The following is a 131,076-nucleotide window of genomic DNA, read 5'->3' on the forward strand; positions in this document are numbered from 1 at the left end:
CGGACTTTGCTTGAGTTTTCTTCTTCTTTTGCAGGTATTCTTTCATGGAAAAAGAGCAAGAATTACAGGGGAATGGTCTTTGCAAACCATATCGGTGTATAAAAGAATTCATCTAAGGAATCAAACATCCATTTTTTCATGCTTATATCCAGGTCAAGGAGCACCCGAGTCAGGTCCAAGGATACATAACAAAAAGCAGAGCTTAGATATATAAACATATAATGTTAACGACCTTCTATCTAAGTAATTATTTCATTGCTTTCCTTCTTCCTTTGGTGGGTTGCCTTGATTTGGGTTGAACTTTTCTGTCTTTTTATCCAATTTTGTGCCATTTGTAATCTAGGGTTTCTCTTCAATTTCACGACCCCGTTCGGGATTTTCATTCTTTGGGTGGTGAATTGCGGGTGGAAAGAGGGTAAAGTTATCAGCTTTAGCATTTTCTTGAGCATTCTCTTGTTATGTGAATGCCAATTTTGCCCGACAAGTATGCTTTCTTGGCATTCTGTGTGCGAATTTTGATGAGGGTGTCTCTCATTTAGGGTAGAGTGATCCCCAGAGATGACCGGATCTTATCTCTGCTTGGATGAGCTACTGAAACCAAGCCCATATGTGAGATGATCCAATACCTTGGAAAGATTATCTTATGCGTCAAACAAGAATCACAGAGCTGCAAAATCTTTTCTCAAGATCTCTACAGAGAATTTTCGTTTCTTTATTGTCGACCACTTGGGTGATCTTTGCTCATATATTTGACTCGTTCTTTTGAACTATAGTCATGTTTGCTCTTGACACTGCTTCAGCAACTGCTCCGGTGGGATCACAATTGAATCAGTCTTAAGTTTATCCAAGGATATCTCTATCGCAAACTCCATTTTGTAGATTTATTTGGTTCGTCTGATAATGGTCGATCGGTGATATCAAATGCGAGCAGATGCATAAGGATGCCCTGGTTTGGACTTCACATTTTCATATTCGAAGGGAGAACTCCACAACCCATCAAGGTGTGATTTTGTGCTTCACTGAAGGTCGCTGCACAGATTATCATTGGGGAAAATCATTCAGCACATTGCCTGTAATTGTGAATTTACATGTAAAAAAGAGTAAAGATGGGGAGAAGGTAACAATTATGGTTCTTCAATTTCATATGCAATTGATGCAAATAAATTTTTTTCTTGTATTTTTTGGACACATATTATCTAATATTTATTACTATTTTCTTGTATTTTATAATTAAGCATGTGGTCCGACCCGTCGAATCCCGGTTGGACCCATAAACCCATGAACTCATAGCTCGGCCGGTTCGATGTCCGGTCCAATTCTGATAACACTGGAATTTGTTATTAAATTGAAAAAAAATAATAATTATGTTGTTGAATTGAGGGAAAGTAAAGTGAAGTCAAATAAGATATAATTTACTTCATAAACAAACAAAAGGTATTCTCATATTATTGAATAGGACTAATCTCATCCAAACATATTCTTTTATTTCTTTTAACTTCCATTTTCCGCGTAATCCTGGTGGCACACGCGCACACAAGCTAGAGCTCCATGTCCTTTTTTTTTTCTAATGAAAATTTTCTTCTATATCTTATTTACCACATTCAGACCCCGTATTGAAGTGGGCAGTCTTTGGACTTCTAGTGACACTAGATACTAACCCGTGTTACACGTGATACATATTAAACTCATGTAATTTATTACAGAAGAATTAAACTAAAAGAGTACTTTATTTTCATCTTTCTGTGTAAGTGTGGTATTCGATAATATCAATAATAATGTGAAATAAAATTATATTTGAGGAAAACAAAAGGGGATGTTGGAGTCAATGTACAATAGAGGAGAAAGAATGAAAGAAAATGAGACAAAAAAAGGAACGGAGAAAGTTGTAAGTGCTTTCTCTTTGATTTTACCAATATAATCTCATTTTAGTGGATAAAATAAATTAGAATATATCACGCATGGGTAATTATAAAAATTGAATGTTATGCTTGAAGGATCTTTCTTCTTTTATAATAGTACAGATAATACCATTATTCGTCGTGGCTCCACCCGATGTTACTGAATGTAAGAGACCGTTCAGGCTATGAATTATGAAGGTACTCTAGGCGTCTATTATATGACATTGTAATATAATCGCCCCATAAATATATTTTATATTGGTAATGGTGAGATATTAGAGATTTTTATTAGTCCATTGCACTTCATGGCATGTGCAATGGAGTGAATGATTTTCAAAAATTAAAACAAGAAGCCTATTTAGAAATTTTATTTCGGTAGTAAGACCCAAAGCAGGGGAACATAGTGCGGCACTAGCAAATCTTATCTGATTATGACATAGCAGACTTTATTGTTATATGAATACTCAAAATTTTCGGCTCCTAAGCTTCCCGTGTGAAATCGCGTTGATGAATGTTTTATGCGTGCTTCTCCATGACCATCCTGAACAACTCTTCCGGCGCTGACGACAGAAGAGCAAGTATCAGAAGAAAAACCGGCCAGCCAATAAACCAAGTAGAAGCTACTGCTTAACCAATTGATGACGGAGAAGAAAGTTAGTTGTTGAATCGGGAGTTTCATTCGTCAGTCTGTATGTTACCTGGCAATCCCATGAAATTTTTGTACTGCTCAAAGCCTTGTCGGATCAGCATCTCGGTTCCATACACGATGAAGGCTCCGGACTCTCTGGTTTCTCTGAGGAGCCTGGTGTCTTTTGGTGTGTAGACGGCATCAAAAACTAGGCAGTAATTTTTCAAAGCTTGCTGCAGCATTAGAGAAATGAAAATCTGATTAGCCCATACATGTTTCGGTCGACATGTAAAGGAACTTAGGAGACAAGATCATACTTTTAAAGTCATTTCTCGGTATCTGCACCCATAGTAAAGATCGTATCTAGAGAATGTGAGCATGCTTTCTATCGATCTAAGTATGGTGAAACTAATGACAGAAATTCGTGGCAGTCTCATTCTGGCAATCAAAGAGGAAGCATACCTTGGGTATAGGGGTCTGATCAATCTTTGGTGTCATGCCAACAGAGGTAGCATTGGCAAGAACCATCTCGTCTTCAGGGTGGAAACTGGCGACTTCGTCAAGAGTCATAGCTTGCCCGCCGACATTACCAGCAAGTTCTTTGGCTCGTTCTGCAATAACACACAATTTTCATTGTCATCCAAACATATATATATAAATATCCATTATGACCAAACTGTCTTCAATTAAACAGCAGCATATATCCTTTGCAGAAGAAGCTGTTAACAACAAGAAGCTTGGACATACCAAGTGTACGATTGGCAACAACAATCCGAGCACCCTTTTGGGCAGCTCCATAGGCAAGTGCCTTGCCTGCTCCTCCAGCTCCGAGGACGACAAACAATTTACCTGCCAAGGGCGAGCCCACTGCGGGAGTTGCACCATTTAGCTCTGTAACATGTCAGATATTGAATTAAGTGATGATTACGGCAGAGCAGCAGTATAAATTAGAAAATACCTTGATAGACAAGAAAACAACCTCGCAGTCCATCCTCGATGGCAGAGATAGCACCGATATAGTCTGTGTTGAAAGCAGTCAGCGTCCCATCAGGTCTCCTCATGATGTTATTAATAGCACCGATTTTCTGTTGTGAATTGGCGAGGAGAAATTAGAATTTAATGCAATTAGAAAGAACGAAATTTGTGGCCAAGGAAACACAGAAATGAAAGGTAAGTCCACAGATTACCGACTAAGTCATCAAAAGATTGAAAATTACCTTGGCAATGGGATCAATCTCGTCCATGCATTTAAGTGCAACTTCCTTGTGAGGGATCCCACAACTGTACGAAAGGACACAGAGGCAGCAGCTTAAGATTAGAAAATCACTAGTTAACCGATAAAACTAAAAGTTAATACCCCAATTGATGTAAAGGAATGAAACTTTTGGAAAAAACCTATTGACATATGAATGAAACAGGGTCTTTTTCTATAGCAATTTCATACACGTGAATGTAAGGATCTGTACCTGCATCCGGCAACAAAGTCTACAGCCGAATATGTCTCGAAAAACTTCTTGACATCATCCACCAAAAGGTGCAGATAGACTGCATTGAGACCGGCCGATTTGAAAGCAGCATTAAACAGAAGAGGGCTCTTGCTGTGGCCAACGGGCTTGCTGATGACGCCATACACTTTGGTGTCTGGCCTTATGAGTCGGAAGTTATAGAGATCCCACAAATCCTTTGCCAGAGGTTGACCCGGAGCTGATATAGCACTGGCTTCGAGGGCACCGTAAGTGAGATATGCGCCAAACTTTGGGCTAAGTATCCGGGAAATAAGACCCCTCTCTCCCATAGCAATTCCTATTGTTGGAATCTGCTTAAACATGGCACAAATGAGTCACTGTGATGAATAGTCATATGTTGTAAAGGATCCCACGCAACATGGATCATTCACAAATAACCCTGCCTAATAAGGGATGGTATCTGAGGACTGAAACCGGTGGATTACTCCCTAATTTTTCTTATTTTTGGACGGATTCTGTACATGTGTATGCAGACACCAACACAACCATATCGTATATGCAGCAGCTATGCTAAAAGCATCAGCATTGGAGAACAAATGTGGATGTGCAACCATGGTCTGATGGGTCGCCGAGGCTTTCCCAGAAGAACATAATCACCATGTTGAGAGTAAAAAATTTCACACGGAAAAACTAAGAAGAATCTAATGGGTTTATAAGTTAAATATCACAATCTATCAGCTCGAGCTTTTGAGTTGTAGATGGGCTTAAGTCCGTGTAGGCCCAAGTAGGAATTTTACAATGAGGCTACGCTTAGGCTGGACTAAAATGGGGCGGGTTTCTCTCCGCACTCAGATTTCAAAGAGACCACGAGTTCCACACTGGGGCCAAACATGAGCGCACTTCGGCTGTTCATCGACAAAGAGACATTTCAAATGGCGTGATATGAACCCACACATATGAGCGCGGAAACATTAACCTGACTTTGATACCATGTAAAATTTCTACTTAGGTCTACACGGACTTAAGCTCATCTGCAACCTAAAAGCTCGAGCTGATAGATTGTGGTACCCAATTTCTTATAAACCCATTAGATTCTTCTTCTTTTTTCCGTGTGAGATTTTTTACTCTCAACACACCGATCCAAAATATAAATGCAATGGGTTCAGGAAAAAAGCGACCTTTTCAGAGCAAGAAAAGACCATTTTTTTTTCGGTTACAAATAAGATCTAAGGTCAAGTACAATAAAAGAAAAATCATAATTAACTAATAAATGGGTAAGAGAAATCATAAATGACTAATAAAGGGATATATGTGGTCCTGCTAGATATTGAACCTGCGACATTTAGATAAATAGGCGAGGGCATGCGCCGCTGACCAATTTGATGGGTTTATTTGTAGATTTGTTTTCCAAAGAATCCGTCTAATATGTTCTTGGTCGGAACCATCCAACTGAGTGGTCCATCGCATTTGTTACCAACAGAACCGGCAAGCGAACATCATTCATGGGTTTCCCGATATATGTTAATATGCACTAATTTTATGGATAAAAAGCAACCTGAGATTGGACCGTCATTTGGAAAACCCGTGCACAGTCCGTAATGTCCAAAGCGGTCGTTGCTACTTTGACGATATCAGCCCCAGAAGCTTGTATCATAACTACAAGCTTCCCAATGGCTTCAGAGGAAGGAGTTCCGTGGAAATTGTGGGAGGAGACTATGACTTTGAAGTTCTCTGGCTTCTTTACGCGAATGGAATTAATGAACTCATAAGCAACCTGCAAAGTTCGATTATATTCAATCATTTGCATACAGCTAGGTGGATTCAAACCAGCAAGGGAAGCACTCATAGGGAAACCGATAAAAAGGTAAAATATAAAGCACGGGACTATTCTTTGGAAATCCAGGAAAAAGTTAATTAAAAACTCGAAAAATGTTCTTCAATACCATCCTTTTCTGACTCATGGGAAAACACGTTCGAAAGACTCTAATCCACAGTCAGACCATTGAAGAGTCAGTCACCTCAAGCTCGATATCAACGTAGCTGGCGCCAAGGTGCATTGCCAAACGTAGAGCATCTTGTCTCCTGTTCTCGTCTCCGTCATACTGACCACCTTCCCGGAGTGGTCTGAAAATACATACAAAAACAACGTACCCGCGATTGAAGTCAAGCTATTGAAATTAAGTAAGGGACGGAGTAGTAGGAAGGGGTGAATTGCTGCCTGATGGAAGTACAAGATTTCAGCAAACTGAGCAAACTGCTTCAGTCACAAGTGTATTTCTCGACCTTGTTTGTTACGACATATAGCTAAATCTATGCAGTCCAGTGCCAACCTCGTACGATGCTAACTTGGAAGAGAAACTGCAGCGAAGACTTCAAGGATTTTTACCTGTAAGTGATAAGGGTGGGCAGAGGAGACCGTTTGATGAGGATCTCGAGGTCCTGGTGAGGATTGAACTTCCTCAAGCAGTCCAACCGTATCTCCAAGACGTCCGCCCCTATCTCCTTGGCCTTCCTCATCTCAGCCAGCATCTGATCCACGGTGGTCCCCATCAGGGGAGTGCACAGTAAAGTCGGGCTGCTCGTGCTCATTTGAATGTCAGGTACTGCAAGCTGAAAAATTCTGCAGGGTCAGGTTCTTCTCCGGGGTATTGGAGACTCTTCCCTTCGTTGGAAGGGTTGCCTTTGTAACTCTGCTCCCTCTCCCTCTTCCTCTTGCTCTTCGATGGCGATCCGAACTTGCTCTGAGACCGGATATCGTACGCCCTGAACTTAATGCCCCCAACAACGTCTTACCGTAGGCATGTCTTTAACACCCCCACCCTCTACTCTGTCCTTTATTTCCATGGCATTTACTCTGGTTTTGTTCGGAAACGGAATTGAGTTAAACTCCACTCCATTTCAACCAAATATATATATATATAGTTAGTTGGATTATAATAATAAGATGGAGGAAAAATGTTAAAAAGTAATGATTGCGTTGAATTATGAAAAAAAAGTAAGAAAATGTAATAAATAATTAACATAAAGTAATGATTGTATTGTTGAATTATAAAAAAAATAATAAATAATTGAGAGAATTTAATATTAAAATTAAATTGAATAATATTTAAAATAAAAAAAATAATTATAATATTGAATTGAAGATAATTAAAGTTTAGTAAATACTCCAAAATCAAACACACTTATTGCGGATTCAAAACCTTCCCCCACCAACACCTTAAGCTATTTCACTCGCTTTTCCCATCCTCTGCTCTGTACCTGTCACTACCAACTGTCTGAAACCGTACATGGATCCAGCTGACATGGCCAGTACGCCAGTACGAAAAGAGCAGTCTCAATTATAAGAGAGATGCAAAATATCTGTTGAAGAAGAACGAACTTGTGGGGAGGCAAGTAACTCGGCTGCGGTTAAAGCTTGTCTTGAAACAGTTTCCCTAAAAAGTGAAATTTGCCCTTCTCACCTCGAGTTTGCTGATGGGTTTCGATAGCAAATCACTGCAGGATATAATAACCACCGAGATTCAATTGTGAAGAATCTCACTCGAACTCCCTACGAAACTGTGTATGGGTTTGTAACTGCTTTGGCCTCAACAGGTATACCTCTGCGCCAAAGGAGATGTCTGTAACGTTAAAACATAAACTCAATTAATGGGCTATAATCCAGTGTGTGCAATCCCCAGTAATACACTATTGATTTATGGCTATAATCCAACAATGTATGCAAGTCCATGATAACACACCAACACAAATACTTAAATACTAGATTATTGCACTCGTGCATTGCATGGATTTTATAAAGAAAATTTTATTATGAGAATTTAAATTTGAAGACACTAATTGCTATCATTTTATACTTTTATATTAGTGTATCGAAAAATTACTTTTTACACTATATAAACTTCAATATGGTAAATTTCAACCCCATGCTAAATAATATTAATTGAGGAGCTTAAAAGAAAATAATTCGTATAAAATACTTGATATACATAATCATAATTATCAATCTAAATTTATAGAGAAATAATTTTAAAATCCCAAACATTTAAAATTCTTAGCTTTAATTAACGAAAGAACCATAAAATCTTTAAATTTTTAAAGTTAGTATTGGGCTGATTTTTATTCTCCATCACATTTCATGATATTAAGTTTTGCGAGTTTGAATAATTTTCGATAAAATGGGTTCGATGTGAGATTTCTTGATCGAACTTTTATAAAGCAAATAATGGTTTTTAAAATTTAATTTAAAATTTTACACAATTCCTAATTTCCTTAAAAAGTATGAATAATTATCTACTAATGAAATCCTTAAAATTATGAATATTTATTTCTTTATTTATAATAACAATTATTATTTAATTTATATATTGTATATTAATTTATTAAGACATTTACTATTGGATATATTTATTAATTTATTTGCAATAGTAATTATTATTTAATTTCTATATTGCATATTAATTTTATTAAGGCATTTACTACTAGATATATTTATTTCTTTATAATAATAAATAATAATAATATTCTTATTATTATTATTATTATTTAAGATCTATATATATCTCATATTAATTTGTTAACACATTTACTATATTATTATTATTATTATTTAAGATCTATATAGCATATTAATTTTTAAGACATTTACTATTATACCCATTTATTAGGGTGGATTCAACTTTATATTTATATATTTCTTTATTTACAATAATAATTATTTAATTTCCATATTTTATATTAATTTATTCAGACATTTACTATTGGATATATTTATTTCTTTATTTGTGATAATAATTATTATTTAATTTTTGTATTACATATTAATTTTATTAAGACGTTTGCTATTGAATGCATTTACTTATTTATAATAATAATTATTGTTATTGCGATTTAAAATCTATATTGCATATTAATTTCTTAATACAATTACTATTCTACCCCTATTTATTAGGGTAAATATAACTTTTAATATTGGATATATTTATTTCTTTATTTGCGATATTAATTATTATTTAATTTCTGCATTGCATATTAATTTTGTTAAAACATTTACTATTGGATTTATTTATTTATAATAATAATAATTATTATTATTATTGTGATTTAAAATTTATATTGCATATTAATTTATTAAAATAGTTACTAAATAGAGTGGATACAACTTTATATATATATATATTGATTACAAGCTATACTTACGCTATACTTAAAAGATGCACCTCTTGGCCAAAAGAGATGTCTGTAATGTTAAAACATAAACTCAATTAACGGGCTATAATCTAGTGTGTGCAAGTCCACCTTAACACCCTATTAATTTATGGGCTATTATCCAATAATGTTTGCGAGTCCATGGTAACACACCAACACAAAATATTACAAGCTATACAATAAAGATAAAATAAATTCGACAACATCTATCATTCTGTGACGCTACCGCATGTGCGGACCTTTTAGCCAAGAAGGGTGCTCGTCTGCCCCAGCATTTAGATATCTATCATTCTGTTCCTCCTGGTTTAAGTGTGTTCCTTTTTAAGGATGTTTTGGAGGTATTGGAACCCCGTACTGTATCTCGCACTGATGTTATTAATGGTTTAATGAAGTTTGATCTTTTGTTACCCAGTAAAAAGATATGCAAATGATGTACTTGTTGTTGCTTGTTTAAGGACGAAGATCGAGAGAGGCGGTGCGTGGTCAGTTCAGTGAGCCCACATGATGCTATCTAGAAGGGACCATTGTCTTGCACTCTAAAAGGTCAAGTTCTCCACCATCTCCTTCTGTATTCAGCTCAAAGGGATTCTACCGGAGATGGAATGGCTGGAAGGACAAGGCAGGCCTCCCCAAATAGTACGTTAGTCCGCGTGTTCCCCGTTGCTAAACCCCTCTGCCTGGGATACATCATCGAGGGAATACAAGAAGGAAGCCTTGTGGATCTACTTCAAATATGAAAAACTTGTCACCTTTTGCTATGACTGTGGGATCATTGGCCACAAGCAAGGGAACTGCACCTCAGTTGAGCCTATGACTCCCATCCAATACGGCCCTTGGCTCAGCTTTGATGCTAAACCAGACCTATTCCCCCTCCGAAAATTGTCGCTATCTGACGACACATTTCTGAACAGCCCTTCCACCTCTCCGACCTCCTCAAGCTCCCCCGTCACCCCTCAGACCCCCCGTCCAACCCACCGGAAAGGTTCGGATCCCGAAAACAAAAAGTACGAGGTGGTGCATAAACCCCAGATAATATGGCTGCTTCACTATCTAACGATGGTGACAAGCCCTTTGATCACTTTGCTTCATATGGAACTAGTCGTAGAGCCAACGTGATCCTTTTATTTTTAATTTTATAATGTAAGATATGCGTTATTATAGATCATAGAAAATAGTAATTTAAAGACAATAATGGTATACTATTAGATATAATATATATATATATATATATATATATAAAACTAATGGAAATTTATTTTCACGAATAAGATAAGGAAAAAGTTAACACATTAGTACATAGTAATAAAAGAGACAAAAGATTGTGATGAACACGGTGATCAAGGTCATGTAGCCCAAATGGAGAAGTCCAGCCGGTTAAGAATTCTGATGGTAGTTGAGCAAAAGTCAAGAATTACAATAAATAAGAAGTTGTTGCATGGAAAATGTTTAGGGATTTAATTCTCTTTGAAAGCTATTAGATTTTAATTAATTAAAGTTGACATGTTAGTTTCAATACGTTCTAGGGGACTTAGGCCATTAAATTCAATCCACAAGTATTTATAGAGCCTTCTGAAGTAATTGAAAAACAGACTCTGTGGTTTGGCCGAATTTTGTCTCTTCCCTCTTGTTTATTTATCTTTTGGTGCTCCACAAAAGTGGTGAAACTCTAGATCTTTATCTCTTGTCTCTTGAATCCTATTCTGAGTGGTAATTAGTCTTTATCTCGGGTCGGCTTCTTGAGTTGTGATATGTTATCCCATTTTCTATTTGTCCAACGAGTTGTGTTTCTCCATTCCGATATGAGTTTCAATTGCACCTTTGAGAATCCATTTGGAAGTGCATCAGATTGAAAAACTCATGTTTAAGAAATTGAAAAACTCATGTTTAAGAAATTGAAGAACTCACGTCCACATTGGTAAAGAAAGAAACTCATGTCCTCCAATTAGAAAAAGATTGTATGCATAAAAAATTTAAAAGAAAAATTTTAAACATGGTGGGATGAATTTATATCTATATCTAGATGTCTATAAAATTTAAAAAGTTGTTTTAAAAAAAGCTCATAGAATTGAGAAAATAACCATCGATCCCGCAAATTTATATGTGAAATATTATTAAATGCTACATATATTAACATTGTCAATTTACCGACTTTGAAAAGTTAATACAAAAGAATGATATATTATTGTGTTGAGAGAATACACTCTTAAAAGGAGATTGAGATGATACACGTTAAGGATATGAGAGAGGGAAAAAAGAGAATTATGTGAAGAGTTAGAGAGTGAATAGTTATAAAAAAAACTTGAAATTACATAATCGCCCTTTAATTTTCACCCATTTAGTGGCTGTCAATTAACTTAATATTTCTTTATGGGTAGTTTTGGAAAAGGAAAATTATACAAACTTCCTTCTACAATTTGTAGTAATAGACAGTAGAATTTGCAAAAGTTTTTAAATTCCCAAATGTCCTTTTACATTTTTAAGGAGTGATTAATCATTTAAGAATATATATTATTTAAAAAAGAATATACTAAACTTAAAGTGGCTCAAGAGTGCTATTTTATGCTACACTACATGCAAATTTGTGCTACACACGGAATTTAATTAAAAAAAAGTAACGTACTACCCGTAAGATTTTTAACGTAAATTCGATATGAAAATCCTACCATTGGTATTTTTAGAGGTTAAAAAATATTTTTATTAATTTAATTAAATAATAAAATTAATAAAAGAAAATGTTGAAGGGGAGAAAAGGTGGAGGAAACGTTATCTATCAAAAGTAAAAAAAGACCGGAGGGAACGTTTAAGAGAGAGAAGAGAGAGGGAGAGGGAATAGAGAAACAGTTGGGGAATTAGGAAATTGGATTTTTTTTGTTTTTTGGGCATTGAGAAATGGAATTGTTGCTCTCACGGTCAAAGAAGAGAGAAAGAGGAGATAAAGAGATAAATGACAAAAAGTGAAAAGAGAGAAAAAAAAGTGAGGCAGTTAATTATTGTTGAGTGGTCAATTTACTATATCATTTTTTAATCTAATTATTATAATTTTTTTTACTGAATTCTGAAAAGGACATTTATAAAAAATGAAAATTGAACAAAAACTTGACCTTTCCTTTTTATAGTAGTAAAGATATATCACGTTCAAACACTGCATTGAAGTGAGCGGTCTTTGGACTTTTAAGTGACATGATATGCCATAACCAATGGCAACTGAATGTTACAGAATGTAAGAGTATGTTCGTGCTATCTATGGCGAAGGCATCTATTTTATATCATGGTAATAATAATCGGCTAGATATTGGTGATGGTGGAATGTTAGACATTTTTCGATTAATCCGTCGCACCCCGTAACATATGCAATGGAGCAGTCTAGGATTACAATTAACTATACGAAGAATCTTATAAACAAAAATAAAAATGGTTAGTAATCCAAAAAAGTACGACATTTGCACTTTTTTATGATTCTAGCACGACCTCTCGAAAATTACTCAGAAAAGCACGCCTTTCATTTTAGTCTCAAATTTAGTACGACATTAAATTTCCCGTTAATTTTAATGGTAATTCCACGTGTTGTCATGCTATTAAATGAGTGAATTTTACTTATTTTTATTTTATTAAAAAGTTTCTAAAAAGTTATTAAAAAAAAAGGTCGACTGATAGGCTGAGGCCCTTAGGAGGAAGGGGCCGGCGGTGGTGACCTCGATTGCGGCCACCACCTCCCCAATTGGGGTCGGCGACGACCACTGCCCGAATCTCTCTGTTTTTTTTTTTTTAATTAGGGCCGGCGGGTCACGAGCAGCCGGTCAACGCTGCCCGGCCTTGCCCGGCCCTGCCCGAGATTTTTTTCTTTTCTTTTCTTCTTTCTTTTTTTTTTCTTTCTTCTTTCTTATTTATTTATTTATTATTATTATTATTAATTAATTAATTTTTTTTTTAGAAAAGGTAATAAATTGAAAAAAAAATGACAATTTTGCCCCTGGAGCCAATGGACCGAAATTGGGTGCTAACAGCTTGCCCCTCTTTGGTTGCGTGCTCGGATAGAGGATGCAGCCAAAGACTATGAGAAGCACCTCGTTTGGTCCTGGCGATCGTCTGGCCTGTTGCAAAACCATAAGTTAGTAATTGTGGACGCATACTTTAAAAGACATTAAATGTGGACAAGAAGTCCAGAAAGCGATATGGACACGAAGTCCGAACAGCAGTAAAAGTAGACACGAAATCCAAAATGCAGTAAATGCGAGCATGAAATTTGAAACGTAGTAAATGAGGATATGAAGCCCGAAACGAAGTAGGTGCGGACACGAAGTCTTGAAAGCAGTAAATGAAGACACGAAGTCCGAAATGCAGTAGGTGTGGACACGAAGTCCGGAAAGCAATAAACGAGGACACGAAGTCCGAAATGCAGTAGGTGTGGACACGAAGTCCGGAAAGCAATAAATGAGGACACGAAGTCCGAAATGTAGTAGACACGGACACGAAGTCCAAAATGTAATAGATGCGGACGTGAAGTCCAAAATGTAATAGATGCGAACGCGAAGTCCAAAATGCAGTAAAGATGGACACGAAGTCCGAAAAGCGGTAAAGATGGACACGAAGTCCTGGACCGAAAAGCGGTAAAGATCACGAAAAGGACGGTAAAAGCGGTAAAGATGGACACGAAGTCCTGGACCCGAAGTCCGAAAAGCGGTAAAGATGGACACGAAGTCCAGAAAGCAGTAAAGGCGGGCATGATGCGAAAATGCAGGGAATGTAGAAGCAGCGACTAGTATTAGGGAATGGCGCGGGGCACCGAAGAGGGGCGCTTGGCATTGGGTCGTGGCTTTGTTGGGATGGTGTAGTGGTAGGCGTGGCTTGCATTGCCGCCGGTTGTGCTTTGCTGGAGGCCCGCTTTGCCCCTCGGGCGGTCGTGCGTCTGATCTGCCAGAAGCCGACCCTGCTGTTGGATCGATTGTTTGTTACTCTTGCTGGCAGCTGGTCTCGCCGCTGAAGCGATTGCTTGCTGGGGATGCCCTGGCCTCGCCAATGGGATTTTTGCTTGCGAGGCGGTTGCTCGTTACTAGTTGGGCGGTTGTTCATTTGCTAGGGACCGGCGTCTAGCGATGCGGGACTCGAGCTCTGAGAACGCCTACGTACCCTCTTGGACCGGGGATCAGAGTCTGCCGTAGTTCTTGCGTTTGTTGTACCTGTGATTCTGACATCATTAGTAAGTTATGGGATTACTAGCAATTTATAAGCACAGGTAAAAGAATGTGTTCGCGACGCATGTTCTTCAGTTTCGGGTCGCTTGGGCGACCCGTTGAGAGTTTTTGCTTTGGGGATACGAATGAGATCCCATTTTCGAATGCCTCAATGCGAGGCCTCCAAGGCTCATGTTGGCCATGTACGAGCATATCGAGACATTTTAATGTTGCACTAGCGGCTCTGTCGATTATTCGACGCGCCCGTCAGCTTAGGACCCTTCTCGTCAAGATACCATTGGGCGGCTGCCCTTGTGACCCGCGTGGGGATTTTTGTGCAAATTTGGTTAGACCTCAGTCTATTCATTTCCAAAGTGTTATGACTTGACTCCCAGAGATGAGTGTCTAGGATTTTGGCTTTGTGGTAGCCGATTGTAGGGTGGCTATGACCCACTTAGAGTCATTTATGAGCCGAGAGAAAAGAGAAAGCATGAGGAGCACGTTGCCCCAAGCTAAAAGAATACACGGATCACGCCATCAGTGAAATGTACCCCCCTTTCTCTTCCCTCCTCTGGTTGGTGTTGGTTGTCTTGAACTGATTGGATTGCGTGCTTGGTCGCCTGCTGTGCTTGAGGAAGAATCATCCTTGGACAGTTGAGTCGTGCAGGAGAACCGATTGGGAATCGTGTTGGAATAGATAACCTGGCCATTTCCCTTGGATATCCTTGGTCTGCGCAGTGTGCGAGAGCCTAGGGTGACTGTTTTGTTTATCTCTCATTTTACTCTCCTTTTGCTACGGTTACCCACCTCGGGGCCGTACCTCTCAACTTAAAGGGGATTAGCTCTCCTTTTACCACGACTGCCAGCCTCGGGATTTTCAATCGCGCCTCTCCTTGCCCTAGCTTTTGCCTAGGTCGCCCCGTGGGGTTTTCGACCTAGCGGGCTCGATTATTTTGTCTCTCGAGTTTGCAAGGGCGAAAGGTTCGAAGGATTCGACCTCCGAGTGCGTTGTGTTCCGTCTCCGTCGAGGAGTTGCGTCTGCTGCTCCCCTTTTTATCGGAGTTTGTTGATTTCTTCTTCGAATTGGCAGTGCCGAAGTTTTATATCTCGGCGGTGCTTTGTTTTGTTCATTAGCGGGTTTTTTCCCGCGTCTTTTCTCTCTCTCTTCATTAGAGGGTTTTTCCCCGCTTCTTTTCGCTCTTTTTTTTTTCCTTGCAGTTGGAGTTTGTTTTGTGCCCCGTGTATTTGTTGGAAACTCCTCGACTTTGCATTGCGTGGTCGCTTTGGTTTGCCTTGCCCTATTTCGTGAGGGCCGGCCTTTCATGGAGATTTGGCTCCTATATTCGAAAGCCGAACTTCATGCTGCTCGTCCTTGCAAACTTTACAAGTGATTTCCCCTATCGTCTAAAAGGAAAACAAGATTTGCCCTGGGGTGTAGGTGGCCAAGGTTGCTTCGGCATGAGTGTTGACCGCGGATGCCCCGGTCTTCGTGGTCTGCATCGGACGCCGTTCCTGACCGTGTCTTTTCGCTCCCGTGGAGGGTGCCTCTAGGAGGATAGGTGCTCTTGAAGTCGGCGGACATGCTTTGCTTCAGGGGTCATGCTTGCCATCGACTGAGATGGTTGGGTTGACAGCATGTGGCTCACTCAGTCGCGTTTGTCTTCGGCTTCGTTAAAAGAGGGGTACTTCCGCATCAAGCCTCTTTCTTGTCAAAGTATAGGGAGAGAGACCTGATAAGAGTTCTCGTAGAGGTGTGAACCCCGTGTATCGCTCTTCGCCTGTAGCCGGCGTGCCCCTGTGAAGGATAACAAAGAAGATTATGTATTAGGTGATTATACGGTGAAATATGTGATAAGAAATGTAAGGTGGACCCATGGGAAGTTCCCTCATCCAACGCGCGACCCATGGGGTGCCGCACGTGGGGGACACTCAATTTCGGGAGTCCGGTCATCGCTACGCTGGAGCGGTTAGACTGTTACTGGGGATCGCATAGTTGTACTTTCCCCGTTGCGGGTTGGCATGCGCAGCTGTCCTAGGGAAGACTCGAAGAGCTAGGTCCCATGAGGATAGGCTAGTCGAACAGGTACAACAGAACTAATAGGGCGTCACAAAGACTGTCCTAATGCTCTATTGAATGATTTGTTCATGTCGAGAGCCCATTTGTGGGAACACATTTAAATTAAAGCAAAAGAGAGTTTAAAGAAGATTGCGTTCGTTGCCCCCGTATTCAATCGGCGACCACAACAGAGGTGGATGATATCCATTCTTTGATCAGAGGCATGATCGCACTGGTATCTCCTGCGATCGAGAGTTGGGTCATGCTCTGCTTGTGGAGCTGTCACTTCCAGTCTTTGCAACGAAAGGATTAGAATTGCTTCTCGGAATATCGCTTGGATGAATTTGAATCCAAGTTGATTTTGGATTTTAGATGAGCCTGAAAGCAGTAAATGCGAGGTGTCAAAACCTGAATGTAGTAAATGCTGGGCTGGAGCCCAAAAGCAGTAAATGCTGGGCCGGGGTCCGAAAGCAGTAAATGCAGGACCAAGACCCGATACGGGGCCGAAGCTCAAAGGTGGGGCTGAAGCCCAAAAGTGGGGCCAAAGCCCGATGCGAGCCAAAACCCAAAAGCGGGCCCGAAGCCCGATGCAGTAAATGCGGGGTCGGAGCTCGATGCAAGGCCATAGTCCGATGTGGGGTCGGAGCTCAATGCAGTAAATGCATGCTCGATAAGAAAGTGCAAGAGATGCAAAAGCAAAGGTCAATGCTGAGGAAAAGTGCAGGGCACTGCAAAGCGGTGACTCTGATTTTTCTTGCGGTCTTGCTTTGTGGAGCAAGGATGGGGACTTAGTGTTGAAATCCCAAGGAGCTGGATGAGAGACGTTTGTTGTCTCAATTGTGGTCGCTCAATATTCAAGCTGTCTTCTTGTTGGGAATTTCCTGCAATGGGAAAAGAAAACAATGAAAGAACATAAACTGTTCAGGATTTCAATGTAAGAGTGTAGGGAAGCGAACTGGCCTGGTGGGTGTCGTGCGAGCGCATCGAGGGACGTATGCTGAAGATTCGGCACAGGCAGGGAGAGATGTGCTCGCACGACGCCTAGTGACGCGCTCTGTTGCATTGAGGGAAGTGCACAAGACAGGCCAAGAAACGTGTTGGAACACGTGGAGGTGTAGAGGAATGGTGAAGATTGTAAGTTGTCTACCGGCGAAATTTGGCACGACTCACCTGTCATGTGGAAATGCGTGGTAGCTGCAAAATAATAAATAAACAGAATACGTGCGATGCATGAGTTTTGAAAATACTAATGCGGTCATTCATATTGACTAAGACGGTTCAAAGTACAATGCAAGTTTTGAAATTGAAGTCCTAAGTCGATTTTCCATTGCGCTCGGGGAGCAAACAACCATCGCCATAGAAAGTCCTAGTTCGAAGGTCTGGCAGGGGTGTCTATCCTAGGGTGTATATGGACCCCTGCGGGCCCTTTTCCTGGACCTCTCCAAAGCGGCGTTTGCTCGTGCCAATTCCTGATCGCGCCTCTGTAGCTCGACACAGGTCTGGGCGAGCTCTCTCTGTAGTTGGCGCTGATCAACAAGCTGTTCGTCCCTCTCTACGACTTCTCGACGAAGACGATCTCTTTCGGCTCTGAGATGAGTGAGCTCGGCTTGGATGGCCATATTCGGAGTGGGAGTTGCGCCGGGTGACCCACCATCTTCGACTCGTGGAGAATTGACGAGATCCTCGTGTGCTGCTGGACCCCATCGGTAAAAGCGAATGATGTATTCCTCTGTAACTTGGAAATCTCGCTCATCAAGGGTCGGATGCTCGGGGAAGTATGGACGCTCGGTAATCACAGTTCGCCACACATCTAGGATCTGTTCGACTTTACTTTGGCGATTTGCGGGTGTCTGATCCTCCCGCCAAGTATGTTCAAATTTAGTTCGCGCTGTATCCTCGGGGACCATCTGTAAGCCACCGAGCTGCCTCACTACTCGCGCCGGAAAATAAGTGGTGGACCCCGCATGACTCATGAGTGGGACTTCATAAAAATCAGGACACCTAAGGGCCATGGGTCCAGGTGGCATCCACGCGGCACGCCACTTAAAGCACCTAGGTGCTATTTCACTAAAAATTTTGATCCACTCAGAGACCTTGCGTTCTTCCACACGCAGGAGGGGTAGCAATCGAGAAATAATTGACTCCGGACCATTAAAATACATAATCGAGCGCAACAGACGCAGAGGATTTGCGTGACTTTGAAGCCAAATTTGTAAAAGCATAGGGGATCCTCTTATACTTCGGTCGCATGTTCTCAAGACGCGGTCAAGGGACCGGATGGTCTCAGCCACGAGGGCTACCTCATAACCACGCCCTCCGACCACTTGGAGGACAACACTTGCCAAGGCAGCATCGATGAGACTATGCGAGCGAGGGAATAAGAGGGTCCCAAAGATTAGCAATAGAACAACATGACATAAATCCTTTCGAAGAAAATCCCCTGGACCCTATGCGCTCGTGACTCAATAAAAAATAGGAGTTTCTCGATTGCAATCTCCGTGCTGCCGGAGTATGCGAGTTCAGCATTCAAACGAGTCGTGGGAACCCCGAGTAAGCGTGAGACTAGGGTTGATCGGGCGGTGTGAAAGTTGGGTTCTACAATGCCGTGGACAACTACGGTTCGACCGATGAGTGTCCGGTACTCCTCAATGGTTGGCATGAGCTCGGTACCCTGTATGTCGAAGACAACACGACTTGGGTTCCAGAATGCGATGGCGGCTTCGAGGAAATTCCAATCAACTTGCCGAGTAGCCAATAAAGGGATATCCCCTATGAACGCAGAGATGTAACGGCGGTCGACTGGGCGTAATACTCCCCATATACGGGTAATCTCTTCGAGCGGTGGTGTGACCCTGTCGAAGCACGGGCAGAAGACCGGGTGTGACATCCCTTACCAAGATGAAAGGAAAATTGACTTAAGACTAGTCAATACAAATGACACCCTAATTTTGAAATTGGATGATGCATGCATGTAGAAAATAAAAAATGCCCACGGCTTAATAAATAGTATACATTGCACATCTCTCTCAAGAATAGAAAAGATTCAAATTGGCGCGCAGGCCGACTCAAGGACTGTTGTTGGAGTCGGGTTGGAGGATGGCGTGGAGCTCCTGCAGAATGCATAGTTTTAGTACTACAGGGACCGTTCTACGTAAGGATGGGGGCTCCCGACTCAAGGGTGTCAATTCCTTGAAATCGAGCGGGGATCTTTGGGGGCCTAATCGACGGTCCAACCGTGTGACGTACCCTTACTCGGAACCCCTATCTAATCTGTGTTTCCTAAAATCGGTCGTGGGACGCGACCCGTAGGTACCTGAAGCTAGTATGATATGCAATGTGCGTGCGAGAAATAAAAGTGCGTAAAGTAGATAAGCGAAAAACTGCGAAAAGCGGTAAATAAACAAGCAAACAAAGCAATCGAAAACGAGCCCAAACCCTCTAAGTGTCCCCAGCGGAGTCGCCAAGCTGTGTGCACCCGAATTTCGTCTCGTCGGGGCACGCATGCGCGCGCCTAAATGCAACGCGGCTTGGGAGTGTCCACCTTCCTGGGGACGCGCGACGGACACGTGAGAAGGAGTCGCCACTTGCCATTTTACAACCCGAAGGTCGAGGGCCGACAAGTTATCCGGGTCTAGGGGTACGGGGTACACCTAAGATGCTAAGGCAATGGTCTGTACGGAACCAAAAAATTCCGAATTCGGGAGTTCTATTACGTGTGGGCCTATATCCCACACGCCCTTTCGGTACTCTAGCTTGTCTAGGCTTGCCATTTTAATTTAATTACCGCTTAATTAAGTTCCGCTCATCTTATGCGTTTTGACACCGTAAATTCGAAGAAACACTTTGACCGTCCACACTCCGACCGGGATTTTACATGAATATATGTATAATATAAAACCTTACATTGTTCTCTCCAATAAATAAATAAAAATAAAAAGCTACAATGACTAGATCCCGGTCGGTTCGCATTCGGCCATGATTTCACTCATACTCACCGTATAGTTTTGGAAAATTAACCGAAAATTAAATTAAATGCGCACTCGATGTATGGGGGTATTGGACCCCGTGATCGACGGTTGTGGGCGTTGGACCCGGTGTGAATCGAGTCCTAAAGGATCGGACTCGATCCGCATAACAATCAAATGCAAGAGATGTAACAAGCAAGCTCAAATAAACAATCAATGGGGTTTTGTTATCGCCGAATTTACGTGAATTAACTGATTATTAACCGAGGTATCTTAGCATACAAATCCTACCTTAAAACAAGCAAAAAGGGGTGATGGATAGAGCATGTAGAATCCAACATTATTTTAACGGACCCGACTGACATGATGTCCATGGTCAAGTCTCGAATGTGTGGGTTATTTGTAAATTATTCTGTATCGTGACAATATGGCTTTTACAGATTAAGAGTATTTTCACCTAAAAACCCAAAAGATATAATCCTCTATTTGACTATTGCTCATGTTTGATTTAAGCCGAGTTTGAAATTAATCCGTTTTCCCATGTTTTAACCCGTTCTAAACACAAACCTACACTAGAGTGACGGCAGGGCAGGAACCGGTAATCATGCCCTTGAATCGGTAATATGTGTGTGCATAAAAATCAAGAATACGTTGCACGTATCTCGGTGCTTTTGAAATTGTGAATTTTGAAAAGGGCATGATTAACAGTTCTTGAACTGTCGACGCGATTACAAATTATTAATCGATTCGTGCAGTTTATTTAAAAGAGTCAAGTGATTTAATTTAGCCAGATTTAACGCCCCGATTATCCCATATGTAAAATTTTAGATTAATTAGAAATTTGCCGAATGCTTTAGTCTACGGATTTCGAGCCATCGAGATAGCCATTAATTGACCGCCCGATAAACTCTAATTTCCAACATGGTCACATTGCACAAAAATAAAATATTTAAATGGGGCACATACATTGTCGGTGGGTGATCCAAGTAGGAAAGGGTCAGATATTTTTAGAAAATGTCCAGGGGACTGAATTGAACGATTTTAAAAGAGCAGGGACTGATTTGAAAATTCTGAAAAAATTGCGGATTGATTTGAAAATCCTAAAAAAATTGAGGACTGATTTGAAAATTCTAAGAAATGGGGACTGTGTAAAAAAAATTACTGAAAATGTCCTAGGACTTATTTGAAATGAATTTGAAAATCGGGACTGATCTGAAAATAAAAAATGGCCCCAGGACTAAACTAAAACAACTTGGAAAGTTCCTTGGGATGCTTAAAAATTCTGGGAATTCCAGGACTGATTGGAAAATAGTAAAATGAATGGGATTTGATTGAAAAGAACTTTTGAAATTCAGGGCAGATCTTAAAAAAATAAAATACGTCCTCTGGACTGAAATGTGACAAAACAGAAAGTTCGTAAAATCGAGTTCGGGACAAATCCGATCACCCACGCGACCCAAGAACACTCATTTCACATTATATCCATCAAGCAAGCAATAATATTCATGAAAGGAACCCTAATCATGCCACTAAGTCGAGAATTTACCTAGTTCGGAAAGTTAAGGGGCTTCTCTGTAAAAATAAAAAAAATCGCCGGATGAATCGGGTCGGATCGGATCGGACCGGACCGGACCGGACCGCCCGAAGGAGAAAACCGCCCGAAAAGCGCTGGGCCGGACTGGGGAAGTTGGGCCTGGCTGGGCTTGGGCTGGGCCTGCAAAAAAAAGAACTGGGCCGAGGCCCGTTAGCCAAGGGCGGCCGGGATCGGGGGGAGAGGCGGCGACGGCTTCTGGGAGTCGGTTCTCTCCCCTGGACGCCGCGACGACGGCCGGAATGGGCGCGGGAGATAGCTCTGGGCGCCGCCGATGCTTCGCCTTGGTCGATCGGGACCTCACCGGCGTTTAATCAGTCGGAATCGGGGGGAAAAGTTGCGGTTTTCCGGCGAAAATTCCGAGTTCTCCCAATCGCTAAATTCCTCAAAACGAGAGCCAATTGTCCGATTTAGTTTGCTGGGTCGTGTTCCTCCCCACCCGAATTGTATTTCTATCCATTTAATTGCAATTCCATCCCCTTTTCCGTTAAGATTTCGGCCGTTTTGGACGAAAATCGCGATAATCGCGATATTGAGGTTCTGGGCCGGCCGGGGATCGCGGGCAGCCGGCGAGCGCTGCCCGGCCCCTGCCCGGCCTGCTCGAATCTCTCTGTTTTTTTTTTTAAATTAGGGCCGGCGGGTCACCGCAATCGGTCAACGCTTCCCGGCCTTGCCCGGCCCTGCCCGAGATTTTTTTCTTTTCTTTTCTTCTTTCTTTTTTTTTTTTTTCTTCTTTCTTATTTATTTATTTATTATTATTATTATTTATTAATTAATTAATTTTTTTTTAGAAAAGGTAATAAATTGAAAAAAAAAATGACAATTTTGCCCCCCTGGAGCCAATAGACCGAAATTGGGTGCTGACAACTTTGCTTCATATGGAACTAGTCGTAGAGCCAACGTGATCCTTTTATTTTTAATTTTATAATGTAAGATATGCGTTATTATAGATCACAGAAAATAGTAATTTAAAGACAATAATGGTATACTATTAGATATAATATATATATATATAAGACTAATGGAAATTATTTTCACCAATAAGATAAGGAAAAAGTTAACACATTAGTACATAGTATAATAATGTAGAATTGTGGCTGAAACCTCAACTTGACGTTAGAGGTATGTTGTATTGAATTATATAGTGCCTATACATGATATGTTTAAGGAAAACAATAAATACAATTAATTACATGATTATAATACGGTATCTATATAAGGAATTCTAGGATCTCAATCGGTATTTCCTCTATTACTCCCCCGCAAGCTTGACGGGGACTCCTCCACGTGAAGCTTGGACCGAATAATTGAAAAGCGTGCAGAAGATAACCCTTTGGTAAGACCGTCAGCAAGCTGATCATCGGAACCGATAAACTGAATATGAAGCTGGCCGCGCATAAAACGTTCTCGAACAAAGTGATAATCTATCTCTATATGCTTTGTTCGGGCATGGAAGACAGGATTCGCCGTTAGCTAAATGGCGGAGATATTATCACACCAAAGGATCGGAGTTCGGTGATGGGAAAAACCCAACTCCTGAAGCAGCGACTGGAGCCAAATTATCTCTGCAGTGGCATTAGCAAGGCTTTTATATTCAGACTCTGTGCTGGAGCGAGCCACCGTCCGTTGTTTCTTCGAGCTCCAAGAAATCGAATTAGATCCAAGGAAAATAATGAAGCCACTAACAAACCGCCGATCATCGGGATTCCCGGCCCAGTCAGCATCAGAGTAACCATGAAGCGCTGTAATAGATCCCGGTCGAAGATGAAGCCCATAAGTGATAGTACCTTTGAGGTACCGAAGAATCCTCTTTACTGCAAGCCAGTGAGTCACAGAGGGATTATGCATGAATTGACAGACCTGGTTAACATAATAAGCAATGTCTGGTCTAGTGAGAGACAAATATTGTAGACTGCCAACGACACTGCGGTAGAGGGAGGGATCTTCAAATGGGTGACCATCATGAAGAGACAGTCGAGAGCCAGCAGCAACCGGTGAACTGATGGGCTTGCAATCAAGCATGGATGTCCGGACAAGGATGTCATGAATATACTTGGACTGTGTAAGATAGAGTCCTGTGGAGTCGGACCTGGCTTCCATGCCTAAGAAGAAGTGAAGTGGACCGAGATCTTTCATAGCAAATTCTTTATGCAACGCTGCCAAGATAGACTGAAATGGAACTCCCGGAGTCCCGGTTAAGATGATGTCATCAACATAAACTAGGAGGAATATAACATAAGTGGAATGCCGGAGGATGAAGAGAGAAGAATCAACCTTCGAATCACGAAATCCGAGCTTAAAAAGGAAGTTGCTCAGACATTGGAACCATGCTCGCGGAGCTTGCTTAAGGCCATAAAGAGAGCGTTTGAGACGACATACATGATGTGGCCGAGAGGGGTCAATGAACCCCGGAGGTTGCGACATATAGACTTCTTCGGAAAGATGCCCGTGAAGAAAGGCGTTCTTCACATCAAGTTGTCGAACAGGCCATTGCAAGGAGATGGCAATGGAAAGAATAGTGCAAATAGTGACAGGTTTGATTACCGGACTGAAAGTCTCCTCGTAATCAACACCTTCTCTCTGATTAAAGCCCTTAGCCACCAAGCGTGCTTTATAGCGATCAATCGTTCCATCTGCCTTCTGTTTGATCCGATACACCCACTTGCAGCCAACGACATTCTGAGTAGAGGACGGTGGAACTAAATCCCAAGTGTTATTCAGAAGCAAGGCTTGATACTCCTCCTGCATGGCAGCTTGCCATTGAGAATACTTGCGTGCCTGAGCAAATGAACGCGGTTCCTGCAAAGTAGAAGAGACAGAGAAGGCTGTAGGATGGCGTGAGATAACAAAGCGTGGAGGAGGCATAGATCCATCATTAGCCCTTGTCACCATGCCGTGAGTGTTCTGAGTTATAGGCAGAACAAGAGGAGCCCGCTCAGTCTCATTTGAATCAGTAGCAGCCAAAGCATCCTCAATAGAGTCAACAAGACCTGTGGACTGAGCAATGACCTCAGGTGCAACATCTGTTAGGGTGGTGGATGTAGATGGAAGGCTATGCAAGACAGTAGGTGGAACAGGAATCTGTGTAGTCTCAAAAGGTACTGAAAAGGTATTACTGATATTGGAGGATAATGTACCAGTAGCAGTAGCAGAGTCCGAGGATGGTCGTCCAAGTTCCACTGAGATAGGCGCACCAGTTCGGAACGGGAAGGATTGCTCATCAAAGACAACCTGAGGAGATATGAAGATACGACCAGTGACAGGATTGAGACATCGATATCCTTGGTAATGTGAGGGATAACCAAGGAAGACACAGGGTTGAGAGCGAGGTTCCAACTTGTGACGATTATAAGGACGCAAATAGGGAAAACAAAGACATCCAAATACTCGTAGATGGCCAAAATTAGGCGGGTGACCAAACAAAATTTCATAGGGAGATTTGAACTGCAAGGATTTGGTCGACAACCGATTGATCAGATAGACAGCTGTTTCAAAGGCATAGTCCCAGTATTTGGAAGGAAGAGAAGAATGAAAGAGAAGAGAAAGGCCCATATCTACTATGTGACGATGTTTACGTTCTGCTGAGCCATTTTGCTGAGGTATATGAGGACACGAAATACGATGAAAAATTCCATTGCTTTGCAATTCTGCTTGAAAAGCAGTAGATAAGAATTCTTTGGCACCGTCTGACTGGAAATATTTGATTTTATGTCCATAAAGATTTTCTACTTGAAGATGAAAGGCACGAAAAATTTGTAAGACGTCAGACCGAGCTTTCATGATATAAAACCAGGAAAATTTACTATAATCGTCAAGAAAATGTATATAGTAAACATTCCCCGTATGAGAAAAGATTGGTGCTGGTCCCCAGATGTCTGTGTGAACAAGTTCAAACAAGGAATTGCTCTTATGCATAGTAGGAGGAAAAGAACAATTTATTAATTTGCCTTGTTGACACGCAGAACAAATCAATCCAACATGATCATTATTTAATTGTAAGGAAGAACCTAGAGCTTGACGGACAATTGGAAAAGACGGGTGACCAAGACGTTGATGCCATAAACTACTTGAGGTAGAAGCAGAGAGAAGGGCCTGAGGATGACTGGTGGGCCTGTCTCTTGAGTGGAAGCAATAGAGTCCATCCTTAACCGGACCTCGCAAAAGCTCCTGGCGGGTTCGTTGATCCTTAACAATGAAACAGTCAGGGTGAAGTTCAAAGAAGCATGTATTATCTCGAGCAAACTAAGAGATAGATATGAGGTTTTTGGATATATTAGGGGCATATAAAATATGGTTTAAGTGTAGAGGACGAGAGGAGAGTTTGATAGTGGAAGAACCAGAGGTAAGTACGGGAAGAGATTTACCATCCCCAACATAAATGTGATCGGAATTCGGTGTCTCATCATGAATGTTTAGGTTGGCAAGGTTAGAGGTGACATGATGTGTAGCACCCGAGTCCATGTACCAGTCGAGGTCATGAATTCCCTGAGAAGAAGCTTCAGCAAGATTAGCTTGAACATCAGAAAAGTAACTGAACTGACAAAACGGGGCAATATGGCCCGGTCTATTGCAATTCTGGCATGGAACCGATGAAGAAACTGGGTCGTGAGGAGATGTCAGATTGGATTGGGCTCGAAATGGGCCGGACCGAGAAGGCCCAAAAGCTGTGAAGGCTCCTGGTTGAGAGAAGGTGCCGGGCCGATGGTTTCGCGATCTCGGGTTGATTCGTATCGGGTCGGGTTGAAATTTCGACCCGTACCGCTGCCATATCTTCCCTGTCTTGCGGGAAAATTAGGGTTATGCATTCCCTTTCCAGAGCTCTGAAAGCCAGACGCCCCCCGAGAGCCTCCTCGCCCATTCCAGTAGCCACCGGAGAAGGACCCGCCGCCACCCCTGCTGCCGGAGAATCCCGAGCTATAGCCACCGTAGCTGCTGCCATCATTCCAGGTTCCTCTGCCGTAGCTGCTGCCATCATTCCAGGTTCCTCTGCCGCTGCCTTTTCCTTTGTTCTTTCCTTTTTCTCGATCTCCATTCCTCCCTCGACCGTCTGTGTAATTTGCTTCGGTGGGAGGCGGTCCAAGGATGCCAGAAAGAGGAGCTGAGATCGACTGCTCATGTATGGCCGCATAGGAACGGCGTTCTTCATGCCCCATGAGAAGTGAGGTGAGCTCGTCGATACCCATGGATATCATCGTGTCAGATTTGGCTAGGATAAGGGGCTCCCATTCTGGCCCTAGACCAGTGTATATACGTCGGTTAATTTCTGCTGGAGTCTTAGGTTTTCCGATTTGGGCGAAATTAAGGGCTTTTTGCTTGACTTTATTGATGAATTGCAGCATCGATTGAGAGCCCTTGCGAAGATCACGCCACTGTTGCTCCAGGAGGTCCTCTTGAGCTGCTGTCTGGTTGAGGAAGGCAGTTTCTAGGGAACGCCAAGCTTCGTGGGATGTCTTGGCAAAGAGTATGGTGATGCCGATGTCTTCAGTTACTGCAAGCATGATGCAGGTCAGTGCAAACCTGTCTCTGGACACCCAGTGTTGATGCTTTGGATTTTGCGAGATACTGCTGTCTTGTCCTTGGACAGTTTTGCTGGGTTCTGGTACTTGACCCTCAGCGTAGGAAAGGAGACCATAGGTCTCTAGTAAGGGACTCATAATACCCTTCCAGAACATGTAGTTCTGACCATTCAGTTTAACTTGAACAGTAGGAATAGAGGAGGAAGGTTTAGAATTGAGGTAGAGTCAGCCATAATTGGTTTAAAGATCAGAAGAAAGTTGGGAAGAGGGAGAAAGGAGATAGATTGATCAAGAAGTAGGTTGACGGGATCGAGATCGAGTGTATAGATTACTCGATCGTTGGCTCTGATACCATATAATAATGTAGAATTGTGGCTGAAACCTCAACTTGACGTTAAAGGTATGTTGTATTGAATTATATAGTGCCTATACATGATATGTTTAAGGAAAACAATAAATACAATTAATTACATGATTATAATACGGTATCTATATAAGGAATTCTAGGATCTCAATCGGTATTTCCTCTATTACATAGTAATAAAAGAGACAAAAGATTGTGATGAACACGGTGATCAAGGTCATATAGCCCAAATGGAGAAGTCCAGCCGGTTGAGAATTCTGATGGTAGTTGAGCAAAAGTCAAGAATTACAATAAATAAGAAGTTGTTGCATGGAAAATGTTTAGGGATTTAATTCTCTTTGAAAGCTATTAGATTTTAATTAATTAAAGTTGACATGTTAGTTTCAATACGTTCTAGGGGACTTAGGCCATTAAATTCAATCCACAAGTATTTATAGAGCCTTCTGAAGTAATTGAAAAACAGACTCTGTGGTTTGGCCGAATTTTGTCTCTTCCCTCTTGTTTATTTATCTTTTGGTGCTCCACAAAAGTGGTGAAACTCTAGATCTTTATCTCTTGTCTCTTGAATCCTATTCTGAGTGGTAATTAGTCTTTATCTCGGGTCGGCTTCTTGAGTTGTGATATGTTATCCCATTTTCTATTTGTCCAACGAGTTGTGTTTCTCCATTCCGATATAAGTTTCAATTGCACCTTTGAGAATCCATTTGGAAGTGCATCAGATTGAAAAACTCATGTTTAAGAAATTGAAAAACTCATGTTTAAGAAATTGAAGAACTCACGTCCACATTGGTAAAGAAAGAAACTCATGTCCTCCAATTAGAAAAAGATTTTATGCATAAAAAATTTAAAAGAAAAATTTTAAACATGGTGGGATGAATTTATATCTATATCTAGATGTCTATAAAATTTAAAAAGTTGTTTTAAAAAAAGCTCATAGAATTGAGAAAATAACCATCGATCCCGCAAATTTATATGTGAAATATTATTAAATGCTACATATATTAACATTGTCAATTTACCGACTTTGAAAAGTTAATACAAAAGAATGATATATTATTGTGTTGAGAGAATACACTCTTAAAAGGAGATTGAGATGATACACGTTAAGGATATGAGAGAGGGAAAAAAGAGAATTATGTGAAGAGTTAGAGAGTGAATAGTTATAAAAAAAACTTGAAATTACATAATCGCCCTTTAATTTTCACCCATTTAGTGGCTGTCAATTAACTTAATATTTCTTTATGGGTAGTTTTGGAAAAGGAAAATTATACAAACTTCCTTCTACAATTTGTAGTAATAGACAGTAGAATTTGCAAAAGTTTTTAAATTCCCAAATGTCCTTTTACATTTTTAAGGAGTGATTAATCATTTAAGAATATATATTTAAAAAAGACTATACTAAACTTAAAGTGGCTCAAGAGTGCTATTTTATGCTACACTACATGCAAACTTGTGCTACACACGGAATTTAATTAAAAAAAAGTAACGTACTACCCGTAAGATTTTTAACGTAAATTCGATATGGAAATCCTACCATTGGTATTTTTAGAGGTTAAAAAATATTTTTATTAATTTAATTAAATAATAAAATTAATAAAAGAAAATGTTGAAGGGAAGAAAAGGTGGAGGAAACGTTATCTATCAAAAGTAAAAAAAGACCGGAGGGAACGTTTAAGAGAGAGAAGAAAGAGGGAGAGGGAATAGAGAAACTGCTGGGGAATTAGGAAATTAGATTTTTTTTTATTTTGGCATGGAGAAATGGGATTGTTTCTCTCACGGTCAAAGTAGAGAGAAAGAGAGAAATCTAAAGGATTTGGTTTAGTGATTAATGTGCACTTAAATTTACACTAAAACCCAGGTTCGAATTATCTTGGGGCCACCGGAGCGCATTTGGCGTAATTACCCGCTCTATGCGCCGTGGGGTTCACGGAGCCCCGAGAATTAATTGGGCGAAACCCGGACATATCGGGTTAGAAAAAAAAAGGAGAGAGAGAGAGATAAATGAGGAAAACTGGAAAGAGAGAAAAAAGTGGGGCAGTTAATTATTGTTGTGTGGTTAATGTACTATATCGTTCTTTAATCTAATTATTATAATTTTTTAACAAAATTCTGGAAAGGACATTTATAAAAAATGAAAATTGAACAAAAACTTGACTTTTCCTTTTTACAGTAATACAAATATATCACGTTCAAACACTACATTGAAGTGAGCGGTCTTTGGACTTTTAAGTGACATGATATACCATAACCAATGGCAACTGAATGTTACAGAATGTAAGAGTACGTGCTATCTATCGCGAAGGCATCTATTTTATATCATGGTAATAATAATCGGCTAGATATTGGTGATGGTGGAATGTTAGACATTTTCCGATTAATCCGTCGCATCTCGTGACATATGCAATGGAGCAATCTAGGATTACAATTAATTATACAGAGAATCTTATAAACAAAAATAAAAAGGGTTAATAGTCTAAAAAAAACGACATTTGCACTTTTTATGATTCTAGTATGACCTTTCAAAAATTACTCAGAAAAGCAAACCTTTCATTTTAGTCTTAAATTTAGCACGACGTTAAATTTCCGTTAATTTTAACGGTAGTGTCACGTGTCATCATGTTATTGAATGAGTGAATTTCACTTATTTTTATTTTTTAAATGGTTTCTAAAAAGTTATTAAAAAGAAAAAAAGGTCGACTGATGGGTTGAGGCTCTTAGGAGGAAGGGGCCGGCAGTGATGGCCTCGATTGCGGCCACCACCTCCCCAATCGGGGTCGGCGACGACCACTGCTATCGTCGCTGACCTCATCTGGGGCGATGGTGGCTGCAATCGGGGTCGGCAACGATGAAGGGGTTGCCACCTACCTCGATTGGGGCGGTGGTGGCCGCAATCGAGGTCACCACCGCTGGCCCCCTCCTCCTAAGGGCCTAAGCCCGTCAACCGACTCCTTTGTTTCAATTTCTGAAATTTTTTTAATAAAATAAAAATAAGTGGAATCCACTCATTAAATAGCTTGACAACACGTAATACTATCGTTAAAATTGACGAAAATTTAACTCGTGCTAGATTTGAGACAAAACTGAAATGTCGTACTTTTCTGGGCTATTAATTCAAATAAAAATTAATTCACGCTAAGAATAAAACATGTATGCATTTATTTCACTAGTAAGACCCGCAGCAGGGGCATACAAGTCCTTTCCTCAATACACGACTTGGCAAAATTGAGTTCAAATAATTTTGTTTCCTAGTTAATGAAATTTTATATTTGGAATTTTGGAGGGAAAAATATTCAGATCCCTTTCACCTGATTATAACACAGCAGAACTTAAAGAAATATCGAAATTTTTCCGTCCCTAAGCTTCGGTATGAGATCACGTTGATGAACGTTCTACGCGTGCTTCTCCATGAGCGTCCTGAACAACTCTTCCGGGGCTGTCAACAGAGAAGAGCACAGACAGTAGACCAGAAGAAAAGCCGGTTAGCCCGATAAACTAGTAGAAGCTACTGCTTAACCGACAACTGAGAAGAAAGTTGGTTGTTGAATTGGGAGCTCCAGTCAGTTTGTATGTTACCTTGCAAACCCGTGAAATTTTTGTACTGCTCGAAGCCCTGTCGGATCAGCATCTCAGTTCCGTACACAATGATAGCTCCAGACTCTCTGGCTTCTCGGAGGAGCCTGGTGTCTTTTGGCGTGTAAATGGCATCAAAAACTAGGCAGTAATGTCTTAAAGCTAGCTGCAGAATTAGAGGAATGAAAATCCGGTTAGCCCATACATGGACGATGAACTTGTGAAGGAACTCAAGACATGATTAGACTTTCAAATTCATTTCTTGGTATCTGCACTGATATAGTTTTCGAAATTGTTCAGCGATGCCAGCATGCTTTCTATCTTAATGTCTGTCAATTTGGGCAATGAAAGAGAAGGCAAACCTTGGGTATTGGGGTCCCATCGGCATTTGGTTTCATGCCAACAGAGGTAGTATTGGCAAGAACCATCCTGTCTTCCGGGTGGAAACTAGCGACTTCATCAAGAGTCATAGCTTGCCCTCCTACCTTATCAGCCAGTTCTTTGGCTCGTTCTGCAATAATAACACAATTTCTATTGTTATCCAAATATATATATATATATATATGTATGTATGTATGTATGTCTCGAGACAATGACCGAACCGTCTTCAATCAAACATCAGCTCACTTCCTTGTCAAAAGCAGCGGTTAACTACAAGGAACTTGGGCATACCCAGTGTTCGATTGGCAACAACAACCCGAGCACCCTTTTGGGCAGCTCCATAGGCAAGTGACTTCCCAGCTCCGCCAGCTCCAAGTACAACAAATAATTTACCCGCCAAAGGCGAGCCCACTCCGGGAGTTGCACCATTTAGCTCTGTAACATGTCAGATATTGAATCAAACGTAATGATCATGGTCTGGAGCAGTAGAAAATAAGAAAATAGCTTGAAAGACAAGAAAAGAACCTCGTAGTCCATCCTCGATCGCAGAGATAGCACCAATATAGTCCGTGTTGAAAGCAGTCAGCGTCCCATCAGGTCTCCTCACGATGTTATTAGTGGCACCGATTTTCTGTAGTGAATCGGTGTGAAGAAATTAGAATTTAATGAGATTAGAAAGAATTTGTAGCCAAGGAAACAAAGAAATGAAAGGTAAGTCCACAGATTACCGACTAAGTCGTCAAAAGACTGAAAATTACCTTGGCAATGGGGTCGATCTCGTCCATGCATTTAACTGCAACTTCCTTGTGAGGGATTGTGCAACTGTACGGAAAAGCACAGAGATAACAGCTTAAAAAGTGCAAAACACGAGAGTAACTGATAAATCTTAAAATGCCACAATAGGTATAGAGGAATGAAACGTTTGAAAATACTATTTCACCACACGACATCGGATCTTCTTCCAAAACAAATCCATATCCGTGAATGTCTGAATCTGTACCTGCATCCAGCAACAAAGTCTACAGCCGAATAGGCCTCGAAGAACTTCTCGACGTCATCCACCAAAAGGTGCACATAGACTGCATTGAGACCGACCGACTTGAAAGCTGCATTAAACAGAAGAGGGCTCTTGCTATGGCCTACAGGCTTCCCGATAATGCCATACACTTTAGTGTCTGGCCTTATGAGTCGGAAGTTATAGAGATCCAACAAATCCTTTGCCAATGGTTGACCCGGAGCTGATATAGCACTGGTATCGAGGGCACCATAAGTGAGATATGCTCCGAACTTTGGGCTAAGTAGCCGGGAAATAAGGCCCCTCTCTCCCATAACAATTCCTATTGTTGGAATCTGCATAGACATGGCATTAATGAGTCATTGAGATAAAATTATCAGACGTTATAAAAGGAGACACCTACTATTAGCATATTGAGGATCCCAAACAACATCGATCATTCATAAAGAACACGCATATTTGGGGATGGTATTTAAGGAATGAACAGGCTGTTTCCTCCCTAACTTTTAATTAATATTTCTGGCTAGATTCTGTACAATTATATGCAGACAGATACACACACATATCATATATGCAGCAGCTAAAAGTAACAGCACGGGATATCAAATAGCCCGTGATGCAGTTCCATGAGCTCATGAGTGCGACCCCAGTCTAACGGGTTGACTAGACTTTCCCAGGACAACATAATCACCAATCCAGAATATAAGTTCAATAGAGTTCAGGAATAAAAGGGACCTCTTCAAAGCAAAAACAGATGAATTTGATGGGTTCATTTGCAGATTTGGTTTTTCAAAGAATCAGTTAAATACATTCTCAGTCGGATCCATCCAACTGAATGGTCCAATCACATTCAATACAACAGAAATGGCAACCAAACATTGTTCACGGGTTCCTCGATATGCCAATAAGCAACAGTTTATTGGATAAATAGCAACCTGAGAGTGGACCATTATTTGGAAAACACGTGCACAGTCCGTAATGTCCAAAGCGGTTGTTGCTACTTTAACGATGTCAGCCCCAGAAGCTTGTATTCTAGCTACAAGATTCCCGATGGCTTCAGAAGATGGAGTATTGTGGAAGTTGTGGGAGGAGACAATGACTTTGAAGTTGTCTGGCTTCTTTCCATGAATAGAATTAATGAACTCATAAGCGACCTGCAAAATTTGACGATATTCAATCATTTGCATACAGCTTGGGGGATTCAAACCAGCAAGGGAAGCATTCATAGGGAAAACCGATAAATCAGTAAAATATAAAGTACAAGATTTTGTCTCTTTAAACATGAGCTCTTTGCTTACATGCTTTGTTTCCTACTCATCAGTTTCTTTGGAAAGCCAGAAACCAGTTCACTAAAAACTCGAAAACGTTCTAAAATAGGATAAGAAGCGACACCGTCTTTTTCTGACTCATGGGAAAACAGGTTTGAAAGACTCTAATCCACAGTCAAACCATTGTAGTCTCACCTCAAGCTCGATATCAACATAGCTGGCGCCCAGGTGCATAGCCAAACGTAGAGCATCTTGTCTCTTGTTGTCGTCCCCATCATATTGACCGCCTTCCCAGAATGGTCTGAAAATATGTAAAAAAAATAAATAAATTCCCCACGGTTAAAGTCAAGCTATTGAAATCAAGAACGGATGACCAGGGCGAATTGCTATCCCTGATGGAAGTACATTGGCCGGTTGAATACCGAGAGAGATTTCAGCATACTAAGTAAACTATTCAGTCATCGAGCATGTTACAGAAGTTGCTAAATCTATGTTGGTCCAGTGTCGACCTCGTACGATGATAACTCGTAAGACAAACTGCAATGAATACTTCAAGGAATTTACCTGTAAGTGACAAGGGTGGGAAGAGGAGACCGTTTGATGAGGATCTCGAGGTCCTGGAAAGGATTGAACTTCCTCAAGCAGTCCAACCGAACCTCGACGACATCTGCCCCGATCTCCTTGGCCTTCCTCATCTCAATCAGCATCTGATCCACGGTGGTCCCCATCAGGGGAGTGCACAGTAAAGTCGGGCTACCCCTCATCCCGCTCGTGCTCGTTTGAATATCAGATACCGCAAGCTGAAAATTTTGCCCAAACACACCGAATCAAACTCGAGCAGTGATACTAAATGACACCGTAGTCGCAGTTCGACTCGCCCGACACGTGATCACCGAGTCTCAAAGTTAACGAATATGCGAAATGTTTTGACGGGAAAGAAAACAGAGGGGAATGAATGGATGCATTACCGAAAGGCTTCCCATGGCGATGGCGAGGGTGTCGGCGGAGTCGGGGTCTTCTTTGGGGTGGTTTTGGTACCAGTAAGCAGCCTCTCAATGGCAAGAATGTGAGGGAACGATTGGTTTAACTCCATACTTATATTTCTCAGCCGCCGAAACAGAATTTAGGTGGGGGGGGATTGAAGGAAGAGGATGATGGAGGGAAGAAGAAGCACAAGGAGGAGAAGAGGAAGAAGAAGGTGGGTTGAGAGAGTTGAGAGGTGGGTGTGATAACAACAACGTCAGTCTGTTTAATTAGTTAACTCTCTCTCTTTCAGCAGAAAGGCGGAAGGAAGAAAGAACTTTAGGTGGAATTATTAAATCAATATTTTTATATCCAAAAATGGCGGCTGAGTCTTCCAAACGGGTCCGGGTTCGGTACGGTCAGCCGCCTCTGGGGTGGTGTGTGTGTTTTTTTTTTTGTGTAAATATTGATATCTGAAAATTCAATTGGGGCCGGCTAATCAAGTCGAGTCAGATGAGACCACTAAGAGATAAAATTCTCCCGACGTGAATTTTCTGTATTCACAAGAACTCGAACCTAAGATCTTGCCTAAAAAGTCGAACCGTTTGAACCGATCCACATTGATTGTGTTTTCTTTTTTTGATAACTAGTTGATTATTCTCCAACCTTGAAACTGAGAGAGGGGAGGGAAATTGAGGTTGTGGTGGCGATTTCGGCCGTCACAAGCCCAATCGAGATCACTGGTGATCTCTCCGACCATGGATGAACTCGACTGGGGTTGTCGTGTCGGAATTAGTGCACCATAGTCTCAATCCACTTCCTCTCTCTCTCTTGAGAGGCCACCGTGGGGCAGTGCTTGCCCAGTGAGATCACCAGTGACCTCGAATGGGGCTGTTGCGGGGCGGAATCAGGTGACCACAGCCCCAATCTACCTTTCTCTAGAAAGAAGGCCACTTTGGGGCGATGGTTGTCCGGTGAGAGTACTAGTGACCTAAATTTACTTCCCCCCTCTTTCTCGAGAGGCCACTTTGGGATAGTGGATGCCCAAAGCCAACCACCATCCCCCCATGCAAGATCTAACGACCTCTGGGTTGGCTAGCGACCTTGTTTGAAGTGGTGGTGGCCAAAGTCGGGCAACCACGGCCCCTTTCCGAGTCTTTGTTCTATTTTTTTTTTAAATATAGTTCTGAAATGCTAAAATTAAAACTAATTTTCGTTATTAATTTCTATTTTTCAAAAATATCAAACAATGGGTATATTGGGTATATTGGTAGATTGGTAATTTTACAAATCTAGTAATGAACCAAGTACTTCATTGGGATAATGAATATCATTGGGTTTTTAATTCCCATCCCATCCTCCCCATAAAGCCTATTTAATCCGCGCAAAATTCTATTTAATCCACGCGACCAAATGTAGCCTTAAATGTCAAACCAGACTCGCTGATGTCTATACCTAGTCGTACTGGCTTGACCAGCCAGAACATTAAAATATTGTTCGAGTAATGCGACGGAGTCTTATCTCGGGAAAGTCCCCGTTTCGCTAGGACGGCTCCTCTCATAAAAACAAAGGGGTAATTCGAACGGGGTCCTGGTAAAAAAAATCCGTCGATTGCAGAATAGCCTCAACCACATACCATCAGACAGCGGTTAACAGCCTCGACCCCAGGCAGCAATGCTCGTTGATGATGAGCTTGGAAGCAATGGATACATACAACCCACATAGGAATCGAATCAAATTTCCCTAAAACATCTCCCACTGAACTTTGACTATCAATTTACGAACATCGCAAGCACACCAAAAGATATTAACAGAGAGGGTGCAACTATCTGGTTAGCCTTCCAGGGAGGGTCAGCCCTAAGGTTGACGTTAAAAGAAGAGAATCTACTAACCACCAGGAGATGTCAAGAACACTACAGCCCCGCCGTTATATGTGCAAAAGGGCGCTGTCAGAAAGAGGGACAGTGCGAGAATGGATTTGCACATCTCCTAAAGCCCATGAAAAGGTTCCCCCGAAACCGCACCTTCAGATATGCTGACATGGGTTGTTTCAATGACAATATCTGCCACAACCAGAGTCAGCTCGAAAATGAGATTGGAAGGGACCGTCATCGTCCTCTGGGTCCAAGAACTGGGCCCTACCAGTAGGCTTCACAAAAGGTCCGCTGGCTATACCATGGAACCGCTGCTTCTTTGGGTAGAACTTGCGAGGAGGAGGGGGTACAAAGTCGGGGTCCAATTCTCCGATGAACTTAGTCTTCCTCTTCTTCTGCCACCGAGGTTGGCTCTTAATAGTAGTGTTGCTCCCAGAAATAGAAGAAGCGACTGTAGAACTCGCTTGCTCAGTCGTGTGTCTCTCTCCATCGCAGTAATCTGACTTGCGCTTTGTACCAGCAAGAGGTTTCGCTGCTTCGGACTCCTCTGACTTCCGCATTCTCTCTTTCTGTTTATTTAGACTTTCAATGTATTCCTCCAATTCTTTAGACGGGTACATGGACTCCAGCTTGCACAAGCTGATGCATTTGATCGCATCTTTTGCAGCAGCTACTCTTACGTCAAATGCCTTATTCTGCACAACCAAGGTGAGCATACAAAAATTAAGGGGGGAAAAATGGGGAAAAAAAAAAAGGGACCTGTTTTCATGGAACTATAAGGGTGAAACTACCTGGACTGGGATGGTAACAGTTTGTCCCCTCAGTAGCTCGTCTCCCTTATTTTCCCAGTGTGCCAGATGATCCTTTAGTATAGCAACGACAGGGAATCTTGATTCGAGTTCCATGGCATGGATGTATTTGACAGCATTAAGCCTCTGATTCTTCTTAATTAGGCCTTCGATGAAATCTAGTCAAAGAGGAAAACATAACATGAAAAGAAATATAATGAGTTGCAGTAAGATTTACAGCTGGAGGGTTCAGAAAGTTGTAGGGAAGGAATAACTCACTAGGAATAAAATCTTGCAGCCCGTGGCGTTGACAAGAGTCAGGAACTTCTTTGCACCAAACTGAGGGATCCAAAAGACAAGTAACTTCATTGGCATCAAGAAGCACTTTGAAGGCATCGAGAAATTGCAGCAAAAATATTACTCCGATGTGATTGTCTTTTGTCTTTTTCAAGTTCGATTTATAAATCATGGCGAATTTTCTCGCTTTTTGGTTTAACTGTGGATTAACCTTATATGAGAATCCTTTCAATTCCTTCAGCAGTAAGATAGACCGCTTCACAGGGATCCCCAGCTCAGACGAAGATTCATCTTTTCCTGAGCCTGATGAATGGGGGCCCTGAATAACATCAAAGGCGAGATCTGCTGGTTCTGATGAGGACTTGAGTAAATGAACAATTTTCTGCTGCACCAACTTATCTTGCATGTCTCCCGTTAGTAACTGCCTTAAAACCTCTGCACCCACATCAACAGGACTGTGTTGATGCTCAGACTGAGCATTCTTCGGTGTAGTTGACCTGGCATCCAAAGGTGCATCTTCCTTTGAGAGATGATCTGTCAAGAGTACAAGAACATATATTACTTGCTATGCCTGTGAAAAATGAAATGGAGTTATAAACAAAGATGGCACTCCTGCACTAGGAAAAGCTGATAAGGAATGTTAATAAGCATACTTGCTATGGTGGCAATGAATTCTCAACAGGCACTAACAATTTCACTGCTAAATCAGGAACAAAACCTCGGTTTACAGGAACTGCAGAGATTTCCTTCTGAAAACCAACTCTTAAGTTTCATTTATTTACTTTTCCTTTTTGCAGTGTATGTAGAAATACAATTCAATCAAATATAGCTAGTGTCTTTTATCTTCTCTGGAGAAATTTCTATTTCCTCCATAAGTTTTGTTTAAAAATGACTAATCACCAGGTCTTCCATTAACTTTATAGAACATTTTCTGTCTTCAGAGTTTTTTTTTTACAAGCCAAAAACTGTAGAATAGACCTCCCTAAAGATTGATTACATACTAAAACAAATGATGTCTGCTTCACAGTTCCATTCCAAAAGGTGATTGGCACCGCATGGCAAGGTAAGCTAAGAGGAAATCATTCTCCACATGAGGTCCGAGAAACTTATTTCACCGAAGCAGTAACAGCATTATGAATGTGTGGAACCCACAATTATTAATTAGTTGTAATTGCCCCGGTCAGTCAGACTCTGTGAAGGCCTTCCTTTCGTTTATAGAGTCCTGCACTACCTTCATGGGCCTTTGCAAGGCTTTGCTGGCCTATACGAGTTTTGCCTAAAAACCAGAGGTCTAGAACCCTGGAGATTAGAGATCTTGGTAGTGCTGTGGGCCAAATGTCAACTGCCAGCAATGTGGCAATTGACTAGAAGCTGGGCTGGCTTCTAAGTGAGGTGCCTGATATAGGAAGATCTTAGCCAGCACAATTATCTAACATGTCATTATAAGGAAGACTTGAGTTTTGGTTTTTCACCAGGGGAACCTTAATAATTTACACTTAAGTACTTTTGCTATCTATCCTGGATTACAGGAAAATGCTAATTTTCTCCTAGTCCTATGCCTTGAGGGTCAAGCACCCTCGACAAAAATGACTCAGTCAATGTAGGTTGACAGACATCATATTCTTAGATCATCTTTAAATATATGCCGGGTACTAATTTTTCGTAGTTCCTAATGGTTCTCATGCACAGTAAGCACCTTGACATACCATAACACCAAGTGCTTGAATATGGTTTACCTTGGTGGGTAGGTAAGCCTACTAGCTGCTCAGACTCTGCGTCCATTGGCTGAACTTGATTATTATCAGCAAGAATACTTTGTGGAGCTTGCTGAGATTTATCGGGTTGAGACTGCTCCATACTTCTCTGCCGCCGCATTAGGGTATCTGGAGCTACTATCACAACAGCTTTCTCAGCCATTGAACAGTTGGCAGTTACAGGCACAGTAGACGGAACAGGAGAACAAATCCTGGGAGAACCACGCATATCATTTGATTCTTGCAATTTAGTCCTATTACCAACTGTTGCAGCTGCTTTTATTCGATCTGCAAGTTGCTTCTCCAGTAAACTGATGGCTTTCTTTATCTCTACAGGGCTAAATCCCGCATTAAGCTTGTGATCTTGAATGCACCTCATAGCAGCTTTCAGATCACCTATCCTTTTATTTGTAGCCTGAATCTACAAGATGGCAGCAATCCCAGTTAGGTGCTAAACTAAGATATATTCAACAGAAGGGCAGAAAAATAAAGACCTGTACCGTTTCTTCCGGTGAACTATTTTCATTATCACTGATTGCCTTGAATGCACTCCTTGACATATCCATAAACTCCTTCATGATGGGACGTGGAGGAAACTCACTAAGCAGATCAAATCTAGAAGCAAACTTAAGAGCAGCAAGGTGCTGCTTTTTCCCCAAGAGATCTTGAATAAATCCTGCCAATGAGATTACCATTACCATAAGAATACCAATCTCAGTTATTTGGCCCGTTTGTTTTCAGGATTAAAATCACAAAAATTTTAACTTTAACTTTAACTCAACCCACTACACAACAAAAATACACATTTCCAAGTCAAAAATTTTAACTTTAACTTTAACTCAACACACTACAATTCCACAGTCAAAATCAAAGTTACTTTAACTCTGAAACCAAACGCATTGTTAATATGTGAACACGATGGCATCAATGCACTTAGCTAATAAAAGGAATTGTAGAAAGCAGCAGAGTAACGCTATTGGGATTCAAAAAAGACCAGCTTTATTATTTGTTCCACTTTTACCATAATGGTTGACCTAATAATTTGTCGTTTTAGTTACTTCCCTTGCTCTTCTAATCTCCATATTTCTATGGAAACTCCTTCTGCAATCCCTATCTCATCAAGATGATAGAGAAACAGTGGCATTATGCAAAGCATCAAAGAGAATAAAATCATCATCCCATAATTAATAAAGCCACAGTGGTACGGGAAATACCTGGAATCTCATCTCTAAATCCTAGTACCCTGCACAATTCCGGTACCCGTCTCCGGTGAGCAATAACCTTCGCATAACGTAATAGCTCATTGACATCAAAAGCATTGTGACAATTATAACTAGCTATGAGGAGCAGAAATCCCAATATTTGACAAGAATGATTGTTATCTGGCTTTAACTTAGTGAACCAATCGAACGATAATTTCGTTGCTTCCGACTTGATGTCCTCCTTGATGTCAGGAGAAATCTTCATCAATTGCTCCAACAATAAGATACAACTTGCCCTGACAGTACTCCCTTTGAACTCCACGACCCCCTTCTTCAGATGTGGAGGGAAGAACCCTTCCATTGCATCCAAGACAACCTTGGCAGGGTCTGGATACATCCTAAGCAGGAATGATACTCCATCCCGAATTCTGTCATGATCGTCCCGGCACTCATTGAGAAGAACCTGCAAGCTCTTCCCATCCACAGCGACAAAACCTCTCAGATTTGCATTCTCAAGATTTTTACATTTTTCCTCGTACTGCTTTGCTTTCAGTTCAACCTCTTTCGAGGTTTCTTCAAGCTTTCTTTCCATCAGATTGAACTTCTCAACCTGCTCTTCGAATGCTTTTTTACTGGACTCCAGCTCTTTGTGCCGCCCTTCAAGTTGCTTTTCTTTCACCGCCGATTCCCTAAATTGATCATCCAATTTCTCTCTATCGAACTTAGTCTTGAACTCCGTTATTACAAACTTCTGGACTCGCTCGTCAAATTCTCTTTTTCTAGCCACTAGCTCTTTGTGCTGCCCTTCAAGTTTCTTAGCTTTCGAGTCCAACTCCCTCGATTCTTTGTCCAATTTCTCGCTGTCGGAGGCTAACTTCTTCATATTCGATTCCAACTCTCTAAGCCCCACCTCAAATTTGCCCCTGTCCACTTCAAAGATCCGCCTTCTTGATTCAAGATCTCCCAAACGCACTTCGAGTTGCTTATTTTTCTTCTCAAGCTCTTGAGCTCTCCGCTCGACTTGGTTTTCTTTCAATTCAAATTCTCTGAATCGCTCATTAAATACTCCTCTATCACGTTCAAATCTACTCTTGTTCAACTCAAGCTCTCTGCTTCGCTCTTCCACTTCCTGATTTTTCAAATCAAGCTCATCGAGTCTCTGCTCGATCCACCGTTCTTGGGACTCCACTTCTCTCGATCTTTCCGACAACTTCACCCGGTCCGATTCATATTGCAAATTTGCCAATTCGAACTCCCTGACTCTCTCATCATAACGCTTCTCTTTCAACTTCAACTCCGCCAATTGCTCTCTCAACTTTGCACTCACCGCTTCCACTTTCTTCTCTTTCCTCGCAACCTCCTCAAACCGCTCGTCGATCAACCGCTGCAACGACGCGCTCTGCGACTCGAAACTCTTCTCCTTCTCCTCAATCTCCGACAGCCTCCTCTCAACCGCCGTCTCAATCTCCCTCCCCTTCTTCTCAATCGCCAACCGGTACTTCTCGCCGTACTCGTCCGCCCTCGCGTCCAGGTCCTTGCACTGCTCCTCTATCAACGCCTCCAGGGCCTCAAACTCGTGCTGCTTCGCCTCGACCTCGAGGAGAATCTCCCGGAGGGACTCCTCGGTGGAGGAGAGCTCATTCCGCTTCCGCTCGAGGGCCTCGTGCACGGCGGCATAGTGCTCCTCGAGGTCCTTCCACTGGAGCGAGAGGAACAGGAAGTTGTCGCGGAACGAATCCTTCTTCATCTTCGCGACTGTTAAGTCGGTGGGGACGACGGCGCCGTCCATGGAAGCCGGCATGCCAATGCTGCTGCAACGGGCAAGGTAGAGATCCGATCCTAGTCCTGCAAGGAAAGCAGGAAGGGAAAGCTTGTCTTCTCAGTAATGGCGGAACTTAACGGCAGCAGTTGCCATGGAAGAGAGATACAGAGAGAGAGAGAGAGAGAGAGAGAGAGAGAGAGAGAGAGGGGGGGGGGGGGAGGGGTTAATCAGGAATTAATTAATGAGTGATTAAGGCGCTAATGGGCGGTTTTCAATGGGAGTTTCGGAGCACTGGTCACGATTACATAGGCAACAGAGACGGCGGTGGGGCCCAACAGACTCTGCTACGGGACAGGCGAAATCTAAATCTTGGTTTTCTTGGGGCCCACGAATAGTATATTGATTCTTCGATAGGAATTTCAGTTTGGTCCCCACTTTTTCTTTGTTTCCGAATATGCCCCTAATGATTCTGTGGCCTCAGTTTATGCCCCGTCATTTGATATCAGGCCCATGTTCAGCCCCGGAAAGCTGGGGAGATGATGCAACTGCTGGAGAAGAGGAGGACGAAACGGGGATTTCGGAGCATCCTAGTGAATGTCAGGGTAGTTCATGGATGCATCGTTGCCGGTGAAACGACACAAAAGGAAAATAACTTTCCTGCTTCACAAGAAATCATGGCGTTTTATGAAATTGATCGAGAATTACTGAAACTATGAGCTACTGTCTAATTAACGCTCAAAGATTTTCTGTTATCAAAAGCAAATTTCACAATGGTCTACCACCGGACAATCTGATTTACTTTCGGGATTTTTTTTTCCGTCTTTCATGACAGAGGTGTGCATAGATATCGAATATATTCGGAACCGATTGTAATTTACCACTTAAGGTAGAGTTCATATAGTAATTTAAGGAACCAGTGAAAATAGATTTCAGTTCCGATTCCAACATACAGGGTACCCACGGAATTGGTACTCGGATCTATATTTCTTTTATGAAAGGATTATTTTATATTTACATAATTATCTATGTGCGATGTAATATCTATAGAATTATAATGAGAGCTTATTTATTTTGTTTACTAAGAAGAGTTATATCATCCCTTTTTTACTAATTAGCCACATAATCTTTTAATTGCGGATAGATTCTTATTCCAGATTTTAACAGGATAGGGTCCGGTTCTAAAATCTTGAAATATGTTCCTTACATAATAGAGTTCAGGTATCGTGAAAAAAATAAGATTCCCGAACCCACACACTCATATTTCATGATATGATCGTGGAAAACTTTGGGGGTATTGCACTTTACTTTCAACAATAGGGTAAAATAATAGAGTTTAAACGGCAGGGGGCAGATCGAGAAAAAAATATAATGACCAAAAAGAAAAAAAAAAGTCAAATTTCAGGGGGGAAATAAAAATTGACCTTCATTCAAGGGGATTTCTTTTTGCTGGGATTCATTCAAGGGGATTCTTGACTGGGAAGGACATGATATCCATATATATCTATATGTGAAATTTAATAGGATCTTGGGGATTTGACCAAAATCAACGGGAAGACGTACAAAATCTAATTTGGGAAGGAGTTAACATTAGTCAAGGATGTCATTTATACTTATGCTTACTAATATATAGAGGGACAGCTTGGTGTCTCTAACAATTATTGTTTGCATAATTTTACCAAATTATCCTAATTTTTTTAATTAGCTAGAAGGAAAACATTACAATAAATAAATATAAAGTAAACTAATAATTTGTCCGTCAAGAGATCGATGTTATATTAAATTTGACTTCAAAAATTTTTTACATCAATTTTGATATCGACCTATTAAATGTACGTCATGTTGCTTCTTCCGTCTGTCTGCCGTTAAGAATTCGACGGAACCCTCTGATAGAATGAGTAATATAATGTACATTTAATAGGTCAATTTCAAAATTAATGTAAAAAAAGTGAGAAATAATGTCACATCAGATATTTTCGTCTACTATTGGATGGTAGACACACAGAAGGGGTCATATAATGTATACTAAATCTTTCAAAATTTAATTTGATGTAAAAAATTTCTTGAAGTCTGATTTGATATAATATCAATCTCGAGACAAATGTTTACTCATAAATATATGGATAAAATAATAAAACTATTTTAGTGCGTTTAATTTCAGAGTTAAAGTTTTGAATTTGTAACTTTAATTTTTATTGTGGAAAAAAATAAAAAAAAATATAAGGTCTGTGGACCCCACTAGTTTTGTTGTATAGTATATTGGGTAATGTATGTAATTGTCTATTGAATAATAGATGGGACCCATCAGTTTGACTTTGAAAAAATATATTTTGTTGTATAGTGTATTGACTTAAAATTAAAAATAAAATTTTAAACCGCGATTTCGAAACCAAACATAGCGTTTAAATTTTAACCACACTCCTATTTTCCGTCTCTGCCACTACTTTCTTTCCCTCAAGTCTTATATCTTTTTTTTTCTTTTTTTAAATTTTTATAAATTTACTCGTGCAATGTCAATTTACAAACTTTTTTATTTAATACTGATTAAAACTTAATATTTCAAGATATGAAATCGGGATGTAGGTTGATCATGTTATGAGGCCCGAATGAAAATTTTATAAAATTCATGACGCGGACTCTAGTGCCATGTTATTAGCGATTTGAGATATCAATTTCCTAACTAATAAACTCCAATATATATTTCCCCAGAAACTTCTAGTAGATACTCCAAATCTTTTTACATGCATAAAATACTGCACTTACAACAGGAACTACGGAACCTAAGGAAACGGGTAATTAGATTGGTGTATGGTAAATAAAAATCTTAAATAATCTCACTTTACAATGATACGGTAAGAAGTCAATAACATTGTTGAAATTGAGACTAATTGCAGCAATTATTGGAATAATTAATGCTCATTCTAAGTTTATTGCAATCTGATTAATGCTTTGTCGTGCCATATGGGAAAAATATAATGGTTAACATCCTTTTCAAAACTTTTTTCAATGTGTATCATAATATTTCGAAGTCTATTGGGTTAGACTAATCCAGTTAGAGTTGGGTTGGTTTACTAAAAGATAAAACTCTCATACCGTAAATTTTCTCCATTCACAGGACTGAAATTCGATACATTTTTTTGTCTTGCCATATGAGAAAAATACAACGGTTGACATCCTTTTGAAAAAAAATTTCAATGTGTATCATGATATTTCGAAGATTATTGGACCAGACTAATCCAGTTGGAGTCGAGTTGGTTCACTGAGGAATAAAACTCTCATACCGTGAATTTTCTCTATCCACAAGACTTGAATTCGAGACATTGTTTATGAGAATAAATTTCAAACCACTTGAACCAACCTATATTGATGCATTCTATTGATAATTTGGAACAAATAAAAGTTTCCATTGCAATATACTTCATGAAATGATATAACATAATATATTTAGTTAGGTCTTAGAAAATAGAAAGTAGAATAAGAAACATTCATCCGTATTATCCAAGCGCTGAGTTGGGCAACGATTCACGTGTGTTCCCTCACAGGTAATGACTTCTATATATTTCTTTAACGTTTTATTTTTTTTTATTATTGTATTAGATTTATATACCTCTCTAATAATTTTTTTTTAAAAGCAGATAATATAACGGACTAATTGCTTGGAAAAGCAAAATTTGCAAATCCAGTACGGTTATGTTTGAAAATTGAGTAGAGAAGACAGAGCATGAGGTTCCCTAGCTTGTCCTAGTCAGCGGTCAGATCATTGCTTTGCCGACATGGTATAGCCACATCGCTGCAGTTGCTGTCTCATCAATAATCGAAAAAAAATACTAATTAATTAATTTTTATCATTAAAATAAAAGAAGATTTATCTATTTCGGCACATTTCCTATATTTTTATTGTGTTTGGCGAAAAAATTAAATTTGATTTTATTTGATTTGAGAAAATAAAAATAAAAATAGTTGAAAAAGTGTATGAAAGAATTTGAAGATGAAGATAAAAAAAATAGCGATTGTATAATTGAATTGATGAAAAAATTATATATAATTGAGAAAATTTAGTATTAAAAATAATTGTAATAATAAATAAGAAAAAAGTACCATAAAGAATTTTAAAAAAAGATTGCGTTGTTGAATTGAGAAAAAAATAAAGTTAAATTTGATTTTTAAATAAACATATAAATAAAAATCATTGGTCAATAGGGTAACGTTTTTTTTTCCCTTTGATCGGAAATATCAAGGAAAACTTTTTCTATGGATAAGTTGTATTTGGTATTTGAGTTGAGTTGAGTTGAATTTTCATTTTAATTGGTTTGTAATGATTGTATTGTTGAATTATGAAAAAAATTGTGAAAAAATAATAAATAGTGGAGAGAAAGTAATAATTGTGTTGTTGAATTATGAAAAAAAATAATAAATAATTAAGAGAATTTAATATTAAAATTTGAATTAAATCGTTTACAAAATTGAAGAAAAATGAAAAAAATAATAATTATGTTATTGAAGATAAGTGAATTGAGCAGAGTAGAATTGAAAAAAAATTTTAAAGGCAAACAGGAAAATGTTAGAAAGTGAATTCCTTGAAAAAAAAGAATTCGTTTTCCCACTTTCTCTCTCTTTTACACATTTTTCCTCCTCTCCCTTCCTTTTCCATCTTTGTTTTTCAATATACTACCAAATATAGAAAAATAAATTACTTTTAGAGTATTCACTTTTCAGGGAGTTTAATATCCTAAACAAACAGAACCTAGAGAATACTTCACTAGTATAGTATTCATTTTCAAAATTATCCACGATAAAATAAAATAATAAAATAAAAATTACTAGATAAAAGGTCAATTAATAAATTTACTTACATTTTACAAGATTCATACTCGCATTAGACGTGACCTAGTGCATTTTTTATTATCTTAAACATTTTGCAAAAATATAATAATTTTAATTATATCAATTAATTTATAAAAATTAGTGGAAGCTTTATTAATAATATTATTGAATTATCTATCTATCTATCTATCTATCTATCTATTTATTATCTTAAACTTTTTACAAAAATATAATAATTTTAATCATATCAATTGATTTATAAAAATTAGTGGAAGCTTTATAAATAATATTATTGAATTATCTATCTATCTATTATTATTATTATACGTGAGAAGAAAGTTTTTGTCTAATTTTCACCTTTGGATTTTACCCTTATTGCATATGTGTTGAATTTATAACAAACACAGGATGATGGATAAAATGGTAAAATCGCAAAAAAAACTATTCAGTAACTCTTTTCCACCTATCTAACCTCTCCTATTTTCTCTCCACTCTCATCCATTTCTCTCTCTTCGTAACGTCACTTCTTCAAATTTTTTCTATTTAATTATTTATTTTACTATTTTTATTTATTTATTTTAATGATATTGTAAAAAAAAAGGTCACCTATTAAAGGTATTATACTTATTTTCACCCAGAAAAGGTGTTATACATTTTTCATATTGATAGTTATTGAATTCAACTTAAAATAAATCAATCATTAAATTTATACAATTCATGTGTTAAATTAATAAATACATTATTTATTGAAAAACTTCCCACACGTACTACGGTTATACGTATAGTAAAATTAAAAGTAATAGAGATAATAAATTATGAGAGAGAGGAGAAGTGAGATAGGGATGGAGATGACAGGAAAAAGCAAAGAGAGAGGGTGAGAGAGTAAGAAGACTGACTAGATTACTATTGTCGCCTTCTACTTATGCCATTATCACCGTTTTTGCTTCTGATATATTTTCGCCATCAGTTAGTCCCAAACTTTGATATTTCGTCGAACATTCATACCCTTCCATTAACATTCGTGACGGAAAATTCCTGGACTACGTTATATGCTACGTCATTTTTCCTTCACGGAATGGTATAAAATGTTAGACATAATATCAACGTTTGGGGCTAATTGACAGTAAAAATATGTCATAGGCAAAAACGGTGACAATGGCATAAGTGGATGACGACAGTGGTGTCGACCCCAGTTTTTCCACATTTTTCACCATTTTTTATTTTTTTATTTAATTTTAGAGAAAATCTTAGATGATTTACCTTACATTGATTGACGCAGCGAGAAATAATTAACATAAATTCTTTAATAAAAAAAATTATAGTAATTATTCGAGTGATTAATATTAATTTTTCTATTTCATGTAATTTAATTAGTGTTTTCTACTCTCACACGATGAAATAGAACAATCCAAAACCTTCTCCTATTTCTCTCTCCTTTCTCTCCCTGTCTTTCCTCTGTTTTTTCATTTTTCTTTACTCTATCCCATCTAATAACTTTTTTCTTTCTATTGTGCTTTTATTAATTAAACTTTTGACTTATAAAAGAAAGTTTTCTATTGCTATGAAAAATTTATATATATTCGAAAATTATAAAAATAGCATTATAGTTTTCTTTAGAGGCTTTAAAGAATCGCAAAAAAATACACTAATTGCGCACAGCACAAGATACAAAATCTTCTAATAAAATTGTAAATTTATTTTGTTAATATATTGTTACTCGTAAAAAAAGGGCATATATTTACATTAATTTTCATTTTAATCAAGTGATCAATGATTCCCGGTGCATGTGTTGCAGCATCTAGTGTAATTGAAGTATGTAAAGAAGGTTGACAACTAAATTAAATGTTGATTTTTGGTACATTAACCTCAGAGAGAAAAAGAAAGAACGGGAAAAGAGAGTAAAAACCACTTTAATACTTAATAGGAGAAGAGAAAGAGAGAGAAATGTGGAGTTAGCGAGTGGATAATTATTTTAGTAAATTTATTCTTCTATATTAATATATAAAGCTAGAGATGGAGCTGTCCGTCTCATTTTTTATTTCCGTAATTGCCCATACGATTTATTTTTAAATTATAAGAGCCACAAAATTAAGGATAACATAGTAATCTCATATGATAATTACCCACCCATTCCTCCCACACTTTTCTCTCTTTTCTCTCACTCCGTTCTCTCTCCTCCCTGTCTTTTCTGTTTTCTCATTTTAAAACTCGTGTTATCAGAATCGAACCGGATATCGAATCAATCGAGATATAAATCATGGATTTATGAATTCAATCGGGTTCGATAGATCGAACAACCTGTTTAATTATAAATAAATAAATAAAGTTTTTATTATTTTAAGAAAATAATATAAAATACATGAAATTACTCCACAAGTTCACATTTCATTTTGCAGAACATCTCTGCTAAATTTGACAACAGCAAAAAGATGGATCTCTCTCCCCATCCCTCCCCCCTCTCAAAAGAAAAGTCTCCAACATTGCCGAGAACGGGAAGTCTCCTCCCCTCTCCTCTCTGTTCTTGTCAGGCGCTTTTTGGCTTCGTTCTATTGGTATCGCCTGGCCAATTTGTCGCTTCCCGGTCGTTGCAATCCGATGGCAAAGGTAAACCCGAAAATGTCAGCTTCTCTCTCTCAATCACACTTTATGAGACCTATTCTCCTTGTCTAATCACACTTTATGAGACAATGTTAATGTTTTTTTGGCGTGAATGATGTTTATTTATGTTGATCAACTTATTTAAGTATGGAGTATGGTATATCATCTTATTGTGATGTTTTTTATTTATTAATTTTCATATTTGAGAATTTATAATATCAAACTCGGAGACCCAAAAAACCACCTGAAAAAACCAAGTCCGTTATCGAGTGATTTTTTCGTCATCCAAATTATATTTTGGGTGATTTTTTTTATTTGAAAAGGCCACCTTAGAAACTTGGCACCCACCCATTTAAGTAAAAATACCCACCCCCCCCCCCCCCCATGTACACCCCCCTACTTATGGAGTAGATGTGCTACTTATTTGTTGGACGAGTGTTGCTCAGGTCAATTTGTACTTACAATGACTGATCAATCTCATTGATTCGAAAAAAAACCAATTTTAAGAGGGATCTCAATCTGAGTAATTAGGTACTCGGACCGAAAAAACCGATGGAGCCCAACCCACCCGTTAGAATTCTAAATGATTATTTTATAGTTCACTACGAGGGCTATCATCTCTTGAAGTACAAAGGTGACCTGCTCGCCCCCTTTGAGGAAGGCCTCGTACTGGGTAGCATCGAGCTTCTAGTCCCCTTCCTTCCTAAACCGGTCTTGGAAGCCCAGCTCCTCATCCGGGTACGCGCCGCTGACTTCGTAGTAGGTAGAAGAGGCGGATGGGGGCCTCCTCCTGCCGGTGTACTCGAGACTAAAGCCGAGACGGTGAGGAGAAGAGGGGAGACGGAGGAACAAGGGGTTCGAAGGGAGGCGGATTGGCGTTAGCGGGGGAGCTGCAGGGGGAGAATCGAGGACTTGGACTGTGCTGCTTGCAAGCATTTTAGCTTATGGAGCTTCGGATATGGAGTTTATGGAATTATCGGTAAGTACTAGTTAGCGAAGAAGACTGAAGTCAGAAGACTAGGATTTTCAATTAGTTCATTTTCAAATTTTCCTTTAAAAAATTCTAAACCCATGAACCGGCCGGTTCACATAGGTTCGATGGGTTTGTTTAAAAACCGCTCTGATTTCTTGGTTTGCCGGTTTGTTTATGCATTTTCAATTTCCAAGTTAACCGGCCAGTCCGGTTCAGTTCTGATAACACTTTTTAAAACGTGCCTTTTATTTTGGCAAAAAGAAAAATGCCTTTCATCCAAAAAAAATATTAACGTGCTAAAAAAATCAATTTTGATTTAGCTATCAACCATTTTTTACATTTTTCAATTACATAGTTAGCTTTTTAGTATATTCAATCAAATCTCATATTTTATATTTTATATTTTATATTTATTAGTCTTTTGTATATAATAGAGTTTGACCCACGCTATCTCGGAATTAATAGTATTACCCTCTAAATGGGATGTTTTATAAGTTATTTTCCCGTATTCATGATTTAATAATTTTTATTGGATAAGACCTACTTAATATTTTGTTATATGAAAATTTACATTGATTCATCTTCACATTAATTGAAAAATTATATTAATTCATTTTCAATCAAAAAAGCAAAAAATGAAAACAAAAATGAAAAAGGGAACATAGGGTGGGAGAGGGAAAATACAATTGAGAAGGGCGAGGACGTGTAAGAGGGAAGGAAAGAAATGGGGTGGAATTTTTTAATTGAATTTACCATTTTAACCTTCAATTAATGGTCAGATTAACTAACATTTGTGCACTATAGGCTTTTTTGGAAAATAAATGTTAGACCAAAACACTTCCTTCTCCTTTTTGAAGAAGTATAGAATAGATGAAATTACTATTATATCCTTAATTATGTGGCTGTCTTTAATTATATATATATTTTGTTATGGGATTTTTTGGAAATAAAAAGTTAGACAAATTTTTTTCGTTTCGCTTTATAATAGTATAAATAATGAGGAAGAAAAGAAGAGATCAAAAATTAAGAAAAGGAAAAAAAAAAAGGACGTTTTAAGTTATTAAAGAGAAAGGTAACTGGAAAACGCAAAAGAAGAGAAAAGGGGAAGGAAAAAATGGACGCGGAAGTTATTGAAGGAGAAGTGAGAGAGAGCATGGGAGATGAGGGAGTGGGAGAAAAAAGTAGGATAAAAATGGGTAGTTATATAAATGAAATTACTATTATATTCTTAATTACATGGTTGTAATTAATTATTTTTATTTTGTTAAGGAGATTTTTGAAAAAGAAAAGTTAGACGAAAACTTTTTTTCTGGCTTTATAATAGTATAGATCCACTTTAAATAATAATTTTTAGGACTGTAATTGAAGCCACGCTTATTAAATATATAATGTGAGTGAACCTATAATTATTTTAATAAATTATGTTTATCTTTTTGTAAAATTTTACTGTACATAGTGCGAGGTGTTTCCCTTTATTATATAAAATCAGAGATGGGGATAGTTGATCTCACTTTCTATTTCAATTTTATCCTTATAATTAACTATTAAAAAGAGAACAAAATCCTCTCTTCCAAGTTCTAACTACCCAATAGCACATGAACATGTACTTCCGTAGTTTAGACGTGGAGTAACTCCCACAAGCACTTCTTCATAAACACCTTTGATGCTATTTTTAAGAAACAAAGCAAATAAATTACAGAATGTATATTTTTGCATAAATTACAGAATCTATACAAAAGATTAATGAACAAAAAAATGTAAAATATAAATTTCTATTGACTATGCTGAGTGAGAAGTTAATCATTTATTATTATTACTATGGAAAGTAATTTGTCTAATTTTCATATTCCCAATTTTACTCTTAAAAAATAATAGAATTAATTAATAGACACTAAATTAAGGATAAAATGGTAATTTTAACTTGCATAACTTTCATCTTCTCAAATCCGTCAATTATTCTCACTATTATTATACTTTTGTGGCTCTTATAATTTGAAAATCAAATTGTGTGGCCAATTTACGAACACTGAAAATAAGACGAGAGAGAGATCCTTCTCAATTTATAATAACAAGACATTACCCGTGCTATGCAGGATTTGTTGTAATTTTTTTGGTCTATTTAAAATCTGTATAAAGTATAACCATTTTTTTTCATAATTTTGTAATACATGTAAATTTTCTATTGATTAAAAATGATATTCACTAATTAAAATATAATTAAATTAAGTTAATTATTAGAAAAGAAAAATAGTTAGATATGAAAGAGAAAAGACCGGGCAAGAGTGAAAAAGAGAGTTTCGGCAAGAAAACAATGGAAAAGAGAAAGGAGAGACGGGGAGAGAGAGAGAGGAGAAAGAAAAAGAGAAAATGAAAAAAAAAAAGGATGGAGAAAATCTATCTATTTATCTATATTACAATTGGGATAAAGAAGGCAATTGGGTTGACTTTCCTTCTTCCAAAATACCCTTACAAAAATAATTTAATTAATCGAGGGCCACTAGATCATGAAAAGTTAAAGGATAATTTTGTAATTTCAAATTTTTATTAACAGCAATATCAATTACCCCGTGATCAATAATTTATATGCAACCAATAGTAAGCAGAATACAAAGAGGTGATAAAGACTAATTTGCACAGAAGTCTCAAGTCACTGCAAAAAAAAATGAAAAAAAATGGAGATAGATTTCTATTTTCATATTTGAGATCAAGAAACAAAAATTAAAAAAATTGAATGCATATTCACATCCAATGGTAAATGTACTTTTTAAGCTTGCACGTTTAATGGTAAACACACTTATTGATAGCTTTTATCTAATGATAGCAGTATTTTTTTAGCCAAATCGATCATAGTTTACATGCGTAGGTCCCATTTATAACATATATATAGAATATTAATAAAAGAATATGATCATATTTGTTATTTTGAAAGCAAATATTATTTATATCTAAAAAATTATGATCAAATTTGTTTTTGAAAGCAAATTTGATTCATATCTATAAAAACTATGATATTTATTCAAATGGCCTCTAAACGCTCTGTTTCTAAATGAAATTTTATTGGTTTTTTGAGTTTTTAAAATTTAAAATTATATCTTATTATGAAATTAGCATGAAAATATTTTGAAAATATTTTCATTTATATTATTCCATCTAAAAAAGACTGAAAATATCATAAAATATTTTGGATACTATGATGATCTCCAATTGAAGCAATATGAATTTTTTGAATGGAAATTTCTAGGTTTAAATTTTTTTTTATTTTTGGAATTATTTTTAATAAAAATTTGTTAAAGATATCTCATCATAAAATACAATTTCTTAATTTCTATAATTTTTATAATTTATATAACATAATATATTTGAAATAAATGTGAAGATTTTATCATATGTATAGATATTATTTAATAAGCTTGAACTTAAAAAAAAATGTTTCATCACACAAATATTAACATCAGAATAAATATATGTTAGTATATATTCATACATCATATAAATATATTAATATATGGCCTCAAAACGTTTGGTTTCTGAATGGAATCTAATAAGTATATATTAGTATATATATATATATATATTCTAAAAGATATTTTATAGGTACTTATTTATTTATTTATCTTTATTATCGATTTTTTAAAGATATCTCATCCTAAAATTTGATTTCTTAATTTCTTTAATTTTTATAACATAATGTATTTGAAATAAATCAGAAGATTTTATTATATGTATAGATATTTATTTAATAATATTGAATTTTTTAAAATTAAAATTAATATTTCATCACATAAATTAACACAAAGTAAGTATATATTAGTATATACATTTTGAATGGAATTTTCTAGGTTTTCATTTAATTATTATTTTTGAAATTATTTTTAATAATTTTTTTTAAGATATCTTATCATAAAATACGGTTTCTTGATTTCTTTAACTTTTATAATTTAAATAACATAATGTATTGGAAATACATTATAAGGAAAAAAAAAAACAGGGATAAATATTACGAGATACCGGAAATCAATTTCGATTGTCATTATTGTATATTAACGGTACGTGCTAGGAATTTTACAGATTTCTTTCTTAGTTTACCATAGTTTCTTATCATAGAATAGTTACCATTTATTCTGCCCTAGCTGGCCTATATGTAATTGTTCTGGCAGTCGAATGATTTAAGCTCTCTGAGCATTCAGTCTAAATTTACGCGGTATTAGAGCCGGTTACACTTCGCGCACACGGGTGGACTCATACCACGCTAGATTCAGTTTCGAAGTAGCCAATAGTGCGTTTCATGTTAGTTAGGCCCGAGAGTGGCTCGGTCCATTTTCGAGATAGTTAAAGGTAGTCAAGTGGGAATTTTACAATAAACATGAACCCGAAACACATGATTTAGTTTTAAGGTTGATGGCAAGCGATGCTGTATGGTCCCGCATTTACGATATGTGGATGTTCCAGCTTAAGGATTCATCCATATGTGGTTTCTCTTCTCTTTTTGGGCCATAAAATTGTGGAATATCTCGACTCATAATAATTTACTTCATAAGCAAAGCAAATCGCCAAACCCAGCGATTAGTAATTACTAATTAACATTGCACCTGATGTTGGAAATCCTGGACAACAACGTATCTACCCGACCACCAGTTAATTAATTACAAACCTAGTCACCCTAATCTGAGCCATATGCTAAGGAGTCAAAAACAGAGTAGCTGTAACTGTACTGACAGATATCTCTATGTGCAGGGATGTATTTGAATCTGTTCACGGCTTGCAGGACACTGCATTTGGTCATTAGACGCGACCCAATTGATCCTGTGCTTTACGGCGACGCTTAATTACATGCTGTGGCTGAGGATGACCATCGACTCTTGGGCAGCATGGACTCCTTTTCTTCTCGCCTCCATTTCGAAGATGAGCCTTCGGGGCTGTCATAAAGTTAGAAACAGAAAGATATCATTAGGCGTATGTAGCTGAGCTTAGCAAGCATAATATAACTAGATACAAAATCAAGAACAAAACCACATAGTTAAAATCATCTAAAAAGAATAGAATCACACAGTTCAAATCATCAAAAAAGAAAGAATCAAATAGTTAAGATGCAGAACAGCACTGAGATCGGGCAATTACTTGAATTGTGTAAGTCACCACCATAGATTATTTTTAAGTCCAAAATGGATTGAGATAGGACCTGTGGGTCTTACAGGTTGTTATTGGCCCGAGCCAGATGTTTTAGGCCATTGTTTAAAATAAATGGTTAACTACTCCTCTGACCTGAATAGCCAAGGGTGTGACACAAACCCAGGAGCCTTGTCAAGAAGCCAACATGTCTCGATAAGTTTCAGAATCTCATCTTTGTCGAAGTTCAGAGTAAATTTATATGCAGCCATGAGATGGATGAACCCTAAAACTTCCAGAGATTCTGCATCCTGAAGACTCTTCAGGTCCATGCCCCACTTAATTGCAAACTTCAAAGCTCGTTCGTTTTCTCTTCAGGTGTTATCACAGCTGAAGTTCTCAGCAGTTGCTCTAAAAGAGAATGTGATTCCCCATAACCTCTGTTTCAAAGCTGTATTGTGTCTAAAGCAACTTTTGCTGGATCCAACTCATGTACCCGCGCTAAAGATACGGCGAGAATTGCCCCATTCTTCCCTTTCATATGCTTCATTAGTTGATGAACTTTTTGTTTGGTCAATCCTTATCTGATAGTCATGAACATTGTTTTCAAAACCTTTTCAGTAAAGATTATTAGTCAGTAGCCCATAATATTAGTTGAAGTCAATATCCCAGCTAGAAATTTTCGCCAAAGGGCTTGTTGGATGAAACTAGATAAACGATGTATATGAAAAGACCAGCTAATTTTAAAGCATTATCTGACTTTTAAGGACTTAATATATTTCGTTCCGTCAAATAGGACCTCTTACGGGGCAAGATCTAAGAGCTTCCCCAGAAACGCTCCAAACGGTTCAGGAGAAACATCCCGAAAAAGGAATTCTAGGAACCAACGAAAAGGTTCAGTAGGAGGAAGCTGCTAGCAAGTCTCTGCAGTTGAAGTTAGAGTTACGAAAAAAAAACCACCATCTTCCAGGATTCAGAACAAAGAGCCTATGATCCTGTATCTTATGATAGCCCGATGGACAAAGTGGATCCTTTCACATTATTTGACAACAGGGAAACAAGGAGATCAAACTAAACTTCAACTTAATGCATCTTAATCAAGCCATAAAAGATGATGGATTTGAGCCCAAATACTCATGGACTTCGCAATTAACAGGAATTTTTCTTAACATTGAAGCAACTAATACTCCATCATATATCTTGGCAAACAGGGCATGTTTTACCACTTCTCTGAAAATACCAACAGAAGAATAATCCAATCGATTCACTGATATTGATGCGTGAGAGTAAAAATAGAAGAAACTTACCCTCTTGCTCCCCCAATAAACCAAGGGCCCCTCTAAGTTTATCTGCTTGTTTGTGATCCGATATAGAATTGACAAGATCTTCGAGCTCATTGGGACAAATAGCAGAGGTCAGATTAAAGACCATTGAAAGCCTCAAGAAGGCCAGCAGCTCAAAAGTATAATCAGGTGAAGAAGCCTTCAGCTGAGCCTTCCATTGGGAAGCCAACTTCATGGCAGCTTCCTTGACCTGAGCTGTAATCTGCCATGAAGCTTCACTTAAGTGGCCCAATAGCAGCAAGCAACACCTCTTGATTCTGCCAACATCAAGCATCCTTTTTCGGCTTGGTTTCACCGAACTCGGGGGTTCAAACCGCCGTAATGCCTCTAAGACAAGCATAGCAGGATTCGGTGACGAAAGAAGCACATCTAACACCTTCTGTCGGACAAAATCATGCCTCTCCAGAAACTCATACATAAACAACTGCAGGTCCAGTGGATTGGTAATAGGAAAGACATTATCTGTTGATGGATCTACAGATCTTTTCACCATTACCAGTGGATGACGAGCTTCAGTTCCCCTTCTTAATTCAAATTCTGTCCTTTGATTCTCCAATGTTCTTTGCATTGTCAGAAGATGTTCCTGCTGTGTTTCCAACTCCCTAAGCTGCCCCGCATGTCGTCTTTCCTCCTTGCTAGTATCTCAGAGCGTTCTTTAATTGAAGCCTCGAGGGAATGGTACCCCTTCTCTTTCACCTCGATGTCTCTATAACACTCTTCCCTTCTCGTCAATATTGAATCCAATTCCTTTTTCCTTAAGGTCAGCTGCTCAGAGCATTCTTCCAGAGATCTTTTCACGACATCGAGTTCCATCTGCTTTGAATGAAGTTCCTGTGAGCATTCAGCGACTGACTGCCGCACCGATTCGCATAGATCCCGTCTAAACTGAATCTCTCCTTCCCAATCAACTACCAAACTCTGCAAAGACTCGAGCTCTTTTGTCTTTGTCCCAAGTTCAACACTACGGTTCTTAATCAAAGTACGTATGGCACCGTACTCCCTCTCTTTCAACTCGACTTCATCACAGAATTCTTGAAGGGTCCCTCGGAGGGAAACAAGCTCTTCTTCACTTGACTGAATTTTCGCATAGGATAGTCTTGAACGCTCCTCAAGAGACTTCAATTTACTCTTCTTTAATCTCACTTCTTCTGAGAGGTCTTGCAACTGCTTTTCAAGCGTTGTCAACTCCCTCTTTTTCTCGTCAAGTTCGGTGCAGCATGCCTGAATAGAGTTTTCCATGGCATCATGTTTCCTCTCCTTGGACGCAAGCTCTTCACCACATTCTATAATTAATTTCCTGATAGAACCAAGGTGTCTCTCCTGCAATTCAGTATCATTTTTACGTTCTTCAATCGAATTCTGCAGGGACTGCAGTTCCCGATTCTTCACTTCAACTGCTTCATTGCATGATCTCAACTCCCCATTCTTCGACTCAAGCTGCTTCAAAAGTTCGCCAACTTTCCACTGGACCGATCGCGATTCATCGCTCTTAGAGTTGAGCTTGGAGGAACAGTTCCTGAGCTCGTCTTTTCCGGAAAGCAAGTTCTTGCTCTTCTCATTGAGTTTTCCGGAATACTCCACTAACAAATTCCGCACCACATTCAGTTCCTCTTCCCTTGCCCTGCGTTCTTCAGAACTGGCCTCGATTGCTCTCCGCAGTTCTACCAGCTCCTGCCTTTTAATCTCGAGCATCCCGTGGCATTCCTCTGTGGAATTCCTCACCCAGATCAACTCCTTCTCCTTCTCTGCCAACTCAGCCGCGCATCCCTCAATCCTCCTCTCCAACACCCCCAACTTCTCCTGCTTTGAGTTGAGCTCAGAAGAACAGTTCCTGAGCTCGTCTTTTACGGAAAGCAAGTTCTCTCTCGTCTCATTGAGTTTTTCGGAATAGTTCACCAACAAATGCCGCACCACATTCAGTTCCTCTTCCCTCGCCCTGCGTTCTCCCGAACCGGCCTCGATCGCACTCTGCAGTTCTACCAGCTCCTGCAATTTAATCTCGATCTTCCCACAGCATTCCTCCATGGAATCCCTCACCAAGACCAACTGCTTCTCCTTCTCTCGCAACTCAGCCGCGCATCCCTGAATCCTCTTCTCCAAAACACCCAACTTCTCCTGCTTCCCGACAATCTCTGCATCGCACCCCTCAGTTCTCTGCTGTACCAAAGCAGCAACCTCCTTCTCCTTCGATTCCACAGCTCTAAGCCTCTCATCCAGCGACCCCTCCTGAACCTTAAGGCTCTCGAACCTCTCATTGATGGATTTCGCAATGGAGTCGAAATGTTCCTCCAACTCCTCCCACTGGGTGCCGAACAGCGTAACCCGCTCAAAGTCCTCCCTCAAGCTCCCCTTCCTGGCCCGGACCGACCTCAGATAGTCGGATATCTTCCCCATTAAGCTCCAGAAACCGAGCACAACAGCCCCGGCATGGAAAGACGAAGAGAAAATGGGAAAATGGACCTCGTGATTAGCTTCCTAGCAGCAGTGAGCAAGACCGGAGACAGAGCTGAAGCGAAACCCTAGAAGCAGAGGAGGACGATGAAGCGATTCCCATCTCCGTCTTCGCGCGTTGTTTGATGTGTGTGTGTGTGAGAGAGAGAGAGAGAGAGATGCCATTTTCGGTTAAATGTTCAGTTCAATGAGAATTCCTTTGTTTGGTTATATTAGGAGGATTAATTAATTAATTTACTAATTACTAATTAGAGACGAGATGCGGAATGTGATTGGTCCACAGAGAGGGATTAACTGAATTAACTGACATAGGTGGCTTGTGGGTCCCACACATCACCTTGGAGTAGGACCACCCACGAAAAGTATCAGAACACGGGGAAAATTTTATGATACATTGCATGCATGGTACATATATACGAATTAATGTTTTAGATTTAATTCTAAAATTTTAAAAGTAAAGATTCAAAAGGTTTCAATGGTTGGCTTATTTGATTTCACAATCTGATTTTAAAATTTGAACTCTAACTTTAACTCTACTCACTGCACAATAAAAGTCAACAACACAATTATTATTTTTTTAATTTTTTTGATTTTTTTAACAATTTAATTTAATTTTTAATAATAAATTCTATCAACAATTCATTACTTTTTTTTCACAATTCAACAATACAATTATTATTTTTTTAACTATTTATTACTTTTTTTATATTTTTTTTTCATAATTCAACGTCACAATCATTACAACCTAATTAAAATCAAAATTCAATTCAACTCAACTCAACTTTAAAACCAACAGACTTTAAATGTATGATACAATTCCTCCAGTTGCATGTATCATAGACTAATCCATAACACGAGGATATAGTAACACTCCAATTCTAATTCATGTCCTAATAAAAACCAAAAAATCGTGAGCATGTACTTCTATGTGTATATATATTAGCACTCGCGAACGCAAGCGATTGCTTTTGTATCTGGAAGCAAAATCGAGTATTGGATCAATAATTCAAAATATTGCACTTATATCTCAGACATTTTAACATCTTGACCCATAAAATAACGTAGAAAGAAATCGCAATGGCAAGGTCACAAAGTGACTTGTTAAGGCATCTTTGCTAATTTAAATTGCATTTTGATTTGCACAAATAATATACAATTGTTCATTAGTCATGTTGGCTTTGCGAGAATAATAATCCAAAACGTGCACACTCTATTGTATGTATAGATGCATCGAATTCTATACAAATGCATATGATTGTGTAGATAATAAATTTGAAACACGGTTACATTTACCCAAAAAAAAAAGAAAAAGAAGGAAAAGACAGAAATTACGAAGTAATTAAAAAGTCCATAAATATGCCACCGAAGCTATAGAACTATCTTTGGGCTATGACCTCCAATGTTATATCTCCTTTTGGGCAGCACCAATTACTGAAAATAATTGGTGATTAAGCTGGAGCAACGATGAAAAACTCGAAAGGATTTAAACCTCGAAATGAAATCTAAGATAATAAAATAGAATTGCTATAAATAGAAGATTATTTTTCCAGCTTTGGCTTGGTATATACACCGAAGAGTTGAATTATTCTTGGTCAGTTCAAAGTTAATTTCTACCATTTAAGTTTTAGTTCCCAGAATTCCTAAATTTATGAGACTTAAAAAAAATCATTTCCAGGACAAACTAAATTATTTTCTTAGTTTTAAAAATAACAAATATTTTGCCTAAGCATTGTACTATTTTGATCTGTCAATAAGTGTCATAAACCTATTTTTCCAGAAGGTTTTGCCTTGACTTAAGAAAAGAATCGTCTTCATAGTCCCAAATAAGTAAATAAGTATAAAAGCAGAAAATGCTTCGAATTTGGCTCGGTTATTCTTATATGACTATCTCTCCAATGGGAAAGACTCCACGGATCTCTAAAGTAGGTCCGGTTTTAGTTACATAAACACCACATAAATGAGAGACACTTAAGAAAAATAGAGACTCAAAATTCTAATGGTTCGTCTCTGATCGGGTCTTCATTGTGGTCCCACACTTTTTTCGATAGTAAAAAGCCCACACTTAAAAAAAATAAATTATGTGGCCTACTGCATACCACGTGGCTTGGATAAAAGCATAAAAGCCACTGTAGAGGGCATGACAGCTCATGATTGACTCTTTGCCGCAAAGACACGAGGGTGCCGCTCTATGCGTGCCTCTCCTGGTCACGTGGCCAAGAGAGACAGTCTCCACCCCGCGGTGGAGACAATCTAAGACCTTTACCTCACATGCTAATCTCTACTTCTAACCCCAATAACTTAATTGGCCACACGATGAATATCGTGTGGCAAAACAACGCTAAAGTAATTACGCAAAATGACTAAGGTTGTTTTCGTTTTAGAGTTGATTAGCGTTGAGTTTTGATTTTAATTGGTTTGTAATAATTATGTTGTTAAATTATGAGAAAAAATAATGAATAGTTAAGAGAAATTAATAATTGTGTTGTTAAATTGCGAATAAAATAATGAATAGTTGAGACAAATATGATTGTATTGTTGAATTGTACAAAAAATAATGAATAGTTGAGAGAATATAATATTAAAAATTTAATTGAATAATTAAAAAATTTAAAGAAAAAAATAATAATTATGTTGTTGAATATGAGTTAAGTGGAGTAGAGTTAAAATTTTTTTTTAACCAAACGGGCCCTAAAATATTTTTGAAAATGAAAATCCTTCGAGAGGATATTGACTTGAAAAACTTACTGTGAGCGTTGAAATTAACGAGAATATAGTTACCATCGGCCTAAAAATGGCACAAGCTTTGCTTTATGCTATTGGGTTGCTTAGAGCACTCGCTAGGGAGTGCTCACTGATCTTCGAGCCGGCAATCTCATTGATCTGAGACAGCTGGTGACCTCCGTCGAGAAGGGATGAAGGGGTCCGCGTTGCCACACTAGTGCTTCCCTTCCCTTGTCCTCCCTCACTCAAAAGTAAAGAGGGAACAAGGGGAGGCGAGCGCCGGTAGGGGCTCTCCTGCCAGTGACCCTTCAAGCAGAGGTGGTCAGAGGCATGGGAAGCCTTTGGTGTCGTTGGGGATTGGGGGAAGCCCTCATTGATGCTTCCCCTCCCTTGTTCCTTTTCATTTTTTATTGAGAGGGAACATAGGAAGGGGAGCACCGCTAGGAGCTTCCCTGCTAGTAACCTACTCTCGTTAAGAGGTCGTGACAAGCATGGAGAGTTTTTGACAACCTCTCCAAGGATGTCGAGCACTAATGGGGCCCCCTCCACCTCAAAGGGGTCGTCGGAAGCAGCTTCCGACAACCTCTTCGTGTGGGGATGTCACCGGTAGGGGTCTCACAAGTGCTTGTTTCCGCCTGCTCTCTCTCAATTGAAGGTGATGAGGCATTACTGGAAACTCTAGTAGAAGCCTCCAACTGGCATCGCTGGAGGCTCCCCATGTCTCTGACGTCCTCTCATTGGGGGAAGGTCGCCAACAGGGGCCCCCGCAATCGATGCTTCCCCTCCCCTTATTCCCTCTTCACTCAAAAGTGAAGAGAGAGGAGGCGAAGGGGACCACCAGCATGGGCGTTCCATTGGAAATCCCCCCCTAAGGAGTTTGTTAAAGGCGACAACAAAAGAAAAAAAATTAAAAAAATTGCGATAGGATTTATTTACTATCAATCGTATATATCTCTAATAATATATTTTTATTTGTTGTTAAATTGCGATTTATAAAAGCTTAAATTACACATATAATCTATCTACATATAAGTAAAATTTACTTTAGTAGCAGTAAATGCTACTCAATAAACGCTCCTGAATTAATGCAATTGAAAATAGACATAATTAATTTTAATTTATAATTGACTACTTTTTGTAACAATTGTTATCAAGAAATGTTACAATCATACTTAATTTCTTGAACAATAAATGATTTAATAAAAAAAATTAATCTATATACAATATTTTATATTTGAAAATAATTAGTCAATCATATGTATAAATTATCACAAGGGCACTAATTATATATATTTATTAGCACATTAAAAATAAAATTTAAAATAAAAAAATAAGGATTTTGATTGCAATATTTCAAAAAATTTGTAAAACAAAATTTATATATCTAAACATGATGTCTTCAATATATATTTATATTATATTAGCAATACTTCACACGTGTTGAATAAATTACTACTTACCTATATGCAGGATTTTCAAAAAAATATACACGACTCGTCACAAAAAGTAAAAAATTAATTGATGAAAGTAAGGATTTGATGTTATATTATTTTTAAAAAATAATTGTAAAGTAAGATTTAAATACGTGAATCTGAATAAATTTAACAATTAAACAAATATGCAATGCAATTAAATTGGAGAATTAGTAACAAACTTGCACTAAACTATTTATAATTAGTGTAATATATTATTTTGCGGAAAGCATGACTAATTTGCACTGCATTGAGGGCCAAGCCGCTCATGTACCGAACGTCTACGCTTATTTACATGTTGCGGTTTGACGTGGAGGTAGTTGTCAATCTTCGGGCCACGCAGGTTCGGTCTCTTCATGCCTTGTCGTGGAACATGAAGCCTTGGGACGGGAGGAGGGAGATGGGCTGTCATGGAGTTAAAAGCAATAATAAGCAAAACTTTACTTCACATAGGTAAGAGATCGGACATATTCATTTAAGACAACGCCCTATCAGAGGAAAGGAAACTACTACAAACCGACTTTGACGAGGAAAAATCTATCCTCGAGTCGCAGCTATCAACAGTTATAATCAACTCGTTCGATGTCTTTGGTAGACTAATGGTTTGGTCTTTTCCTTTTCAATGCAAGGCGAGCTGATGGGTAGTAATTTATGAATGGAAGTACTTCACCACTGATACGACTTCCAAATCTATCCAGAGTTTGTGATGCAGCAGAACATCTGAAAAATGAGTTCTGAGAATCGCAGCTTTGTCAAAGTTAAGAGTCAAGCTGTACCCAGCCTAGAGATGCCAATCATTAGAACCCGGGAGAGTTCGTGTTCTCGGCAAAGTTCTAGGCAGCCGCTCTGGAATTTCACATGACCCATCTTTCAAGAATACGGGTCTCTTCAAGTTTCTTTTATACTATATACCATACATTTGCACCTAAATTAAGCATCCACCACTTAGGTTCAGCAAAGATGACATGCTCAGCAGATCTTAGGAGGTCCTTGACGTAGATTAATCATCAGGACATCACAATGCTAAACCCATATTTATCTGAGCTAAGACTTATATTGAAGAATTCTTCACGGTAATTTTACCAAATTCTCCGGAGGAGTTTCTTGAGTTCAAGATGGGAAGCTTTTGACAAATGAACTTTTGGAGCTGATGAAGGCTAATTGGAAACTAAGAAATAGTTCATAAGGTCATCACCGTGGGACGATTACGAGAACTCTCTTCATAAACTTCCATAAGAAGGAATGGGTGCTAGGCAACATGTCATAACTAAGCAAACAAACAAGAAAAACTAAGGCAGATCTAAAGTCACGAATTCGCCCTGTTTGGATTCAGAGTTAATTGATTTTAACTTTAACTTTAACTTTAACTTAACACACTACATAACAAAAATACACATTTTCCAATTCAAAAATTTTAACTTTAACTTTAACTCAACACACTACAGAACAAAAACACACGTTTTTCAAGTCAAATTTATAATCACATCTCATTTGTCCTTTTCCACAATCAAAATTAAAATCAAAATCAATGTAATTTTAACTCTGAATCCAAACGGCCCCAATGTTGGTCTCTTCCTTTTGGTTTTGAAGTAAGTACTAAGAAAGGAGCGGCCAACTATACTTGGCCGAATGCCTCCATGGAAAAGGTCACATGTCAGGGATCGAGGCGAGTTTCCAAGATTGCATAAACCCGAACATCAACTATCAAACATCCTACCGCAAACTATCTAGATGATGGTTATATGAAATACTTTAACAAACGTGAGGATGATGTATTTACCAGTAAATATACGAAGAAGATGATGGTGCTTCTCATCCACGATTCGAAGTATCTGATCAATATATAGCGCAAGATAAGTTGAAGAAATTTACCAGTTATCTCTCTTGACAAACCGAGGGCTTCCCGTAGTTCATCTGCTTGTTTGCGGTCAGATAAAGAATCGATGAGATTTTCAAGTTCTTCAGGATAGAAGGCAGAGGCCAGTTCATAGACCACTAAAAGCTTTAAGAAAGCCAACACCTCGAAAGAACTGTTAGTCGACGGACCCAGTTGAGCCTTCCATCGGAAGGCCAAATTCATGGCAGCTTTCGTCACCTGTGGCATAATGTGTGCTGAAACTTCACTTAGGTGCCTTAACAGCAGCAAGCAGCTCCTCTTGGTTATGCTAACATTGAATTTCCTTTCCCGGTTTGTTGGGCTCGGCATTTCGAATTGTTGCAATACCTCTAACACTAGCTTTGCAGGGTCGAATGACGATTGAATCACATCTAAAACCTTCTGTTGGGCGAGATCGTGCCTCCCCAGAAACTCACAGAGAAACAACTGCAAGTCCATTGCATCCTTCAGGGGAGCGGAATTATCGGACGGATGGTCTATTTTTACCTCAGAACAGACAGAGTAAGATCTCTCTCTCAGTTCAACCTCTATTCGTCGAAGTAGTTCCTGTTGCGACTTCAATTCCCCAAGCTGATCTTCCAACTGTTTCTCCCTCACTGCTAGCATCTCCGATCGTTTCACTATTGACACCTCGAGGAGGCGGCACTGCTCCATCTTTACTTCTATGTCTTTATCACATTCATCCCTTCTTGCCCTTATCGAATCCGATTCGTCTCGTCTCCAATCAGAGCATTCTTCTATAGATCTTTTCACGATGTCGAGTTGCATCTGCTTTGACATGAGTTCCTCCGAGCATTCTGTGACTAACTTTTGCACTGAAGAGTGCCGCTTCTCTCGGAATTTAACCTTTTCTCCCCATTCAACCACTAAAGTATTCAAAGATTTCAGCTGTTTTTTCTTCATTTCAAGTTCAACACTGTGGTTCTTGATCAAAGTATGTATTGCGGCATACTCTCTCCTTTTCAGCTCGAGATCACCTCCGACTTTTTTAATGGTCCGTTGGAGTGAACCGAGCTCTTCTTTCCTCGAATCAATTTCTTCAGTGCAGCATTTTGATTGCATCTTTAGAGAATTGACTTTGCGCTCCCTTGATCTCAGTTCTGCTGAGAGATCTTTCAGAGACTTTTCGAGTGCTACCAATTTGCTCTTCTTTGCATCGAGTTCGGCCGAGGATGACTTAATAGACATCATGATGGCATCGTGATCCCTCTCCTTTGACTTGAGCTCTTTATCGCATTCATCAATCATCCTGCCAATCGAAATGAGGTGCCTCTCCTTTTTCTCGACCTCCCTTGCACGTTCTTCAGTCGAATTCTGCAGGGAAAGCAGTTCCTGGTTCTTCATCTCGACTGCCTCATCGCATGCTCTCAAAATCTCACTTTTGGAGTCAAGTTGCCTTGAAAACTTACCGATATCACACTGGACCAACTGCAGTTCTTCTCTCTTCAGGTCAAGCTCGGAAGAACAATCCCTGAGCGCGTCCTGAACGGATTGCAAGCTCTTAGTTTTCTCGTTGAGTCCCTCAGAACACTCTGTTAACGAACTCCGCACCACATTCAATTTGTCCTCCCTAATCCTGAGTTCTTCCGTACTCGCCTTGATCATCCTCTGCAGTTCATCCAACTCCTGCTGTTTCATCTGGAACATCCCATAGTATTCCTCGACGGAAACCCTCATCGAAAGCAACTCATCCTCCTCCTTTTTGAGCTCAGTCGCACGTTCATCAATCCCCCTCTGCAGCAAATCCAGCTTTCGCTGCTTCATGAGAATAGCCACGTCGCTGTCCTCCACTTTCTTCTGCATCATAGCAGCAACTTCCTTCTCCTTCGACTCGAGAGCTCTAAGCCTCTCGTTGGCCAATCTCTCCCGAGCTTTGAGACTCTCGAACTTTTCATCCATGGACTTTGCGATGAAGTCGAAATGCTCCTCCAAGTCCTCCCACTGGAGCCCAAACAGCAGAACTTGCTCGAAAGCCTCGCGCAAGCTGTGTTTCTTGCTCCATACTGACTTCAGACTCTTGGAGATGCTCGTCATTGCAGAGAAAGGGCAAAGCAGAGCCTCGCACTAGCAAAGTCATGCAATCAACAGTTGTTGGAAGAGATCAAATTGAGAAGGACGAAGAACAACTGACCTTGCGAATGCTACCATAAGGCAAGATCATCAGTCAGAGAAGATGTTGGACAAACATCGACTGAGCCCGATGCATGTTTCATCATGCTATACATGCCCAGAAAAAATTAATATGGAACAATCATGTCACTTACCTTATTGCAAGTAGTACTGCCTCCGGCTGCACGAGCTACAAGCTGCCAGTAGCTGCGATCCGTATGTACAACGAGATAGTCACTGTCAAAGAGGATGGTTTTTCGAGTTATTCCATCTTCTATCGACTGGCGAGGCTTGCTATGTATAATGCGGTTGTTAATCATGATCTTGTAGAAATCAGAATATTTACTCGAGACTGTCTATTTATAATATAATATCGTTGTAAATCTTTATTATCTTATATGAAAATCGAAATAAGTAGGATATAATAATATCGGATATTTCAGATTATAAGGTAGACAAGAATATCGTGAAAATTAAAACTGAATATCCCTATTAGATTGCGAAAAAGGAAGGAATGAATATTAATCACATATAATTGCCATTATTCTTGTTATTGTATCAATTTCATTGATTCTTCCATCATTCTACTCCCGATAATATTTTCCCACACCCTAACCTCTATATCTATATGATATCTCTTGCTTTATAGAGATATATATTACATGACTGTTATTTTTTAATAAATATAGTATCATTAGATTAGATTTTTTTTTCCTGTCATCATAATTTTTGCATTCTTAGGCTGTCATTTACAATTTATAATTTTTATATGTACATATTCTTGGTAGAATCTATAGTTTTTATTTTTTTTTCCTAAATCTATATTCATTCGTGTGTCATAATTGTTGATTATCTATATTTAATATCACAAAAATTGATGAGAAATTAACAATGCACAGTGACGTGGGTATTAACTAGTTTTTTTTCCCTAAAGATTTTAGGAAAATCGAGGAAAAGTGGGATTAGGGGGTACTACCCACAGCAGATGCCAATGAATGGGCCATTCTGCCTGAGCAGACCGCCCACAACACGTCTTGTGTTGCCTTGTCACGTTGGACATTCTGCCAAGACCCCTTCTTTGTTGTTCTATTATTATTATTATTACTATCACTATTACTATTACTATTTCTTTCCAAAATGACTGTGTTCACTCGCTCGAACGTTCCTACATGGTTCGGGCACGGTGCATCGATGATTTAGCCAAATTCAAATGTCAACTTTAAGTGGTTTAATCCGATTGCGAGGTGACCTTACAAACATCATAATTAACACATCATTAGCTCAAACAACACATTCATCAAGCCAATCACACGACTTAAACCGATTATAGAGCCGCTTTCCATTAGACAAATTTCATGTCCACTCTTGTTTAATGTGCTGGTTTAACAACCTTAGGATCGAAACCAACATTTAACTGGATTCATGTGTGTCTCATTCTCCATTCAATCCAACCCGACTTTAGATCCGATTTCCATTAAGTCAAGTTCGTTTCGGGTGCGCTGCAAATTCATACAATCGGTTTTAAATGCCCGAGTTTAGATTAGTCGTGTTCGTGTGTGCTCGGCCAAGAACACGTAAATAAAAAGACGCATGGTCATCATAATCGTCAGTCCATCAAGAAATAAGGCCCTAAACATGTTGTCAAATTCGGGATTTAATACCTCTTTCGAGCTAACGTTGGAACGATCCACGCGTGGGTCTTCGGTTGCCCGCGAACAGAGCTCGTTGTGGGCTGTCAAACTCGTGGCTGCCACAAAATGGCGCAGGAGCACCGAGAGCTTGCTCGGCTGGGTCTTGGCCGCACACGGGGAGGCACGTCGTGTCGGGGGCTCACCACGGCTGCGAGATGCCGGCTGCAGCAGCAAACGCAAAGGGTCGGAGAGGTGGTGGAGCAGCGTGAGGGAGCCGAGGAAGGAGCAGCAAAGCAGCTGGCGGCAACGGAAGGGTAGGAACCGAAGGATAGCGGCAGTAGCTGAAGCTGAAGGAAGGAGATGCCGGGGGGGTTGCAATGGCCGCCCCAGAAAGGGGAAGAAGGAAAGGATGGAGAAGAAGGGGAGGGAGCGGCAGGTCAGTTGGGCGCAGGGGAAGAGAGAGAGAGAGATAGAGAGAAGGGAAGAGAGGGAGTGACCGGCCACCCGGAGAAAGTCATATATGCAATGTCTATATGACGTGACAACATTTCAAATCAATTAAGGATTCTTTAAAATATCCATTATTATATTCTTTACACAAAATACATTCTCGTTCAAGGGGCCATCCTGGTGGGAACCTTTTCTTATTTTCCTCTCATTTTCCCCTTCTTTTTATTTTAATTGTATTTTCCAATTTTACTTTTATTTTGTGCAGTAAATATCATTCTATCCCGGTATCAAATGGGGCGACAGGATCCGAAAAATCATGCTGCAAATTTTCTCCAGCCTAAAAAACGTCCCGAGTCACAACCCCCCCCCCCAAAAAAAACCAAAGCTCACGAGTGTGGAGGATTACTATTTATTTTTATTATTTACTTTTCACAAAAAGGGGTCATTGGTTATTTAATCATTCACTTCGCCTTAGGTAGAAGTAATGACTAATTTTTAGAGACGTTTCTATATTGCCGGCAAAAATTAACAATGAGAATATTACTTTTCTTGTAGGGCACGTTTTGCATGAGATCCTCTGAGTAATTACACAAGCTGAGGAATAAAAGGTCTAAAGATATTATTTAAATTTTAGGCAAAAGAGGTTGAAGAAGATTGGTAGCAGCACAAGGAAATAATCATATTCTCCTTTCCAAGTTTTCTTTCAGATTAAAGCATAGTTGCTTAAGTTGGTAATATGATATGGAACTATATTAGTGCGTTTGGTTTCAGAGTTAAAGTAACTTTGATTTTGATTGTGGAAAATGATAAATGATTGTGTAGTGTGTTGAGTTAAAGTTAAATTTAAAATTTTTGACTTGAGAAATGTGTATTTTTGTTGTGTAATGTGTTGAATTAAAGTTAAAGTTAAAATTTTTATGATTTTAACTGCGAAACCAAACAGAGCATATATGTTCCTCGTACTGCACATGTTAATGTATTATTGACTGCCATATCGTGTCTATATATATATATATATATGAGCTTCGAAAAGTTTCCGATGGATGCTAACATAAACTTCCCATGGAATTAACTATAATTGTTTATATATCCGAACCGACATTTAGAAAAAAGTTCGAATTGATCCCTTCTCTCATCTGTTGGCATCTTTGTTCAAGACGACATGATTGTCGTAGGTGGATTTCCCGGCAACAGACATTGGCTAAGTATGTGCATCTTCAATGACCAATACAGAGTTCAGATCATGGCCGCATTCGAAGAATTCTGGAAACACCTAATCCGTTGATCCAGTAAAACCAATTTAATCTAATACTGTGTAAATTAATGAATTAGGCGTGAAGATAATTAAGGGCCTGCATTAAGATTTATATCGGACAATGCCAATCCACTGCGCTTATATACTGACTTCAGAAAGTAATACATAAGGTATAGTTCTACATTCTACGTGAATTTACTCGTGTACAGCACAAATACATAATTGCAAGAGAATATAGATCAATAGATATACATAGCTGCAAGAGATCAAGGAGGAGGAAGTAAAGCCCCGATAGTAAGGCGAGCAAAGCCCTTGCCTTAGGCCCCCGAGTTTACACCATATAATTTATGTCCAATTTTAGAATTTTTAATAATTGAGGAAAATTTTATTCAATAATATATATAGAGTACTTACCCATAATAGAATTGAGGCCCCTCGTAGTAATTTATCTAACTTAATTTCTAATAAACTTGCTAAAAAAATTCCTTACAATTCTCATTTTTCCTCATTTGTATAAATTAGCTTACTACAACATAATCAATTTTACATAATTCCTATCTTTTCTCTCTATCAACCTTCCCAATTATTACGTGTTTTTCCCAGTCCCTAATTATTCTACCCATCAACCATTCATAGACTTAATTGAATCAATTATTCTCATCCTATTTATTTTGGTCAAATTTGTTCATCTTTTATAGCGTTCTATTAAATTGAGTTTATTCTCCTAGTCATCATCCTCATTTTATCGAATAACCCGACAACTTTTCTCTTAATTTCTCTTTTTAACTTTAAAATTTTTTTTTCAGTTGCTTTTCAAAAGCGTTTCACTCTTATCGTGATGTAAGCGATAAAAAAAAATTAAAACTTTGTTCAAAATGATTAAAATAAAATATTAATTTTTATTATTATTAATGTGCATCCCAAAAGTTAAAAATAAATTCTAAAAGAAAAAATTTATACTAATTTTATTAAATAGAAATTAAAGGTCTCATATTAATTTTTCGCTTTAGGCCCCCAACTCTCTTGAGCCGCCTTTGCCGGAGCTGTTCACAGATTGGCCTTAAACTTTCGACCATCGCGAGATCTTCCTTGAGGCCTAGTACCGGAGCTGGCTATTCAACCCTCTGTTTATATCCGGGGGGTGGATGACCCTTGACAAAGAAACCTGAGATAGGATGGATGTACGACGTACTTTACAAAGAGGCCCTGCTCCTCTACTTGAGGCTTGGGATTGTCCTGCGTTTCAATAGCTACCTTTGGTTACTCTCGACGTTGATCAGGTACTCACTGAAATATTCGGATCCTATTGTGGACATATACATGACCTGCACCTTCGTAATTCTTCTCGAGGTTGTGATTCTGGAGACCTACCAAATACTGCAATTACCCTTTCCCGCATTCAAAGTGGCACCGCTAAATGCCACGTCAGCAAATTCAGAAAAAAAATTATGTCATGCTAGATATGAAGAAGATGTCATGTAATTCACTCTAATTCACTCTAGTCAACCATCCTTTTGTTTTCCTCCATTAATGTATACAATATATAAACACATATATAAAAATAAAAAAAAACTAAATCTATATATGTTGTCCCTATCAATAATAAATTCACTAATCTACACTGCAAGAGTTAAATGCACTTTGCCTCCTAATCTATTAAGTGAGTTTGGATTTGCCCCCTCATCTTCAAATTTTTGCAGAGTATCCTTTGATCTTACCGTAAAATATGTAAGGTGCCGCCTCAAGCGAATTCCGGCCAAAAGGGTACACATGCCAATCGATGAAGGGCAAAAATGTCAAACTATAATAACCAAAATATCTGGAACTAGAAAAAAATTATAGGCACTAATTCCAAATAATGCAAACCATTTTCTTGCTTGAGCAGTCTTCTTTCTGTCTATAAGTATATATCTATACACAAACGTGCACGCTTATATAGCTAGCTTCTCCTGAGTTTATCTGAAATATTATTTTTTCGGAATGTGGTAATGCTCCAAGAAGGATCTTCTAACGGTGAATATTCAGCATAATTAACTGGTAATAATCTCAATGAGAAAGTTTGCGTACGTAATTTTATCTTTTTGGTGAAGGACAAACATGAACGATTCGTTCTTTTATGTAAAGAAGGGTGTTTGACTTATATATTTTAAGGCCTCCTGAAGCTGTATACGAAATATAATATATATATATATATATATATATATGAAAATTTTCATTCAAAAGGAAACATTGTGACCTGTTAACCCAAAATTACCTCATCTGGTCATAATCGTTTCTAGAGCGGTGGTCGTTAGAGTGTGACCGGGAAGCTAGGGTGGTCGAGCCCCGGTTTACACTGAGTCTACAATGCTGCCCGATGGCGAAGAAAAAAATTGCGGAGCAATTTCGTGCTCGAATATATATTTTTTCTTGTTCCTGATTAAAGTGTGACATTTTTGTCCTTCATTAATTGGCAAATGAGTGGCATGTGCCCCTTTTGACCGGAATTTGATTGAATGGACACCTTGCTTATTTTATGATAAGATCGAGGGTACTCTGCAAAAGTTTGAAGGTGAGGGAGAAAACTCAAAATTATAAAAGTCACTTTGATTTCTAGATTTCACAACTTCAAGTAATATTAATTTACGTAAGTTTTAATTTAAATTTTTACTTTTTTGAAAGCTCTCTAATATTTTGAGTAAGCAATTAGTTGCGAAAAAAAATTATTTTGAGGTTTGTACTAAATTTGTAAATTATTTCTCTCTATGATACTAAATTAAAATTCGACATATTATTACTTAAATAAGATAATAAAAGTATATAACTTTAAATTATTACAAAATTCAAATTTTTTGAAGAATTAGTTTCTTTTTTAATTATAGTATGAATATTTACATTTATTTTGAGCTTTAACTTAAATTTATGATTATTCTATAATATACTAATTTAGAATTTGATATATTTTTACAAATATATGATAGGTACATATTTTATATTGTTTCAAAACTCATTATTATTGAATAATTATTTTTAATTATACTTAGAATATTTGTGTTTATTTGAGTTTCAATTTAAATTTTCGCAAATCATTTCACTCTAATACTAGTTAAAATTCGATATATTTATACACATGTAAGGGAGTAAAGTATATAATGTTAAGGTGTGTTTGTTTTTTAAAAAATTTTCAACTCAACTCAACTTAACTTCACTTATCTTAAATTCAACAACACAATCATTACTTATTTTTAATTTTTAATTCTTTTAATCATTCAATTCAATTTTTAATATTAAATTCTCTCAACTATTCATTACTTTTTTCACAATTCAACAACACAATCATTACTTTATCTCAACTATTCATTATTTTTTCACATTTTTTCTCATAATTTAACAATACAATCATTACAAACCAATTAAAACCAAAACTCAACTCAACTCAACTCTAAATCAAAATGCACTCTAAATTATTTTAAAATCATGATTTTTGTAAATAATTCACTCTAATAGACTAAATTAAAGTTCAATATATATTTTACATACATAAGATAGTCAAGTATATGACATTAAAGTATTTCAAAATTTATGATTTTGAAGAATCAGTTTCTTTTTAATTATAATATTAAAAATTTATGTTTGTTTTGGATTTTAACATAAATTTATAATTGTTTTACTCTGATATACTGAGTCAAAATTTGATATATATATATATATATAAAAGATAGTAAATTTATGACTCTAAATTATTTTAAAATGCACGATTTTTAGTTTCTTTTTAATTATGATATTAAATATTTATGCCATTAAAATTATGCTATAATAACTTCTTCTATATTCCAGAGCTCTTCATAGTCTTGAACTAGTTTTGACCTTGTTGGAGATATCAAACTAGTAGTCCCTATTAAACCTCCTCAGAGCAGATTTAAGCATTTTCAACTTCCTGCACAAGACAAAGATAGGGGTGCCTCTTATTCTGCCTTGCAAGTATTCCTCCACAACCCCTTTACACTTCTCATGAGTAGTCCAGTAGTTAAAGAATCTGAATGGACATCTGGCTTGTCTCGTGTCAACCCCAATAGTGATAAGACAAGGACAGTGGCCAGAGACCATAGGTTTCATGAACTCAACAATAGAATCCAGATGATTGGTGATTCTTGTCTATTAACCAAGGCTCAATCGAGTTTCCTGGCTATGATGTCCTCTTCTCTCTTGCTAGACCAACTCGTCAATTTATAATCTATTCTTAATTATATGCTACCTATATGTTTATAATTTTTCTTTTTAACTCTAATATCACTAGTATAACTGCATAAAATCCTCCTATTAACTCCGTCTCATTTTCCATCGTATACATACATATACATATATATATATATATATATATATATATATAACTTGACTACAAAATAATAATGGGCGTATAAAGGTAAATATTTAAATAATGTAAAGTTAGAAAAGGTAAATGTATATATCCATATCTACATTTATATGTACCTAACCTTACATTATTTTGTGAAATTAAAACTTATTTTATTTTTTCCACCGAAAAATAATGTAAGACACTTAATCTTTGATTAACTTTTTTTCTACTTATTATTTATATATAATATATAAATCCTGGGCACTCGTCGAAGGTCACTATGTATGCACATTTGGCAAAATAGAAGTTTTTCATGCATTTGTAACCGCTCACATCAATTAATAAGATGCATTATTATACATTATCAATGACATAATTTTAATGGCATAAATATTTAATACCATAATTAAAAAGAAACTAAAAATCAAGCATTTTAAAATAATTTAGAGTCATAAACTTTACTATCCTATATATATATATATATATATATATATCAAATTTTGACTTAGTATATCAGAGTAAAACAATTATAAATTTATGTTAAAATCCAAAACAAACATAAATGTTTAATATTATAATTAAAAAGAAACTGATTCTTCAAAATCATAAATTTTGAAATAATTTAATGTCATAAACTTTACTATCTTATGTATGTAAAAGATATATTGAACTTTAATTTAGTCTACTAGGGTGAAATAATTTACAAATATCGTGATTTTGAAATAATTTAACATTATACACTTTACTCTCTTACATGTGTATAAATATATCGAATTTTAACTAGTATTAGAGTGAAATGATTTACGAATTTAAATTAAAACTCAAATAAATATGAATATTCAATATTATAATTAAAAAACTAATTATTCAATAATAATGAGTTTTGAAATAATATAAAAATATGTACCTGTAATATATTTGTAAAAATATATCAAATTTTAAATTAGTATATTATGGAATAATCATAAATTTAAGTTAAAATTCAAAATAAATATAAATATTCATACTATAATTAAAAAAGAAACTAATTCTTTAAATATCGTGAATTTTGATATAATTTAAAACTATACGCTTTTATTATCTTATGTAAGTAAAAATATGTCGAATTTTAATTTAGTATCGTAGAGAGAAATAATTTACAAATTTAATACAAAACTCTAAATAAATTTTTTCGCAACTAATTGCTTACTCAAAATATAGAGAGCTTTCAAAAAAGTAAATAGTTTCAATTAAAACTTAAGTAAATTAATATTATTTGAGTTCAAAAATTATATGATTAATTTATTATTATTTAGAAGATGTGAGATCTAGAAATTAAAGTGACTTATAATTTTGAGTTTGCCCCTTCACCTTCAAACTTTTGCGGAGTGCCCCCGACCTTATTATAAAATAAGCAAGGTGCCCATTCAATTAAATTCCGACCAAAATGGGGCACATGCCACTCATTTGCCAATTAATGAAGGACAAAAATGTCACACATTAATCAGGATCAAGAAAAAAATATTCGGGCACGAAATTAGTCCATTTTTTTCTTCCCCATTGGGCAGCACTGTAGACTTAGTGCAAACTAGGGCTCGACCACCCTAGCTCCCCGATCATACTCTGACGACCACCTCTATAGAAACGATTATGAGCAGATGAGGTAATTTTGTGGTAACAGGTCACAATATTTCCTTTTGAATGAAATTTGAGGCGGATATAAAATATTTAATCATTAAGTACAAAATTACCTAATGAAAGTATGACTTATTGGTGGTTTTTACTCCTCTCAAAACTTTTGTCATCCTTATCCTCCATCTTCCATACATTTTATCCTTTAACTAATTAAGTACTTAATTTATCAAACGTCACCTTAGTTAAGATCTTGTACAATGCCATGGGGTAGAAACTTGAATATCCAAATGGTATAGCTGTTTAAGCTGTCAATTTCTACAAGGGTCTTCTGGGCACTACAAATCCAGAGGTTCTAGGAAGTGACGTGAGAACCTTGAAGAACAGTCTTGATTATAAAATCCCAGAGGACATTTGGTCTCAGCTTATAAACCCTATTATAGAGGAGGAGGTCAAATCTATCTTCTAGTGTATAAATGGTGGCAGGGTCCCAGGACCAGATGGTTTCAGCTCCCATTTCTTCACATCCACGTGGAGAATGGTGCCTAAGGACTACTCTCAGGCTATCCTCAGTTTCTTCAGATCTATTAAGTTGTTGGGGGAATTCAATAACTCCTGTATTATCCTTGTGCCTAAAGTCCCTAATAAAACTAAACTGAAAATGTTCAGACCTACTTCGTGCTGGAATGTGGTTTATAAGTGTATTACAAAAATGTTGTCTAATAGACTCGAGTTGTTTCTTGCTGGGTTTATTTCTCCCAGCCAAAGTTCTTTTGTAGAAGGCAGGAGCATTGGAGAAAACATTCTTCTAGCGCATGAGCTGGTGAAGGGCTATGGTAGGAGTGACAATATCAGACCCAAGTGCACCATCAAGGCTGACATTACGACGGCCTTTGACTTGGTGGATTGCAAGGTCCATCATCAATATCTTCAGAGCTATAGGCGTGCCATATACCTTGATAGATGGATCTCTGCATGTATTAGTGATTCCAGATTTTCAATATCTATTAATGATGACATGCACAGTTATATCGAAGGTCTGAAACGCTTGAGGCAGGGAGATCCTCTCTAACAATATCTCATTGTTATGGCAATTAAGGTGTCGTCAAAGCTCCTGAATAGAGTTGCTTATGAAGGTAGGATATCCTACCACCCTTTTTGCTCCAAAGTCAAGCTTACACACCTAGGTTTTGCTGATAATTAACTTGATGATCTTTCTGAAAGGTGAAGCTTCCCCTGTAACTAAGAGCTACACTTGATATATTCACTGACTTTTATTTGATGTCTGGGCTCAAATTGAACCCGACTAAGACAAAAATTTCCTGTTATGGTATCTCTAGTGTAGAAAAGAGAAATATTCTGAATATTAGTAGCTTTCTTCCAATTAGATACCTGGGTGTACCTCTGATTCCTGGAATGTTGTCTGGCAAAGACTGTAAACCCCTTAGAGAGAGGACTACAAGAAGGATTGAAGGCCGGGAAGTTAAGGCATTATCTTATGCTGGTCAGTTGCAGCTTGGGAAGTCTGCAATTCACTCTGTTAAATTTCTGGTGTAGTGCACTGATATTACCTACGAAAGTCTTAAGAATGATCAAGCAAAGGTGTAAAGCCTTTATATGGAAGGGAAAGAACACTACTGGGGGGGGTCTAAAGCTAGTTGGGATTTGGTCTATTTACCCAAGGAAGAAGGATGTAGAGAACTAGAATAAGGCATGTGTTATGAAGTATATTTGGCTCTATTTACTAAGGTTGGATCCCTTCGGGTTGCATTGATAAACGCATACATGCTCAAGGGTAAAGTTTTTGGGCCTTAATCCACCTAGTTGGTGCTCTTGTGCTTGGAGGAAGATCCTCAAGCTCAAGGACAACATTTACCTTATGACCAAGCACCGCATCGGTGATGGAACAAGCACAACTCTTCTAGTATGACAATTGGGACTCTCATCCACCGCCATTGCAGTTCTTAAGAAGAAGTGGCACTGGTTTTTTTTCAGTTGAATGCCAGAGTTGTTGATACCTTGCTTGACCATAACAGAAGCCATGCTATCAACAGAATTCTAGGGAGCATGAGCGTTTAGGACAGCGTTCAATTCATCCCTCTAACTGAATAAAGAGCACGCTTTTCCGAGCGAAAAAGAGAGAGGCTAGATTACGATTAAAAATTATATGAAATTAAAATAGAAAAAATATATCATTACAAATATATTGAGCGTTTGATAGGCAGTTTGATGTAAATATTGCCCATACCCACGAGATGGTGACGTTTGGCCCAACCACCTTATTGGTATATTGTGGTGGATTGCCATCACCAAATTGGTAATGCACATTACCACCACGGAGGTCCCTCCAGTTTATGCGGATTATCACTTACAGAGGTTCCCCCTCCAACTTTCTCCAACTCCAAAAGAATAGGCTAATTAGAAGAAATCGCCACGAGTTGCTCTCAAAGAGTAGAGAAATGAGTATCAGATAGAACAAAAAGGAGGGGGGAGCAATAGGTGGATTTTCGTGGGTGGGTGAAGAATTGTTTGAGGACGGTTATACATATATATATATATATAATATAAAATTTTATGAAAAATCAAGAAATAGTATTCTTACGAAGTATCAATAATGAAATGAATAAAATACACGAATATCTCTCACAAAATATTTTGATTTTTCTGAATAATATTTATAAAAAATAGAATTGTACAAAAAAAACATAATGGAGAAGACCTTTTTAAGAAAAGTTGGATGCTCTAATTACTCAAAACTAAAGGGATCTTTTCACCCAAAGGAATTTTTTTTTTAAAAAACGGGATCTGGATAATTACTTTAAATGATTCTCCAAATTGTCTTCCGTAATTGCTATTATCAATTTTCTTCTCCCCCCCCTTTTTTTTTTTAATTCCGAACATATATAAGGGTATTTTGGCCGGCATGCAGACCCATATACAGCTCTGTTCACAATTTTACAAGAAAATATGAATTATTTGACTATAGGCACTTGTCGATGCAAAATGCTAAAGAGAGGAGCTTTGGTTTGTTGAAAGCTCGGTTCCTATTTTTAAAACCATACCAAATTAGCCCTTCCGGCAGCAAAAATTGATAGAAACGGATTGCATATAAGTGATGATTTTGTGTCAGGAGCGAGATGGTGTTCAGATAAACATGTCGTAACAAGATCAGATGGTGAAAGCTAGAGAAATATTGTTATTGAAATGTGTAATGACTACGTACCAAGCAACTATTCATTGAAGAAGTGCAAAAAAAAGTTCATTATATCATATCAATTAGATGTTTCCTGTACTATAATGACCAATTATACTTCCTAAGCTAAATTGAGCAATTAAAGGACTAAATTTTGTATTGGAAGATAATTTCCCATATGTGGGGAAAATTCGGGCAGCAATCCAATTCAAATTTATAGCTTATCAACTTAGGAAAAGAGATCAATTACAATATATTTTATACCAAAAATTAAGATAGTGTTTTCAATCATGGGATAGCACTGATCCATTTCAAAGAATAGCTTATCAACCGGATATTCTATGCCACATATATATATATATATATATATATATATATATTGCTTAAACCCTGCACCTTTTGTGGTGTATATAAATGCATGCTTGAGAGATGAATTTGACCCATCCTTGATCACCTACACATTGACTCCATTGTTGATCTTAATCATCTCTTCGATCTAAACAAAACTATGAAGGGGTATTCTCAAGTGTTGCCTTTCTTGGTGATCTTCCTGTTCATCACGAATTGTAAGCTCCCTCGATCTGCACTTTCATGCATACTCTTCTATCATCTATTGACATATGAAAATGCACTTAAATGAGAAAATTGGGCTTAATGCAGTGGCACAAGTCACCAACTTGGTAATAAGAGTTTGGGAATTGAAATCTGATCTGAGGGGTTGCGTGCCCTTCATTTCATTTCCCATATTCTCAAGTAGACCCACCATCCTCCTTTGCAACCAAAAAAAAAAATACGTTTAATTATTTTTTCTCTTTATTTTACCGGTTTTTGGTTGTAAAGATGAATTTGTTTACTTAAACAGAAAATTTTCCCTTTTTCTATAGTTATCTAAAAAATAAAAATAAAAAGACTACTGCAGAAAACAGGTTTGCTTCTTCAATTTGTCTAATTTTAATAATAATGGACATGCATAATGCCTTGTTGTTGCCTTAGAGGCTTCTGACATGAATAATGGCTAAACTACTGGTTTAATCATCCTCCATCAAGTAAAGTCTCTTATCAATGCCTGAGCAGGTTTGCAGCATGGCTTTGGAGCAAGAGACGTGTCCCACTCGCAGGTGAATGCCTCGCAGTGCTCGAAGTCATTCGAATGCTTTAGGCGTTGTGACGGTTGCACCGGGAACAAATGCGTTAATGGAAAGTGTGTGTGTGGATGTGTAGCGATCGATGACCCTACTAGTGTTACCATTAGGGGCTAAACGAGAACCTATGATCTCGTATCACATGACAATGTGATTACTACCTATATTTATTATAGGGTTTGGTTTATGAATAAAAAGATTTGATCTTTCTATTTTATTTTATTTTTTTGAGAATTATACAAGAAGTGTTACAGGTCCCTCGCTTCTTGAAGTCCCATGGCGAGTGGGGGTTTTCCTACCCGCGGAGACCCACCCTCTATTTTTTTTTGTTATTCTTTTAATTAATTTGATATTTTTAAAATTAAGTAAATGATATATATATTTATTTTAGTTTGCACGGTCTGATATCCGAAATCTAACAAATTCCGATTAGTCCATGTTCTAGTCGGTTAGTCCATGAAGGGATAAAACCCTCCCAATCTTGGATTTCTCTATTTGGAAGATTCAAATCCAAGAACTTATTCTAGGAAAACAAGTGGCATGTGGCCTAAACCGACAAACGTAATTTTTTATTTATGTATGAAAAAAGTATTTCGATTGATCACAAATTTAATTAGCTTGTCTTGATTTGTGACAATATATATGTCCTAATTTTTGTGGTGAAACGCAAGGCTATGAATGATGAGATTAATCCTCGCTTGAACATTGACTTGACAATGATCAAATGATACTTTTAATGAATTTTAAACACGTGTACTGCAAAGTAATGTATTAGAAATATTGAAAGTTCAACTTTTATTCCGTATTATTAGGATAATTCTTTAGAATCTAAATCATATATTAATAATCGAGACTTCATTACTTCGCAAAAAAAATTGAGACTTCATAATTTTTACATCTTATTATTAGTTTTAATTATAATATGTTTCAATTATTTTTTTGGATAATTACTCTATTTCAATTATTGCATATAAGTTAATAAGGTAAGTTAAAAGATTGACAAAAAATACTTTTTGACCGGCGACGTCGCTTGGGTTGATTCCTACTTCCTAGTATACATTGATTTTGATTCCCCAACTCTGTTTGGACTTGTGAGGAAAACTCTTGCTTATGCCGGCTATCAAAGACTCCTTTCTCAGCCAAGAAAGAAGTATCATCGTACAAAATAGGATAAGAAAAGGGAAATAAAGATAAAATAATACAATCTACCCAAAAAAAAAAGAATGGATAAATAGTACAAAATCTAACTTAAAATCACAATTTCCCAGTGCAAGTATTGCTCTATAGAACTTTTTCCCGATTGCAAAAGAGGTTTTTGAATTTAGTACGAGGAAATAAAAAAAATTAAATAAAAGGATGTCTGTATCTCACTGGAGATATCAAGGCTTGCTCTGTTGCCCTCTTCCTCCTTTCTTGACTGCTTTATTAGACATGAAAATTTGTTTGAGGTTAGTCCACTCCACATTATATTCTAAACACTCATTCAGAAGTTGCAGTAGTAAATAATGGCGCTTGGTGGTGAACCCCAAAAGATAAAAGTTAATAAAAATCGTGACCAATCCATGTTTTACCATCACTCTAGTACAAATCGTAACCAATCAAATAGCATTGAGATGGTTTACCTCATTTTTTCATTATTCATACCTCTCCATCTATGTGCACTATAACAGTCTACCCAGGGTTTGGCCTGACAATTAAAGAGGAGTTCAAGTATCAATCTAATTTCGAGGTCGAAATCTCTTGAAACCACTGGAGCGTCTTTGGCGTGATTACCCGCTCCAATGTGATTTTCTTTTCATTTTAACAATGTGTAATTCAAAATTTTAAATTTTTTTAGAGTGAATAGTAAGAGGTGAGATAACAACCCTAGGACTAGCATTGGGCCAAAACATTAGTGAAATTTATCGAACTAGATCATACAGAATATGCATCATAATTTATTTGTCGTCAATATTTTGACAAATGGTTCAATTTTTTTTTTGCATGTTTGACAAAATCTGATTAATCTATATCTTTAATACTGCAATTTTGGATTGTGGATTATTTTAATGAACACGTGCAATGCACGTACTTTTCTACTAGTTTATTAAAAAAATGAGATTTTTTTTAAGCCAGAAAAATCAAGAATTTACATCGTTGCCTTTTGGGAAGAGAGAGAAAAGAAGGAGAGAAGAAGAAAAAGATGGATAATTGATGGTTATTTGATGAAATTTATGATCTTTTTCTAGATTACCGTAAGCGGTAATTAAATAGAAAATATATTGTTGTATGGGTAAAATCGGAAATAGAAAGTGGGACAAATTACCTTAATTATTCTTCCGCTTAATAGTTGAGAAGAGATACTCGGTTCTTGCTTGAAAAAGACGGGCCCTGCAACAGTAATATATACAAAGGATTGAAAGAAAAGTTTCCCATCCGTCTATATATATATATATATAGTAAAATTACCTCCACTTTGCATTAAATATGTCACAATTAGTAGGGTCGAAATCGTCAATTTATAATTTTATATATAGTAAAATTAATTCCACTTTATATTAAATAAGATCATAGTTAGTGGGGTCGAAATCGTCAATTTATAATTATATAACAATGAAATATAATTTAATAATATTCAAAAGCAATTAATTGATGATACATAGGACTAAACCATAAACTATTGACATGTGCAAAAAATTGAAATTTATGAAATTGAAAATGTAAATCCATATATATAATAAAATTGACTCCGTGCATTAAATGTGATCATACTTAGTAGGGTCGAAATGATCAATTTATAATTATATAACAATGAACTATATAATTTAATAATATTGAAAAACAACTAACTAATGATACATAGGACTAAACCATAAACTATTGGCATGGGAAAAAAATTAAAATTTATGAAATTGAAAACGTAAATCAAATTTGTAAGAGAACTTCAAAAAAATATTGAATAAGATAATTAGTCCAATTTCATCGAAGGTTATTATTTAGAGATTAATGCATGAGATTTTAAACTGTTTTTTGATAATTTTATGATTCTTTAAAAGCGAACCAATATTATTATTATTATTTTATTGTGTTCAATCGCTAATATTTTTTTCAAAACTCAGAGTAATTGTTATAAAAAAGATATATAAATTTTTTAAACTCATGAATAAAACTATAATTTTTAAAAAAAGTTATGGAATATACTTGAAAATTAACTATAAAGAAAATCAGATTTATAGAATTATTTTCATAGATATTAAAAATGTTACGAAAGTATAATGGATTGCATGGAAATTGAAAATTCTAAAGTAAAATATGGACCACAAAACACGAAATAGAAGTCTTTCAATTACTCGAGTTTTAGAAAAATTACTATACGTATTTTTTAATTTCATAAACAATTATGCTACTCATCAAGATGTGTGATTGTACTATGAAAATTTGAGAATCTTATCATTATCGTTTCATTTGATAACATGTATTTTTTGATTTCCGTCAACAATCCATTTTGGTCTATCGGATTTAGGAGAGAATATCAATAGCAATCTTGACTACAACTCTTGAGCTGTAACAGAAAAGTATCGGGTAGATCCTGAGTTATTATTCACAACCGGATCAGCCATGTTAACAGAATGGTCCCGAGAGCAAGGCACAGAGGATCACAACGCGATAAGAATTCAAAATTGATAACCTAGCATGATCACGAGGAAGAGGGGCAAAATCGTTATTTTTGTCAACCATAGGAGGAAAGTATTTTCAACTAATTACTCAATACATTCACGGCTTTTAAACTCAGGGCATTTCTTTAACTTGACTTTAATATTACATTTTCATAAAAAAATAATTTATGGGACTTTAAAGTGCTTTATGCAGGTCAAATTCGATTTTCAAAATTTGGAACGAAACTCGAGATTCAAAAATATTTTTTCTGCATGATATTGATCCATGAATTTTTCTGAACGCAATGATTGTTCTGGATTATTTTTTGGATGACCAATTGAAAAGACAAGAATTTCAGGCCCTTCGTGCATCAATTTCGATACTTTTCAAAATTCGGGTCGATACTTGGGATTGAAAATATTTTTCTACATAATGCCGACTCTCGAATTTTTCTAAACACAGCAATGATCCCGGATTATTTTTCGGATATTTGATTGAAAAGACGGAAAATTCGGAAATGATCGAGCAATTACGACTGACGTGTTGCGAAAGCTCGATATCGACTTTTATCGAGATTTGATCTCCGTCAACGCAAATTGGAATTCTCATAGAGTCAATTATTTTTTGAACTTCTCAATTTCCAAGTTTTAACTCTGAAAATGTCGACGGATCCCGAGAAATCGATTTATCGATGGATGAATGTCCGTACGAATAATAAATAAATAAAAATAAAAGAAAAGAAAAGAAAAGAAAAGTGGCAGCCACTTGGCCGAGTCCCCCATATCCTCTCTGTTGACTCCATGCAGTGGGACAGACTTTCTTTTTCTTTTCTTACGTATTCTTCTCCTCCTCCTCCTTTACTCTGCAACTCTGAGAGCCCCACAGATCCGCAATCGGCAACCAGCTCTGCCCCGCAATCAACTCTGCTTCAACGTGCTCTGATCTTGGACAAAAGCCACGCCAATGCCCATTCCCTGGAACGGAGACCCCTGCTTCCTTTCTCTTTTTCTTCGGATTTCCCGAACAACGGGCCCCTACAGTCGCGGCCCTTGGGAACGTCCATGGATCCCTTTCTTCTTCTTCTTCTCTCGCTCTATTGCAGCTTAGCTCTACCACGATCATCACCCCTCCCTTCCTTTCTCGAGTCTCTCTCTTTCTCCCTCTCTCACAGCTGATCCTTCCTTCTCGGGCACGCTCTCTCCCTCTGGGAGCCCTCTGCAACCCCCGACTCTCCCCGGCTTACTTGCGGGGATCATCGGCCAATCTCCTATCCTTCCTCCTCATCTCCCTCACGGTTCATTCCGGACCGACAGCTCAATCTCACACGCCCGACTCCCCTCTCTTTTTCCTTGCTCTAGCTCTTTTCTTGCTCCTCCGCTTCAGCTCTGAGCCGAGACAGCAACAAAATGCCAACATCTCACCATCACCTTCGGTTGAGGCTTCCTTCCCTTAACCGTAGCCCTCATCACCATCTCTCCCATTCTCTCTTCCCGGCTGTAACAACATCACAGCCAATGTGCCTCCTTCTCTTCACCTCTCGCTCTTTGTACTCATCAACACATACTACCATCAACCTTCTTCTCCTTGCTTCCTCCTGTCACTCACGTCCCAAAAAAAAAACACAGAGAGAGAGAGAGAGAGAGAGGGAACAAAAAAACAAAACGAACCAGCTCTCTCTCTCTCTTTCTTTCTCGGGCCCTCTCTTCATCCCTCACCTTCTGACCATCATCATGCAACCAGTAGCAACACACTATCATCGTTCTCTTCTCCTTCTCTGATCAGAGATAACGACAGCAGATCATACGCTCTCTTACTCTCTTTCTCGCCAAGACAGACAAAAAAAAAACTAAAAACAAAAAACAATACAGATTTCCGTCGGCTTCTTCTCTACAGCTAAGTCACCTTCCCGTTCCCTCTCTCTGTCTATCATTTGATCTCTCGTTCCTCGCTCTGGCCTGCTCTGCTGTGTTTCTTTTCCCTTGCAGCCCGTTGGAGACCTGATGACAGTCGTGACTAGCGGTGAACGGGAGCTCAGCTCGAGTCCGTTTCAGCTCTACCCGGTCGAGCATCCACGACTGCAGTAGTTTACTGGTGGTTTCTCCCCCTCTGCCTTCCAGTTCCTTGCAGCCTTGCTCAGCGCCTATCTTGCTCAGCCCCGATGATTAAAGCGTACTATGCGAGTTCCTTTCATCTCAAAATTCGGATGCTTAGGCATGGCCGAGTCACGCTTGATTTTGATGACTTATATTGTGTTTGGGATGGAGATTGATTTTCATAATGATCTTTTGGTGAATTCGGAGTCGTTCTGTTCAATTTTGATGATAGAGGGTCGTGTTCTAAGTGCGAACTGAACTGTGCTGTTACTCTTGAGTGGATTGGAGTTGTTTCATTCGATCTTGATAACTTGGGACCATGTTTGATAGGTGGGCTGAGTCGTATAATTATCATCCAATGAATTTGAGCATGCTTAGCATACTTTTTATGGTTGGCAATCGTTCTTGATTATGAGCTGAAACCGTTAAGGATTCCTTGATTGAGTCGTGTTTATTCCACTTGGTTTGATCAACTAGAAGCTGGGTTTGATACATAAGCTAAAGTGTGGAGTATATCTTTGACTAAGTCGGAATGGTTTGGCTCGACATTGATGATTAAAAGTGGAGTTCAAGTGAGCAGTTAGATTAAGCCATGTTCCTTGTTCGATTCAAGTTTGTTTAGGCATGTGTTTGGTCACTCGTGGGTGTGTTTGAATTCGTGGCCGAGCTGTAACAAAGACTTTTCAATCGATTTGAGTTCCTCCGGCATGGTTTTAAGGACTAAGAGTTGCGCTTGATGTGTGGCCTATACTATATAATGATTTATTGATTGATTATACTATGTTTTACATGGTTTTGTCTAGACAGGATTGGGATTTCCAACTTCAATGCTCTCACTGTTGCAGCAAACATTGGTGTCATGCATGTTCTTCACTAGGGAGTTAGCCAAAGGCGTGCTTGAATCTTAGTTGTCCGAATGCAAGTCAAACAATTTATTTTTTATTAATGGCATTTTCAAGTGTGACATTCATGTTGTAATATCCACGATGTTCATATCTCGGGGAAATGTGTTGAGAATCATCATGTTCCCTCGAGCGTCCTCTCACATGGTCCAATGTATGGTGTCAAGCTTGACTTCCTTGCATGCCCATCTTGATGCTACATGCATGAACTTAAAATTATAATGCATTACGACTCCTTGAATTTCTTCCCTTATTGTGCTTGGAAAGCTTTATGCTTGCCTTTGCCGGAGTTCTCTTGTGTTTGTTTCTTGTTTTGCAAGCTCGATGGAAGCTCGAAGTGAAGAGAAGAAAGATGGAGAGACGACAAAATATTAGGTCAATGTCAGTGGGGGCTCAAAGACGATGTGGAGACTTACCTAGACTTAGGTTGAGTCCCGACTTGAAGGCCGCCTCGGTTCAGGGTAGTCGAGGATCTTCCAAGCTAGTTCATCCTGAGAACCTCTTGGGATCATGTATAAATCTCCACCTTAGTATCATGAAATAAGTCTTTCGATATTTGGTGAGTGGATTCGATAAGCTTGATGTGACTACGTGCCCATTATTAGTGTATTTTTAAGTATTTATTGCTTTTAATTAAAACCTCACACGAACTTGGATGAATCACATAAAATCGACTTAAAAATCGAATTTAATTTTTAGACGGCCGTAAATTAGGTTCCATTCGAGTGGTCCATTCTTGATCGACCTAATGATTCGAAACCCTCAAATCTAAAGCATTCCGAAAATTTTAATCAACTCAATAATTCCGCGCACGGGGTAATCGGGACGCTTCACTTGGCTAAATAAAATCATTCGGTCTTTTAATAAATTGCACGAACCGTTCAATAATTTGTAATCGCGTCGACAGTTCAAGAACTGTTGGCCATGCCATTTTAAAACCCATAATTTCAAAAGCATCGAAATACATGACACGCGTAGCATGGATATCTAGGAAGTACTCGTATATCTTGACTCGAGTCTGGGTCTGATTTGTGGTGGCTCAAGTCTTGATTCTTTTGGAGTCCCCTTGATCCCAGTGGGTCTAAGAGATCGGTCGACACCGGCTACCGACTTTGGATAGTCCGTGTCTCGTGGTCTCGATCCTTCCTACACACTTACACAATTTTCGGTCTAAGGGCATGACCATCGGTTCTTGACTCGCCGACACTCTAGGCGTTAGGATGACCTAAACATACAAAATAAGGAAAGAGCGGGCACCTGTCAAGGTGCGATTGTCACTCGTTCACCCTCCGTTTCCTATCTATATATTTTTGTCACCCTAGCTTAGATTCGAACGCGTAGGAAATTGAATTAGAGGCATGAGCGGGGATGGCCCGTGAAAGGTTATCTGGTCCCCTCATGGGACACGTGCAGAGATCTTGGCACCCTTGTGGTATTTCGTGCCCCCTTTTCCTAAGTTTGTGCTTAGAATTGGCCAAAACGAAAAAAAAAAAACAGATTAATATCAAATCTAGCTTAATCAAACACAGACAAATAGTCAAACAATACACACTTGTCATAATCTGTAAAAGCTGCGTTGTCACAATACATAACAATTTAAAAGTAACACACACATTCAAGACTTGACTACAGACATCATGTCTGTCGGGTCCTTTAAAGTACTGTCGAATGCTACATACCCTCCCAGGGCGGTCCATGACTGATTCACATCAAATACGTCATCCCTTTGCCAATTTAGGGTATGAATCTGCTTATCAAGTAACCCCGATTCATAGTCTAATAAATCATGTAAATCCGGTAATAACACACAACTTGTCTATTTTTATCTGTCTTTGTCTGTTTTTTTCTGTTTTCTTTCGGGTTGAGCCCAACCCTTTAAGATACGATTCATACGGGGTCTAACACCCCTAACAATCGATCACGGGATCCACTGCCCCCACTCACTGAGTGCTTACGACCTGAGTGCGATATGGGGTCTTGCCTTAGGTCATTGTCTTGACTTGTTTAGTATCCATACGAAGGGTGACTCGGGTTAAGGCACGTGAAATGAGGTCAAACAATCACTCAGGAGCTCAATTGGTCCCACAGCTATCTCGAGGGCCATTCTATCCTCTTGAAATCCATTGAGTTGGTCGGACTCGATCTCCGACTCTCACGAGCTCGTGTCGCTTTAATTTCCGTTTCGGTCGTTCAAACCCTACAGTGAGCATGAGCGGAATATTGGCCGAATATAAGTCAATTGGGATCCATTTTTTGTAATTCGTATTTATTTATTCGAGAGTATATTGTAAGAAATTTATTTATACATTTTATTTATGTAATGAACCCGGTCGGCAAGCGTGAAGTCTGAGAGTCGGAACCGGTCGAGTCGATTTATGGGTCCGAGAGAAGCGGGATCACACAAGTCGCGGAACTGGTCCACATGGTGAACCGACCATCTCGGTTCGATTAGCCGAGATGCGAAGACGATGGACTGGTCCTCTTACTCGAGGATATGCTTTTCTTTCGGCGTCTTAAATCGAACCGATCGCTTCTACGAATTTACGGTGTCAAAACGGGCAAGATGAGCGAAACATAAATCAAGCCGTAAATGAATAAAAACGGAAAATCCTAGATAGACTAGAATACCGATAGGGCGTGTGGAATATGGGCCCACACGTAACAGAACTCCCGAAATTCGGAACTTCCTGTTCCGCAAGACCATGTGTCTTAGCAAACTAGGTGTACCCATTAACTCTAGAACCGGACAACTCACCGACCCTTGATCTTTGGGTCGTAAACAGGTAGTGGCAACTCCTTCTCATGCGTCCTCACGGGAAGGTGACACTCTCAAGCCGTGCGATAGGTCGCACGTATGCGGGTCTCGACGAGACGAAATTCGGGTCCACACAATTTCAATAATATCTCATTTTAACTATTATTTGAAACAACTCTTGCAATGTACGTGATAGAAATCTAATATATATAAAAGGAAAAGAGAAAATTTTTTCTACGTATAAACTCATAATTAAGATATTATTCATTCAATTGATTAAATATCCTTTTTAAGAACTAATCAGTAACTATTTCATTAATCCAACAACTCTATTATGCGCATATGTGCGGTATTTCTTTAAGTATGCTTAATTTGGTGTTCTCCTTCTAAGAATATTGTGACTGATTGATAAGGCTGACAGTATTTGACACGATAGGATAACACGATATGTATATGACACGGAGTTAAGCGAATTTGGATTAAGGCTAAATGAGTTTTGTGTCTAAACAGGTCAAACTTATTACACACGATAAATAAACGTGTTTAAACGGGTTCAAGCATTATAACCCGTTTAGACATGGTTAGGCCAATTTATATTATGTGTTATTGTATTGATAAATTTGTTTCACATATTGTATCAATTTATAAAAAAAAGTATACTAAAATAATCTAAGTTTGTTTATATAAATCACTCATTTATGGTGCTTTTATCATGTTAATTGTGTAGTAACACGTAATTAAAGTTAACAGTGTCATATCATGTATGTATAATATGTACCTAAATGCAATAGTGTTATATCCTGTAAGTAAGTATACATATATATTTAGACACGCTTAGTTAAATGGATTAGACATGTCATATTTGTGTCAACCCGTAATTAAACATGTCGTATTCGAGTTTAGATCTTTTTGACACGAATCCGTTTAGATACGGTCTGTTTAAACGCTACAGGACATATATTGCCACCCTACTAATGGACTCCCCCTGCATTTGACAATTTAACAAAGAAAAAAAAGGAAATTTCTCAAATCGTTCTTAATTAATATTGTTAGATTTTATTAATATGGGCTGCGCGATGACAAGGATTTTGAGTTGTCTGATTTTTTTTTCCTCTTCATTTTTAAAGAGCTAAAGGGAGGCCAAACTTAATACGCCGAGGCTTATGAATTCATGCGGCAGACCAATAAGTTTATTACATTTTTTTTAGGTGTGTAAAAAGGTGAAATAATAAAATATCTGGTGATTCTTTTTCGGATATCTTTTTCCATACTTATAGGTAATTAAGCTTAAAATTTTAAAATTGTAAGGATGACACAAAATTTGTTGCAAATTCTACTGCTTGTGCATGCAACATTAATTAAATAAATTTACATTAATATAATCTTTTCTTATTTCTCAACTTGTTGTGAACAAAGTCCAACCTTCTCCATTGACAATCACTTCTCACATTATTAACAAAATTACAACAAAATCCTAATATATATATATATATATATATATATTCACACTATCAAAATAAAATTTTAAAAATAAATGAAAAAATAGGTAATGCAACTGAAGGTTGACTTTTGATAGGCTTGCATCACTCATCACGTAAATTAATCACAACGGTGACGGTTAGAATTAGTCGTCTTCATTCTCGTTTCAAAATATTGCTAATCAATTTATACAAATTAAGTATCTACTTAACAGACGATTCATCGGTAAGTTGTTCTATTTCTTAATTTTCACTTTTGTTTAGTATTCAATATTCATGACAATCATGATTAATTTTATTTATCAATAATATTTTAATGTTAGTAAGGTCATGCATCTCCATTACACCATGTTGAAATTATATATACATATGGATGATATTGACATGCCTGTGCTCTGTTATAGTGCATATAAAAAATAATATTATTCCAGTCATGTCAACCTCCTTCAAATTGTCACTCTTGAAGAATACAAAAACCATCTTTCAAATTAATGTGCCACTAGGAACTGACTTTAAGTATATGGCAAGGGACATTCAATATTGAAATGTTAATCAGTATTGTCCATAAAAATAATTTCCACAAGTAATGGTTAATCAAGTTTAATTCTATAACAATATATGATTGCCAACGCATTTGAACCTTAAGATTGCACATGTTTGAGTAAGGGATAGATCTGCGGTTAAGGCCTAGCTATTTTGAAATAATTACACGAAACAATGAACAAATAGGGGGAAAAATATTCTATGATATATATGTGCTGCTAGCCATCTTAAAACGATGGATGCAGGATTCAAATCAAAGGAGGACGAGGTCCTCGTGAAGTAGAATAAGAACATAAATTCCAAATTATGGGCAAATATTAGTAATTTCATAAAAAAATAACAAATAATATATATAAATTTCTTAGAATGTCTAAATTTTGGGGGACGATTACTCCTGAGTCCCCTCTGTCGATCCTTCTATTGACCCATTTTGAATTTGGATGATAAGCCCTATTAATTACTTAATTACTTTAACGAATAAAAAAATAAAATGAAAAAGATCAATCTTAGAAAGCAATTAATGTGTTGACAAGTGTGTTATAAGGTTATAATTTTCAATTCTAGGCTTTGATCAGAATCGTTGACCTAAACTCCATAAAATAAACTCAACTTGTCTTACAAAAATGTGCGAAATTGTCAAAAGTCTTTGTTTTAAAGAATTTTTTAAGATATATATTTATTTTCAATCCGTAATCCAATACAACCGGATGTGCAACATACATATGCCAATAATTAATTAATTAATTAATTTATACCAAATCTTGTAAGTTTGCTGAACTCAAAACGAAAGGTTTGTTTTTATTTTTGGTGAATAAAAGGTTATTTCACTTTATGAAATTTTATGATCTTCAAGAAGCATTTACTCAGCTCATAAAAACGATAAAAGAAAGCAAATAATTTGGCATGAATGTTTATTAGGGTTTTGGACTTCAAGATCATGCTCTCAATCTGCTTCTTTAGAGAGAATTAGAAAAACAAGTTCAAAGAATTGACCTTATATTACGGTCTTGTCAACCTTATTTTATCGCGAATTACATTATGGACTAAATGAGAATATCTTACAGAAAATATGAAGGACTTGTGACAATTTTCTCTCTGAAAACTAACCAAATTACTTTGCAGTACGATATATTTATATATATGTATATATGTATGTATATATACTGAATATTTCATCAATCAAGTCATCCTTTATTCGATTTTTCTCCAATTTTTGTTTGATGTTCATTTGAAGTAGGAAATAGGAGAGGAGGAAATAAGAACGATACGTGAAGTTTTACTAATGAGACTCGGGTGTAGAACGCATCGCCTATAAATTGATGTTGCCACCCTAAATCCGCATTATCTCTCTATTTTTTTTAGTGGGATTTTGTTCAAAGTTTTTTCTTTTTCTCTTTTGTTAGTGGGGAGGAGGCAGCTAAATCAGTGAAGCTGGATCGAACACTTTTCAAAGTTCAAACAATCTGACTGGCTGGTCAAAAAGTCAACTCTTTTCATCAATTTCAATTTCAGTCATTTTCGGCTAATCAAGGAAATCTAAATACTAATTATAACATTATCCACACAATTCTGCCAAGGTTGCAAATTAGTGTCACAATACTACACAAAACTAAACGATGAAAACAGGCAAATTAATAAATTCACCCAAATAAATTAACGTACATTGGTTCAAGCCGTTCGGCACTTGGATTCGAGTATTGTGAATGAAAAAAATTTATGCTGATAAAATTTTACCCTTTAGTGGGCCAATTCGACTCGAATAGATTAGTTGGGGTTTATTGAGTTTCTAGATACCTAGGTTTACACTGAAAAGGTCAACAAAAAAATGGCAAATTAATCAAATTTTTCGCTGGTAATTAGGCTAGTTATTTTTATGTTCATGTATGTATATATGTATATATATATATATATATATATATATTTGTAAATCGTTTAATTAATACTGCACCTTTTACAACACAATTGCTAAACTCAATTCCAAAAGTTAGCAATGGAACAGACAAATCATATATTGATGTAATGTATTGTAATAATATATTGTGTTGATTTGAAGAAAGGGGAATATTCCTCAAAATTAACGAGGAGGGGGAAGCAATTATGAGATGTCAACGGGACTCAATCCCAACGCAAAGCAAATTAAGTGAATCAGATTAATTACTTATCGGGTTTAGTGCTGCCTGTTAACTATTCCTCCAGCATGAGGATCACTTGTTTCAGATTATCCTTCATCAATAATAAGAAAATGTTGTTGTAAATTATTATTATTTTTTCAAGTATTAATAAAATGTAAAAACAGCGATTGTTAAATGTACCTAATATATATATATATATATATATATATATTTTAGACTATTTCAACGGAAGTTCTCCATTCGTACAACGATGACTTTCCATATGAGCGTTTTGCACCATCCATAAGCTCGTGATTATCCGACCTTTAGAATTCTTATTATTAATAATATGTATTAGTTGCTGCATGGATGCATCATAATTTATTTAATTTATTGTTGTTTATTATCTATATATGAGAAAATACAAACCAGTCCTCTCTCTCCATCTACCTTTACATATCGCGAAGTATGAATTCATCATTCACCAGCATCTCTCAATTTAGAAAAGGAAAAACCAACGTACGCTCTCATTGTTCATCACCGTCCCTCCCTATTGTTAAGTCGTGATTGCGTGCATTATAAACTTTAGTTATTAATTAAAACTGAAAAATATAAAAACTTGCACAACGCACTTGTTAAATTATTATATATAGAATAACTGAAGAAAAATGTGCATGCACTAATAAGAAAGGGTCCTTTCCAAACGATGTCTCTCGGCTGACCAATGGAGGAGAAATTATTCATCCATGAAACAGTCTATTTTATTTTTCCCCCCTATTATCCCCCTTTTGCCAGTTAGTAAAACTAAGAAGAAATATTCACAGAAAATATATAATTAACTAAAACTAGACCATGGCCAAGAGGGAGAGAACGTTCAATAATTTCATGCACAAGGCTGTATATTTTACACAGCAGATTCATTCTTAGTTATATTTTAATCGGGTCAACACGCACGCCATGAATGCATCCATATATATAATATATTACAAAACCTTAAGTGGATATACATATTGAGTCGTGGATGAGCGGCTTTAAAGTAGTAGCTCTCGTATCTTAAATTGTTATGAGGGTTATTATTACTGTTTGGCACGTGAAATGTGGAGAACCATACATTTAACATGCCATCGTTGTACAAACTATATCATTCACAACTTAATATACAAATATCAGGAACTTGAGCGGCTATTTTCAAAATTGTCCGAGTCGCATCTCGTGTAAATTAACTAAAGTAAATTAATTACTCTGACTTTAATATTATAGAACAATTTTGCCGAGGAAGCGAATATATGGTGGGAAGAGTTGACCATAAGATGGGGCCATGTGACTCTTGTAATGTACGAAGCTTCCATGATGTTTGTTTTGCATATCTTTTTTTGTCAAATTATTATGGTTATAATGAGGTCACGAAACGACCTCATCCTTTTTTTTTTTTACTAAATCTCATTCGAATATATACTTTGAGTAAATCTGATCATAATATGTTCCTTATGAGCTTCTTCGACTTTCTATTGCTGGCAAAACTAAAATATGGTTACGTATAGATTGCAGTTTGTTAATCATATTACACTCTTTCTTTTCATAATATTTAAAAATTTTGGAAAGGTAAACGTTTTAGATTAGGTGGGGTCCGATCATTACGGCTCGAAATTCTCTCCTCAAAGACTCAACCAATATATTTATATCCTGAATTTCTCTGACACATATATTTTGCTATCCCCAAGCGTTGAAGTTGAAATAATCTTTCAACTTGTGATTATTATATTTACATAAATATGGAATACAACGCAAACAAGGGAAAACTTGCAAGTGGCTGGAATAATTTTCAACATCAGAAAAAGGGTTTAATTTGGTCAAATAGTTCAGCTCTTCTCTATAAAGAAGAGGACCGACCGTAGAGTTGAGTCCGCACAATAGCTCAACAAGAAATGAAAGAAAGCTTAATGGCCATGGAGAAGAGAGCTCACGATGACGTCTCTAATGGTGATGATCATCTCGAAGAGCTGCTCCCAACGGTAAGAAACCTGACTCTCAGCTTCCTCGCAGTCTTCTTCATTAATCGATGCAGCAGCTGCATACATGGACAACTGTCCATTGAAATATATGTTTATATAGGGTCAATGTCTTTTTTTTTTTTTTCCGGTAGGAGGATCAATGTCATTTCTTATCCGATGTAACTTAACTTCTTTTTGTGAAACCGGTAGTGTATTCATGGGATGCATATGAAGAAATGCGCCGCTTATGTTCAATTGTGATGTTGGTTGTAGGTTGAAAACCGAAGTCCAATGCGGAAGGAAAACGATCAATTGAAGACATCTTCTCCCCACCGGCAACTGACAATATCAAAGATCGAAAATTCGCCCTCCGAACCCAATCCGTCACTGTCACCTTCAAGAGGCATAGAACAGGTAACTATATGATAATTAGCATGGGAAAATAAAAGCTTGATGTGATAAATAACACCTTAAACTTTCTAATAAGACCATTTCTTTGTTATTTGCCGCTAACATTGGGTAAAAATGTATAGGATGACCAGATCGAATCGGCCCGAGCAGAGATGGGTGAGATGAGGGAGGAGAACGAGAGGCTGAAGATGTACTTGGAGCGCATAATGAGAGACTACAAAGAACTCCAGATGCAGTTCTTCAACATCGTTAAGCAAGAAGATGGAAGGCAACAGCAGGCGGTTAATCCCGGTTCCGGTGCTCACCAGGAACTTGAAGAATCGGATCTCGTCTCCCTTAACCTTGGATGGGTTTCCGGTTCTTCTTCTGTGGGAAAGGATAAGAAAAGAAAGTTGTCCGCTCTAGAGATTAAGGATCAGAAAATCAATGATGATCAGCAAGGGTTGGCGCTTTCTTTGGACTGCAACTTCGAAGCGGCTAAGTCGGGAACAGTGGAATCACTGGCAAAAAATATGAACCCCGAGAAGGAGAACAGCTCCGAGGATCCGAAGGAGGATGCTGGGGAGATGTGGCCACCGAGTAAAGTTCTCAAGACCATGAGAAGTGGAGAAGATGAGGTTTCTCAGCAGAACCCGGCCAAGAAAACTAGAGTTTGTGTGAGAGCGAGATGCAATACCCCGACGGTCAGTATCTCAATCTATAAGACTTGCACTAGCTCATGTTTCCCATCAGTTTCATCGATGGAGTTATTAATTATTCATCTGGTCTTTATCTATGATGATACCTTGTACTCATCATATCTACTTGATAATTGTGCTCGAGCAGATGAACGATGGATGCCAGTGGAGAAAATATGGACAGAAGATTGCAAAAGGAAATCCATGCCCTCGAGCCTATTACCGTTGCACAGTTGCGCCATCATGTCCTGTAAGGAAACAGGTATATTATACTTATTAATCTCATCTTTGTTTTATAATTCCGAGCACATATATCTTGTGCTTATCGTTAACTGATGACGCGTTCGTGATTATATAGGTACAGAGATGCGCGGAGGACATGTCGATTCTGATAACGACATATGAAGGAACACACAACCACCCGCTTCCGGTTTCAGCCACTGCCATGGCCTCCACCACATCGGCGGCTGCCTCCATGCTTTTATCGGGCTCATTGACCTCCGAATCCAGCCAAGCTGGCAGCCAGCCAATTGCTGCGGCCACTGACCTCCACGGATTAAACTTCTATCTCTCCGACCCTTCAAGATCGAAGCAATTCTACTTGCCCAATTCATCGCTCATGACACCTTCACCTTCCCACCCGACAATCACCCTTGACCTTACTTCAGGCCCACCTGTATCGTCCTCCGCATCATCTTACCTCAACCGGTTCTTTTCCGCTACTTCAAGGTCCAACTCATCCACGAGCTTAAACTTCCATTCGTCCGAGCCATGTGCTCTACCGATCCCTTGGGGTAACGGGTTACTTAACTATGGCACAACGAGCCATCAACCTTTCAACAAGAGCGACCCTCAAGAAAGCTTTCTTCACCATCTTCCCTCCTTGCAAAAGACAAACAATAACCCGCAAGACTCCATAGCTGCAGCGGCCAAGGCAATCACGACGGAGCCGAACTTCCAGTCTGCCCTAGCTGCTGCCCTCAAGTCAATAATCGGCGTTGCTGGGAGTGCTGCCGGTGGAACCACGCTGGCTCTTGGAAACTATCAGGGAGGCTCCGGTGTGGATATTTTCAGCCAAAAGTCAAGTTGGAATGAGAGTTTCTGGCCTCGGGCCGAAATATCTATGGACCAACGCCACAAGTGAACGCGTGTGGATCGAGCTATCTGAACAAGTCGGGTCCTTCAGCGAACTCTCATCATCAGCCGGCTGGCTTAATGTTTCCACAAAGTAATCCAATTTCATTGCCATTTTCCTCCTTGAAGCCGAACGCGGCGGCTGCATCCCCCAGCGGCGACAATCGAGACTGCAACAGCTTATAATTAGGCATTAAATTTTTTTTTTCGGTAAGTCATTTTAAAGCATTTTAAATGTATAGATTTTACTAATATATCACGAATTGTTGACTAGTCCTGAGTCTCCATTTGTAATTTTGATTCGTGGGAATTGACTTTTATTTGAGAATAGATAAATATTGATTCCAATTCAATTTTATTGTTTTCTTTGAGATGACATACCTTCTGGTGTATAAATAGGATCAACAAAAACTAAGGTCATGTTAATGTTTTATAATAGATGCCTTATTTTCAAATTATGAAATAAGACAAGAAAAAAATTAAAATGGATACACACACGTATATCTTATTTTATATCTTATCTTATTCTTTTTATTCTATTTTTTTTTTCTGGTGAGCTCTTATTCTTTCTATTAGTTAAGGAAAAATTCATTTTATAACAACCACAACTTTCTTTTCGAAGTTAAAAATTTATTATACACCCAAATTACTAAAATCTCTCCTTTTTCTCAAGAAATTAAATATAAAAAAAAAAGGAAACCAAATTTTTACCAAAAATCGCTTCCATTATTGCATCTACTTTCCATTTTGAAAAACCAGAAAATCCTAAAAGGATTGTAAAAAGCCGTGTCAATATTTCAAACAAGCAATTTTGAATTTGTCCAGAAACGCGACCGCGGAGCAAATTGCGTGCAGGAGAACTAGTACATATATATATATATATATATATATATAAGAATTTATTAATTAAAAATAATAATTTTTAAAAAGGATATAGTATAGTGGTGCATGCCCTCATCTAATAACTAAGAGATTCTAGATTCAGTACCAGGTGAAATTATTTGCGCCCCCTTATTAAATATTTAGACTTTTTGTGACATTATATAAGACTCACGAGTCTCTCTTATAATAAAAAATTAGATAATAATAATCAATAATGGTTACAATTAAATAAAAAAATAACCTACAAAAAAGTGGAAAGGAGCTCGATTTTATGAATTCTAACGATCAATCTTAACATTATGCAAAAACAATTATTTATCTTTTTTCTCTCGGAAAAAGTGTTACTCTTTCATTGATAATCAAATGAAGCATAAGTCAATTGTTTCAATAGCCCATGGTGGCAAGAGCGAAAACTAGGACTAAGTATTCAACCACTATCACTCATTCTTTTTAGATGAGTACGAACCAATCGTAAGTGGAAAACTATGGATCTATTATGGAGCAATTTTTCATTTTCAGACACTTAATTGAACATTATACATTTAAATGAATGAGTAATACTCACCCCGATATTTACTTCAAACTAGAGACCGTCCGAGGCAAATGCCTAGGGAACAGAACAAATAGACCCCCCAAAAAAAAAGACGGCTGTAGAACGAAGGTGATTATCGAATATTGAGGAGGGAGGTGGAAGAGATGGCAGCGCAGTTGGAGAGAGGGCCAGAGGAGAAAGAAAACCGCACAGGAGAGGGGACAGAGGAGAAGGGGAGGAAAGAGAAGCAATTGGGGCAATTTTTTGAAGTATAAAAATTTAGGGTCGTTTTTTAATTTTTGAACAGAGGAATGCGCACGTGTCCACTTTCTATTGGCTTAGTTCATAGGTGACGTGATGAGCTTAATTCACCTAATAATTTCACCCAAGTAGGCGCCCTTGAACAGCAGCTTTGATGGACGACCAGACCTTCCCCTCACAAAAGCTGACATTTGAATGGACAATGTCGTTTCTGGTCGTCCAAGTGAAATATATATAGGCATTCCACAGAAGTTTGCCCAATATCTTGTGGATGGCTTTCCCTTTGAAGTTCCTACTGACCCAGTCAAGCTCAGAATCCCATCCTCTAGGTAATCTCTTGATCTCTACCTCCTGGACCTGGAGCGCTCCTTTCCAAATACCAGTAATTGTTGGGCATGAGAAAATGTGGAGCCTGCTTCTTTTTTTTTTTTTTTTTTTTTTTCCTTTTCCTCTTTGCAGAAGAAACATAAAGGATCAACCCCTCCATACCACTTAGAATATGTTTGGTTTTAGAGTTGAGTTGAGTTGAATTTTAGTTTTAATTGGTTTATAATGATTGTTTTATTGAATTATGAGAAAAAAGTGTGAAAATGTAATGAAAAGTTGAGATAAAGTAATGATCGTGTTATTGAATTATGAGAAAAAATGTGAAAAATAATGAATAGTTGAGATAAAGTAATGATTAAGTAATAATTGTATTGTTGTATTGAAGATAAGTGGAGTTGAGTTGAGTTCAGTTGCAAGTTTGTCATGGATGGCAAGCCAACTAATGAAAATAATGCTTGGGTATATTGGGATGGAATCGAAGGAGATTGTGCCATTAGACTTTTATCTCTTTTCTACCTCATGACGTGCCATGCACTTGAAACAGTGAATCCCTTGCTTCTGTTAGCATGACCCGATCTCTTATTCCATGATTAAGTGAGATATTATTAACAACCTCATAAGGTTGTCAAACTGCAAGACTCTGCGGCGACGAGCACGTCCTCTTTCCATTATAGAAGCCACGTCTGCGACCTTGGCATGCCTTGGAATCCCTGCTCTCTATTTATAAAACCTGCTCAATTTCGGTCCAGTTATCGAACCAAAAAAATGTATTTCTTCCATCACCTACCTCAACATCAATCATAGATAAGGCATGGTTCCTCATCTTGAGAATTTTCTCCATGCATAAGAACATAAACTAGGAGCCTTCAAGGACCACAAACTTTTTCCTTTAAGGAGATATGCATCAATACACGCAATCCAAATGGAGTCTTCCCTTTCTAAGATAATCCAAATAAACCTTAGATCACAAGCTTTATTCCAAATTTCAATATTCCGGCCATCTAATTCGCCCTCCTTTTGATAAGCATACAACATCCCGTCAACTTTAGCCACACGAGCATCCGTTTTCTTGCCTTTCCAAAGAAATGCTTTGCATTTTCGCCCAACGGCCCTCAACACCTTTGGCAACTAGAAAGCCCCGTACCAAAAATTGAGGAAGGAGTGTATAACTGATTGGACAAGGTGCAATCTGCCAGCAAAGGCCAAATTCTTCACAACCCCCCATCAATCCTACTCGTAATCTTGCCCACAAGGGGCTTGCAATCCCTGTCCCTCAATCTTGCTGGGATAAGCGGAGCTCCCAGATATCTAAGTGGGAGGGAACCAGCTGTAAAACCACTCAAAGATAAGATTTTTCTTCTCTCTTTATGTTCCACACCAGCAAAATAGATCTCGGTCTTCTTAGGATTGAGACGAAGCCCAGACATCGTAAAGAAATCCTTACAGATTTTCACTCCAGTGCTAATCGAGGCTGCATCACCCTTAGGGAAAATAAGAAGATCATCTGCAAATCCAAGGCGTGTTAATTTTACCTTGGTGCAACACGGATGAGCGGAAAGATTACCCACTTCAGCTGCAGAATTGAGAAGCTTGGGGAGGACCACAGTTGCCATGACAAGTACGGGGAGAGAGGATCACCCTGCCTTATTCCCTTAAGCCCATTTAAACATCCATGAAGACCTTTGTTAATAGACACAGAATACCTGGGGACGGTAATGCAAGTGAGGACCCAAATTATGATTTTGTCAGGCTATGGGCTAATGACATTCCCCTTATATATCCTTTAAAAATCTCGTATGATAGGAGAATATTATCTCCTATATCTCTCCCCTCCACAAATGCAGATTGGTTGGGAGAGATGAAAGGCATGTTTGGTTTGATGAAATTATTTTAGAATCATAATTTTGATTTTAAGTCTACCCACTACACAACAAAAATACACGTTTCTCAAGTCAAATTTATAATACCATCTCATTTGTCTTTTTCCACAATCAAAATCAAAATTACTTTAACTCTGAAACCAAACGCTTCCGAAATAAGGCAAAAGAGCTTTTAGCCTGTTCGAGAGGATCTTTATTTATTTATTCATCGATAATTGCAATTCAACGGTTCAAAAAGTGATTGCATAAAAGTGATTGTATTATGGAATTCCCTCGCGAAAACAAATTGTACATACGCAATCTTTATTTTCTTTCACACTTAATTGTACGTAGTTCAAAATTCAAAACTATAATTTTGGTTTTCCGAATAAAAATTATATTAAAAAATGTAGTATTCATATCAAATTTTTCGTGAGCTGAATTACTACAAAGTGTTTCCTATCTTCTTCCCAGTACCTCACTCGAATGCAGCTATCAAGAGCCCCCGGCTGGTCCTCTCCTCCCTCGTCCTCAGGCAGCCATCGGCCGCAGCAGCTGCTCCTCCCCTTCCTCTCCCTCACCCAGCCAAGATCAACAGTAACGGCTTCTCCCACTGCTTCAAGCTTCGGGCTCCCTCCAAAGCTCCTTCTCTCTACGACGTCCGCAAAGAGAGACGATCAAAGGTGAGTGGACATACAAAACCTTAGCAGACAGAAATCACTACCTTTGTCTTCGCTTCAATGGGGTTATTGGGATTGGAGTTTCAAGCAGTTGCAGTAATAAAGAAGGCCTTGCTCCTCTAATGGTGATGCAGTAGAAAAGTTTCAAACTTTAGTCCGGAACGGAGGCAAAGTGATAGCTATTGTGTATTGGTCGTTCTGGATTTCGATTAGATAGCAATCGTATGGACCCCCCGAATCTCAGTGGGATCAACTGCCCAACCCCGTTTTCTCCATTTTGTCTATCTTTCATTATGTTCGAGCCACATGAATTGATGTAGCAAGCAGTTCGGTTTCTTGCGGATGCGTTATTCGTCTGTCCCGCTTATACTGATTCTGCTGGGGCGCTCCCAGTGTTCTGGGAGAAGCAACCAGCAATATCAAGAATGAAGAAACCCGACAAACAAGTGGCAACTCCGAGCAAGATAATGTTCGGGATCGAGGGTAGTGAGTAAGGTCATTCATCATCCTTAGAAGAGGTTAGTGATAGAGACAAGTACATTCGTAGTTCTTGGCCCCATCTTCTCAAGGCCCAAAACCTCAGCTCAGGCTCTTCCCTCCTTCTCATTTTGCTCATCCCTGAGATCCTTGCCTCTTCAGCTTGCGTTCCTTGCATCTCTCTCTGCTCTGTTTCTCAGAGATCTCTGATCATTGGCGGACCCAACTTCTCGCTATCTGCCATTGATAGCTGAACTGAAATAGGTGAACTTTCCATTTTCGGGGTTGCCTGAGTTAGCAGGCAGTGTTTGCCCTTGCTGATTGGTGAATGGTTTGATTGATTTGTAGTTGATTTTTCTTCTGATGGTGAACTTGTGATGGAATACAGAAAAAAGAATTCTAATTTTTATTTTGAAGATGAGGGCAAAACTGTTGTTATATGTTAATTGATTGTTCCTGGGTGCAGAGATAGACTGGTTGTTTTAAGCTACTCCCATGTCTCAACTTTCCGGTTGTTAGGTTAAGTTTCTCTATTAAGGACAAGCATAGCTATTCCGGCGGTGTTTATTTTCTCTGAGTATGACCCCATCAAGTCACAGTGTTTATTTTCTCTGAGTATGACCCCATCAAGTCACAGAGTCGCGCATTGTGTATTTCAGATTCTCTGGTGCGGTAGTTCAGCTATGCTAGCTCAATGTTGAGGCGCTGAAATATCTTTCCAAGGAGGATTTTTACAGCAGTTGAAATGGGAATAGAAAATGTGAGCCCTTGTTTTCTATCTCACTCTCTCTATTCCTTCCAAGCAATTGTTGCTCGAAAGACACGTGATATACTCCATGCACTTAAATGTCCTCCTTCGTGATTTTTCCAGAACAGGATCCTCCCTTCGGAACTCAAGGATCGCACACGTATGCCCTTTTATACTCTTGTGTTGATTTTTATAGTTTATGCTTGGGGGGAGTTTGATGTGTTTGGCTGCCCGATCCGTTGGTTGTGGAGGAATGTACGAGGTCTTGAAGAACTTGCTCAAGCATAAGTTGCTACACCATGACTTCCAAATATGAGTAGCTCGATGGGCATTCTAATGCTGTTTTTGAATAGTAAAATCCCCAAAAATCTTTTGTTTTCCTTCAGTGGGCCGTCAAATGGTGCGGGGAAGGAGTCTGGTAGTTTTCTTTTCAACTTTCACATTTTTTTTTTTGGGAAGAAGTAACTTTTACAGATTTCAGTTATATCTATACGCTGTTTTACAGGATTAAAATTTAATGTGAAAAATTTTCTTTTTTCAATATATCTTCGAGGTTGCCACTGAGGATGGTCAAATTCTAGTGATCAAGTTGCACAGACTAGGAAGAGTTTCTTTCCGGGCAGTCAAATCCAAGCGTGATTACTTTTTTTGGGTATGCACCTTGGCATCCGGAAGGCCATTGGGTCCCGACCAAGCGTGATTACTTGAAGCATCGCAGAAGTTACAATTGGCTCTACTAGTCACGACTTGCTGCACTTAAAAAGAATTTGCCTTTATGAAGGTCATCGCAGTGCTGTTTTTATTTACTTTGATGTTGTTGTGGGTTTTGTCGTCGTTGAGATAACTGGTGCTTTGCTTGATCAGGCTTTGGAAGAGCTCGGTTTTCCTGTTCCTAATGCATTGTATTGCTAGAGGCACTGTGTGGTAGTGTCACTTGTTCAGGGCTACCCACTGTAAGAGTTCTCTTCTTAAGCTGTCTTTGGCTCTCTCTTTTTTTTTTTTTTTTTGGGAATATACGATTGTAGTGATATTCTAGATGTTCGTTGGCCTACTGCCTTCATGTTTTCAGGCACCTATGAAGGCATAGTTAGTATGGTGGTTGTACATTAAAGTACACTTATAATTAATTTTAAAATTGAATGGCACGTGATGCTTCATCTTAAACATAACAAGATCGCATTAACAATCACTGTTGCTCATTCTCAGATTCTTCCTGTATGGATGATCAACATCACATTGGTATATTCTTTTTATCAGACTAAAAATTTTTTAGCTCCTGGACGGAAAAGTGATGGCACTCCATTCTGATTTCACTGTCCTGCTCTTTTCTTTTTGCACCAGCTTGTAGACAAAAGCACATTTTTGTAATGATGAACCAACGTGTTGCATTATACTCATGCTTGCTACAATGCCGAGGGCAGGTGAAGGAATTGCAAAATCCAGAAATGGCGCTTGAGAATATCATCAGTTTGGTCTTTCACCTAGTGGATAATGGACTTATTCGTTGCGATTTCAATAAATTCAATATTATGGTACTATTTGATACTCGAGCGTTCTCCCTTGCTTTTTTTTCCCCGTTTCTCATTTGCATGTCTATTAGTTTGATTAATTTCTTTAGTGGTCAACATTTAAAATAACTCAAACAACGTATACCAATGATCACATTTAAATTGACGCAAACATCTACTTCTAATTGTTCACATTTTAGCTCCATCCATATATTCCACAGATGTTTGCAGATTGGATAGTTTCTCCAACTCGCTGGCTCTGTCCTTTCTATGTTTCTTTTGCTTTTTTGGTTTTCATTGCCAAGTTTCCTTTTCTTACCTTGACCAACGGGTGGCCATTATTTTCTGATCATATTTTCGTATTCCTAGATTGATGATGCTGAGAAGTGAGAAGGTCACCATGATTGATTTTCCTCGGGTGGTTTCTGTTTCACATCACAATGCACAGATGTAAGAGATATAACCTCTTTCCAAATCCAATTGCTTAGTCTCTATTATTTATTGTAGTTAACTTGGAGTGGGCCTGTGTTTCTCTCCATATCTCAGGTACTTTGAGTCTTTGACCGTGATGTTGATTGCATCTATGAGTTCTATAGTAAAAGGTTAGCTGCATTTTTGTGTAATGAACTTTTTGCTGTTTGAGGTCTTTTACCCGACATTGATCACCCTTTTGGTTGATCAATGTTTAGGTTCAATACCTTTCCCTTGAAGAGCAAGCTGATCATTCTGATCGTGCAGAGGAAGATGCTGAAGACAGCGGGCCTTGCTTTTTCATCAATAAACAAAGAAGCTGGTTTCCTTGACAAGGAATTTGCTGCTAGTGGATTTACTAGACTGGATCAAGCCGATATAGACAAGGTAAATCCAGCCTTTCTTGCCAATCTCTGAGTTCAATCCTCTTCATCGTGTTTGGTTTTATGTGGTTCATTGGAGAGGGCTCCAATGAGAACGCAGTGTCTGATGATGAACAAAATGCCTCCGGCTCGGCTGAAGCAATAGTTAGCTTTGCATTTATCTGAGCAGGTTCGGTGATTGTCATGTCTAAGTTTGTGTTCCATCATCTCTTGGTTCACACCTATTTTTTGGGCTTGAACTCTTAACTTTGTGGTATCCGATTGTTCTCCACGTATACTGATTTTACAATACATTCAGCAGCCTGAGCAAATTCAAGAGGGTGACAGGGCTGAGAAGGAAGAGATTATACAAAGAGTTGAAGCAAGCAGACCCAACAAACCCAAAACTCAAGATGGCTCTGATGATATACAGTCATTAGTCTGACCTCATTTTAGCTCCCTATTATATCGGAGATGTAGCTAACAACCCTTTTTCTTCTTGTCCCTATGCTGCATCAAGAAGAAGGTGAGGAGGATGCAAAGGAAGCTGAGCTCGTGAAAAGCATGAACAAGCAGAGGCAGCAGGCCATATAGCTCCTGCCTTTATGGGCTGGAAGGCTCTTGCTTCGAGAAACTTATACAAGGACTAAGGCGGTCGGACCCCTCATAACTTGAAAATCCAAAAACAATTGAGCGGCTGGTAGATTAGAACACTATATTAAGGAAAGGGTGATTGCCCCACCTCCCCCTTAAGTTATGATTCGAGAGGATCATTGTTGTGGGGATGTGTTCTGCAAGGCTCTGATATTCAAGCCAAAGTTTTTGTCAAGTTTTGAATGTGCCTAGGCACTGCCCCACCAAGTCATGGTTTGCTTTGCACATCAATGGGGTAACCGACTCTGCGCTGCGAGAGCTCCAGTGACCCAGGAGGTGCTTGTAGGTACATTATGCTCTTTCAGAGTGGCTTGAATGGTTCTTGATATAAATAATGGCTTCTTGAGCATGTTTGAAGCAAGGCGCTGAAGCGAGAGACGGACTGCAGGTGTGAAGGCATTACAGTGCTCAATATCATTTGAATGCTATAGATGTCGTGACAGCTCGTTTGGGAACAAATGCACCAATGAAAGGTGTGTGTCGTGACCGTGTACTGGCCGATGACAGAGAAGGTGCCACCATTAGGAGCTAAACGAAACCTATCTCGCTTATAGCACTGTGATCACATGTATGTCTGGGTTGGCTTATTTTGAAGGATGTGTTGATGCATTAATAATAAAAAAGTTGATCTTTATTCAATAATCGACTATGGAAGATTTTATTAAGTTACACTTAAGAAAATAAAACGAAAGGTTTACTTAATAATTGTAAACTAATCTTGAAGCCTGTGTGTTCCGCGGGCGCTAGCGGTTATTTGAATTTTTCATAATCTGCTGTAACACAATTTCGATTTGTGTATGAGGAGGATTTTCATAAAAAAAATATAAAATTAAAATTGATGAAATAATTGTGAAAATTCTTGTCCATATTAATTAACAGAGAATCGAAGAGTCAATTGATGAGAATGCCTAAAAATCTTATGTGGAAGGCTCTCATGGATCAACTGGAGGACTCTCGTTCGCGGGAGACTATTCAATTTATTTTCACATAAAATAAGGCACACGGAGAATCAAAAAGGTTAACTATTTTAACAATTTGAGGAGTTAGTTGAACTTACTCAACCATGTAATATTGGCCAAAAAAAAAAAACATGTTGTAAAACCTCTAATATAAATAGAATATATTGAAATTTCAATAACCATCATAAATCTATCACATAACTATAAAGTAGAAAATTAATTTACTCCATGTATGCTCAGAAAGTGAGGAATTAATGAAACAAAAATTTGTTAATATTATCAATGCTTTTGTTGTTCTCGTATTTCCGTGAATGAAAATGCACACGTAGGGTTTGCGGGGCCAAATTAATTCGTTTTATTTTACAATTATTAAATTCATCATTTATTGTTTAAGTATTTATATATAGGTTATTATATTAGAAAAGTTGAGTGAAGAGACACTCAATCAAGAGCCAAGAAAATAGTCTAACATCCTACATGACAAGCTCTAATCGAACAAATGGTGGTCTTTCAACGCACAAGCCCGATGAGTTAAAATTAAATACTTATAATATAATATAATAGATTAGATAAAGATCTACGAATTGCCATGGTGCATAAATTTTCGATCTTTTCAATTAACGAAAAAACTCTTTATTTTCTAAGAAATTATTTAATGTTATTTAACATATTGACGTAGTTTATTATATTTCAAGAAAATATCAAATACTTAATTTCAATTTTTCCAATATGATAATTAAGCAGCATAGTTGCTTTAGAAATAAAATAATCGAAAAATACATATAACAATCATTATAAAGGTAAATGGCCCAAAAAATCTCTAATTTTTCACTTCTTCTCAAAACTACATGAATTTTCTTTTAATTGTACGTAAAATCACCAATTTCTCACTTCTGGCATTCAAAAGATAACGATTTGTGCCTTGTGGCGGACAAATGGCCCATACGTGGATAACGGAAAGCTGACCTGTCATTTTTTAAAAAAATTTCTCTAGCTTCTCCAATGTGCAAAAATGGCCGTAATGGCCCTTGATCCCCTATCTTCCCTTGCTTTTGCCCTCAACAAAATAGGAATTTTACCCTAAACCTTCCAAAGCAAAGAACGAAAAGAGGAGCTTATTTAATTAAAAAGAAAAAAACGAAAGGAGGGGTGCCATCAGTGGAGGCCTCACTAGCGCCAGCTCCACTCAATTGAGGTTGCCGACGATCCAATAGGTGCGGTGGTGGTACCAACGAGGCCCCTAACGCCCCAAATTATTAAAAAAAAAAAAATCAGAAGAGGAAGAGGAGAGGGGATGGCTGATGGAGGCCTTGGCGATAGCCATCTCATTCCAATTGGGGTAGCCAACGAGATTTAATATCGCAAACCACCCAATCAGTGAGAAAACACATCCTCCTGTCACCATCATGAAAGGCTATACACGAGTTGTACGTTAAAGAGAGTATAGCACAATGACGTATGCTTTCGCTTAGTAATTAAGAGATTTTAGGTTTGATACTCATTGAATGACCTTAATTAACTATTAAGATTTATATTTTATTGTATTAGATCTATAGCATTCCTATGTAATCGAAAAAAAATATCAATTTTAATTGTATTGAATGTTGTATTAAATGATTGTGTTAAATGATATATCTATGGATTGAGTTGGCCGTGACCAACCCATAATAGCATTGGAAGCATGAATGCTCTGTTAGGCTTTCATGCTATAGTCGTTGGATCAACATAAGGCCGTTGATTCAAGCACATAATATAATGAAATAAAAATTCATAATATATCTAATAAAAAAATACAAATAATCCTATCTATGTATCAAACCTAAAATTTTTTGACACCAGACAAAGACTTACGTTATTGCACTACGTTCTCTTCGACATTGATATCGATATTGCCCTGTGCCTTATTGTATTTGGTACATTGATATGAATATTTCTATGTGTCTTTTAAGAGCGGAAGGTTGTAGTGGGGCCCACAGAGGGAATCTGGCTTAGTCAATATCATTTAGTTCAACTTCATTTCCAATCATCTTCTCCCATGCAGGTGTACCCATCTCAGGTGCCCATTTTTTATATTATTTTTATTTTTATTTTTTTACCCTTTTTGGGCGGGTACCACTACTATTCGGAGGGGCAATAGTTTCCGATGACTTCATGCTCGAGCTCTGTCGACTCATGATATGTAAAGCTGTTCGTTTCTTAATTCATAAAATTCGCGCTCGAAATGAGATGATGAGCCACTCGAATAACACATTTTGGTTGTTTATTCTTATATATAATGTTCATAATGTTTGAATTGCGTCAACTCATTAAATGAAAAGCTTTTCATTTCTTAATGCTAAGGTTGTTGCTCGAAAAGAAATGCCGAACCACATGAATAATGTGAGTTGGTTCTTTATTTTTACGGTAAAATGAACTCGCCTCCCTTAAGGTTTAGAAAAATGACACCCAATCTCATTTGTTGAGAAAATGGGCACTTAATCCCATTTAACTTATTTGACTAAATCATTATTTTTGAAAAAAATACAATTTGAAATCACAACTTTTTGTTTCATTTTAAACTATACATTTATATTTTACTGAATAAGACCCACGTTACATAAAATTCTTATTTTTTAAAATATTTTCTTTATTTTGAAAAATAAAAAATAAAAATACAAAAAAGAAAGAAGCTAAAAACCACGAACATAGACGAAAAGCAAAAAGAAGAAGGGGCTGTTGAGACATTAGCAGCCACCATCGGCCTAGGCGATGTCACTGCAGGATGCCAAAGACCTCGTATCGTATGTTGGTGGCAGAGGTGACCCGTCGGAGATGGAAACTGAGCAAAAAAAATCATAATCACAGATAAACACACTACATTTTGAATTGTGTAATTGCATCAAATGGTTATGGGATGGTGTAGCCATCATCGATGACCACTATCCAAAGCAACGTTATCGAGGTCATTCTCCTCTCTCTTCGTATGCCTTCCTTTTTTATACTTAGTTTTATTTTTCAATTTTTAAAATTTTCTAAAATTAAAGAACATATTTTAAAAATCAGAAACGACTTACTCGAACATTTTATGTACATGGTGCCTTATTAAGTAAAATAGCAAATGTATGGTCTTAAGAAAAGAATTCAAATGTTGTGGCCCAAATTTATATTTTCCTCAAAAAATAATTGTTTCAAATATGTCAAATGGAGTTAAGCTCATATTTTTCAAACAAATGTGGGTTTTGTCATTTTTACATATCTCAATGGGGGCGGGTGCATTTTACCCTTATCTTTTATATATGAGGTTCATAAGGTTTGAGTTGTGTCAAGAAAAAAAAAGAAGTAAAACTCTATATTTCTTAATTCGTAATATTCAAGCTCGAAAAGAGATGCCAAATCACATGAGTAATACGCGTTGGCTATAAATTCTTATATATGAGGTTCATAAGGCTCGAACTGTGTCGATCTACTAAATATAAAGCTTTAATTACTTAATTCATAAGGTTCGAGCTGTGTCAACTCGTTAAATGTAACTCTCTCTATCTTTTTTTTAATTTGTAAATTCAAGCTTAAAAAGAGATGCCAAAACGCGCAAATAGCATGCTGGTTTTTAATCTTATCAATAAGGTTCATAAGGTTTGAATTTTATGACTCACTATCATTTTGTTTGAATAATGGGATAAGATGGGTTATGGAGGGATGCGATGTGGTGGGTTATGAAAGGGTAGGACATGATGGCTTATGAGGGGATTCTCTTAACCCTTCATAATTCATGTTTGGATAGCTTTAAAAAAGCATAGGATAAAATATTATAGGCATATTATTTTATCATTATACTCATTTCATATAGTGCTCGAACAAAGATAAATAATAGATATTATAATTTTACAATATATACATAGAGGTATATATATATATATATACACACACACAAGTACGTCCGTATAATGTAAATGTATAATGAATAAATATATAACATATGTATATATATATATACGTGTAAATACATATGTATATGTATATATATGTGTAAATATATATATATATATATATATATATATATATGAATCAAGGTAGGTAGAGACGTATGAATAATAGATAATAATAAAATATATAATAGAGTTTAGACTATATAAATATAGATATATAAAAGCAAAAGAAAATGATATATATATATATATACACACACTTTAAGTTGCATATATACCAGCGAGCAAAGATAATACAGTCAGAGAGGGTATTATTGCAATTTTGTGAGAAGAGAAGAGTTAAAAATGACTATTGACAATTTATTCATTCATAATACTCAAATTGATAAAATGAAAATAAAAATCTTTTATGAATTATGATGGGTTAAGTAATTTTTCCATTACACTTCATAATTATCTATCTTTTAATTATTAAACATAAATTATTTTAATCCCTTCTTAAAATTTCCCTCCATAACCCCTCAGAGTTCTCTTTCGAAACAGGATGTCAATTTCATTTCTTAATTCATAAATTCAAGCTGTGTCGACCCGTAAATGGCTCTTCTTTTATTCCTATTTATTCTTATTCTCAGACTCAGACGTCTCTTTCATTTCTCACACTTCTGAGTCTCCTCTCCTCCTCTCTCTCTCTCTCTCTCTATCTCTCTCTCTCTCTCTGGAGAAATTTCTGCAGAGCGGAGCAGAGAGCCAAAGCATAGGAGAAACCGACATTGTCCATTTTAGGGTTCTGTTTCTTCTCGCCATTGGAGCTCATTGTCGTCGGACTTGGTCGGTGTTTGTCCTGTTCTTGGTCGTTTCTTCCATGGAGAAGATAACTGAAGACTTTGAGTTGGCTCTGCTAAAGAAACAGAGCATGCGGAGAGTTGTGGAGCAGGTCCAGCAGCAGGCAAACACGGTCATGAGGTTCGGGCTCCAGTGGCGGGACTTGGAGGAGCATTTCAACTCCATCGCCACGGCCATCACCGAAAGGCTGGAGCATCTCCGGGTTAGGGAGTGTTCGGTGGAGGAGAGGTTTGCAGAGGTCGCGTCGAGGGAGAGGGAGGTGGAGAAGGCGGCTGAGGAGTTCCAGAGAGAGGTTGTCATGAGGGAGAGCCGTTTGGAGAAAAGGCTCGAGGATTGCTCGAGGGAATGCAGAGAGAAGGAGGATCGTCTGGATTCAGCCACGGTGTTGCTCGAAGATAAGAACAAGGAGCTGATTTCTGTGACGAATTCTATCGAGGAATGTCGGAGGGAGTTCGAGAAGAAAAAGCAGGACCTGGATGACTTGCTGAGAAGTATCAAGACGACTTCGAATGAGCGTAAGTTGATGGAAGAGAATCTAAATGCGGTGCAGAAACTGGTCGAGGAGTGTTGTAGGGGACTGGATGAGAAATCGGTGAAGTTGCAGTTGACGGAGGATTCGCTCGAGGCACATTCGATGGAGCTCGAGTCAAAGAAGAAAGAATTGGAGTTGATTCAGGGAGAGATCAATGACTGCTGCAAGGAGTTTGGCTTGAAGAATGAGGAGTTGAGTTTGACTGAGAAATCTATTAGGGAATGCGATAGGGCCTTTGAAAGGAAAAACCGAGAGCTGACTTCGCTGAGGAACTCTGTTGAGGAATGTCGGAGGGAGTTCGGGATGAAAAGGCAGGAACTTGATGACCTGCTGAGAAGTATCGAGACGGCTTCGAATGAGCAAAAGTTAAGGCAGGAGAAGCTGGGCCTGATGCAGAGGAGGCTTAACAAATTTTCGAAAGAATGCAAAGAGAAGGAGGATCATCTGGCCTCTGTGAAAGAATCGCTCGCTGCATGTCTTCGGGAGACCGAAGTTCAGGGGAAGGAGCTAATTTTGGTGAGGGATTCTGTGGAGGGATGTAGGAGGGAGTTCGGGAAGAAAAAGCAGGAGCTCCATGTGCTGCAGAGGAGTATTGAATTCAGTACAGATGAGCATGAATTGCGGAAGGAGAAGCTGGGCCTGTTGGAGAGGAGGCTTGAGGAATGCTCGAACAGATGTCGAGAGAAGGAAGATTGTCTGGCATCGGTGAGGAGTTCAATCGCTGAATGTGGTCAGGAGGTCGAGTTGAAGGAGAAGGAGCTGGTTTCCGTAAGGGATTCTGTCGAGGGATCCCGGAGGGAGTTGGAGATGAAGAAGCAGGAGCTTGATGAGCTGCAGAGGAGTATTGAGTTGAGTACAAATGAGCATGAATTGCGGAAGGAGAAGCTAAATTTGGTTCAGAAGCTTCTCGATGAGTGTTCTAGGGGATTGGACGAGAAAACCTTGAGCTTACAGTCGACGGAGGACTCGCTCAAGAAGCATTTGATGGACCTTGAATTTACTAAAGATGAACTGGAGTTGGTTCAAATTGAGATCAACGACCGCCGTAGGGAGCTTGACTTGAAAAACGAGGAGTTCAATTTGATCGAGAAGTCCATTGCAGCATGCAATAAGGCCATTGAAATGAAGAACAGTGAACTGCTTTCCCTGCAAGATTCGTTCAAGACCTCTTGCAATCGACTTGATTCAAAGAAGATGGAACTCGATAAAATTCAAAAGTTGATAGAGGAATGCACAAGGGAGCTCAGTTTGAAGGAAAAAGAGCTTGGCTCGACCAGAGCATTGATCGATGAGTGTAATGAGAAGCTTGCATCTAAGGAGAAGGATTATCATGCCATCAAGGAGTCCATTAAGGTGTGCACTGCTGAGGTTGAGTCAAAAAAGAGTGAACTGGCATTGCTTGAGAAGGCTGTAAAAGATCTTAAAGTGGAGAGATCAAAGGAGCATAAAATGGTCTCTCTTCCAAAGTGTATGCAGCGGTTATCGGAAGAGATCGGGTTGAAGAAAGCAGAGCTTGCTTCCCTCCATAAAACTTTACAAGAAGTCAGAGGTGATCATGAGTTAAAAGAGAGAGAGTACAGAGTATTATGCAACTCTATCAAGAACCATAGTGCTGAGCTCAAGACGAAAAAGAAAGAGCTAGAATCTGCCAAGGCTTTACTTGCCGAACAGGAAGGAAAGCTTAAGCTTAGAGAGAAACAGCTGCAATCCAGTCGAATGGAATTGGCTTTAGTTAGAAGTCAAAGTGATAAGTGCAGCAAAGAAATCAACCTGGCTAAATCTTCACTCGAGGAGCGCTCCAGGGTGCTAGATATAAAGGAGAGACAGCTCGAACAGCAGCTGATGGATTTGCATTGCCATCAAGAACGCTTGCAGTCGCTGCACAAGTCACTGGTGGGCAATAGGGCAGAGGTTGAAATGAGAGAGGGAGCTCGGGTTCTTCCTCCTCCGATTATAAAGGTTGAAGAATTGGACTACCCATCAGCTTCTGCCTGTCCTATGGAGGATGGAATGAACTTGTTGCTGTTTATTTGCGAGTATTTTGAGAGGAATGACTTCGTCCAAGAGAAGCTCTTACAGACAATTCAAATGTCGCTTGATTCTGCCAAGCTGGTCCTAGAGGCAATGCAGGGGGTTGACCCCATAAGCTCAAGGAGGCATGGGAGAAGATTTGGGAGTGGCGAAATCAAGAGGAGTTGTCTATTGCTGTTACACTACTTAGATGCGGCTTCGCCAAAGATCGAACCTGAGGTTAAGGAAGCTGCAGTGGCATTGGCAAACCAGTGGAAGGCTCAGCTGAGTGCTTCTTCACCTCATTACTTTTTCGGGGTGTTGGCTCTCTTGAGGCTAATAGTGGTCTATAAATTGACCCCTGTGTTTCGTCGTAATGAGCTCGAAGATCTTGTGAATTCCATATCCGAGCATGGTCAAACAAATGAACTACGAGAACTCCTCGGCTTGTCAGGGCCTCTACCTTGTAAGTTTCTTCAACTTTTTATGGGCTAAACTTCAATATGGATGCACAGATATTCATCATATAGTCATTTATTACTGTATTGATGAGGTAATCGTTTTGTAGTTTGGATATTCAGTCTATCTCATTATGTGTAGCTAATCAGTTGCACCCATTATGTTCATTTGGATTGATAACAGCTTGCATTCTCATGATCTTTCTCTTGGATATCAATTAATAACTGGACTGATGTGAATGTTACCATTTTCAGTTGGCCCCCTCTCCTGTTTTCAACTTACAGGGATAGAGGAAAACTTTGTCTATCATAGACCAACTTTTGGCTGGGTTTTGTCTTCCTTGTTAATTGCTTACAACCAGTTGCTAGAAAGAGGCCCATTACTTTCAAGGGTCCCTCACAGAAGCTTATAGCTTAGATGATGACTCGAGTTGACAATAGATGTTGCAATAGCTGTTGCCTACAGATTTTAGTTTGCCCTTGTTAGTCAACCTACGACCTCCTTCAGTTAATAGTTGAGGACGGGTCGTTCGACCCTTGGAGGTTGTCAGTTTTTGCTTTGCTTCCACGTGTATGCTATGCTTTGCTGTAGTAGCGTTTAGTGCTTTTTAATAAGTTCCATAGTCGATTAACATTTGACACTTGCTAAATTCTGTTTGCTTTCTGCTTGTAACTCCCTGACAGCCCCGAACAATGTCCTTCTCCATTAGGTCGAAAAGAAGCTTGCTCGGAGCTCTCCAAAAGCTAATGATTGTTCCCAACCACAGCATTCAAACAAGCATAGCCGCATGGCCTGAAGAAGTTACTTTCGGGAATCTCGAAGACTATCATATCATTAGTAAGAGTGCCAATTACCCCCATTTGACTGTTCTTGTTTCTAACGCGTAGTTTAATGTGATGATGCTTGTAAATAGTTAGGCTGCATATATCGTCGTGTGGATGTCCCCACAGAGGCTATAAGGGGCCGTTTGGATTCAGAGTTAAAGTTACTTTGATTTTGATTTTGATTTTGATTGTGGAAAATGACAAATGAGATATGATTATAAATTTGACTTGAGAAATGTGTATTTTTGTTGTGTAGTGTGTTGAGTTAAAGTTAAAGTTAAAATTTTTAAATTGGGAAATGTGTATTTTTGTTGTGTAGTGTGTTGAGTTAAAGTTAAAGTTAAAATCAGGATTCTTTGAATCCAAACGGGGCGTAATGATTTTGAGTCTTTCGACAAAGCTGTAGGTTTAGAAACAGCATGGAATCTTACATTGCAATTATCTGTCTGTGTCTGATGATTTTCCAAGTTAACTTATGGAAAGAGATTGTGATATATATATATATATATATATATTGCTTTGCCAGTCGAACAGCACTCAAAACTGGAAGCAAAAATCAGCTGAAGATCGCTGAACATACGATGAAAGTTTAATTTGCATAGTCGTTACTCAATCAAAAGCATGAAGCTCGAAATGTTCCATCTCATCAAAACTTGATTCGAGAAATAGATGAGCAGTGCAGTGCTACTGCCATTGCAGCCTGAAAGAATCACTAGGAGTTACAGGGGAAGTGGGTTGTACATAGCGCAGGATGCTGCTGTTTGTAGACCAAACTTCACGGAGCTCTGCTACGTCTTTGAGTTGGTTGCTGCCAACATTTAAAATGATCTGAAACATAGGCAGTCAGCTTCTTATTCTTCTCCATCTTCTCTGTTTGCAAGCTTCACTGTTTGCCATTATAGTTGTTTGATGGCAAGTAGAGAGCAAGCCTGATAGAATAGATGAATACGATGATTAGGCTCATCCCATGTTGCTTCTATGCTCTTGATTTGCGACGATGCCCATTGCGTGAAAACAGCTAACATGTGATAATGAAAGAAGATGTTAATCTCACAGAGAGAGAGAGAGAGAGAGAGAGAGATCTGCAAGACAAATACGTGATTCAACTTTTATTGTTACCTTGGAATGCAGGATAAACGTAAAACCGAGTAACATGGCAATTGATGAGGTCGCTAGCAACCTCAACTAAGGGTGGCGGTCGCGAGGCCTCCACACATACTACACCACCACACCACACCACACCACACCCCACCCACCCACCCCCAACCTTCCCTGGCTCCCCGACGGACTGCCATTTTTTAGTTTTTGAAAATAACTTTTATTTAGAAAAAAGGTTTTCCGGACGGAAACGTGGCCTTGTTTGGTTTCATAGTGTTATTTTGGAATCACAATTCTAATTTAACTCTACTCACTACAAAACAAAATAATTCATACAAAGTCAAAGAGTGGACTTCATTTATACCTTTTTTTTCCACAACAAAACAATATAACTCATACAAAATCAAAGGGTGGGTCTCATTTATACCACTCTTTTTCAAAATCAAAATCTGATTTTAAAATTCTACTATGAAACCAAACGCAACAATAATGTTTCGACTGAAAACTAACAAAAAGATTGAAATTGGATAACATTTTTTAAAGTTTTCAATTTTAAAAAAATTTAAATCCATCTTAATGCAGTGAATTTTTTTTAACGATTTCAAATAAGTTTTTCTTCTGATGATGCAACTATTTGTGGAATATCTTTAAAATTTAAATAATTTTTTTTTATATTTGTTCAATACACTGACCATATGTATATTATGTCAAGTTTCTGGAGAAAACTCCGTTCGATCAAGACATCATTATCCTATATCTTCGTATCTTCTCTCATCCTTCCATCCATTCGTTTTGTCTATTAAGTTTTAACAAAATTGAAGTGACAGTCTAAGTATTTATTAATCTGTGTATTTATAATATTATCTTATCCTAACCTAATAGGATTGGATTAGCCTGATGGTTAAATGGTGTGACTTTCTCGAAAAAATCCAAAGTTCGAGTCACTCGAAAACTATGCAGGAGAATATTCTTTATTTGTTAGATGTGAGTATAAATTTATTTATTCTAACTGATGATGCTCCAAAAACTAAAAACCTAGACACGGCCCGTTTATTCCCAGATTAACACAGATCTTCCTACTCAACCTATTTAATTAAGCGTGTCTAATTGTGTACATGTATACATATCTACAAGATACAACACGAATACCTAAAATGAATCCATTCCTACAATATTTATACAATTAAAAACAATAAACACAAATTAGAACCAACTAAGTTGTAAACGCATTGATAATTATACAAAATTAGCATAATAAAGTATTAATAAAACAAAACCACACTCATTATCCGATAAAAGTATCACAACATATGCGTCTAAGTTTACAAACTGAAGACTAATACCCTCATAAATGGGTAAATAGGTTAATAGGTTCAGTTACATTATAAAACACGTTTAACTAAATGGGTATAGTCGTGTTTATACTATTATTTATACGGGTTACGCGGGTTCGACCCGTTTAGACTGCAAACACATTTAACTAAACCCAAACATATTTAATTCCGTGTCGTATCCATGTCATATTATCATGTCGTGTCAGAAAATGTCAGTCCTATTGAAGGCTACCAACCCTTCAACCACGTTGCCCGATGACCTTAGGAGGTGCTAACCACCTCATCTTGGGGGTTAGTGGTTGCAAGTGGGGCACCAACCTTGGTAATTCCTCACCCTCGGGAAGTTCTGAGGGTTTTGGATTTTTTAAATTAATTTTTAAACTTGCTACTTTAATTTCTAAAGAAAAATTACTAGGTAAAATCATATATATATATATATATATAATAAAATAGACTATGCATGCAATAAATGTTCTAATAAACTATTTTATAAATTAAATATTATAGTAGATAGAATGATATACTAAATCAAAAGTAGTAAAGTAATCTACGTCTGTAATAAATGTTCGTAATAAATGTTTCAAATTTTGTTAATACACACTAAATTTCATAAATTATGTCATTCTAAATAAAATAATATAATAATTTTTAAAAAACAAGTCTTATACAAACAAAGAACATATATTGTGTTAATATATACTATAATATTTTTTTAAGATACAACGAACAATTCTTATCTATACTATATAGTAAAGTTAACTATATTTTACATTAAATAAGGGCATATTAGATAGGGTTAGAATAATCAATTTGTGGATAAATAAGAAAATATAAATAATTGGTAAAAAAATATAAAGGAAGTATTGGAATTAATAATTTGACAAATAACGAAATTAAAGAATTAGATGAAAAGCTAGAAATACAAAATTATTATTGTATTATGTAAATTACTTTAATTTTAATAAAACGTTATGAAAAATTATTATTTGAAACTTGAAATTAATAATATTGATAAAATATTATTAATTTTATAAAAAAAATGGTCTTTCATAATAAAAAGAATTACAATATAGAAAAAAAATATAAAAGATATATTAAAATAAAACCGTGCAACGCATGAATAAAAAGCTAGTTACAACTAAAAAAATAAACTTTTGATCTTTGTTAGATATATGACGAACTATTTTTTAACGTAAAATCATGAACGTTTTCATTTAAATCTCAAATCTATCGTGGCCACAAATTTTTTATTTTGGTTTGTTAGATGACATGGCAGTCGTTTCCGGGTGACAAAGCACTCTAGAGATAAAAAAAATTTAAAAAAAACATATAGAAAGTAAATATATTCAATTTTTTTTTAAAAAAATGTAACCCGCATTCCCAATAGTGCCACACCAACTGTAAGAAAAAGTGAAGTCGTGATAAATTTTAGACAAAAATGAAAATTCATTATTTTATGTTAAAAAAATAGTTCGTTATATATTTGAGAATAGTGAAAGTTCGTGTTCTTAAGCATAATTTATCCTATATAATAATATGACAGAAATGAAATTGAAATGATTTTTTTATATGTGGTAAAAAGAATAATTCATGTTATATTTGAGACTCTTCATGACTTTTAATAATTTACCCTATGATGGGTCTGGTATATACTTACGCAACATTGACACATGAAACACGTTATAAATGCGGGACGGTTCAGGGGGCAGAGCCAACTGGTATGCCACCTTCCCAATCCGCTCCAGAATCTCATATGGCCCGATATATCTGGGACTAAGCTTTCCTTTCTTGCCAAATCTCATAATACCTTTCCATGGTGATACTTTTAAGAAAACTCGATCCCCTTGCTGGAACTCGAGGTCCTTTCTTCGTTTATCTGCATAATTCTTTTGTCGCCCTTGAGCGGTCTTTAATCTTTCCCTGATAACCTTGATCTTTTCAGCTATTAAGTCGATTATTTTCGGTCCAGTTAATTGCCTCTCTCCAACTTCATTTCAACACAAAGATGTTCGACAAGCCCGGCCATAAAACGACTCGTAAAGAGCCATTCCAATACTAGATTGGTAACTGTTATTATAGGCAAATTCCATCAAAGGAAGGTAGTCATCCCAGCTGCCTTGAAATTTTATAATACACTCTCTTAACATATCCTCCAATATCTGAATGGTCCTTTCGCTTTGCCTGTTTGATTCGGGATAAAAAGCAGTGGTCAAATTCAGCTTCGTGCCTAGAGCAGTAACAAAACTATTCCAATACTTGGAAGTAAAATAGGAGCCTCTGTCTGATACTATAGATATCGGCACACCGTGCAACCTCACAATTTCTTTAATGAACAACTATGCCAATTGATCTGCACCAAATGTCGTTTTAACTGGTAGAAAGTAAGCGGATTTAGTCAGCCTATCAACTATCACCCATATAGAATCATGCCCCCTTCGTGTTCGTGGAAGTCCCGAGACAAAATCCATGGTGATCTTTTCCCATTTCCATTCAAGTACCGGAAGAGGTTGTAATAACCCGAATGAGTGTTGATGTTATGCCTTAACCTGCTGACATACTAGACACTTAACAACAAATTCAGCTATCTCCTTTTTCATGTTATTCCACCAATAACTTCCCTTCAAATTATAATACATTTTCGTGCTTCCCGGGTGCATCGCATATGGTGAGCTATGGGCCTGTGCCAGAATCTCTCTCTTTAATTCATTGTCGTCGGGTACACAAATTCGATTCCCAAACATAAGTGTGTCATCCTCTTTTAAAAGAAATTTAAACTTCTTGCATTCCATCACTCTGCCTTCCTTTATCTTGATTTTCATCTCTACAAAAAAATGGATCTCCTTGTTACGCTTTTCGAATTCGATCAATTAGCACTGATTTCACATCATAAATAGCCATTAATGTTTCAAAACTGGTTGCCTCTAGTTTAACTTCCAATGACCTAAGTTCATTAATAAGTGTGTCGTGACCACTCTACATACCTGCTAATCTCGCTGATAATTTCCTACTCAATGCATCTGCCACGACATTTGTTTTTCCCTGGATGATAGTTGATCGTGCAATCATAATCTTTAATTAATTCCATCTATCTCCTCTGTTTTAAGTTGAGTTCTTTCTGAGTGAACAAATATTTCAAACTCTTGTGGTCTGTATAAATCTCACATCTTGCCCCTGAGAATTTTATCCCTTAGTTAACCGATTCGATTCGATTGAATTAATTGGAGTCCATTAAGCTCCCGAACGTCAAGGAAAAAAAAAAAGCACGAGGGGTGGGGTTGAGGGTGGGTTTCTATACGCCCCATCACAATTGTCCTAATAGAAAGATGACGACAAAATCTTGACAATGTCAGTCAACATTGCGCAAGTAAGCTTGTGACATGCTAAACGCCCCGCCCCTCTCCACTTATTCTTTCTTCCTCTCCCTCAATTATTTTGTATGTTTTTCCCTCAATTATTTTGTATCTTTTAATTATTTCAATATTTTTCCAATATTATCATATTTTTAATAATTTATAGAAAAGTAATAGAAAATTGATGAAAGATGGATGAAAAATGAAAAACTTACGGAAAACTAGCAATTGCCAATAAACGAAACAATTCTAGAAGTACATGCTTTTAAATATAACAATTTGCTTGCTGGGTGTTTACGTGGCGAAATTCGGACACCCTCGTTATGAAAACAAAAGGGTAAAAGGTAGAAACCTCCTTTGAGGTTTGAGAAAATTGTATTCTTCCCCGAAAAAGAATAATTTTAGTCCGTTAAATTTAGTCACTTTTCTATTTATCCTTTTTGTTATTTCTTTTCTATTTTTGTCCTCTACCTATCATTTTATTTATGTTTTCATCATTTTGTTACTTTAACCATTAGAGCCACTGACAGAGGTATCAGAGACTAAGTAGGAAATTTATTTTCACATACTTTGTTATGTTCTTCAGCTACGAGAAGGGACAAATCAGTCAAGGAAGAAGAATAAGGAGGAGGAGTCGAGGGAAGAAAATGAGAGAAGAATTTATTTTCTATATTTATTTTAAATATTCATTTGTTAATTTGGGCTTTCTTTTTCCATTGGCATGTCCACATGTCTTAATTTCTCCTAGGTAGGCACCTAATTGGAATTCAAGTCAACAAAATTAATAGTACTCAAAGTAACGGAAGGATCAAAATAAAAAAAGAAACAAAAGGTAAAGGACATAAACTGGAAAGAAAATAGAAATATGATGACAATAGAAAAGTGGCTAAACCTATGGGACTAAAACTATAATTTTCCCTAGCCTCCCCCATTTGTTAGTAAAATATGCACATAACCCCATTTAACCCTTTTTTATCAAACGAAAAGAAAACATCGTTATTTTTTTTCTTTTTTCATATATATTGCAGGGAATTCCTCAAGGTCGTTGATCTAGAGCGATCATGGAAATTTCTAGAAACTTGGGTAAACATGAGCAAGAGCAGACACAAAGAATACAATAAATTTATTTGATGAACTTAGCACTTATGTGGCAAAGTAATCGTGATATTCTTTTCCTTGCCCTAATTCGATGGCGATGAAGAGAAGCAATTGTTCGTACTCATTCGATCACAATTTCCCAAAAAGGGAAGCAATTATGATAGCTCTTCTCCTTGTCCTATTCCGATCGCAATTCCGGAAGGGGAGAAGCAATATGTTCGCTAGTGTCCTATTCCGTTCGGAAAAATCTCCCTCTCTACATCCTCTTTGTGTCGTTTGAGTTTGGTAATATAATTCCTAACAATATGAGTGAAAAAAGGTAAAATAAATAAATAAAAATATTGATGTTTACTTTTCATGTAATCAGAAAAGGTCAAATGGGATTACGTGCATATATTGCCAACAAATGGGAAAAAGTGCAGTTCTCCAAACTCTCAAGGGAAGTTTCTGTTTTTTCCCCAAAAAAAATCAATTTTTGACTCCATTTAAAATAGAGAAAATAATGTTAGAATTTTTTCAAAAAAATTATCCTAGAAAATCAATCCAATTATTTCCTTTTTTTTTAGATTGTAATATAGATGGAGATATAACTAGAGTTTACACCCGTGCTATTAGCCGTATATAAAATAATTATTTTGTAATTCATCCAAAAGTAATTATTTTATCCGCCACACAAAAAGTGAAGAAGAGTGAAGAGAAAGTGAGATAGGGGTAAAAAGAGAAAAGCCTGTGGAGAGTGAATTTTAGAGAAAAATTATCAATTTGGTTCTCGAAAAATCATATTACCATCAATTTGGTATGTCAAAGATTTTTGCCATTATTATGATCCTCCAAAGATAATTTTGATGGACAAATTAGTCCTCCTTTAGAAAGACTACTAGAATTGTTATAACTCCATCAATAATTTCGAATAAATAAAGAATAATTTTTTTTGCTATTTGAGATAGAGGGAGGGTCGACAAACTTCGAGGGCCCATCCCATCGGCCACATCCCCAGTGGCGGTCGTCAAAGACAGCAACCTACGTCGAAAACAATAGCCTGCGTCTAAGACAACAACCTATGTCCGATGGCCTGCTAAAGAGGACCCAAAGTTTGTCCCTTCCCCCTATCTCTCTCTCTAGAGAAACAGAGGGAGGCAAACCTCTAGGGGCCGCCCCTCCGAGGCCGCCCCTTCCGACTAGCTTCCCTCCCCTCAAGGGAGGTCACCGGTGTCTGTTAGAGACCCCGGTAGACCCCCATTGGGGAGAGGTGGTTGGAGGGGGGCCTGCCCACTTTTCGGTTATAAAATTTTCTCTTAATTTTTTTTTTCGGTTGAAAGAATTTTCTCTTAATTTATTAGTATAGACATAGAATAAAAATGACACGCCACCCAGGATCCGCTGTGGGCCCAGTGGTTGGGTCCCACTCAGAAGCCAGAATCAGGCACTCCACCACTCCCATGCATTCATTGATCAAAACCTCTGCTCCTTCCGTACCTTTACACCTCTGAAGAAGAAGCGGAGCTGAGGAGACGAGTCTGCTCTCACTCTCTCTCACTCTGTCGTTCTTCAATGGAGAAGTTGTCCGACGAGTTAGGGTTAGCGCGGAGCAAGAAGGAGGGCCTGCGTCGAGCTCTAGACCTCGTCCAAGCCCAGGCAAATACCGTCATGCTGTTCGGCCTTCAATGGCAGGACTTGGAGGAGCACTTCGACTCCATCTCCAAGGCCATCGGTGAAAGGCTGGAGCAACTCGGGGCCAGGGAGAGGTCGGTGGAGGAGAGGTTTGCAGATGTCGTGTCCAAGGAGAGGGAGGTGGAGAAGAAGGCCGAGGAATTTGAGCGAGAAGTTCTCATGAGGGAGGAGAGGTTGGCCCTGTTGGAAAAGAGGCTCGAGGATTGCTCGAGAGAATGCAAAGAGAAGGAGGATCGTCTGGCGTCGGCGACGGATTATCTCGCTGAATGTCTCCAGGAGACCGAGGTCAAGGAGAAGGAGCTGATTTCGGTGAGGGATTCCATTGAGGATTCTCAGAGGGAGCTCGGGATGAAAAAGCAGGACCTCCAAGATTCGTTAAAGACCTGCTGCGCTGAACTCGATTCGAAGAAAATGGAACTCGATAAAATCCAAAAGTCGGTAGCGGAGTGCAGGGTCGATCTCGATTTGAAGTGGAGACAGCTCGGCTCTATCAAGACGTTGATTGATGAGTGTAATGAGGAGCTGACATCCAAAAGGAAGGATATGGATGCCATTAAGAAGTCCGTGGTAGTGTGCTCCGCTGAGGTCGACTCGAAAAAGAGTGAACGCGCATTGCTGGAGAAGTCTGTTAGAGATCTCAAGGTGGAAGACCGGAGGAGGATACAGAAATGTTCGCGGCTATGCCCAGATGAAATCGGGTTGAAGAAAGAGCTAGAATCCGCCAAGGCTTTACTCGTCCAACGGGAAGCAGAGCTGAAGTCTAGAGAGGAACAACTTGAGGCTAGTCACAAGGAACTAGCCTTGGCTAGAGCTGAAAGGGACGAATGCCTTAGTGAAATCCAATCGGCCAGAGCATCGTTCGAGGAACGCTCCAGGATACTAGAGGTAAAGGAGAGACAGCTCCAAGGGCAGCTTATGGGGTTAAAAACCCAGCAAGAGCGCTTGCATTCGTTGCAAAAGTCGCTGGAGGAGAAGAGAGCAGAGGTTGAATTGAGGGAGGGAGTTAACGTTGTTCTTGTCCAACAGAAGCTTCTAGACACGATTCAAATGTCGCTCGATCCCGCGAAGCTGTTCTTACTGGCTCTGCAGGAAGTTGACTCCTTATGTGCAAGGAAGAAGGTGAGAAGAGTAAGCAAGAGGAGCTGTCTCTTGCTCTTACGCTACTTAGGTGAGGCTTCGCTAGAGATTAAGCCTAAGGTGAAGGAAGCTGCAATGGCACTGGCCAGCCAATGGAAGGCTCAGCTGAGTGCTTCTTCACCCCATTTTGTTTTCGGGGTGTTGGCTTTCTTGAGGCTTATAGTGGTCTATGAACTGACCCCTGCATTTTGTCTCAATGAGCTAGAAGATCTTGTGAATTCGATAGCCCATCATGGGGAAACAAATGAACTACGAAAGCTCCTTGGTCTGTCAGGACCGCTACCTCGTAAGTTTCATAAACTTTTACAGGCTAAACCTCCATGTGGATGCACATGTATTCATCATATTCTCGTTTCTTACTGTATTGATGATTGTTTGTCTTTTGCTAATTGTTTGAAGTTTTTATACTCAGTACTTTCTCAATATGTGTTGCTAATCTTTCACACCGATTGTCTTCTGTTGGTTTGATAAGAGCTTGCATTCTCATGATCTTCTCTTGGGTAAATCAGTTACTGTTGTGAATGTTACCATTTTCAGTTAGACTCCTTTCCCGTTTTCGGCTTAGACTGACTTTTGCTTGTCTTCATTGGCAGTAGCTAATGACCAGTTGCTAGGAAGAGTTCCACAAATCCGTTACTTTGAAGGGTCCCTGATGAAAGTTTATAGCTTAGATAATGAATTGAGTTGACAATAGCTGCTGCCTAGTTTACATCCACCAGGCTTTAGTTTGCCCTTGTTATTCGACCAATGACTTCCTTATGTTTATGGTTGTGGACAAGTCGCTCAATCACTTGTGCTGACCCATGGAGGCTTCAGTTTTGGTTTGCTTCCACATATATGCTCCTTTATCTTAATGCTATGCAGTAATAGCACTCAGTGCATCTTTGTAAGTTTTATATAATTGAAAAACATCCGAGACTTGCTAAAGTTCTGTTTGCTTTGTGCTCGTAATTCCATGGCAGCCCCAAAGGTTATCCTTCTTAAGCAGGCTGGAAAGAAGCTTGCTCAGATCTCCCCGAAAGTTGAGGATTGTTCCCAAGTACAGCATCCATACAAGCGTAGCCGCATGGCCTAAAGAAGTTAACTTTTGGGACTATCAAATGCTTAGTAAGAGTACATTTACCCCCTTTTAACTGTTCTTGCTTCTAGCACATAGGCTAATATGATTATGCTTGTAAATATCTAGGCGGAATATCTCATGTTGACATTCTCATAGAGGTTAATGATATTAAAGAGGCTCTATGGTATCCATATTGCAATTATCTGTCTGTCTGATGATTTTCTAAGTAAGCTTATCAAAAGAGATTATGATATGGAAAGTTCTGTGCCAGTCGAGCAGCTGAAGATCACTAAACATATGATGAAAGTTCAATTGCACAATCGTAATTCAATCGAAAGCACTGAACTCCAAATGTTCTGTCATTGAAACTGGATTCGAGAAAATAGATGAGCAATGCAATGCTACTGCCACTGCAGGCTAAAAGAAATGCTAGGAGTTACAGGGGAAGTGGGTAAAGGATAGTTTAGGATGTTGCTGTCGGAATATACACCTTCTTTAGCCCGGACTTTGCCAATCTTTGAAACGTCTTTGAGTTGGTTTTGCCAACATTCAAAATGACCTGAACCTCAGTCTGCCTTTTCTTCTCCGTCTTCTTTGTTTGTCTTCTCTGTTTGCAAGCTTCTTGTGGAGGAACCGCAAAGTTGAAAGCATGTATTGCGACGTACGAATGTAACAAATTTCGGTGAACAGAGTTAGAAAAATTAGAGTTAACATGATGCACCTTCGGGAAGTTATCTGGTCTGTGATGAGTAATGGCAAGTGAAGGAACTTCTGCCATTATAGTCGTGGGATGGCAAGTAGAGCAAACCATTCACAATAAATTAATACGGCGATAAAGATGGATCGATAAGAAGGTTCAAGTGCTCTATCTGGACCTGTGATGCCGGGAAGCTCTCACGTGTCTCTTCTATGCCCTTGATCTGCAACGCCCGTTCGAAGAAAACAATTAACATGCGACAATGCAAGAAGATGTTGATCTAATAAGATAGAGATAGATACCTAAGCTGATCACGTGGTTCGATTTTGATTGTTACCACGGGGTTCGATTTTTGCCGTGCCTTTGTTGCCTTAATCGCACGCATCAACCTAAGCACGGACACAAATCGAACTTGTTTTCATACTCGGCTAATGATCAAATATGTAGCGCTAACTCCCATATATGCTGTGCAAGTCAAGGAAATGTCTCTCGCTGCCATGTAGAGTTATGTATTTGTCCTCTCAGATTTGTGCGTTGCTATTTTTTTGGAAAGAATCGAAACTCCTTCCTAGAGAGAGCTAGCTGATATGCTCCGAACTGAATGATCTAATCAGCCCAGCTAGCTGCCTCCACGATTTTTTCCTTGAATCCTAGACCCGTCAATGGCTGTCCACGTCGAGTGATGCCGTGGAACCTCGAGTAGGGCCTTCAAGCCTCCAATCATGGATCACCTCTACACGTGGGCCTCTTGGAAAATGTCAAGTCGTAGGCTTAAAATGAACCCAAATTCGACCAATTCAACTCACTAAATCATCACATCCGTCACTGACTTGTAACGGCCGTTAAGTGCACAAAATGGGTGTAAACAAATCCATATGCTTCTATGAAAACCCTTAGCTCCTAGTGATAAGTCTCTTCACGTTCCCTGTATTAAAGCAACAAAAGTGTTTTGGCTTTTATAATTTTCACCACAGTCTCTTACTTTTTCATGAACATGCTCTTGAATTTCGGATTTCTCGAAAATTTTATCCAATTAATGTACAATCTACTTATGCATCTCTAAGAAATACAAGTACCCGCTGAAGGACTAGTTAATTTAATTATTTCTTAACTTATCCTCTTCACGATTGAGAAACTCATGCATATATGCATTTTCACAAAAGCTGCTACTAGCATCACATATAATTTGCTTCTACCATCATTAGAATAGTGGAAAATTATTTTGGCGAAGCTTATATCTAGAGAATATTATGCTAAGTGAACTTTCATAATAAAACTTTGTATTAATTCCAGAAGAAATAATGATACCATAAAGATGTTCTCTTCAATTTAAAATTGGAAGTTACTGATTGATTATACATGTACATGCATTTGTTTTAGCAATTATATATCATCCGTATAGCTTTAAGAAGCTAATAAAGGGAAGTGACTATGTCAACCAATATTTGCATGTCATAAATCAGTTAATTTTTTAACAATTGCATTTTTTATTTGCAAAATTCGTTCGTCAAGGTGAAATCAATTAATTTTTAACTCCGAGTTTTTTATTTATTAGCCTTGAACTTTTTTCTAATTTTATTGCTTGAATTAAGTAAAGTTTTTTCTTTTATTATAGACGTTTTTAGAATAAGGAAAATTAGGTTGTTTTCTTTCTTTCCTAATTATACCCTAAATGGAAAACCTATTTAAATTTAGATGGCGTTTGGTAATGAAGTTAAATTTAATTTAGTTTGATTCGAGGAGATAAAGATAAAAGTAATTGGA

The 131,076-nt window shown here is 37.9% G+C and overlaps 8 protein-coding genes and 1 long non-coding RNA gene across 25 annotated transcripts; 4 read left to right on the forward strand and 5 right to left on the reverse strand.

Annotated features, from left to right (window-relative positions):
• Positions 1-2,238: 2,238 nt before the first annotated feature.
• On the reverse strand, positions 2,239-6,869 carry LOC116214643 (bifunctional 3-dehydroquinate dehydratase/shikimate dehydrogenase, chloroplastic-like). Of its 4 annotated transcripts, XR_004158296.1 has the most exons (11): positions 6,379-6,869; positions 6,011-6,116; positions 5,548-5,766; positions 3,993-4,342; positions 3,744-3,807; positions 3,485-3,611; positions 3,274-3,417; positions 2,989-3,137; positions 2,844-2,865; positions 2,597-2,759; positions 2,239-2,458 (listed from the first exon to the last, which is right to left on the reverse strand). XR_004158296.1 is itself a non-coding variant. In XM_031550042.1 (10 exons), the coding sequence occupies exons 1-10, from the start codon at positions 6,579-6,581 to the stop codon at positions 2,415-2,417; spliced, it is 1,545 nt and encodes a 514-aa protein (XP_031405902.1). In that variant the 5' UTR covers positions 6,582-6,867; the 3' UTR covers positions 2,239-2,414. The 4 variants fall into 4 exon arrangements, 3 of the variants coding, with proteins under 3 accessions (XP_031405902.1, XP_031405900.1, XP_031405901.1); XM_031550042.1 differs by lacking the exon at positions 2,844-2,865 and having other exon boundaries at positions 3,274-3,393; positions 6,379-6,867; XM_031550040.1 differs by lacking the exon at positions 2,844-2,865 and having other exon boundaries at positions 6,379-6,867.
• A 24,117-nt stretch (positions 6,870-30,986) lies between these two features.
• On the reverse strand, positions 30,987-35,250 carry LOC116215639 (bifunctional 3-dehydroquinate dehydratase/shikimate dehydrogenase, chloroplastic-like). The gene is made up of 11 exons (XM_031551428.1): positions 35,063-35,250; positions 34,659-34,894; positions 34,290-34,395; positions 33,762-33,980; positions 32,812-33,161; positions 32,570-32,633; positions 32,337-32,442; positions 32,103-32,246; positions 31,793-31,941; positions 31,434-31,596; positions 30,987-31,293 (listed from the first exon to the last, which is right to left on the reverse strand). The coding sequence occupies exons 1-11, from the start codon at positions 35,075-35,077 to the stop codon at positions 31,250-31,252; spliced, it is 1,596 nt and encodes a 531-aa protein (XP_031407288.1). The 5' UTR covers positions 35,078-35,250; the 3' UTR covers positions 30,987-31,249.
• Positions 35,251-36,645: 1,395 nt separating this feature from the next.
• Positions 36,646-42,944, reverse strand: LOC116214048 (FRIGIDA-like protein 5). Of its 4 annotated transcripts, none has more exons than XM_031549284.1 (6): positions 40,985-42,943; positions 40,271-40,446; positions 39,753-40,185; positions 37,999-38,550; positions 37,723-37,898; positions 36,646-37,626 (listed from the first exon to the last, which is right to left on the reverse strand). In XM_031549284.1, exons 1-6 carry the CDS (start codon positions 42,771-42,773, stop codon positions 37,108-37,110), a joined length of 3,645 nt encoding a protein of 1,214 aa, XP_031405144.1. In that variant the 5' UTR covers positions 42,774-42,943; the 3' UTR covers positions 36,646-37,107. The 4 variants fall into 4 exon arrangements, with proteins under 4 accessions (XP_031405144.1, XP_031405143.1, XP_031405142.1 ...); XM_031549283.1 differs by having other exon boundaries at positions 39,753-40,191; XM_031549282.1 differs by having other exon boundaries at positions 39,753-40,191; positions 40,265-40,446.
• A 12,684-nt stretch (positions 42,945-55,628) lies between these two features.
• Positions 55,629-60,193, reverse strand: LOC116214229 (ELKS/Rab6-interacting/CAST family member 1-like). Of its 2 annotated transcripts, XM_031549595.1 has the most exons (3): positions 57,540-60,193; positions 56,389-56,816; positions 55,629-56,042 (listed from the first exon to the last, which is right to left on the reverse strand). In XM_031549595.1, exon 1 carries the CDS (start codon positions 59,967-59,969, stop codon positions 58,146-58,148), a length of 1,824 nt encoding a protein of 607 aa, XP_031405455.1. In that variant the 5' UTR covers positions 59,970-60,193; the 3' UTR covers positions 55,629-56,042; positions 56,389-56,816; positions 57,540-58,145. The 2 variants fall into 2 exon arrangements, with proteins under 2 accessions (XP_031405455.1, XP_031405454.1); XM_031549594.1 differs by lacking the exon at positions 56,389-56,816.
• A 4,214-nt stretch (positions 60,194-64,407) lies between these two features.
• On the reverse strand, positions 64,408-70,343 carry LOC116212942 (myosin-11-like). Its single transcript, XM_031547706.1, has 4 exons — positions 69,887-70,343; positions 68,381-68,462; positions 66,092-68,180; positions 64,408-64,624 (listed from the first exon to the last, which is right to left on the reverse strand). The coding sequence occupies exons 3-4, from the start codon at positions 68,148-68,150 to the stop codon at positions 64,455-64,457; spliced, it is 2,229 nt and encodes a 742-aa protein (XP_031403566.1). The 5' UTR covers positions 68,151-68,180; positions 68,381-68,462; positions 69,887-70,343; the 3' UTR covers positions 64,408-64,454.
• Positions 70,344-97,227: 26,884 nt separating this feature from the next.
• Positions 97,228-99,910, forward strand: LOC116213304 (WRKY transcription factor 72B-like). Its single transcript, XM_031548184.1, has 5 exons — positions 97,228-97,373; positions 97,626-97,766; positions 97,886-98,446; positions 98,589-98,702; positions 98,799-99,910. The coding sequence occupies exons 1-5, from the start codon at positions 97,287-97,289 to the stop codon at positions 99,582-99,584; spliced, it is 1,689 nt and encodes a 562-aa protein (XP_031404044.1). The 5' UTR covers positions 97,228-97,286; the 3' UTR covers positions 99,585-99,910.
• Positions 99,911-103,843: 3,933 nt separating this feature from the next.
• Positions 103,844-108,977, forward strand: LOC116215522. 8 transcript variants are annotated; one of them, XR_004158490.1, is made up of 11 exons: positions 103,844-104,118; positions 105,252-105,352; positions 105,464-105,500; positions 105,894-106,121; positions 106,205-106,293; positions 106,547-106,579; positions 106,682-106,872; positions 107,218-107,298; positions 107,395-107,450; positions 107,587-107,706; positions 108,004-108,977. It is a non-coding gene; the product is annotated as an uncharacterized LOC116215522 (long non-coding RNA). The 8 variants fall into 8 exon arrangements; XR_004158488.1 differs by having other exon boundaries at positions 103,847-104,118; positions 105,464-105,758; XR_004158487.1 differs by having other exon boundaries at positions 103,848-104,118; positions 105,464-106,121; positions 108,001-108,977.
• Positions 108,978-113,865: 4,888 nt separating this feature from the next.
• On the forward strand, positions 113,866-118,094 carry LOC116213074 (cingulin-like). The gene is made up of 2 exons (XM_031547884.1): positions 113,866-117,050; positions 117,727-118,094. Exons 1-2 carry the CDS (start codon positions 114,062-114,064, stop codon positions 117,750-117,752), a joined length of 3,015 nt encoding a protein of 1,004 aa, XP_031403744.1. The 5' UTR covers positions 113,866-114,061; the 3' UTR covers positions 117,753-118,094.
• Positions 118,095-126,176: 8,082 nt separating this feature from the next.
• LOC116212702 (protein CROWDED NUCLEI 2-like) lies at positions 126,177-128,819 on the forward strand. Of its 3 annotated transcripts, none has more exons than XM_031547346.1 (2): positions 126,177-127,841; positions 128,149-128,405. In XM_031547346.1, exons 1-2 carry the CDS (start codon positions 126,299-126,301, stop codon positions 128,241-128,243), a joined length of 1,638 nt encoding a protein of 545 aa, XP_031403206.1. In that variant the 5' UTR covers positions 126,177-126,298; the 3' UTR covers positions 128,244-128,405. The 3 variants fall into 3 exon arrangements, with proteins under 3 accessions (XP_031403206.1, XP_031403207.1, XP_031403205.1); XM_031547347.1 differs by having other exon boundaries at positions 128,152-128,405; XM_031547345.1 differs by lacking the exon at positions 128,149-128,405 and adding an exon at positions 128,518-128,819 and having other exon boundaries at positions 126,180-127,841.
• The last annotated feature ends 2,257 nt before the right edge of the window (positions 128,820-131,076 follow it).

This window comes from Punica granatum, chromosome 7 (genome assembly GCF_007655135.1).
Source record: "Punica granatum isolate Tunisia-2019 chromosome 7, ASM765513v2, whole genome shotgun sequence".
NCBI classification, from domain to species: Eukaryota; Viridiplantae; Streptophyta; class Magnoliopsida; order Myrtales; family Lythraceae; genus Punica; species Punica granatum.

What these genes read in the sequence shown, in the direction of transcription:
- LOC116214643 (XM_031550040.1), bottom strand. Translation starts at nt 6,581, where the DNA reads ATGAGCACGAGCAGCCCGACTTTACTGTGCACTCCCCTGATGGGGACC. An exon ending in CCCACCCTTATCACTTACAG is followed by an intron (nt 6,117 to 6,378) that starts GTAAAAATCCTT and finishes ATGTATTTTCAG; the next exon opens with ACCACTCCGGGAAGGTGGTC. An exon ending in ACGTTGATATCGAGCTTGAG is followed by an intron (nt 5,767 to 6,010) that starts GTGACTGACTCT and finishes CGAACTTTGCAG; the next exon opens with GTTGCTTATGAGTTCATTAA.
- LOC116213304 (XM_031548184.1), top strand. Translation starts at nt 97,287, where the DNA reads ATGAAAGAAAGCTTAATGGCCATGGAGAAGAGAGCTCACGATGACGTC. An exon ending in TCGAAGAGCTGCTCCCAACG is followed by an intron (nt 97,374 to 97,625) that starts GTAAGAAACCTG and finishes TGTTGGTTGTAG; the next exon opens with GTTGAAAACCGAAGTCCAAT. An exon ending in CGAGATGCAATACCCCGACG is followed by an intron (nt 98,447 to 98,588) that starts GTCAGTATCTCA and finishes GTGCTCGAGCAG; the next exon opens with ATGAACGATGGATGCCAGTG.
- LOC116213074 (XM_031547884.1), top strand. Translation starts at nt 114,062, where the DNA reads ATGGAGAAGATAACTGAAGACTTTGAGTTGGCTCTGCTAAAGAAACAG. An exon ending in CTTGTCAGGGCCTCTACCTT is followed by an intron (nt 117,051 to 117,726) that starts GTAAGTTTCTTC and finishes ACTCCCTGACAG; the next exon opens with CCCCGAACAATGTCCTTCTC.
- LOC116214048 (XM_031549282.1), bottom strand. Translation starts at nt 42,773, where the DNA reads ATGCCGGCTTCCATGGACGGCGCCGTCGTCCCCACCGACTTAACAGTC. An exon ending in ATTTAGAGATGAGATTCCAG is followed by an intron (nt 40,447 to 40,984) that starts GTATTTCCCGTA and finishes TCTCATTGGCAG; the next exon opens with GATTTATTCAAGATCTCTTG. An exon ending in CTGTTACCATCCCAGTCCAG is followed by an intron (nt 37,627 to 37,722) that starts GTAGTTTCACCC and finishes TTGGTTGTGCAG; the next exon opens with AATAAGGCATTTGACGTAAG.
- LOC116212942 (XM_031547706.1), bottom strand. Translation starts at nt 68,150, where the DNA reads ATGACGAGCATCTCCAAGAGTCTGAAGTCAGTATGGAGCAAGAAACAC. An exon ending in TTTGTCAAGAGAGATAACTG is followed by an intron (nt 64,625 to 66,091) that starts GTAAATTTCTTC and finishes ACTCCATGACAG; the next exon opens with CCCATCTCCCTCCTCCCGTC.
- LOC116212702 (XM_031547345.1), top strand. Translation starts at nt 126,299, where the DNA reads ATGGAGAAGTTGTCCGACGAGTTAGGGTTAGCGCGGAGCAAGAAGGAG. An exon ending in TCTGTCAGGACCGCTACCTC is followed by an intron (nt 127,842 to 128,517) that starts GTAAGTTTCATA and finishes ATTCCATGGCAG; the next exon opens with CCCCAAAGGTTATCCTTCTT.
- LOC116214229 (XM_031549594.1), bottom strand. Translation starts at nt 59,969, where the DNA reads ATGGGGAAGATATCCGACTATCTGAGGTCGGTCCGGGCCAGGAAGGGG.
- LOC116215639 (XM_031551428.1), bottom strand. An exon ending in AAATAATGGTCCACTCTCAG is followed by an intron (nt 33,162 to 33,761) that starts GTTGCTATTTAT and finishes ATGTCTATGCAG; the next exon opens with ATTCCAACAATAGGAATTGT. An exon ending in ATGGGACCCCAATACCCAAG is followed by an intron (nt 31,597 to 31,792) that starts GTTTGCCTTCTC and finishes CTAATTCTGCAG; the next exon opens with CTAGCTTTAAGACATTACTG.